General features: G+C 39.8%; 1 long non-coding RNA gene across 1 annotated transcript; it reads left to right on the forward strand.

Moving 5' to 3' along the window:
* The first annotated feature begins 32276 nt into the window (after positions 1 to 32276).
* Positions 32277 to 93216, forward strand: LOC103279393 (uncharacterized). Its single transcript, XR_010005153.1, has 3 exons — positions 32277 to 32481; positions 55709 to 55760; positions 87678 to 93216. It is a non-coding gene; the product is annotated as an uncharacterized LOC103279393 (long non-coding RNA).
* Positions 93217 to 144179: the final 50963 nt, after the last annotated feature.

Below are 144179 nucleotides of genomic sequence, written 5' to 3' on the forward strand. Positions count from 1 at the left end.
GGGTATCAAATGGTCATCAAAAATTTTTGAAACGTGTCTCCGGTTATCAAAGCAAATTATAACAGTGCAACCCAACATATGCTGGCTTAGAAATAGAACTCACCTCATCGCATTAAGAGTGGGATTTGCCATGCATCATGGCAAATCCGGCAGGGCCGGGAGTATTGCGTGGGGAACCCATCACCCTATGCCCTGCATTGCCCGGCTTTCCCCTCACCCCATCCCATGGGGGGAAACATCTGCCATCCGGCTTGCCCCCATTGTTGCCTATGCAACAAAGGAAGCTTCCCGTGTTGCCTTTGCAGTGGCTTACCACACTCCCATTTCACTCGCAGCAGGGAGCCCCAATGGAAGTAGATCGACACTGTGGGATGGGAGCCGGTGGGCTCCGTGACACAAGTCAGGTAGGTGTGTTATACAATGGATAATTTTTCCCATCCTATGAGACTGGGATAATCATAATGCATCAATATTAATCATGAAATCTATCCACCTCAGAAAGAGCTGAGTAATCAAAATGATTTGTGTCAGACTTATTACAAGTAAAGTTATATCTGTTACAGCTTACCATTAATTTTGAACTTGCAGCCTGACATGGTGAAACAAACCTAGGGGCTAATAACTGGTAATGTCAAAGGGGAGTATTTGGCTCATCTCAAACTCATTACCTGGGATATTAGACAAAAAATGGAATCAACAGGTTTGATCACTAACGGTTACTACACAAACATTCAATTATTTTTTTAATAAGGTCAAAAATGCCCAGTAACATTTCTCAGGATTTTTCTTTCCCAGACTTATTCCTGAGTAACTTGTTTTATTTTTTCTTATCCATTACTCTCTATAACACTGAAATCAAATATCAAAAAGTATAAGCTCACTAGAAAAAATACCCTGGTCTAATCATTCAGCTGAAGGGGCAGGAAAATGTTTTGAATATACATGCCTTCTTTCCACCATGGAAAAATAAAACAAAAAAGAAAGCAGAAAAAAAATCACATGAACTACATGCATGTTTGGTTAGGCACTCATGGCAGTCACTTCACAGTGAGGTGGAAAACTCACAGTGCCTATTTACCATGTAGTTATAGCTAGGGCCATGCATAGATCCGGCTGATTTGGTCTTTCTGCTCTTTTGGCCAGCCAAAAAAAATTGTCACGGGCACCATTTTTTCCAGCTGTAACAGACTACATGTCAGCTACTTTTGATTTCATCAGCTACACGTGGCACACAGAGAGGCATCCGTGCACCCTCATGGGGATTTCCCTGTGAGGCCTGCCTGTTAGCCAATATAGAACAGAAGAAAGTTATGATGTGTCTTTTAGCATACCTGGGCCTCCAATTTTCTGTTGGGAGTAGGCCTCTGAGAGAGATAGATCATGCTAAATTCTCAGTGCCGTTTCTTAAGTCTGATGCTTTAACTCAGGTCTAGTTGAAGAATATAAAAAGAAACTCTGGTTTCTTAAGTCTGATGCCTTAACCCAGGTCTAGTTGAATGATATGAGGAGAAACGGTCCCAGAAAAAGTAGTTTCTTATTACTAATGCCCTAAAAATGACAGAAAGGGGAGCCTCAGAAGTTCCACCATTGCTGTCAATGGGCCACATCCTCCCGGATCAAAAATAGATCTTTTGGCTGCTGTATCGAATAGCTGATTTTTTTTCCACCCAAAATTGGGAGGTTTCTGAAAAAAATGATGGGGGGCACCAAAATTCAAAAACTGAAAAGAGCAAGGTGTTTGGCCGAATTGCACACTACTAGTTACAGCACTAACCATTGTTCAATGTAGGAGCTGTTTTCATCTTTCCTCTGAGATTCACAAAGTTTCGAAGATCATTTTTTCTCCTCTCTTGCTTAAAAGGAAGATTCCCAGAAGTACTGTAATGTAGCAGGAAATTACATTTGGAAAAGAGGGAGAAAGACCTGATAAATTATGTTTCCCCTCTACAGGAAAAAAAGGTCCCAACATGTCAGTTCTGGCTTACTGTTATCAAAGTTTCACAGAACGGAAAATCTATCTAAAGACTAACCTTTTAAAACAACAAGTAAAATACAAACTCTCTCCCCTAAAGTGCCTGTCAGTATCATTCTACAAGAGATAAAGCTAGGAGAGAGGAAAATATGTAAGAACTGTTCCTCCTCTATGATGCATTTCTAAAATTGCATTCCCCATTGGATAAATCTCTCTCTCTTTTTAAACAAGACAAAACAGCACCGTGTTTGACAGCCATGCGCACATTTCACATACTTTGTTGCAAGGGCAATCACCTTTCAGACACTTCATAATCACTAGCATGCTTACCCCATGGGGACAATTCACTTGGCAGTAAAAGAAAAAAGAGCCTTCAATGCTACTTTTTTGCCACTGAATCTCATTCCTTGAATCCCCTTTCAACTTCTGGCATGTGAAGGAAATTCAACTTTATTAGCAAGTGACCCCCACCCCACCTACCAAATAAAGATAATAGTATGCCTTTGAACACTAACACATATGCATTTGGGCAATTGAAGCTTCATTACTTCTCCACTGCAAAGTCTAATTGGGTTCATTCTTCCAGAGTTAGATTGTGCTGCTGGACACATAAACAAGAATGAGAGGATAACAAGACTTCTCTCCTTAAATGGAAACATCTGAAGGACACTGAGGATAGCCAATCCTTTCATATCAAGAATAAAGACTTCTACAATTAGCCTGCCACCCAACTGGCAGGACAGGCAGTGCTTCTTTGACCTCATGCTATTTAATTAGCGTAACGGATATTTCAGGCAATGCAATTTTTGAAAGAGATTTGTTCAATTTTAAGTTGAAAAGCTCATGTTCCTGAGTGAGATTTTCAACTTTGTCTGATTACACACTATACTTTCTCCCAGGCCCGTGATAACATATTCTGCCATTTTCAGTTCAAGTTCAGTTTATAGTATGAAAGGCACGGCAGTGTCTTTGTACTCCTCTGGCTAAATTAGGAGGCTGGGAATTTCTGGACCCCATGATAGAAAGAAGTTATCTTGTGTTCCCTTATAATTTCAAACTGAAGGCAAAGCTTGAAAGGAATCAGATTATGGTGTTGAAACTATGGATATACTTATGTTATGTTGCCTCTGTTGATAATATCAGTGCTTCACTGTGGGAAAAAAACTGCAGAGTGTGCTTGTTCTTTTTCTACTCAAATAATTTTGAAAAATCAAGGGCATGTGGCAACTGCTGATACCATAGCTTCTTCCCTTGACAACATTGCTCCATTCTCAGGAAAATGCATTTCTGATATAATTGAAGCCTTGAAGATCACCTCAAAATTTCATTGCAGGCAAAAATGGATAGGATAAATGGATGCAAGAATGACTGGGGAAGAAGTGGCAAGCAGCCATACCTCTTCAAAGTGGTGAATTGCCACCAACTGTGATAGGGAAGGAGGCAGGCATGCAATTCATCACAAAGTTTCACCTCCAAGGTAGCAATAAGTAGTGTTAACATTTTTTTTCTTAGTACTGTAAGAAAGTCTTTGCAAACCACAGTTTTCTAAGTCTGTTCCATTTTTAGTTCTTATTCTGTGCAAAAAATGCACAACTGGTTTGTAGAGAAACATCATTTCCAATAAAGAAAATAATATTTCAACACAGATTGTGTTTCCTGCATAGGAAATGCTATTTTGGGGCAAAAAAAAAATCTTTTGTGCAAAATAGGTCTCAAAATGGGAAGGTTCATATCAGTACAATATTCTTCTTATAAGGGTTTATCAACCCTTCAAAAACATTATTCAGCCATTTTCTGAATATTTTTCACATATTCTTCCAATCACTATAAATTAAAATGTGAAGTAATTGGTAAATATGCAATGACCCTGTAGTTATCATTCTATTCTATTGTATTAATAGGTAAAGGTTTTCCCTGACATTAAGTCCAGTCGTGACTGACTCTGGGGGTTGGTGCTCATCTCCATTTCTAAGCCGAAGAGCCGGCATTGTCCATAGATACCTCCAAGGTCATGTGGCCGGCATGACTGCATGGAGCATCGTTACCTTCCCGCTGGAGCAGTACCTATTGATCTACTCACATTGGCATGTTTTCAAACTGCTAGGTTTGCAGGATCTGGAGCTCCCGCCGCTCCCGGGGTTTGAACCTGGGACCTTTCGGTCTCCAGCTCAGTGCTTTAATGCACTTCGCCACCGGGGCTCCTTATTGTATTAATACCATTTTACAAATCTTCAAAAGTATTCTATTACATGTTATCACTCAATTCCCACCCCCCCCCCCACCCCTGCCCAGATCAGTGGTCTGATCATTGTTATCTTCTGATTTTGTTTCATATGCACTGCACCACAGGATTGCAGATCCAACAGATAGATGTGAAGGTTCCAGTTCACTTTATGGGATGAATGAAGAAGGCAAAGCAAGATAGGTTCTATCATGTCAACATGATATCCAGCATGCTGATACCTTGTTATTCCCAGCATGAAAATGTTGTAGGAGGGGGTGTTTTTACCCATAGCTTTCTCATCTTGGAAAGCTTTTTGCCATACTGAAGGGGTTTTCACACACTCTTCTTTAATCACTGCCTGACTTTCCCTTAAAGACCTTGTCATGTTCATATTGTGAACCCTGCCCATGCCATTCTCATAATGCACATACCAAACATAGTCTGATATCATAGTTGCATATCTTGCCTGAAAACACCCAGCTGACAGAGCCTTCTGTGCCATCCTTACTTTTAATAATTTCACCTTGTGATCAGTATCCTGAAAGTGCTTTCATAGGAGGGACATGGTTTTGCACATGGTAAAAGATATATCAATTTTTAGCATACGATTTTGCACTTGTTTTTGTCATTCTATTATATCTTAGTGGCTTGGCATACAGTGCTTTACTGAAGATAATCATATTATTTTGTAGTTGTAATTCACTTCCATGCTGTTTAATTTGAGTTTGAGTTTCTAAAACAGCAGATAACTCTGTTGTGAATGTATTGATTGTGGGGAGATAATCTTCTAAGACATCTACCAAGTTCTTGGCATCTATAGTGAATCTTGTCACTTGGAATGCTGTGGTTTTCTGGATTTTCTAACTTTAGAGGCATCCATAGAATCATAGAATAGTAGAGTTGGAAGAGACCTCATGGACCATCCAGTCCAACCCCCTGCCAAGAAGCAGGAAATCGCACTCAAAGCACCCCCGACAGATGGCCATCCAGCCTCTGTTTAAAAGCCTCCAAAGAAGGAGCCTCCACCACAGACATCCAAAACAAATGTTGGTTCCTTATCAATTCTGTAGCTTCATATATGTATCAGGACATCTTAGACAACTCAAGAGTGAGGTCTAATTCTTTCTACAAGAACACATGGTTGGACATTGATCTCTTGTTTTGGTGGAAACAATTTTTGCTTATTGTTCAGAATGCAACATTTGAGAAAATAAATATGTACACATACATTCTGAATGGCCATTCCATTCATAATTTGACTTGAGGCCATCTACATAGTATTTAAAACATGGGATTTCCAGAGTTAAAGGGGGGGTTGCCACATGACGCTAGCAGCAAGTCCACTGATTCATTGCAATGGACGTGAAACACGGGGTAAAAAGGTCCTCTTTTATCCCAATTCCAGCCAGAAAATGTGCATATTCGCATCACTACATATCCGTGCACTTGTGAAAAAACACATGATTTCCTTCTCTTCCCCCTGTGGAGACTGTTCCAGCCCATGCCCACTTTTAAGAAGCCCAAAACAGCCTATCAACTGATTGGGCTGTGAAACGGACATACTGGTGATTTACAGGAAACACGAATGGAGAGTAATTATAACTTTCTGAAACTCTTGATTTTAAACTTTATAATATTATAGATTCATTATGTCTATTAAACTCTGTATCCTAAGTGGTGTTATATTCATATATTTAGGAAAGGATTAATGTGCCAATCTGGAAGATACAGCCCTCTGATCTTTAAATATCTGCTTTCACTTAAAGCAAACTCTTCCTGTTAGCAAAAGAAATTCAAGGTTTGCTGCAAATTAAAGTAGAAGGTAATATAAGACAAACTACTGAGGGACTTGTAGTCCTTCTATCAATCTTCGCTTGTTAATGGTGCTTTAAGAAGGTCAGATATGGTTGCCCCATAGTTCTCCAGAAGATTGAAATAGAAATAGATTATAGGAAGTAATTGTTTTCATGATAACTGCCTCTTCTTTGCAATGCACTCATGAAATGGAAAAATATTGGTAACCTGCCAATGTTGACGATATTAGATAGCTGGCTTAGCTACACTGAAAATGTGTTTAATTCATTTATATGCACCTTTTTTCCTAGGATCTCATGGTGATTTTTTTTTTTTTTGCTAAGATGTAATTTTAATTTTAGAATTCAGAGTGGGTTTAATAGAGATTTGAATGGGAGTTTCCATAACCAGTTTAGTCAGGCTAAAAAGACTTAAAGAAATATAGAAGCTGGAAAATATTTTTTCAAGAATAGTTCTCTGTAATGCTGGCTAGGGTAGTCTGGAACTAATTGTAAGGAAAGATGTCTCTATTCTGTGTATTAAATAGTGCTGGATGATCGATGAAAAAAAAATCTTTCAAAACAAAATTAGGGGGCATTGGCATTTTATTTCTAAAGCGTTTCTAAAGTATCATTAGTGAAAATTTAATTACTATAATGAGAGTAATGAAATTTAGTTACTTTTTCGTTATAGTAATTGTGCAAGTGAGGAAACTTCAGGGGTTTCTTTTCCCTCATTTTTATAGCTATTGGGGTGAAACTTGCTACAATGGTACATTTACCACTGTTACCCCATCAAGTTTCAGAATGGGTTTCTACTGATTTTGGGAAAAAATTGAATTTTTTACAAACATTTTTAAACAACTACAAGAGCTATCTCCTTGAATTCTCTATATAATGACACAAGATTACAGGGGATCATATCCCCCAACTTTCAGAAATATTCATACATCTACGGATTTCAGGGATTTTTAAAAAGTTTTGATTCTTTTTTTAAAAAAATTAAAAAGCCACAACAGCTACCTCATTGAATGGCTCTCATATTAACAAATAGAACTTCAGTTTAGAGATTTCTTCCCAGCCTAGCACAGGGATTTACTTACTGGAAGTCCTCCACTTTGCAGATGCAACAATTTATTTGAACTCTGTCTGGCCTCTGTTAAGGAGGGACAAATCTGTCCCCTATCTTGATTGCAGTTGTCTGATGCTGAGCAGAATTCTAGAAAATTTGAATTGTCTGGCATAGGGCTCCTCACCCTCCCAAACTACATTTCCCAGAATTCTGTGCTTTCTCAGACTTTTTCCCAGCAAACTCTGCTTCTCCCTGCTGCTTCCCTCTTTTAATGGCAGGAGGCCATTAATTTAAAGAGGAATAGCAGTCTTTTTGGCTTTGCCTTGTTTGCTTGCTTGAGAGGCTTCCGAAGTTTACAAAATTCAAACATAAAAGGATTGGTTAAGTTTCGATCCGTAAGTTTTTGGTGCAGGCCACACTCACATGTTGGATATCATGTCGTAAGTACAAATTTGATCTAACTTACAAGGACTAAAGATAATTTTGTGCAGCCCTAACATTTAATAATAAATTATGTGCTAACTTAGCCAAGATCCTTTGACAATTAAAATTGGGCTATTTCTAGATTATCGAAAGTGAGCAAAAGAGCTTGATTGAAGCCTAACTTCCTAATTAATGGAAATCCTTTTTTGACATCTATTAACCCTGGGGCCTTTTCACCAGGCATAGACCCATCCAATTCTGAGTAGATCTTCATAACAATGTGGTTTAGAAAAATGACCTGGGGAAGGGGGCAAGTATACACACACACACAGAGTATAGAATATATAGTATAGAATCTAAAATCTATACTTTGTAGTACACTATTTCTCCCTTTCCTCTCCTTTTTTCTTTTTCTCTAGTTTTATGCTTTTCATTAATACCAGCTGAGGTTCTTTTATCCAAAGCCTGATTCAAGGAAAATGAAAAACTTATTACACTCCTCCTCCTATTTAAATTTCTAGCAATAGTGCAGGAGTTCCTCACTCAAAGTATAAACACACATAAAATTGGTTCATTAGCATTGTTCTTTATCTTCTTGATGAACCAAAATATAATAAAATAAAATAAATGAGGCTTTGTCATTTTTATATTTGGTTGTTACAGCTGGAATTTGGGGGGGGGAAAGTGCCACATAAAATGAAACTGAAGGAGGCAAACAACGGAGAACAGCAACAACAACAACAGAAATAGAGAAACATGATGTAGATTAAAGCCTTTATCCTGCAGATTACCATGTATGTTGACTTATGAGAAGCATTCTTTCATGTATTCTAAATAGCTGTATTCAGCGGCTTGATAATGAATTGCTGAATGTCATCCTCTATTCCAAATTGCAGCTCAGCAATTACATATTTTATGGAGGAACAAGATGATGAAAAACATCTGTTGTCTCCTGAAATTAGAGAAAACAATAAAACAATAAATGATGATAACTAATTATTCTCTTTCAGCAGTTCTCTAAATCTTTGCTTAATAGCATTAAAACATGGAGAAATGGAGACTTAAGCTACATCCAAGAGTATTGAAGGAACTAGCAGAATTTATTTCAGAACCACTAACAATCATCTTTGACAGCTTTTGGAAAACGAGAGAAGTCCCAGCAGATTGGAGGAGGGCCTATAGGATTAGTCATGCCAGACTAATCTGAACTCTTTTTTCAATAGAGTTACAAACTGGGTTGATACAGTCAATGCTGTGGATGTAGCATACCTAGATTTCAGTAAGGCCTTCGACAAAGTCCCCCACGACCTTCTGGCAAACAAACTAGTCAAATGTGGGCTAGGCAAAACTACAGTTAGGTGGATCTGTAATTGGCTAAGCGAATGAACCCAAAGGGTACTCACCAATGCATCTTCTTCATCTTGGAAAGTGACAAGTGGAGTGCCGCAGGGTTCTGTCCTGGGCTCGGTTCTGTTCAACATCTTTATTAACGACTCAGACAAAGGGTTACAAGGCACGATCATCAAGTTTGCAGATGACACCAAACTGAGAGGGATAGCTAACACTCCAGAAGACAGGAGCAGAATTCAAAATGATCTTAACAGACTAGAAAGATGGGCCAAAACTAACAAAATGAAGTTCAGCAGGGACAAATGCAAGATATTCCACTTCGGCAGAAAAAATGGAACTCAAAGATACAGAATGGGGGATGCCTGGTTCGACAGCAGTACATGTGAAAAAGATCTTGGAGTCCTTGTGGACAACAAACATGAGCCAAAAATGTGAAGCGGCAGCTAAAAAAGCCACTGGGATTTTGGCCTGCAACAATAGGAGTATAGTGTCTAGATCCAGGGAAGTCATGCTACCGCTCTATTCTGCCTTGGTCAGACCACACCTGGAATACTGTGTCTAGTTCTGGGCACCACAGTTGAAGGGAAATGTTGACAAGCTGGAAAGCGTTCAGAGGAGGGCGACTAAAATGATCAAGGGTCTGGAGAACAAACCCTATGAGGAGTGGCTTAAAGAGCTGGGTATGTTTAGCCTGCAGAAGAGAAGGCTAAGAGGAGACATGATAGCCATGTATAAATATGTGAGGGGAAGTCATAGGGAGGAGGGAGCAAGCTTGTTTTCTGCTGCCCTGGAGACTGGGACGCGGAACAACGGCTTCAAACTACAAGAAAGGATATTCCACCTGAACATCAGGAAGAACTCCCTAACTGTGAGAGCTGTTCGACAGTGGAACTCTCTGTCCTGGACTGTGGTGGAGGCTCCTTCTTTGAAGGCTTTTAAGCAGAGGCTGGATGGCCATCTGTCGGGGGTGTGATTTTCTGCTTCTTGGCAGGGGGTTGGACTGGATGGCCAATGAGGTCTCTTCCAACTTTTTTATTCTATGATTTTATGTTTCTATTAGTTATGTTAGCCAAAAAAAAAAAGGAAAACACTGCATATGGCACTATTACTCAGATTTATCCTTCAGAGTGAAACAACCTACAGTAGCTGTACATCAAAGCTGGGTAACCTTTTGCATTAGTGTTCGCATTGCCTTAGGCAACCCGGCACTCCCTGCTAATGACCAAGTATTGTGGCATATGTAGTCCAAATATCTAGATGCAGAGAGGTTGCCTGTATATTATTCAATTTGGAGTCTTTCTCATCCTCCCATGAATAGCTTCCATGGTAAGTTTTACTTATCTTAGGGCCTTTCACAAATAGTCTAGGTTGGTTGACCTTATCCAATAGAAGGGGTTTGGAATCATAGAATAAAATGTACTGATAATTCACTGTGCTGTATTTCACTTTTAACTATTTACTTGTAATTGCTTGCTCACAATGCTTGGGATGCTGTTTAGACCATTGCCCAGGCTGGATGAAATATTCCCATGAGTAAGTCAACAGACTGAAATCCTCTTCACATCAATTCACCTCTTCCCATTGAAAACAAAGATTTTTCCTTGTTTTCTTTACCTAGCTACCATACTGTGTCGGAGTTACATTGTATTGGAAGAAGTGGTGTGGAGGTTCTGTTCTTTTTATGATAACATTTGGCTTACCATAAGAAGAACAAAGATGTTATACAATGTAGACAATTTAGTTTCAGTAACATGACAAGAGATATGGGAAGAATTTCATTTGATAATCAATGACTAAAGTTTTTAGGAAGAGATTTTAGACTAGATTTTGGTTTGAAGGGTGAGATTGATGAAGGAAGTAATGAGTTCAATAATGGAAAAAGCAACAAGGAGTTAACTTAGAATGTCAAAAACAAACTGCAGACTGAGGTCTGTGGTTTTATCAAGGAATTTTTGAAGATCCGAATGCAAATATGGAAGAAAATGTTGGTGTCATTTGAAATGAACTGAAGAGCAGTAAGGTCTATGGAGAATATGAGAGAACATTGAGGGTTGAGAGACCAGAGGGAGATGGACTAAAAGGAACTCTGCCCCACTTTCCTCCTCTTTGGTGATCACCAACCCACCCTCCTTTTCCAGGTTAAGTCTTCTGGATGCTTTGGGGCTGGGTAGAATGTTTTCCCTCCATATTAAGATTTCTTTTCTTTTCTTCTCTTTTTGCTTATGTTGTCAAAGAGGGTTTACCAATTAGCATAGACCAGTGCCATAAATGGGACTTTTGGCAGGTGTTGGGGGGATGGGAAGAGATCAAGAGAGAGAGAGGGAGAGAGATATGAGTTGGTGAGCATCTTCAGACCCACTTTTGATGAAGGATAGAAATTTGGAACTACACCTATGTATAAAGTGATATAGAGGCTGGGGAAAATCCCTGTCTTTGGGGCTAGTCTTTTGAATCTTTGGGACCACACAACTTGAGGGCTTACACCAGGCATGGGCAAACTTTTTTGCCTTGGAGTCACATTGCAGGCCTGGCCAGGAGGGAGGGGAGCTGGGCACACACCAGGTGGGGAGGCCCAGAATAGGGCAGGGCAAGTCAGAGATTATCCTCAGGTTGTTCTCTTGACATAAGGATGGGGCTACTCACCCCATCCTTATGATGGGAGAAAGGCAAGACATGTGGCTACTACCCCAATCCTCCTCTCCCGATTCTTGGCTGTCCTCTTGGCAGTATGCCAAGATGGGGGCAAGGCAGATGGTGGCTGAGAATGCTCTAGAGGGCTCTCAGCTGCCGCATGTCTTCCTCGAGTTGTCCTCCTGGCATAAGGATGGGGCTGCTCACATCGCCCTTATGCCGGGAGGAGGGCGAGACACGCAGTGGCTGAGAGTGCTCCAAGGGGCTCTCAGCTGCTGCGTGCCTTCTTCCCTCTTTTTTTTGGCATAAGAATGTGGTGGGATACCATATCCGCATGCCAAGAGGACAAGAAAAATAACGAGGGCCTGAGGTAAGTGCCCAGAGGGCTGCATCCAGGCCCTGGGCCTTAATTTGCCCATGTCAGGCTTACACACTCCTCTATGGGGCTGTGGTGATTTTACCCAGGGGAGGCTGGGGTTGTGGTCTTCATGAGACCTGCCATTCACACTGCTCCCATGTCAGATTGTTCTCCCTTTTATTTTGCTCATAACAAATTAAATAGATAACAATAAAGGTGCTCCATCTCATATCTTGTGTTTGGTCTCTTTATTCCTGTGACTGGACTGAATAACATTAAGAAGGTATTTTATGGTGAAACTTTTTCACCCCAGGTACTCTGGTGAAAGGCAATCTGGTGAAAGGGGCCCACTTTGTTTTATAGAAGAAATTTAATAAAATTTCATGGGTTCAAAGTAAGCTGTTAAGGGGAAAATGTTGAATCTTCTGATTTTAAAATATTATCATGGATTTTGGTAGATGATGATAAAAAATTGAATTCATTTTGCTATTTGAGGTAGATTTAGGGTAAAGGGCTTGGCTATAAAACAATAATGATTACTAAGATAGACTTTCAGGGGTTTGGAGGGCTTAGAAGGGATATGAACTGGGGCAGGTATTTATAAAACAACAATTATAGTCAATATAGAAAAAAAATAGAAAAACAATTTACAACAAGATAAAGATGAATATTATTTTAAAAGAATGAATATGATTTTCCTTTGCAATTGGTAGGAGACTCAAGTGATACTACATTGCACAAGTGATAAATGGGAAATGGAAAGGGGTTACTTTATGTGTTTAATAGAAGTATTTATATTTGAGAGATTAGCAAATGAGATGTATTTGATATAGGTGAGGAGAGGATTAACAATAATAATTGCTAAAGATTACTAATACTTAGTAATAAATATATATTAATATTTGAATAAGTTTCTGTTAGGGATTATATCTTTAATTGGACAAGATTGCATTTGAATATAATATATTATAGAAAAGAGATGGAAGATTTTTCTTTTTGAGTGAAAGAAATATTAATGGAACTTACAATTTAATATAATTATTGCAGAGATTGGAAGCCACTTTTAGTTTACTTAGATTATTTTTCTTCTTTTTCTATATGTGCATTTGTTTTTTCTTTTATGTTCTATATTTTTCTACTATATAATATAATATTACTACTCTTTTTATATTTGGAAAATAAAAATAAATATTTTAAAAGTAAACAACACCACACACAAATGACACAATAATTATTCATCAGCTTGCTAAAATTAATTTGTGTACAATAAGGAACTTTCACAAGTTGAAATAAATAAAAAAGTAAAAATCGGCAAAAGAGAATAAATAAAGATCTTGCAGTGGACTGAATGGAGGCCACCTCCTATTGACTTAAAATTGTGACCTAACAATGGCAATTAGAAATAATCCCTATATATAACCATAGGCAAGGACACTCGAAATATTTGTCTCATCTACTAACAAAGTTTGTTGGACTTTGAGAGCTCAATGACATTTGTTTCTATAGAGAAATGAACATTAGAAAACAAAGTTGGTAAATTTATTTTACATTTCACCGTTCCCAGAATTCCTGCTTTCAGGATTATTCAGGGAGGTTTCTTTCCAGGAAGGATGCTTCCTTAACCCAGTTCTTCAAACCCAGACTCCCTTGAAAGGAAGATAGGAAAGGGTCCCAAGAGGGTTGCTTCCCCAATCCCGTTGCTCAAACCCAGGCTCCCTTGAAAGGAAGAAAGAAAGGGAACCCAGAAACGTAAAGGGGAGCCTCATAAGTTCTCCATTCCTGCCAATGGACTGGATCTTCCCAGATCTTTCAGCTGAGGACTGGAAATTGCTATTTGGCAACACACGCATTTTCAGGAGGCACACAAAAATGGACCCACAGGTCTCCCAGAATTTGGCCAGCAGAAACAGATCAAGGTTCAGCCAAAATGGACAAGCCTACTCTCTAGGCTTATTTAAAACTTCATAATATTAAACAGAGCTCGAATAAATAATTGGGGGAAAAGGAGAAATCTGATAGAAGTTTTTTTTCATTCCCTCCATTATGTGCTGAACCTCATATATGCTTATAGTTATGTTAGGATATTTGCATGTGGGCATATATGGTCCACCATATAACAAAGTGATTTTTTTTAAAAAAAGTCCTTCAGCCAGATGTCCCCTCTTCTGCCCACCATCTTGTTCTGATACAGAGGAGACCTGTGAGGATGGCGGGGGACCCAATTCTGGGACTGACAGATCTGTGTAGGGACCTGCAGTCAGGTCCTGGGATTTTTAACCCCTATTTAAAACCTGTATTTTTCTGCTCCCTGGAAGCAACCGAAAGCACCAGATGACATTGGGCTCGAATATATGAGGGACCACCACTGAATAAAAATCTGCCTAAGGATTGAAGTTTGCTGAGGAGAGTAGCTCCTCTCTGTCTCATGAGTATTGGAGAAGATATTAGAGGGCCTTCTTAATCGTGACACCTCAAATATTGTATATATATTTTCCTTTTATCAAAGCATTTGAGACCTAACATATTTACTACAAAATGTCTTAGTAAATGATTTTCCTTTTTGATCTTGGCTATAAGTTGCAAGATTCAGAAAATAGAGCTGATCACAGTATATTTAAAGTCAGCCAATTCAATTATTACATAAACTATATCCTCATTCATTCATTAACAAATAAAAACATACTCTTTTCCAGGAGCTATCCTTCCTTTACTGTCATATCCATCCTGTATGAGGATAACCTTGGAAGCTTTTGGTTGTTAGTTTTCACTCCCTATGCATCTAACCATAAATAAACTATAACAGTCTGGTGAGAAAATGTGGCATACATCATCATCCAGTATACAATTAAAACAGTGCAAAATGCTTAAAAACATGGCATGGCCCATAATCTTGACATGCATGAACAAATGCAAAAAGATGGTACAACCTGTTTATACAATAGTGGGATTTAGTAAACTATTCCCAAATGAAGAAGGGATGTAAGGATAAAAATCTGTTTCTAGGAATTCATCACCCTGTCTTGATCACAGCACCTAACATTAATAATTCACTCATTGTACAATACATTGTATGACAGAGCTGCAAGGACAAGTACATGAAAACATTTGTGTGATTGCACCTTGACTTGCTTTGTGCAAACTGACACTCCTATCACAGAAAATGCTAATTGTTTTGGTGAGAACATATTCATTTTTTTCTCCCCTCCTCATCACACATACACTTGCTTGTTATATCTATTTTTAGAACACAATACACAGAATGGTGGAATCCAATACTGCCTCTTAAAGAACTCCTTTGAAAAGAGAGCAGAAACATTTTGACAATATAACGATATAGTATCAGAATGCAAACTTATTGTGATTTCTTGTTCAATGCGGGACACATTGGTAATTTCTTATTTTGTGCACCAGAGGCTTCTTGTCAAGAATCTAATTGACCTTTTGGTGAAAACACTGTTTAAATTCAAGTAGGTGACTTCAATTGTGATGCATCCCGTTGTATTGTTCATTATTTCTGTAGAAAATTTATTTCAGGGACAGAAGGTCTGTTGTATCTCTCTGAATATTGTTGTAGGAAGCAATCAATGGCCCTACAGAAAGCTTGAGAAACACACAGCTTTGACCAATTATGGTATGCTTTCGTTCTGTTGGTTTCTTTTAGCAATCCTCCTTGAATCATCACCTTGACATTCTCCTGGAAAAATAGGCTTTTAAAATAATGTTGAGATCTGTTCTATATTTTTGGCTCTTTCAGAAGTATTTTCCTAGTGCCTCTATTATTTTCTGTTAATACTTCTCCTTAACTTCCTTTGAATAATAGAACCATAGAATCATAGAGCTGGAAGAGACTGCATGGGCCATCTAGTCCAAACTCCTGCTATGCGGGAAAAGCACATTTGAAGTACCCCTGACAGATGGCTATTCATTTAAAAGTCTTAAAAGAAGGAGTCTTCCCTACACATTGCTTTTATTATCCACACACTTTTGTTTATGCTACCATTTGGTCTGATAAAAACATGGAGAACTCTTGTGAATCCTCTGGTGAGATCATATTGCTGTGTTGGACATTATTATGCCACACAAAATTGTATAGTTCACAAAGAGACAAATACAGTGAAGAGAAACCTACTTTTTCTAAATAATATAAAAACTTTGATGAAACTTGAAGTTTTCCTGGTATGTTGAATGAGATGTTTGTTGCAGGTATGTTACGCCCCTGATGCCACAGTGTGTTAAAGCACTGAGTTACTGAACTTACGGACCAAAAGGTCCCAGGTTCAAATCCGGGGAGCGGAATGAGCGCCCGCTGTTAGCCCCAGCTCCTGCCAACCTAGCAGTTTGAAAACATGCAAATGTGAGTAGATCAATAGGTTCCGCTCCGGCGGGAAGGTAACGGCGCTCCATGCAGTCATGCCAGCCACATGACCTTGGAGGTGTCTTCAGACAACGCCGGCTCTTCAGCTTAGAAATAGAGATGAGCACCAACCCCCAGAGTCGGTCATGACTGGACTTAACGTCAGGGGAAAACCTTTACCTTTACCTATGTTATGCCCATATCCAGAAAAATAGCTAAGGCAGTTTTTGTTATCAACACATTATTAAATTTAGCCAAACAAAGAAATATGCATTGATTGACACTGTGCTAAACAGTATTTCATTGAAGGAGCTCTATTGAAAATCTTCAAGCTAATTCAAGGGCAAGCTTGACGCTGGGTGCATCTACACTACTGCAGTTGAACTCCTCTTTAACTGCCATGACTCAATGCTATGAAATTCTGTGAGTTGTAGTTTTGCAAGGGTTTTAACCATCTCTGCCAAAGAGTTCCGATGCCTCATCAAACTACAATTCTCAGGTTATCTTAAACATCTCTTTTTCTAGATTGTATTTCATCAAATTCCATTAATTGTCTGATCCAAAACTAAAGGCTCTTCCAGACAGAGCTGAATTGTGAAAGGAAATGAGATTTAAAATCTTGATATCTTTCTAGATTTAGGTTACACAGAGGACCCAAATCCCAGTTTTTTTCCCCCTGGGGGTAGTTTGTGGCTACATCTAGCCATCCCCCATCCTTTTCCCCTTCATTAAACATACCAGAGGGGTCTCGTTGTATCCCCACTGGTATTGGGTCTCTCTGGAAAGGCACTAAGCAGAAATAAATGTAAAACTCCTCAAATATAGAACAAATGAAATGTTTATGAAAACCTCACTTCAATTCATATTTCATTTCCATTGTCAATAGTAATTTTGCCCACCTTCTTCTTTCGTGTTGTATACATCAATTGTCACCACTAGTTTTTATTTTTAAGGCACATCCTTTTTCTAGCTCATAAAGCTGCACAGTTAATATCAGTTTCATTTCATTTTAACTGACATGGCACAATCTTATGAAATCCTATTTTTTTTCAATCATTTTTCCCCAGTGGGGACACCTGCAAGGATTTCAGGAAAGACCCAAAAGCTTCAGAAATGGTTATGGAGTTGCATGTGACCCATGAGTCGCTCTGTCAAAGATTCTTGAATAGCATTGTATCTTCTGCTAAGCGTGTGTATGTGCTTTCAAGTTGCCTGTCAACGTCATAGGGTTTTCTTAGGCAAGGAATTGTTAGAAACAGTTTTGTTAGTTTTTTTCCCTAAAACATAGCCCGTAGCATCCCATATTGGTTGGTGGTCTGCCATCCAAGTACCAACCATAGCTGACCATGCTTAGCTTCCAAGATCAGACTGGTGTCTTAAACATCTCAAGGTGCATCTATGCTTTAGAGTTAATGTAGTTGGCCACCACTTTAACTACTATTGCTCATTGCTATGGTTGCCTGAGAGATGTAGTTTAGTGAGGCATCAGCATCATTTGGGAGAGAAGGCTAAAGACCTTTTAAAACTACAAATCCCATATTTCCATATAATTCAGACATGGCACTTTAAATGGTATCGAACGACATTAATTCTACAGTGTAGATGCTTCCTCGATTTCGATTTCATTGAACTTATAAAAATTCTACTTGCATTCCTATCTTAGGTTATATTTGGTTGCCACACTTAAATTATTTTACATACCAATGATAAATATGTATATTTAAGTTTTCCCCCCAGCTTTTCCCATATTTGTGCACATTTCCCAATGGCTTGTGTTTTAGACATTCACGTTTTCATAATACAATTTTGAATACATAAAATATACCACAAGCCTCAACAGTATGTGACTTTCTGAAGAAAAGTGGGGTTTTTTAAAGGGAGATATGGATGGATTGTTTTGGCAAGACTCCTGGAACCACTGCATTTTTTCTTCTTCACTCTGTTCAAGTTTCCACAAAGGTGTCATTCCTTGTGATTCCTCTAACAGCATGTTTAACATAACAGGAAAACAAAGCCTCCTCCCTTGGGGAACACATTGCTTGTGTCTAAAAAGGCTGTTAAATTAATTGAACAGAATGTACTGAATCCATCAAATGAGCCACATGGTTGGCTGGACTAGAGCCCTCGCATGGATTTAGCCATAAATTTCCTGAAACTTTTCACTAGTTACCTTTTGTGACACTGATCTCTGATCTACTCCCCGAAGTAAATAGCTAAATGTCTTGAATTTGCTTATTTGGATTAGGACCTTGCCACCCTTTTGACTTCCCATAGAGATATTACAGTGCCACCCAGACCCTTATGAGCTATTTATATTAGAGTGCTGACTATGATTTTGGAAAACTGAACTCAAGAGCAGAGTTGTAACCCCACCAGCTTCACCTACCACAGAGAAATTACATTAATTGAATGAATAGGGAAGTGGTCTCCATGTTTCTGAATGCATGCTGATATCAATTTTGAGGATGTTAACATCTTAAAGAAAGCCCCATTTGTAATGATGAGCACAAGGGAGATACAAACACTGAAAAATGCAAGCAATATAAGAAAGGAACAAATAGTAATGCCCAACTAGGTTTGGTATTGATATGAATTTGCTGACTAGGCTCAAAACACTGACTTAGGTGAAAAGTTATTGGTGCAGTGTGTTTATAAACTCAATTTCTCAGGGTTGGGAAGCAATGACAAAAGAGATGACCAAAACTGTTCAACTCCCTATTTGCTTCAACTCACCAGCTGTACCTATAGCCTTCACCATAGTCATACAAATTCAGTGCCCTAGAAGAATTAATACCTTGTAAGTTAAGGTGATATCCACAATCCATTTACCATAGATTATGATATTTCACATATGATAATTCATATCAGAATGTGTTCAAGATCACAAAAGTTATCAATGAGGTCACAATGAAGAACAAGATTCCACAATTGAAGGGTATGGTCTACTACCTTTCAAAATGAGTGCATGCACTCCATTGAGTTACTGTATATACTTGTTTATAAGTTGATCTCATGTATTAGTCAAAGGCAGATTTTGTAGCTAAACTTATGGATTTTGATATGATTTGTGAATAAGTCAAGGGTCATTCTGCAGAGAGGAAAATGTCTCAGTGCTGCCTCAGACATTCCTAAAGGTAAGAAGTGGCATCATAGAGGAGAAAGTAGAGGGAGTCAGTGCTTTTAAAAAGTTTTCTCAAGATGGACTAAGCTCTCATCTCATGTTACTCCATAAAAAGATAGTTCCTTTTTTAGAGTTATAGTACAGTACATAAATTGGCCTACTGGGATTATTTTTACATTAAAATTCCTAGACTTATACATTAACATATATTAGGGCTGTGCAAAATTTAGTTTTTAATACATTTTCAGAGCAAATTTCTAAATTCGTACATACAAAGAGATATTAAGAAACACAAGGGGCCCCCATGCAAAAACCTTATGATTCAAAATACTGATCTATGAGTTACAGATGGGTTTTATAACTCTCATAAATGGCTCCAGGTCTCCATTGCAGGCACTAAATCTCCTCCTAAAGCCTAGGTTTGATTCCCCAAAAGAGCCTCAAGGATGGTGCCAAGGCTTGAGTGGAGGAAGAAGCTCTGCTCTTTCCTCAAAGGAGAGAGAGAAAGTGTATAAATATCTGGCTTTATGGTTTTTAGAATTTTTTAAAATGAGTTTCCTATCATTGTGTAGATTACAACACAAATGCACAGTGATATCCTTCTACATGCAAAACTGCACTGATCCATTCATTCCAATTAATATTCTTTTATCTAAAAGTTACAGCCGCATTTGAGGGGTAAAGAGGTCAGCTGGTTCCTCAGATCCAGGCTGTCATGATAAAGAAGTGAATTTGTTTGCCATAAGGTCTATCAAATATGTGCACAGCTGCAGATGATTTTGCAATTAGCAATGTCCAAAACATCTAACTTCATCAAATGCTTTAGATGATGCTAATTTTAAATTGGACCAAAAAGCATTTTACATGCAAAAGAAGACTTTCATCTAGCAAAATGTATTAGGATAATGCTAACCTATTGAATTAGTGATTAATAGAAAAAAAAGGAGCGACAAAGGCTAAACATACACATACACAAAATAATATATGCTGGACAGGAAAATAAATAGCCCTTCTCAGATCTGAATCAGAGCATATAACATATTCCTCACCTTGCTGAATTTTGAAAAGTGCCTATTAAAAATTCAAAGATGATCAATTACTTCATACAGCATAGCAGCTGTTGAAGAGCTGAGAATAGGTCCTGGCCAGCAACTCCACATTTTGCAAAATCTTCACCCAGGGACTAGTGGGTTTGAGTTGATTTGACAATCATAGCATGGATCTTGAACAACAATTACTTTCAACTAGCTGCAATTTAAAATTATGCATATAACCAGAGCTAATTAAATCAATGCTTCCTAAAGATACTACTAGAACTAAAATAGGATATACATCACTCACGGTGCCCTGCATTAATTAATCTGGAAAAGAGAAAACTAAAATATATTTATGCCTAAAATAAAATCTAAACCATGATCCTGTGTGTAGGTTTGTCTGTGTGAGAACTAATGCTAATATCTGATATGTTGCAGTTCTTTTGACAATACGTCTGATGCCTAAATAATATTTGGAGGAAAAATAATCTTGTGCTTATTGAGTAATCACATAAAAATGGTTAACCGCTATGAGATTTTTTTTGTCTTGTGCAAGGACACCCTGAGTCTTTTGTTTCATTTTTAGATTAAATGTTGCATTCTGAACAAAAAAAAATCATACAAATATTTCATAGTGTTTGGGAATGAAGGGAGCAACTTACACACAATGACAAAAGCACAGAAACTCTTGAAATCTTCCCTAGAAAAGAGAAAACTTGGGACTTATTTCTCACTTTCATTCTGATGTGTGTAAGTGAAATATCTGAAGATTTACATTCTTAATATCTAAAGTGATGTCCTGGCTGGGAAGAATAAACTCAGGTTTTGATGCTTGGTTTGGATTTTTTTTGTTTGTTTGCTAAAAGAATAGGGAAATCCAGTCCTTTATCATGAGTATGATACAGTCTTATTTTGTTAGGAGGGCAAAATAAATTGCACAGACCTAGGAGTTACTCTTGGAGCATAAACGGCCATAAAATTGAACAAATCACATGCTTAAAATATCTAGGAGTAGCACTTCAATCTAACAGCAGCAGAAGAGCCCATGGAGATCAAGTAGCCAAGACTGCCCAGAGGAGCTCAAATGCCATTCTTAAATATCTTAAGTCAAGAGAGGGCCACTTTACACCGGCAGCGCTCAAACTGTTTGAAGCTAAACCTCCAGCCCAACTCCTGTATGGAGCTCAGCTGGGCCAGTTTTGCCCCATTAGAGCTGGTTCAGTCAAAGTTTCTGAGATCAGCCTTACAGGTACCTAAATGTGTCTCTAATGCCACTCTGCGTCTGGATACGTGCTTTATGAGGGTGGAGGCCAGGGTGTGGGTGGCCATACTTAACCTCTGCCTTAGAATATCCTGTGTTTTCCTTGGTCTTGCCCCACTAATCATGGAGGATGACTTCCAATCCACATGGAAGCAGGCGGTAGTATCCAAAATCTCCTCACTGGGATTTTCTTCAGGTCTACTACTCACTATGGATTACAATTAAGCCAGATAACTTAATAAACAATGTATGACAGACATAGAGCGCCAACTAGATTTGGCCTCCGTTTTAACCTTCCTTATTAAAGAAGACAGCAGATACCTTGCTTCCCTTATGGCACATTTAACAAATTTAGAGGTCCCCACCCTTCGAAGGGCTTTCACCCTGGATCAGTCAATCTCTCCCATCAGCTGTTCTTGAAGGCCGCTATCACAAGATCCCTTTCCTAAAGAGACTCTGTCCCTGTGACTCGGGTTATATAGAAACAATAGAATATATGCTCCTCCAGTGCTCGTTCTACAGGGCTATCCACAACAGGCTTATCTTACTCTTGATATACAAGCACCCAGGCCATTCAGGAAAATTTTGTACCTCTCTGCTACTTGTAGATACTAATTCAGCTATAACTTACAATGTTGCAAGGTTTTGTGCAGCAGCATACAAAATCCATCAGGGATGACAGGCCCCAAAAGTTAGCTATGCATTCAGTAATCATCTCCCTTGATTCTATAATTTGTTGATAGACTTGTGCATTGTATGTTTTTATCCTGTTTTCCTCTCTGCTTCTTTCCCCCTATTTTTACACCTTAAATATACTAAATGTATCATGCTTATATGAAACTGTGACCTTTATTTCCTGTGCTGGTCTATGACCGAAATAAATGATTTGAAGTTGCACAGAATTGTTTTAGGTATGGTTCCAGAAGAAGAACAAAGGTGTTGAGTGCTGGACTGGGATACAAGATACCTCATCAAATGGAGATCCTTAAGCTGGAGGATAGTGGGTGAATGAAACAGTGGGGCAAATCTGTGGGGCAGCAGGAAAAACTGTCAAGGCTTGCAAGTCACTTCTGGTGTGAGAGAATTGGTCATCTACAGAGACGTTGCCCAGGGGACGCTGAATGTGTTACTGGGTGGCTTCTCTCATGTCCCTGCAAGCTAGAGCTGATAGACGGAAGTTCACTCCGTCTTGCAGATTTGAACCAGCAACCTTCAGATCAGCAGTTCACAAGGGTTTAACCCATTGCACCACTGCAACATGGGTGACTATCCATGTTCATAAGTCTGCCTCTTAGCACACTGCCAAGACGTAACATGCATGGAACCAGGATTGAGCCCTGCCAGAAGTAGCACTGTGTTGTGCCATTTGCTACAGCAGGCTCTGTCCTGGCTGCATCTCAGCATGTGCATGCATATTTGTGAACATATATGTGTGTTTTATATATTGTGAATCTCAAAAGGTGAATCTCAAAAGAGATAGTGGAGTGGTGTGCCACACTGGTGTAATCTCAGCAAGAAGGAAATATTGCGCTAAGAATTAGATATGTCAGGGAAAGTGATGGCAGGATAGATACTTGAGATTTATCATGTGTATCAGTTCCTCCCCATTGCTCCAGATGCAAGTTGCCATATTTGATTATCTTCTGATCTATATAAAGTAAGCAACACAAGACACAAGCAACACAAGACATCTAAAATACTGGGGGCACAACTTTGAATTAAATGCAATAATGACATACTTCCATTTGAAAAGCTCCTCATCCTAAAAAATTATCTGAAGTAAATTATTGCCATTTAAAAACTAGATGCTAGACCTTTAAATGCAGGATATAAAATTATTTAATTGCATCATGGTTTAGCTTGATTGTAATTCTTACATAATTTGATATATCTCTTAACACTGTATCTAGTAAAGAGTAGGCCAAACCTAGGCATTTATCATTTTTAATTCTTATTGTCTTGTCTTTCATAGCTCACTGCATATCAAGCTTTGTTGCACTAGACCTTAACAATTTCTGACTGTTCCTCACTGAGGACAAACTGTATTTAAATAAATAAGATAAAAATAGTAATTAGTATAACCCCTAATGATAAAGTTATTAAGCATGATTTATTCTAGCTTAGAAAACTGGCAATATACTGAATCTCTTATTATATGAAAATTGGCTTTTGGCCCTCTTGGCATTACACTCGGCCTTTTCAAGTTAATACTTCAGCATTTTCAGAGCTGGAGGAAGTTTAACAGGCTTAATAGAATGCTTAAGTCAGATTTTTCAGCATAAATGGCTCTTTTTATAATAGCAAAACTTTTGTCAAATAATAATTCTCAGAATGGGCATCATTATTATCACATATATAGCAATACTGAATTGTACACATAAATAATTTTGCTTTATGTCCAGTTTGGATACTACAGATATGTGGCATGTTTTCATGATGCCTAGGCCTTCTCCTTTTGTCCTTCTTTCTTACACTGAGATAAACACAGCCACAGGCAATACTTTTTGAAAACAGATCCATTTGGAGGTCAGGATAGTAGAAAAAAGAGCTTATACTATAAGTTTTGAATATTAATTTATTATTAATTTATAAATTTATTTATCAATTTATTAACATAACATGTGGTGAGGTGATAAAAGCATCTTAATCTAACCCTATCCAGGTTCTCCAAACTTTCTCCGTTTTGTACTCTAACCTCAAAAGCCTGCTTACATATTCACCATACAACATAAGAAAAGATTCCATCGATAGAACAAACCCATGGTTTGAACAGGATTGCAAAAGACTGAGGAAGTCACTAAGAAAGAGTATGAGGAAAGCTATAAGTTATCCTAACCATGATCTGCACAATAATATGCTATTCCTGAGAAGATCATATAAAAAACTGATTTCCCAGAAGAATTCCTTATACAATACAAAATCTGAAGTGAACTGGACTCTGTCTTACATTTAAAGAACTCAGTGGTCTTCTGGCAACTAGTTTCTTCAAAATTGAGGCAAGTCAGATTCTCAATAGACTCCCCAATTCCTGCATCTCATTGGGATACCTTTTATGGTGACCTCTTTAATAAGGCAGGTAATTCAAACAATGTTAACCACATAACTACGTGTTATAATCCTGACACCCTCCCGGCCTGGCCACAAGTTGAGCCACATGAAGTAATAGCCATCATCAACACACTTCAAAATAATAAAGTGCCAGGGGAAGATTTTTTGCCGGCGGAACTATTTAAGAGCAAAAGGGATTGGTGGGCCTAACTTTTAGCAGGGCTGTTCTCTCACATTAACAATTCATGCAGTATACCTAGAGGCTGGCAGATGAGCATTATCGTCCCTATTCATAAGAATGGAGAAAAAAACCAACCCAAAGAACTATTGACCTATAAGCCTGATTGATATCAAAGCAAAAATTTACGCAAAATATATTTTGATTAAAATCAAGGAATGGTGCAATGCAAACAATATTCTCTGTGAAGAACAATCAGGCTTCTGACAGACATGTTCAACCATAGATAATTGCTTTGTTCTGCAGCATATAATTCAAAAGTATAATTCAAGGGGGATGAGTCTGTATACAGCATTTATAGACTTGTCTTCAGCGTTTGACACAATCTGCCGCAACACATCATGGGAAAAGCTGGCTGCCACAAACATTGACAGAATATTACTTACTTTAATCATTACATTGTACTAGGATACGGTACTGAAAGTCAGACTTGGACCCGGTGGAGCCCTGAGCAATGAAATCATAACGTCAACTGGCGTGAGACAAGGGTGCCTATTAGCCCCCTTTCTCTTTAATTTCTATATAAATGACATTGTGAAAACATTATCCTCTGATAGTCTACATGGCCCTAAAATTCTGACCAGAACTATCAACATCTTGCTTTACGCTGATGATATGGTGATCATGGCAATGTCTTCAGTGGGACTGAGAAGATCTCTAGCAAAATTCAATATATATTGCGAGCTAAATTCGCTCACTATAAACAAGGACAAATCCAAAATCTTGGTCTTTGGAAAAAACAGAAAATGGTCCACTTGGACCCTGACTGGTGCACACCTGAAACAAATTAATAGCTACAAATATCTAAGCATTACGTTTTCATCATCTGGTGTTTGGGCTAACTACATTACTCATAACATACAAAGAGCAACGAAAGCTGCAGGTTCCATTTATAAGCTGTAACATTATAGATACCCAGGCACAATCAGACCTGCCCTGGAAGACTTCAAGACAAAAATAATACCAACACTTATATTTGGGGCTGAAATTTGGGGGCACATAAATTTGGCCAAGATCGAAGCTTTCCAAGTTAAGTAGCTTTGCATCCTCCTGGGCCTGTCCAGAACAACACTGATGGCTGCAGTAAGGGTGGAGCTAGGAATGCTCCCAGTAAACACTCAAATTTCAATGAGACAATTGAATTACTGGTCAAAAATAAATTGGATGAATTCCATCATACTTCCTCTCCTATGTCTAGAGGAGCAAGTCCAGCGTGACCACAAGTCATCATGGGTAGTGTCTCTAAACAATGAGATGGCTAAAATTGGCCTTCCTTTACAATTTCTGAACAATCTAGGACCTAGGGCAAAACAAGTGCTCATGCAATGAACTCGTGATATCTATGCTCAATTGGACCTAGCACACATAGGTAGGTTTTCTGCCACAAAACTTCCCACAAAATGAATATTCATTTAGAACACTATCTGACTATTCCAGTTCCGGTACCCTTAAGAAGAATATAAGAAGAAGGGGCCGGGCTGTGGCGCAGCTGGCTAGTAACCAGCTGCTATAAATCACTACTGACCGAGAGGTCATGAGTTCGAAGCCCGGGTCGGGTTAAGCCTCTGACCATAAAAAAAAAATAGCCCCGGCTTGCTGTTGACCTAGCAGCCCCGAAAGACAGTTGCATCTGTCAAGTAGGGAAAATTTAGGTACGCTTTATGTGGGAGGCTAATTTAACTAATCTACAACACCATAAAACTGCTCACGAGGAAAAGAATGAGGAAGAACAACCACCAATGGATGGTGAAGCAACAGCTCCCCCTGTGGCCGGAATCGTGAAGCTGGAAAGATGTTAAAAAAAATGCCTCTGTGTCTGTCTAAAACTGAATGTTGTTTGTCTGTTGGCATTGAATGTTTGCCATATATGTGTTCATTGTAATCCGCCCTAAGTCCCCATCGGGGTGAGAAGGGTGGAATATAAATACTGTAAATAAATAATAAATAAAATATATACCAGGGTCAGGTTTGATCAACTCAGCATTATGATGCAAACTGGTCGCTACTGTAACATCCCAAGAAATGTGAGATTTTGTGTTTGGGGAGATCAAATAGTGGAAGATATTGAACATTTTTTTGATTGACTGCCTAGCATATACTGAAATTCGATACAGATATTTACATCCATTACTATCTAATTTTAGGTCCCTCAACAGAAATGATCTTCTGACATTCTTTTTGCAAGGACGAAAAAGATCCACCATAATCAGAGTAAGTCTTTTTATCCTGAAAGCTATCAAGAAAAGAGCACATTTCATGAAAGAAGAATCAGGAAAATAAGATTTTGATGGCAAACAGAAGGTCAGCTGCTGTCCTCCCATCCTTTCAGTCTTGTTTTTATTTGTGTTGTACTTTGAAGTGGTCATATGACTGGTCAGATAAATTTATTATTATTATTATTATTATTATTATTATTATTATTATTATTATTATTATTATTATTATTGACATTTACCATTAAAATGAAAGAATATCAACAACTGGAATAATTTAATTCATTGATTTTCTATAAATTGAAAGATGTTTTCTTCATTATTATTATTTTCAAATGAACCATGAGTTTTACAAAAAATGGCATAAAGGTTCTTAAAGTTAATCCCATTACTATATCGGTTCCTGGCTCCTACAACATAGAATCATAGAATCATAGAATCATAGAATAGTAGAGTTGGAAGAGACCTCAAGGGCCATCTAGTCCAACCCCCCGCTAAGAAGCAGGAAATCGCATTCAAAGCACCCCCGACAGATGGCCATCCAGCCTCTGCTTAAAAGCCTCCAAAGAAGGAGCCTCCACCACGGCCCGGGGGAGAGAGTTCCACTGCCGAACAGCCCTCACAGTGAGGAAGTTCTTCCTGATGTTCAGGTGGAATCTCCTTTCCTGTAGTTTGAAGCCATTGTTCCGTGTCCTAGTCTGCAGGGCAGCAGAAAATAAGCTTGCTCCCTCCTCCCTATGACTTCCCCTCACATATTTGTACATGGCTATCATGTCTCCTCTCAGCCTTCTCTTCTGCAGGCTAAACATGCCCAGCTCTTTAAGCCTCTCCTCATAGGGCTTGTTCTCCAGACCCTTAATCATTTTAGTTGCCCTCCTCTGGACGCTTTCCAGCTTGTCAGCATCTCCCTTCATCTGCGGTGCCCAAAACTGGACACAGTATTCCAGGTGTGGTCTGACCAAGGCAGAATAGAGGGGGAGCATGACTTCCCTGGATCTAGACGTTATTCCCCTATTGATGCAGGCCAAAATCCCATTGGCTTTTTTAGCTGCCGCATCACATTGTAGGCTCATGTTTAACTTGTTGTCCACGAGGACTCCAAGATCTTTTTCGCACACACTGCTGTCAAGCCAGGCGTCCCCCATTCTGTATCTTTGATTTCCATTTTTTCTGCCGAAGTGAAGTATCTTGCATTTGTCCCTGTTGAACTTCATTTTGTTAGTTTCGGCCCATCTCTCTAGTCTGTCAAGATCGTTTTGAATTCTGCTCCTGTCTTCTGGAGTGTTAGCTATCCCTCCGAGTTTGGTGTCATCTGCAAACTTGATGATCGTGCCTTCTAACCCTTCGTCTAAGTCGTTAATAAAGATGTTGAACAGAACCGGGCCCAGGACGGAGCCCTGCGGCACTCCACTTGTCACTTCTTTCCATGATGAAGACGACGCATTGGTGAGCACCCTTTGGGTTCGTTCGCTTAGCCAATTACAGATCCACCTAACCGTAGTTTTGTCTAGCCCACATTTTACTAGTTTGTTTGCCAGAAGGTCGTGGGGGACTTTGTCGAAGGCCTTACTGAAATCTAGATATGCTACATCCACGGCATTCCCTGTATCGACCCAACTCGTAACTCTATCGAAAAAAGAGATCAGATTAGTCTGGCATGACTTGTTTTTGGTAAATCCGTGTTGACTATTAGCAATGACCGCATTTGTTTCTAAGTGTTTGCAGACCACTTCCTTAATGATCTTTTCCAGAATCTTGCCTGGTATTGATGTGAGGCTGACCGGACGGTAATTGTTTGGGTCGTTCTTTTTTCCCTTCTTGAAGATAGGGACCACATTCGCCCTCCTCCAATCTGCTGGGACTTCTCCTGTTCTCCAAGAACTCTCGAAGATGATTGCCAGTGGTTCTGAAATAACTTCCGCTAGTTCCTTCAATACTCTTGGATGTAGCTGATCTGGCCCTGGGGACTTGAATTCGTTTAGAGTGGCCAGGTGTTCCTGGACAACTTGTTTCCCTATTTGGGGTTGGATTTCCCCCAATCCTTCGTCCATTCCATGTTGCTGAGGTTGAAGATGGCTTTCTTTTTGTGAGAAGACCGAGGCAAAGAAGGCATTAAGCAGTTCTGCCTTTTCCCTATCCCCTGTCACCATCACCCCATCTACTCCTTGCAGTGGCCCTATCGCCTCCTTTTTCTTCCTTTTTCTACCAACATAAGCAAAAAAACCTTTTTTGTTGTTTTTTATGTCCCTGGCAAGCCTGAGCTCATTTTGCGCTTTAGCCTTGCGAACCTTTTCCCTACAGGAGTTGGCTATACGTTTGAATTCTTCTTTGGTGATTTCTCCCCTTTTCCACTTCTTGTGCATGTCACTTTTGAGCTTTAGCTCAGTTAGAAGTTCTTTGGACATCCATTCTGGCTTCTTTGCACTTGTCTTATTTTTCTTCTTTGTTGGCACTGTCTGCATTTGCGCCTTGAGTATTTCACTTTTGAAAAACTCCCATCCATCCTTAACTCCCTTGTTTTTTAATATCGGCGTCCATGGAATGCCGCTCAGTAATTCCTTCATTTTTTGGAAGTCAGCTCTCTTAAAGTCCAGAATGCGTGTTTGACTTGTCTTAGTTTCAGCATTCCTTTGTATTGCAAACTGCAGGAGCACATGGTCACTTGCCCCTAAGGATCCAACCACTTCAACTGTATTGATCAGGTCTTCCACATTTGTTAAGATTAGATCAAGAGTTGCTGATCCCCTTGTTGCCTCTTCTACCTTCTGGACCATAAAATTATCTGCAAGGCAAGTGAGGAATTTGTTGGACTTTGTACTCTTGGCTGAGTTTGTTTTCCAGCAGATATCGGGATAATTGAAATCGCCCATGACTACTATATCTCTTCTTTGTGCCTGTTTGGTCAGCTGTTGACAGAAGGCTTCATCAAGTCCTTCATCCTGACTCGGAGGTCTGTAGTAGACACCCACGACAAGATCTTTTTGAGTCCCGGTTCCCTTGATTCTTATCCAGATGCTTTCAAGCTGGTTTCCCGGATTACAGTCTTGCATTTCTTCTGCAACGTAACTGTTTTTGACATTGCATTTTGTCCTTTCAAAGTCATATTGCCCAACCTGTGATTTTGCAGCTATGCTGGATAAGACATTGTAAGGAGTAGTGAGAACTTTACTGCATTTTATCAAGATTATATTCCAATCAAACATAATTTCTCCTTGTTTGGACAGTCATTTGGGACAGTGTGAAAACTGGGAAGGGGAAAAGGAAAGCTTAGTTCACATTATGACAAGAACAAGTCCTGAAAAGATATAAGAATCAGATTGCAGCTATCCTTCAATATTAGCACTATTCACAATTTTATGGCGCTTCAAATGAAAACTGTATACAATGATCATTTGTGGGTAAACATTTGTACAAAAGTGCAGTTATTACGAAAAGGTGTTTTCAAAAATAGGCACCAGTGAAAATCATTGTATTGTGGGAAATCATTTACAAAATACACATGTTGGTCAACATTGTATACAATTCAGTTGTTTTTTTCCAAGTTGCAAAATCATTTGGAAATCAAATAGAAAAAAATAGCATGGAGAAATATGAGACTGAGAAAAATCAGTAGTACAGAGAGAACACCGTGTAGTGAACTGGGTTTTGGACTATGATGCTGAAGGGTTGTTGTGTGCTCTATGGCCATGTTCCAGAAGTATTTTCTCCTGCCATACAACCCAGAAAACACACAACAAGTCCATGATCCCGGCCATGAAAGCCTTTGACAAACATGCTGAATCCCTTCTCTACTATGGTAGTCTACTGGGTTAACTTAGGCATGTCACACACTCTCAGCTTCAGAGTACAGCAAAAGCCAAGCCCCATTGAACTATTCTTGCTAAGAGTCAAAGATCAGAAATGACTTGAAAACACACAGCAACAAGCAGCTAAAAATCTTATGTAATGGCTGAGATGCTTTGCCAACACGCTTTAGCATTTTTAAATGAGAACACAGCTGAACAACCCACTGGCAGTGAGGAAGGATCTCTTGTAAAATGGAAATTGAGTCACTGTTGAACATGGGAAGATAGCACATGAGGGTATAGTATTGTTTCCAAAGCACAATGCAACAAGTTAAAAGACGACGAGGAAAAATATGGCGCATGGGTCTCCAATTCCCATCCAAATGGCCTATTCGTTTATTTACTGAATGTCCTACCACTGGGCCACTGTGCTTTTAGATCAATTCTGAACATTTCAAAGAGATAGAAAAGAGGTTGAAAATGGCAAATAAGGATGGGGACATTCACTTGCAAATATTTTCTCTTTCTGTACAGACCTTAAGTCAGGGCATGGTGTATGGCAAACTGCATATATTCTATGGAAACAGTCATAGTTGTCATGCCATTGATGGCTAAGAAATAGAAGTGTATTTGCTGTTACAACAGGTTGTTTTTCTTCTTCTGCTTAACAGCAGCAGTGGCCCATGCCTGGAGAAGAACTACCAGCATACAATACAAACATAGTGACATCATCAGTCCTTGACATTTTGAGATGTCATCAATGAGTCTCCAAACAAAGCATCAGATAGCCTTGGCCTCTCAACTTGTATTTCTGGGTAGTATCAATCCTCCATTCCACCTTTAGTTCTTCACACAATACCACTACTTCAATTTAGATGGTATTGTAATAGAGACAAAGGATGTGGAATCAAAGTGTTGGGGGCTCTGTAATGAGCAAATTTAGGCTGCAACTGCATGGCCCAATTAACACAACTGTAACTACTAACACTACTGTAACCCTAACACAACTGTAAGATTCTATGTTATAGAATCTTGGGAATTCTAGTTTAGTGAGGCACCAGCACTCAGGGAAGATGAAAGGCTTTGTAATAACTCAAATCCCAAGTTCTCAAACTTTTAAAATAAAGGGCCAGTTCATAATGCCTCAGACTGTTGCAGAGGCTATAATTTGAAAAAAAATAACTAATTCCTATGCACATTGAACATATCTTATTTGTAGTGTAAAAACCCCCCACAAATAAAACAAAACAAGAAAGGACAATACAATATTTGTTGCTACTAGAGATTTACAATAGGTTTTTTCTAAGTAACAGGGAGGATCAGAACCTTTTCTGTTACAGCTGCCACAACTTAATTGGGTGTGTTATCAACTTCTGCATAAAACAAGGCACTAAGTTTGCAAGCTTTGAGCTTTGCATTTAGCTTAGCTTGATGGCTCGTTGAGAGCTGAAGAAGCTGTTGCTGGGGGTGGTTATGCAGCGTCCTGAGCAAGAAGCTGTTTGGAATGCCAAGGAAGGCAAGATAAGAACATTCTACTAAAAACAAAGTTGTAGTTTGTTTGCATGCTGTCGTTTGAAGAAGACCAGAGATATTGTTTGTTATTGGTGAGAATAACTCTTCTGTTTTGTTTTGTGTTTTTGTGCAATGAATAGAACTAAATTTTATTTTCTACTTTAAAGCAACAGACTCGTGTATTTTTCTGAGTTTTTATCACACTAAGAGTTAAAAAAAGAGGCCCAGTGGCGAAGTGCGTTAAAGCACTGAGCTGGAGACCGAAAGGTCCCAGGTTCAAACCCCGGAAGCGACGTGAGCGGCCGCTGTTAGCTCCAGCTCTTGCCAACCTAGCAGTTCGAAAACATGCCAATGTGAGTAGATCAATAGGTACCACTCTGGTGGGAAGGTAACGGCACTCCATGCAGTCATGCCGGCAACATGACCTTGGAGGTGTCTATGGACAACGCCGGCTCTTTAGCTTAGAAATGGAGATGAGCACCAACCCCCAGAGTCAGACATGACTGGACTTAACGTCAGGGAAAACCTTTACCTTTAAGAGTTAAGAGGGGCTGAGATATTCTGCGGGCTGCTATCATTATCCTGACAATATTTACAATGAAGAACACTTTTAACCAACATAAACTTACCAGTATTTCAATGGGAAGTGTGAGCCTGCTTTTGGCTGATGAAACAGTCAAGTGAATTAGGATTGATGTTGCGTGGCTTCAAGTTGTTTCAAACTTAGAGTGACCCTAAGTCTAAAGTTTATGGCAGGGGTTGGGTAAATTACCTTAAAGGGCCACATTTAGCCTGCAGGATATAGTTTGGGGACCCCTGTTCTGTAGTGTTGAGTCATGGCAATTAAAAAGTGGAGTCAAACTGCATGAATTCTACAATGTAGCCGTACCACTTAGCCTACAACTGTAATATCTGAGTTCAGTAGTAACCCTCCCAATTGGCCGAGATAGAGATGATTTCCTTGATGTACTGTGGTTGGTTGTTCCCCATTGCAAAGCAAAGTATTTGAAGTTGGAAAAGTATTGTGATCTTGAAGGATCAATCAAAGTACCCATTGGTCTAGAGAAGACATATAATAGAGAAAGAATGGAAATTAGAGCGAGATGAATCAAAGCAAGAGATTGCCTTTTACGAACTCTCCTTGGTAGCGTGGTTATGAAGATGTCATGATGGATGTGGTTTTTACCCAAGAGTTATGCTTAAAGTCAATGGGAGGTGTTGGTGTTGGTTCTTGTTTTGTTTTTTTAAAGCATGACAACATGGTTGGGTAGAGAGCAGTTTATGTTGTTGTTATTTGTGGCTGGAGTTTCAGTGTTGTATTTTACATTTTTAAACCATCTCCCTTCATTCATGATGTTGTGCTGTTGACTTTTTTTGACTAGAAGCAAGCAAGAAGATTCCTGTGTTGCTCTGTGACATGACATACATTTAGAAATGAGGAGGTGGGAACCATCTGTCAACCTCTTATATCATGAGGGTAGAAGCAACGCTCTGCTCCCTGAGAACGACAAATGTAACATGTTGTTAACACACAATGCAATGTGTTACTTTATTCCTCCTAGAGTGAGTAACATGACAACATGAAGAGGAAGACGGTTCAAAGAGTAAAGGGGTGTTTTTTAAACAAAGCATTGTTCCAAGGTGTGTGGTACCTGCTTCCATTTCTGTTTCAAAAACTGCAGTTTCCTGACTGAATTAAATACATATAACTTTATTCTGTGGACTAAAAGCTGGGGTGTGGGGACATAAAGTGTCTTTTTATATAAAGTTCACTGGTTTTTGTCTGAACTGGAAAGAATTCTGAGAACATCTGCTATTGTTAGTCCTGTCCATCCCCACCTTTTCACAGCTCAGAATGTTTTTTTCCCCTTTCTAGCCTATTGTGTGTTTGAGTTGAACAATTCCACCATTTTTAAACCATCTCTTTCGTACATTTCACAAAAGGGAAATCATTTTCTCTTCTCATCAAACAAGCTCAGCAATTACAGTCGTTTATAGCTATCTGTATCAAACAATGAGCATATTAATTGCTGAGGGTTGGGCTACATGAGAAACCATGTCAGCAAAAAATTATGAATGTGATTACATTGTTCAAATGTAATGAACGGGAATGGTGTTTCTCTAGACAATGAGCCTTTCTTTCCATGACCAAAAGGAAAGCGTTCTGATTTTCATTATAGATAAAGAGTTGTTTGTCCTCAAGGGAGATTTTCTTTTGCTCTAGCTCACACTTTTTTCTTTTTAGATTCAAACAGCCCTGATGCTCTTCTCTTGCATTTGTATGCAGCAGTGAACTCAAACTCCAGTAGGTTTTATCCACATTTCTTGTATTAGAGCAGAGTATTTGGACAGAAATATTTTCAATCAACCTCTAAAGTAGCCAGCTATGGTTTAAATACACAGACACAGAGAAATCTTTAGTCTGCCTCCCTCTGAGAGTATTGTCAGTTAAGTGTAAGGGCTGGACTAAAAGAAATGTAATTAAGTTTGTTAACAAGCAGTTACTTTACTATCACACTTGCTCTTGTGTCAAGGTCTTTGGGACACATTTTGTACATATTTGACTTCCATACAAAATATCTATTGATTAAATAAGGAGACATGGGTTGTATTTTTAATTGCTATATTCTATCCGGGGTGCCATGCTTCGTTAAATTATATGTGATAAAGTGGACATAATTTTACTTCGATCAGAAAATCTAAGGTTCACATTTTCCCTTAGTCATGAAGCTTAGTGAGTGTCTGGGGTACATTACTTTCTCTCATGGTACATCTAAACTGTAGAGTTAATGCAGTTTAACACCACTTTAATCATGTTGACTCAATGCTATGGGATTCTGGGATTTGTGTTTTGGGGACACACAGTGCACTTGGGCAGAAAAGGCTAAAGACCTTTTAAAACTGCAACTCTTAGGATTCCATAGCCTTGATGCATGATAGTTGAAGTGATGTCAAACTGCATTAACTATGTGATGCAGATGCACCCCAGAGTAGCCTACTTCTTAAGGCACTTGTAAAGATAAAATGAAATTGCTGGAGGATTGTTTGTATCATGAACGTTCAATGAGAATTTGCAATCATCTAACTATAAGATACCTTTATGAGTCCCCTAAGGTATCTTAAAGGCAAAACAACAACAAAACAAATAACCCTAATCCAATCAACCAAAGGAAGCAAATTTTATTTTATGTCATTATCACATGCAAAACAAATAATTGTAGAAATACTTCATCCAGCTGTGTCAAATTACTATTTTGTGTTTAAGGATTTTGCTTGCAAAAATTTTGAGCACCTCCTTTTAAGAAAACAAAACAAAACCATTTATTTTCTGGGGAAACAAGCTTTCTGCATTTTTTTTCATTAGTGTTCCAAAATATCTTCAGCACAAAACAGTGTTTTCTGATACAAATAAACTTTTTACAAAAGTTCAGTAAAATGAAAGTCTCACGAGGTTTCATATTTTTGACAGAATGTTTTTTTTCCTTTTCATTGAAAACAAGAAAATGAATCCTGTTTTAAGTTCACAAGTAACATACAACTGATTAAGGGTTTGAAGGAATATGCAGAAACCAACTCTTGAGACACTAGTGACATGAGAGATGGAGACTGGGTGGAACCATTCTAGCTTTACCATAAAATTGTGAGTGTGGATCAGTTCAACTATTATGCTCTTTAAGATTGGTGCTGAGTGACATGTCTTGTTCCTTATCACCTTTTTTGAGAAGGATTTACACTGACGTGGATGAGATAATGACATTTTACTAGTTCCTGTCCTTGAAGAACCTAAAAAATGAACAAAAGTATTATCCTTTTTGCCCCTTGGCTATTTCTTGTCTTCATCTTAGGGTGAACATGCAATATGAGTTGTCATTTCCTTATATGAACTTAGGTTGCACAGGGGCCCAAATGAAACAAACACAAGCTTAACTGAACTAATGGAGTCAAATAAAATGATCATAGTTACAAATGACCTGGGATGTTTGAGATTGTCCAATAGTTGTGGCTTTGGTTTCTAATCCTTCCCCTCAATATCAGCTCCCTCCATGTATTATTTCTTTGGAGAGTAGCTACCATTTGAATATATATGTGTGTGTGTGTGTGTGTAATTAACAGATTTTTCCACTTCAGATTTTCATTTACATAATGAAACAGAGGGAAATAAGTGTCAGAAATGGCCAGTTGTCAAGCAGGTGTAGGTTAGAAAAATACTGTATTCCCATTAGTTGTGAAGAAGTGCTGATTGGACAGGGCCCTTCCAGACAGGGATAAATCCCAAAAGAGACTGAGATCAATCCCAGATTGTCTCGGGTTTAAGGCCACACAGAGTGTGTGTGTATGGGGGGCAGGGGTAGCTAGATGCCCTCCTGGGTCAATCAGGAATTTCCTCTCTCCCCTCTCTAAAGCTCCTGATGTATCAATTTGACATGACAAGAGCTTGGTCAAGATGCCTGCAGATGGCAGCATGCCTGTTGGCCAAGTTTAGGGGGAAAATGGGTGACTGGGAGGGGAAGATTCAGTGACATCACAGTTCTTCGGGCTCCTGGGGCTTAAAGACATAGGATGGCAATGGGGATTGACCCTTGGGATCATGTAAGGCAGTCCTGAGAGTCAATCCCCACAGACTCAATACCTGCAAAAATCTGGACCTTATTTAAAGGTCCGGATCTTTGTAGGTGTTTTTTTTAACCCAGAAATCTAGGTTTACCATCATGGGTTTTGGCCCTGTCTGGAAGGGCCCACAGATAGATATAACTGATTTTAATTTGATTATATATTTCTGTGTGGCAGAGGGTTCAGTTGGATAGACTGGTATCTTCCGACCTTATTATTCTATAATTTCATTTTATGTTAAACTACCACTGAAAGAATTGCCTCAGCAATTTACTGATCAGTTTTTTAAAAAGCCTCCTAACAACAATAGAAAATGTGTCCTTAGGCCTGTGCCAGCTGTCTCATTAGGTGGAGTGAGTTGATCACTTTAGTTGGCAGATGTAGTAATGGAAGCCACCTGGCTGTTCTTGCTGAACTCCACAGCTGTTCCCTTCTGTCACAAAACTTGTTTTGGGCTCCTAAACTTACTGTATGTCTCAGATGAATAAAAAGGTGTCTTTCTCTTGTCACTGTTGAAGTAAGATTGAACTACCATCTCACATGGAATAAGGAAAATATATCTTGTTCTTAGCCCCTCTTCAGTGTTGTAGATAAAACAAGTAGTACAAAAAGAGGGAAGGAGATGTGAAAGTAGATTCAAAAGGTAACCTTGAACACCATTTCTTAAAGTTGCTACTTTTTATAATGAGATGGAAACTGTTTGAATAGCTTTTGCTAGCACCATCTATATCTATATCTTATCTATATCTATCTATCATCTATATATATCCCATTTATATATCAAAAATAAATGCGACCATTTCTGTTCTTATAAGCTGCAGACCAAGAAGAAAATTTAAAATGTAATATCACAAGTTTACAAAAAAGGAATGAGGAAGTGGAGGTGTATGAGTGGTTTTCAGCAGGGGCTATACATACTTTATGTTTTCCCTCATGGAGGAATATGGAACAGAATGGACTTTATTCCTAATTTCTCCAAAAGTGAAATAATAAAGTTACACCACAGAGTTAGGAGAAGGTCACAAATATTCCATGTAAACAGAGGTGACATTGTGAATTCAGGATACACTGTTGTAACAGCCTATCCATAACCTTTTATTACATGTCTACATTGGTATAAAGTCATGGAACAATATGGGATAATATGTTTTTTCATGTCATTAGATTTGTGGATGGGTCTCTGAGTAGTAGTAACAACAGGGAGTTGGAGAGTAGGCAGGCAGAAAGGTCTACTCAAGAACAAGATCCTATAGAAGAGCAACAGCAGAAGAGGATTCGGCAAATACTTACTGAACCCACTGATGAAGAGTCTTTTGAAGAGTTTGATGGGGATGATGGGTTTGACAATGAAGCAGTTTCTATGAGAAGTGCTGGGAGTGACACTGATGAGGTTGTGGATGAGATGGATTGGACAAAAGTAGCAGAAGTGGGTGAGGAGCCTACAAGTAGTGGGACATTCAGAAGATCTGTTGCGAATGAAACTTGAAGGGAAGATGATTTATCTGCTGTTTGGAAGGATGTAAGTAGAAGCAAGAGAAGGGCCGCTTGGCAGGCAAGGCAAAGAACAGCTCGGGCAGCACAACTGGCAGCTGAACGTGGGGTGTTGTCTGATTCTAGTTTGGAGGAGAATGCAGGAGCAGGTGAGGGTGGGGTATTGGCTGATTGCAACTCAGAGGAAGGTTTGTAATAAAAGGAGGGTTGGTTGCAATAGGGACCTTGCGACTGGCAAAGTGTATGCTGGGTTGCATGTTATGCTGGTCGTGATTCCTGAACTTCGTGGATTCTTTGTGATTTGCTACTGTTCTTGGTTTGGACCTCGGATTGCTTCTGGACACTGTGTTCGTTCTTGTGCCCTGACTTTGGATTGGACGCTGCTGCTGTATCCTGTTTGCTGTGGATGACTCCTGGACTGGATTGACTTGCTGTTGTATCCTGTTTGATGTGGATGACCCCTGGACTGGCTTGATTACGACTTTACTTCATCTTGGAATGTGTTCGCTGAAATGAATGAGGAGTGTTTCTCCTCTTCTGGGTATTTTAGTTAGTGGGTTGGGATTTTTTAGGACTTTGGGACTCTGTTTTACCTCCTTTTTGACCGGTTGGTCTGTGTTTGTTTTTGAATACTATTTTGCTGCTGTTAAGCATTTTTGATTCTATTGAGCTGTATCTTCATTAAACTATTGTTACTTTGTACTTGGGACTGACTTCGTGGTATCTGTACCTTGACATTAGACATGTAGCCATGAGCTCATGCAAGATGGGGAAAAGAGAGCCTTCAGTCTTCTGCTGGAGCTTCAACTGTTATTATTGCATCAATGTAATCACGTAGGTAAATGCCAGAAGGGTGAATTCAGAAGACTGTGGTGAAATCACCACAGTCATGGTGAAAGCTACATTGGCATGTGGAACCATCTCATACTTTTGAGTTACCTTTTTTGGGGCGGGGGGGGGGGGGAAGATTCATTATCTCACAAACATATTGCATTTCCCAAACAATAGATTTTGTTTGCATAAAACAAAATGTAGAATAACTTGCTCCTGTTCTATGTCTTCCCTCACAATGTTGTATTTCATACCACCCACACCCCACGATAATTTTTCTCCCTTCCCCGCTGCCCTAATAGTCCATCTGCTATGTGTTCATCACACACTGGAGATTTTCCCCACTTTTTTGTAGTTCTGCAAACTTTGTGGTTTCTCCCAAGTCTTGGAATACATCTGTCTCATAGAAGGGTAATGACTTTAAGCCACATCTGCAAAGACACATGTTCCTTAATATAAGAAACAGAATAAATGATTTTTAGTTCTTTAAACAATTCCAATTTTGTCACAAGCCTTTTGAATTTCAAATTCCTAGAACCTTTTAAAGTAGCAGTATTTTTCCTCTCTCTCCACTGACTAAAATACTTTCATTTCATTAAAAGCTTTTGTGAAAAGGTACAATTATTTTTTTCCAAAGTAATTTTCTTAATTAAAAGCACTAAGATTTTTTTAAAACCCAGTCAAACATGTAGCTGTGGGTTCTTTAGGATCTATGGAACATGAAGTTAACATTTTGTATATAGCATTTACAAGAGAAAGGGGTTTACAATCTTTGGTTATGTGATTTAAAAGGTACTTTGAGAATATTCTTGCTTTGATCACAAAATTTGTAATCTGCTTCAAAAACTATGCTGTCTTGGGCAGCTCTGACAGTGAGGACAAGGATTTGTAAGAAGAGATGGGTTGGATATGGAAACCAATAGCCCTCCCAGCTTGCGTTAGTCAGTGCAGGGGTATTTTCTTTGACAAAATATCTGACTTCCCAGAAGGAGGACCAAACAGAAGCCAGTACATCAGGGCAGGCTGAGGAAGGTAGGTGTTCTATCCGTTTTACATGCTGCTAAATGCATGTATGCACAATTAGCAGAGAAATAGGCTCTACACAAGCAACACTTGAGAACATAAAATAAGAGGTTATCAGGTTTGCAGTTTTGTTGCTGGAGGCAACGTTTTGCTTTGTGTTTAAACTCTGGGCACTTTGGATTATTTGGCTTTGTTGACTCTGGACTGAATCTTTACTTTTGTCTTTGGCTTTTGCCATCAACCTTGCAGACGTTTTTCTTCAACCTGGCCAGCTTTGTTGTTACTCTGGAACTCTTGATATGACCACATTATTTGGACATGAGGTTTGGACTTTGTATTACCTGCTACTATGGGAGTGTGCTTTAAGAATGTGACTGCTTATTCTTATAAATCATTTAAATTGCCCAAGGAGTCAGGATAGGGCTGGATGGGAAATCAAAAGGAGAAAAAGGGAATAAAGGAGAGGTGGGGGGGGGGGGGGTGGAGGAAAGAAAGAAAGGGAAGAAAGAATGAAATCAGGAAAAGAGAGATGGGATGTGTTTGACCAGGGGCTCTCAAACTATTTCATCCGCGGAGCCCTTCTTGAAGCAAAAGTTTCTTGTGGAGTCCCAAACATGTTTTTATACTATATTATATTGTATATAATGTATATATATTTGGAATGGGCAAATTTTTTGAACAACATAAACTTAATAGTATTCCAATGGAAGACCCCAGGGCCATCTAGCCCAGCACCTTTCTGCCATGCAGGAAAAGAGGAGGGAAATCTTGGCAGGGAAGGGGAAAAGGAGGCAAGCACGGAGCCCTCAATATGCTTTATGGAGCCCCAAGGGCTCCACGGAGCACACTTTGAGAAACACTGCTTTAGGATATTCCAGAGAAGCAGGCTGGCAGAAAGGGGCACGGTTAGATTACCGATATTAGTGACCACAAGCCTTTGTCCCAAAAGTGCAGAAAGGAATTATGCCGGCCCAGAGAAACACAGGGTGTATCTACACTGTAGAAATAATGCCACTTGACACCAATTTAATTACCACATATCTATACTATGGAATCATATTAGTTTCCTTTGCCAAAGATCACTGGTTCCTAACCAAACTACAACTCCCAGAATTCCATAGCATTGAGTAATGGCCGTTAAAGTGGTATTGATTTTTATTAATTCTACTGTTTAGAGGCAGTCTTAGTGAGCCTAGTTCTAGAAAATGAAATATTAGTCATATAAAAGTAATATTGTTATCTGTAGAAGGCACTTATAGAAAAACCTACTAATTACTGGAAGGTCTGCTGATCTTATAAGCTGTTGACCGTCTCTAGCTTCATAAATTCATTCTCTGTGGCTGGTGAAACACCAAGAGCAGCAAATAGAGAGGGAGAGAGGGAGCTTGTGGACTGTTAAGAGAACTAGGAGAAACTAGGTGAAGATATTGTGTGGTTCCATATGCTATCACCCAATGTGTGTAAGCAGTGATAACTCCCCACACCCATCCCAAGATCTTGGAAACCTATAGGACCCTTTACCATTAATCTTCCCATAGGTCGGAAATAACAGCAAGGCTGTGAACAGTGAACACATAAAGCAAATGTTGCCAACGTATCTATGTATGACTCTAAGAGAGGAAAACTATGATAACCTTGTTTGCTTACCCTGAGACAGCACTATGTATTAAAAAGGAAGTTTTGGAGAACTCACTGTAAAAGTAGTTAAAATTAATTTGCTTCCATTAGTAGAGATTTAATACCACAATCATACACTAACTTATCACATTTATCCCATATATCTGTAATAAAACCTGACATTAATATACAATTTCAAGAATAGGAATGTCTTTCAATATATTTGAAGATGTTTTAGAATTAGTGAAGCACCAAATACTTTCATGAAACTATTAAATCATAATTGGCTTACTTCTGAAGTTGATTAAGATGTTGGAGGAAAAGAAAATAGGGGATATGTCTGTCTGTCTAATACGTAAAAGTTATTTTCTACTGCTTGGCTTCTGGACAGTTAAGCTTAAATAAAAAATCCTGGATCGGATATACTAAGCACCACAGTTTCAGTCAACTGTAGTGATGATATTTCAATCTTTCTTACTTTGTACATCTGTACAATGTCTTCAAGAATGAGAATTGAAGAACTCATGTGGGATTTTGAGATAGGAAGGGTTCCCATCTTATGTAGATCACCATGACTAAATAATAGGCTTGCTCAAATAATTCGTTTTTCCCGTTAACCGTTATTAATTCGTTATTTTCGTTTGTTTTGAAGCAATTTTGAAGCATTGGTTGTCCACACGTCTGATATCGCGGTTTCGAATCGCGAGAGGCCGTTTTTCGTTATGTCGTCGTTTTCTTCGTTAGGAAAAAAAAGCTTTTGCAAATCACCCAAACCATTCAGGCCCTTTCCTTTTGCCCCTCAGCAAAAGGGGCGTCACGGGCTCAGCCAATGGGAGGGGGCGAGGGGGAAGGAGGCCGAGGAGGAGGAGGAGGAAGACGGAGGGGGGAAATGGCCGCCGCCGCCTCGCCTCAGCTCAGGCCTGGTGTCTCTCTGAGGCGGGAAGGTGGCGGATGGAGCCGAGACCGAGAGAGACAGAGAGGGGCCCGGCGGTGAGGTTTTGATGTCTGTGCAAAGCTAGGCAAGTGGGGTTTATATATCTGTGGAAGGTCCAGGGTGGGAGAAAGAACTCTTGTCTGTGGGAGGCAAGTGTGAATGTTGCAATTGGTCACCTTGATTAGCATTGAATAGCCTTGCAGCTTCAAAGCCTGGCTGCTTCCTACCTGGGGGAATCCTTTGTTGGGAGGTATTAGCTGGCCCTGATTGTTTCCTGTCTGGAATTCCCATTTTCTGGGTGTTGTTCTTTTACTGTCCTGATTTTAGCTTTTCTGTAGCTAAAAATGCATATAAAATTGATTCTATAGGGAGGATAAGTGATTGGATTTCAACTCCTACAGCTTGGCTTTCTCTGCCAATAATGGTACCCATCTTGGATATTGTAAGGGATTTATTATTATTATTATTATTATTATTATTATTATTATTATTATTTTTATTATTAGACCTTGCTCCCAGGAAGGTGCCTTCGCTGTGGCTCCCAACTTATCTATCTATCTACCTTTCCACATATTCTCCACATTGTGTGTATGTGTATGTATATTATATATACATGAGCCCCGATGGCGAAGTGTGTTAAAGCACTGAGCTGCTGAACTTGCAGACCGAAAGGTCCCAGGTTCAAATCCCGGGAGCAGAGTGAGTGCCCGCTGTTAGCTCCAGCTTCTGCCAACCTAGCAGCTTGAAAACATGCCAATGTGAGTAGATCAATAGGTACCGCTCTGGCGGGAAGGTAATGGCACTCCATGTAGTCATGCCGGCCACATGACCTTGGAGGTGTCTATGGACAACACTGGCTCTTGGGCTTAGAAATGGAGATGAGCACCAACCCCCAGAGTCAGACATGACTGAACTTAACGTCAAGGGATACCTTTACCTTCACCTATACACACACACACACACATTATGCAGGGACTATATACACAGTATATATCACACACACACCAATTTAACAAAGTTTCAGCCACAAAAACAAAGTTTCTGAAGTAGAACAATGACTTTCACAGTAAAGACAACCCAATTTAACAGGAAATAAGACTTTCAAAGCAGGAACAGATTTCTGCAATTATTAAAAAATGGTTTATTATAAAAGCTATGAAAATTTGCCAAAAATCAGAGGATAAGGGAAACGTTCCAAATTTTGGTGAGCTATCAGTGTTAAATGTGTTCTACCACTGTACCAAGTTTGAAGAAGATCACTCAAAAAATGAGGGTGGGAGAGTCCTGTAAAGTCCTCTCCCTCTGTGCTGTTTTTGGGAATTGCGCATGCGCGTCCGCCATTAACGAATTAATTTAGAAAATAACGAATTTTCGTTAATTTCAAATTTTTTGGGGGGCAAAATTTGGAAATACCATCAGAAACGAAAAGCTGCCCCCCTCTAGTTTTGAAACGAGTTTAGAATCAAATTTTTCGTGGATCGATCAAGCCTACTAAATAACAGTGAAGTGTGTCCCTGGTCTAACTTGACGTAATTAAGCAGTAGTAAACCTAGTTGAGATAGAAGGGTAGAGACCTGAGAATCATGGGCAGTGTAGCAGTGTCAACATTTTGTCCCATTTCTAGAAAAGGATTCAAGGCTGAGAGGATTCTGGGTTTGGTACTGAAAGCAACATAATTGCTGCAAGTCACAAGCTTGTTTTCCATTCAATTTTTGAAACTTTCATTTGTATTCTATAACTTTTATGAAGAAAGTTTGAGATGCAGATAATTTAATTCTTATTTATATAGAGGGGGCGGGAGAGGGAGAGAGAATAAATTCATTCACACACACCCCTATATCTGCATTTATCACGAGTTGGATGGCTTGTGTTGCTTATATTCAATCAGTATGAAGAAGATAATGTTTCACCTGTCTGTCATAGCCAGTCCAATAGACAGAAATAACAAAAGGAAGAAAAAGTAATATCCAAAATCAGCATTACAAACCTGGCTGAAATTCAAAACTAGATTTTAAGACCCAGCATGCCACCTCACATAGTCTTGCTGGACCTATCTTTCTTCCACATTTGTTATTTTAAATTCTCAAGTTCATCCTGCCTACCTTATTTTTGAAGCATTTTCAGAAGTCTAGTTTTTTAAAGCTTTTTGTATTTTACCCATGGCAAGAACATAAAGCTCTTCTTTGGCTTTTGACATAGCAATTGCTCTCTTCTCCACTCTTGCTGACTCCAGTAGCACACACAAAGTACCTCCAAAACTAAAAGCTGCAATGCCCATTGAAAAGAGTACAAGGAATTCATTCAAAGCCTTTTTACACAGTCATGATGTGTGAAAAGAGCTGCAGTGTGCCCTTTTCCTGCAGCATGCATGTCCTGCCATGTCCCTTGCCAGCCACACATTTAGCCGCCTTGTTAAAGGGCCTGGTGTATTTACTAATAGCTGCATTTTCAGTATAGAATCAATATATACATCTCTGCGAATATATATTACATTAGATGTAAGATCACTTTACATTCGTGCTTGCTTAATATACATCTAGTGGGTACAATGGCAAAAGTGGAAATACTGAAACATGGTAGAAAGCTGGGTTATACAGTATTCATTCAAAGCAGGAAGGGGCTCGGGCAAATCCTACCTCTTTGATGTTTTAAAGACCTTAAAATTGAAAATTCTTTTTCCACAGGCATATAATTTAATGTACATCATCATGAAATAGGAGAGAGAAGAAAGAAATTCTATATGGGGTAGGAAAGAGTGTTAGCTAAAGCTGTGCTGATGCATAGAGTCCAACTGAATATACTCCTCACAGTGACTGGGAGGAGACCATAGTTCATTGGCAAAGTACATGTTTCCCATGAAGAAGGTCCCAAGTGCTGTGATGTTTTTCAGGGTAAGTGTTTGGGGAAAAGGTTTTGTATGAAACTGTAGAGCAGGGATCCTCAAACATTTAAAGCAGACGGCTAATGCATGGTTCCCCAGACTTTTGGGGGGCTGGACTATAGTCGAGGGATGGGTGTGTTGATTTGCGGTGTGTGCTAGGGAAGGCATTTAATTTCGTTGTGAATCATAGAATCATAGAATAGTAGAGTTGGAAGAGACTTCATGGGCCATCCAGTCCAACCCCCTGCCAAGTAGCAGGAAATCGCATTCAAAGCACCCCCGACAGATGGCCATCCAGACTCTGCTTAAAAGCCTCCAAAGAAGGAGCCTCCACCACAGTCCGGGGCAGAGAGTTCTGCTGCTGAACAGCTCTCACAGTCAGGAAGTTCTGCCTAATGTTCAGGTGGAATCTCCTTTCCTGTAGTTTGAACACATTGTTCCGCGTTCTAGTCTGCAGGGCAGCAGAAAACAAGCTTGCTCCCTCCTCCCTGTAAATGGCTATCATGTCTCCTCTCAGCCTTCTCTTCTGCAGGCTAAACATGCCCAGTTCTTTAAGCTGCTCCTCATAGGGCTTGTTCTCCAAACCTTTGATCATTTTAGTTGCCCTCCTCTGGACACTTTCCAGCTTGTCAACATCTCCCTTCAATTGAGGTGCCCAGAATTGGACACAGTATTCCAGGTGTGGTCTGACCAAGGCAGAATAGAGGGGTGGCATGACTTCTCTGGATCTAGATGCTATACCCCTATTGATGCAGGCCAGAATCCCATTGGCTTTTTTAGCAACCGCATCACATTGTAGGCTCATGTTTAACTTGTTGTCCACGAGGACTCCAAGGTCTTTTTCACTCGTACTGCTGTCGAGCCAGGTGTCCCCCATTCTGTATCTTTGCATTCCATTTTTTTCTGCCAAAGTGGACTATCTTGCATTTGTCCCTGTTGAACTTCATTTTGTTAGTTTTGGCCCATCTCTTTAGTCTGTTAAGATCGTTTTGAATTCTGCTCCTGTCTTCTGGAGTGTTAGCTAATCCCTCCCAATTTGGTGTCATCTGCAAACTTGATGATTGTGCTTTGTAACCCTTTGTCTGAGTCGTTAATAAAGATGTTGAACAGAACCGGGCCCAGGACGGAACCCTGAGGCACTCCACCTGTCACTTCTTTCCAAGATGAAAAAGACGCATTGGTGAGCACCCTTTGGGTTCGCTCACTTAGCCAATTACAGATCCACTTAACCGTAGTTTTGTCTAGCCCACATTTTACTAGTTTGCTTGCCAGAAGGTCGTGGGTGACTTTGTCGAAGGCCTTACTGAAATCCAGGTATGCTACATCCACAGCATTCCCTGTATGACCCAACTCGATACAGGGAATCGACCCACCCCAATGACTATTGTCATTGCAGTAGCACAATGACAATAAAGCTATTCTAATCTGTTCTATTCTATAGTTTGGAGGTTCTAGCAGGAAAGCGCAGCTATCGTATACCTGGGACTGAAGACTGGAGACCTCAGTAAACTACTTCTATATCTGGGATGTTGTCCTTTTCCACCAACTATGCAGCTTCAGGAGGGATGCAAATGGAGTGGTGATGGAGGAAAGGGACAGATGTCACAGCCAGAACACCCTCACATCCACTATTCTATAGTATGAAAAATGAATTCCTATGCACACTGCATTTCTCTTATTGTAGTTCAAAAATATATGAAAAAAACCAATACAATATTTAAAAAGAAGAACAATTTTAACCAACATAAACTTACCAGTACTTCAATGGGGCCTGCTTTTTGGATGATGAATCAAGTTATTTAGGATTGTTGTTATGTGCCTAAAAGTTGTTTCAAGCTTAGGACAACCCTAAGTCTAAAGTTAAAGGTAAATGACCTTGGTGGTTCGCATCCGGCCTGTGGGCCTTAGTTTGGGGACAGCTGCTTTAGAGAGACTCTTATAGTAATTGCCAACAATACTGAGTCTGATGAACCAATGACCTGACTCATATAAGGCAACACATCTCATGAACTCCTTGGCTTCATATAGATAGTAATTAATGGAAATTGAATACTTTGGGTGGTCATATGACCCTAACTAAGAACTTCCATATCTGTGTTTCTGCCAATCAGGACTGGCAATCTCAACTGCACTCTTGTCTGTCTGGAATCCATTGATATTTTAATCACTGTTCACTTGGAACAAATTGTTTATATTTCCAACCGGAGGCCAGTATTAATGAAACAACTTAAAAACTAATAGCATTGGTGGAACAATACATAAAGACAATACTATCTAGGTATCAATTTGAAACCTCCCCCACCCCCCCCACACACTTTCTTTCCTTCACACTCTGTGTCAGCACCGCCAAGTTTGATGTATTTTCACCAGCACTCACTACATGACAATTACAATACCTTAAAAGAAGATCAAATTACAGCAGTATTTCTTCACTTGGTGATGTGATGAAAATCTTGTTCCTTTCTCTCTCTTTTTCTGAGGCGGGAGCACTTGAAGCATTGTCCACTTGGATCTAAATCAGTTTCAGTTATATGATCTTTCAGCTTTTGTAAGAGAAACATGTTTTTGTTTTTAGCCAATAGAGAAGAGGACTCAATAGAATTTATTGATTATCTCCAAAAATATGTCATTTTTCAAAAGGTAAGACAAGGTCAAATTCCAGACCTGTACCTCTCATTAACATTCACATAGCAGTGTTCCCCACCTGGAATCTGGAGTGCTGCTATTCCTTCTATCGCCCAGGGATGTTCCAGTTGCATCTGTACATCTGGCTTGAATCACATACTTCTTTGTAATTTTCATACCAAGAAAATACATTGTGTTCATTTGTAAACAGTTTTTGTCCCAAGACGTATCCTTGTGATCCAAATGAAAGCAATGGTGTGGTGAAGTATAGCTTTTGGAACAATACCAGAATTTTGTTGTGGTTAACAAATTACAAAGAATTAGCACTATCAGGATGTTTGCCATCTTCCCAAGTATAAATACGATTGTTTGGAGCTCAGATTACCCAGAATCATACGCTCACATGAATATGTGTTTATTCAAGTTTCCCCAGGTTTTGATTAATTTTAGCAGTAATGACAAAAAAAGTTTGCATAGCATGTATGATGAAGACATCACTGTATGATACACTTGCAGAATGTCATCTGTACAATAACCAAGCTGATAATCTGCAAAGGGTTTGATATAGGCAAAACTAGTGAAAATACAATAGGCAAAGCATCTTTTATCCAGAATCCTGAAATCCAAAAATACTCCAGTATCATCCACATGAATGACTGAGATAGTGACACCTCTACTTTCTGATGATTTAGTGCAGAGGTTCTCAGTCACAGAGCCCTTTTTGAAGCAAAACTTTCTTATAGATGCCCAATAAATGTTTATATATTATATTATACCATGCAGGGAAAGCACAATCAAAGCACCCCAATAGATGGTCATCTAGCCTTTGTAATAATGATAGCAATAGGAGCAATCCCACAGACCATCCAGTCCAACCCCCTTCTGCCAGGCAGGAAAAGCACAATCAAAGCACCCCCAACAGATGGCCATCAAGCCTTTGTAGTAATACTAATAATAATCACACACACATCACACAGTCCTAAACCCTTGAGAAGTGTTCGACTTGTGATTTTGTGATACAAAATCCAGCATATATATCTCATTTGCTGAGTCACACTATGTCTTTGTGTCAATAATAATAATAATAATAATAATCATCATCATCCATTGGAACTTGTGCCACAAATACTATCTGCCTGTGTCAACAAACTGGTTACAAAGAATTGGTTGAAAAGTTACAAAAAATTAACATCTAAAGTTACTCTGGGACTTTTGAATTCAAAATGACAGTTTTGGAACACAATATTCCTGACCTCACAATTGTGTTAACAAATGAAGTATGGATCATCGATGTTGCAATCCCAGGTGACAGCAGGATTGAAGAGAAGCAACTGGAAAAGCTGACAAGATATGAGGATTTAAAGATTGAATTGCAAAGACTCTGGCACAAGTCAGTAAAGGGACCCCAAGGGTACACTTTGAGAATCCCTGGTTTAGTGAATACAACCTTTGTTTCATGCACATATTTATTTTAAAAGTATGAAATTACCTTCAGGTTACGTGTATTAGGCATATACATCTTGTGTTTAGATTTGGGCCCTGTCTCAGAGACATCTTATTATTTTCATTTCTACAAACACAGATATTAAAAATCTCGAAAAAAAAATCTGTAATCCAAAACATTTCTGATTTCAATAATTTTGGATTAAAGATACTCAAACTGTAAAACTGCTCCTCAAAAACACCCTCCCTCCCCTTCTCCCCCAAAAACCACAGACACACTGAAGAGGTGACAAACACAAGAATTTCCCCGAGAAACAGTACAAAATGAGAATTTCCAGAACTCCATAGGCAGCACAGACAGAAAGCCACCTTTTCCAAGCTCTGGTGATTATAATAATAATAAGGTATTATAATATGCAAACCTTGGAAGATAAATATTGAGTTCTGAAGCAATGCAATTTTCAGGACAGAGGCATCTGAAAGTTGTGATGTTTTTTAAACTTTTAAAAATGTGACATCCGCTATACATCTTTAGTCCTTGATCAGCTAGTGAGGCCAGAGCAATGTTTTATAAGAAGAGAAGGCAACACACTTTTCTAGGTGATTAAACATGAAACTTTTAGAGATCACTCACATGAATCTGGGCATACACAAACAAAGAGAATGAGAAGGAAAACCGATCCTGAGTGATTTTTTCTTCATTATTCCAGTGAGGAAGAGGTGGTTCTACCTTTTCTGACTCCCATATCTGACTATAGTATTGCCTTATATAAGCCAGTGCAATACTGTAGATCTTCAAGGAAGGGCTTTTCTCAGTCCCTTTACCTTCATAGACATGGTTGGTGAGGACTTGAGAGAGAGAGCCTTTTCTGTGGCTGCTACCAGAAGGTAGAACTTCCTTCCATTTTTTAAAAAATGAACAAAGTATAGGAGAAAACATTTACCATATGCAGTTGAAAGCCACACCCAAATACCACTTCTCAACATAGTCGTCATTCAAATCTAGGCACTTATCATAGCGATGAATGAGCTTGGCAACTCCTTTCTCACAAAACTCTGCCACTTACGTCCTCAACCAGCCGGTCACCCCTTGCCGCAGCTGTGCATCGTCACCAAAACACTGCGCTGAGGAATTTCAACTGCGTATGGTAAATGTTTTCTCCTTGGTTCATTTTTAACGTAATCTATTTTCTGGATAACCCTCGTATATGTTATATGCTTGTCTATATGTACAGTATGCATAAGGTTGTGTGTGAACTGCAGCTTACATCATGCCTGGTTAATGCCCACAAACTCCATCAGTAATTAAAGTTTGTTATATTGGGTAAGTTTGGTATAGATGTAGTACAGCTGGGGTTCAGTGTGGTCTCTTTCTGTAGGGTAAACTTGAACTCCCACTATGGTGAGTCAGTCGTCTCAAACCCCTCCAGTAACATATTCCCCTGTTTTCAGAGTGTTCTTTATTTACTATCTTGGTTTTAGGGTTTTTTTTTAATGCTAGGAGCCTGGTTTTGTTTATTTTCAATGGATTTCCCTAGGTAGGAAACAGTCAGGCAAGTGTGGTTTATATACCTGTGGAATAATGTCTAGCATGGGAGAAAGAACTCTTGTCTGTTGGAGGTGACTGAATGCTGCAATTAGTCACCTTGATTAGCATTTAATGGCTTTGTAGCTTCAAAACCTGGCTGATTCCTCCCTGGGGGAATCCTTTGTTGGGAGGTGTTAGCTGGCCCTGATTGTTTCCTTTCTGGAATTCTCCTGTTTTCAGAGTGTTGTTCCTTATTTACTGTCCTGATTTTAGAGGTTATATTGTTCTGTATTATTATACCACAGTAATTTTTACACAACTTCTACACAACTGTATAAAATCTACACTGAACTGGGTTATATGGCAGTGTGGACTCAAGATAATCCAGTTCAAAGCAAATACTGTGGATTATCTGCCTTGGCATTCTGAGTTATATAGCTGTGTGGAAAGGCTTTGAGTCTACACTACCACATAATCCAGTTCAAATCGACTAATCTGTATTTTATAGGCAGTGCGGAAGAGGCCTAAGTGACCCCTGCCTGTCCTTGGGGCACCATTGTGGCTGAGGGGGTTGCTATGACATGAAGGGGGCGGGGCCTATTCTTCTGACTGGCAGCCAGGGGGAGAATGGCTCTTCCTCATCCTCCCTCCCCCCATTTCTAATTGAAGGTCTATGTTTTCCTGTGTGTGGGAGGAGGGAGGGAAGCCCCTCCAAGAAGAACAGCCCTGGCAGCTGGCTCTCTCTCTACCTGCACTTCTCCACATGCAGGGCTCCCCCCCAATCAGCTGTAAACACAGTCTCCCCCCTCAGGGCAAGTATGGAGAATAAAGGGAGAAGAGGGGAGTGTACCATTCGGACGGAAGAGGGAGGGGGGAGCATGAAAAATAGAAATAGGCCAATCTGTTTATTTGGGGGGGGGGGGGGGTTGATGGTCACTCCTTGAAAAATGATTAGTCTTGTGGCCAAATTTGGTGTGATATGGCCCAGTGGTTTTGTTGTTCCTTCTGTCCTAATTATGGACATTACATTTTTATATACAGTATATATATAGACTAGCTGTGCCCGGCCACTCATTGCTATGGTTATGGAAATCCTTTGTTGGCCAGGTGGAATAGCAGTGAATGGCCTTGCAGCCTCAAAGCCTGGCTGTTTTCATCTTATGGGAATCCTTGCTTGGTGAGCTGGAGTGCAACGGAATAGGCTTGCTGCCTGGAAGCCTGTATACTTGCGTTCTAGGGGAATTATTTTTGGGCTGCTAGAATCAAAATGAATAGCTTCACTGCTTCAAAGCCTGACCGCTTTCTACCTAGGGGATTCTGGTGAGGACCCAAAGTTTTCCTCTTGCTGGAACAGATCTTCCACCCTTGCCTACCCCATAGCAAAGGGAACACGCTTTCCTCCACATTGTCCCCATTGTCTCTTTGCCTTGGCTAGCCTGGGAACTTGGCCTATAATGGCTGCTTTCAAGATGGCGGGTGGGGTTGCCGACATAACCTTGCATACATGCAAAGCAGTTTTCTTATTTTTGGAATTTTCTGGCCTTGTCTGTTTCCTTTCTTTCTTTTTCTTTTTGATTGTCACTTCTTGGAAAGTGATTAGTTTGGTGGCCAAATTTGGTGTGATTTGGCCCAGTGGTTTTGGTGTTAACTCAGTCCTAATTATGCACATTACATTTATATATATATATATATATATATATATATATATATATATATATAATATTAGACATTGACCTCCAATAACTTGAATATTCCCTGAGAATACAGTCACAGCCAAATGAAGGAATCCACATTTGACCAGATCAATCACTATTTATAGTCATCAATTTCTGGCAGTGATGGAAATACTCTTTGGGTTGCTGTGAGTTTTCTGGGCGTTATGGCCATGTTCCAGAACCATTCTCTCCTGATGTTTCGCCCACATCTATAGAGATGTATGGATGTAAGGATACTCCACCACAGACATCAGAAGAGCTGCAAGGCCAAAACAAATAATGAGAGTAAAGACAAAGATCCACCCAGAGGAAAAGGTTTGTTACCATACATCAAGGGAACCACTGACCGCATAGGGAAGCTGATAAAGAAACACAACCTACAAACTACCTACAGACCCACTAAGAAAATGCTACATTCAGCGAAAGACAAGAGGAATCTTATCACCCCTGCAGGAGTGTACCGTATACCATGGTGCTGTGGACAAGTCTACATAGGGACCACCAAACACAGTCTTGCCCAAATATGAATCAAGGAACATGAAAGGCATTGTAGACTAACTCATCCAGAGAAGTCAGCCATAGCAGAGCACTTGATGAACCAGTCTGGACACAGCATATTATCTGAGAACACAGAAATGCTGGACCACTCTAACAACCACCATGTCAGACTACACAGAGAAGCCATTGAAATCCACAAGTATGTGGACAATTTCAACAGAAAGGAGGAAACCATGAAAATGAACAAAATGTGGCTAACAATATTAAAAAAACCCTCTAAAATCAGGACAGTAAATAAAGAACAACACTCTGAAAACAGAAGAATTCCAGGGATGAAACAATCAGGGCCAGCTAACACCTCCCAGGCAGGAATCAGCTAGGCCTTGAAGCTGCAAGGCCATCAAATACTAATCAAGGTGATTAATAACAACATTCACACTTGCCTCCAACAGACAAGAGTTCTTTCTCCCACCCTGGACCTTCCACAGATATATTGGAAACTAGGCAAGGGAGGTTTATATAAATCACAATCTCTGAGGACAACTGCCATAGAGGAGCGAATGCTTCTGGAACATGGCCATACAGCCCGGAAAACTCACAGCAACCCAGTGATTCCAGCCATGAAAGCCTTCGACAACACATGGAATACTGTCCTGCTTACTTCAAAGAACCAGCATGAACGCAGATCAAAGATAGCTGCTCTCAAAACCAATTTTTATTGAAGAATACATGACTTGGAAAAAGTCGAGAATGACCTAATGTTTACATACAATCATTTTTATCACCTTTGTTGCAACGTCACACCACACGTAAATGTCATCATCAAAACCCCACCCCCTGTATCACATTACTACTATTCCCACACAGTCTACCAATTATAATTGTTTATACTTTCAACCCCGAGTTCCCATGCTCTTCTATCTTCTTCTGCCAGGTGCTTTCATGAGACATTCAGGATTATTTATGTTATGACTCCAAGTCCAGGGCTTGGAAATTCAGCCCTGGGACTTGGTTCCATGACAGAATACTCTTTGTTTAGACAAAAGACATCCATGAATACCTGGCAGGAATGAGTAGCTATAACTCAGAGGCACATTGTGCCAAATGTTGATGATTTGTTAATTTCTGATATACAATATTTGTGCCATTCCACATAGAAGAAGAACACACACACTAATTCAGTCTTCAGAAGTCTCTCATGGTGAATATACATGATAGCCTGCCTGCCTCAATTAGCTTTTTTCTTTGGAAAAGAAAGATTACATCAAGGCACTTGTATGCGCTTAAGTTGATATATCTTATATGTGTTCCCTTATTTCATGAATTCCTGTTCATAAATGGAAGTTAGTAAACCTGATATATGTGGTGAAGTGCATACAAAATTGTCTGGCTCTTGGTGACTATATATTCTAGGTGAGTCATCTATGGCCTAATGGTATCTGGGAAGTGGAATTGGCTGAAGGTTTTCTAATATGGTTGTTAGTGATGGAGTGGTCAGAGCCCTCTTGTCTAGAAGAGTAACTAATACAAAAAAGAGTCAGTGCTCCAAATATGACTTATGTCCTTCCTGGACAGCTGGAGAGCATCCCTAGGAGCACATTATAACAGTATGAAGAACAGAATGTCAGAGGTCAACATTGGTAATTGGCAGTAAGACAGGAAGGGAGAATGGAATAACCTAGATAAACTAAGGGGAGGGGAGGCTTTGCACTGTTGATCAAGTCAAAGAATGGTGGACTCCTGAAAAAGAGTTTCTGTCATGTCAGGTCAGATCCCACAGACAGCTGCTCAGACAAGGGAACTGGGAAGAAAATGAGATGTGCTCAGTGGCTTACAGAAGTGAAATGATACCAGGCAGAGCTGGGTGTATGCATTATTTTAGAAATAAGGCCAAAAGGAAACTACTTTGCTAGATGGAGGCCTACTGTGAGTATGGACAACCTTTATATTCCTTAAAAGTCTACAGTTAAGTAGGTCATGATGTCTAAAAGTTACCACAGAGGAAGAGAAAAGAATAAAAGAAAAATTCAAGTTGACAAAAAATCTTATAAATTGCTTTGCAGTATAAAAGGACTGTAAACACATGCTTAACAAGATAACTATCTATTATCATTCTTTTCAGATTCCCATTTCACACAAAAAAACCCAGAACTCCAGTTCAAAGACTTGTCAATGTAAGTTTAAAGGTTTGTTTACTGTCATTATTAACAGTTGTTGTAATTAACATGCCAGTTTGGCTGTGTAACTTGATTTCTTTTAAAGCGAAAAGTGATAGAACACAAACACAAAGTGCACTTGGCTTTATGAGAATAACACCAAACTCCAATGGAAGCAAACATTTTTGTTTGACAACCTGCTGGGGAAGCAAAATCAGCAAAAGATATAATTAAATTGCAAAGGAAATTGAGATATCTGTTAGTCATGTGATAAAGAAGTTCTTCTCTAGATTTCCTGGCAATGGTGCAATTATCTTTTGCTTAAGTGCAATGTGTCATTAAACTCAACAATGCCTATGGATTTTCCTCATCATTAATTCTATTATTTCCTAAAGATATTATTCTGCAACGTGGTAGTTGTAGCACCATGGAAAGCCTCATAAGTATTACTGGATGAAATCATTTGACTCAGCTTTTTGTTTTGTTATTGTTCTATTATGAGAACATACATTTCTCCCCCCATACATTTTACTGTTGCTAATGTTTGGGGGAGAATGTTTGGGGGTTATTTTCAATATTGTCGTGATTTCCCATCTGCCTGGCTGCCAGTGGCTTTGCAAATGCAGGCTAGAAAATCTCTAGAAAATCTCTAGCAATGACACTACACTAGTTGTTCTCAAACTGTGCTCAGCGGAGCACTTAGGACTCCATGAAGCACAGTCCGAGGCTCCACGCTTCCCTCCTCCTCCCTCCCAAGCACACAGCAAAGGAGGAGGCACAAGTCAGCTGGTTGCTACTGCTGAATAATAATAATAATAATAATAATAATAATAATAATAATAATAATAATAATAATAATAATACAATAACAACAACAAAGGCTGGGTGGCCATTTATTGGAGTTGCTTTGATTGTGTTTTTACTGCATGACAAAAAGGTTGGACTGAATGATCCCTGGGATCTTCCACTGAAATACTATTATATTTATTTTGGTTAAAATTGTTCTTCCTTTTAAATATTGTATTGTCTTTCTTTCTTTCTTTCTTTCTTTCTTTCTCTTCTGCACTATAAATGAGATATGCATAATGTGCATAGGAATTTGTTCTTTTTTTCAGTTAGTTCACAGAAACACTCTCAATTCATCTGCCACTTTTTTTCGTGTCAGGAGCAACTGGAGTTGCTTCTGGAGTGAGAGAATTGGCCATCTGCAAGGACGTTGCCCAGGAGACACCTGGATGTTTTGATGTTTTACCATCCTTGTGGGAGGCTTCTCTCATGTCCCCGCATGGAGCTGGAGCTGATAGAGGGAGCTCACCCACGCTCTCCCCGGGTGGGATTCGAACCTGGCAGCTTTCAGGTCAGCAACCCAACCTTCAAGTCATGAGGCTTTTATCCCCTAGGCCATCGGAGGCTCCACTAGCCTGGCCTGTCTGTCAAATTTTAAAATACGTGTCAAAAGGTTTGCCCATGCCTGAGATAGATAGGTAGATAGGTAGATAGGTAGATAGGTAGATAGATTATAGATAGATACACACACACACACACACACACACACAGAGGAAACTCTGGCAACTGACCTCATCACATTGAGAAATTTCCCCCTGATAAGACACTTCAGCTTCCTTTCAAGCATGGAGAGGCAAGGAGCCCATCACATGTTCCAAGTTTGAAAAGAGGTGGAAATGTCCTGAGAGGAGGGAACTCTGAACATGGGCCAGCAATCGTGTTCAAAGCTTTTACCTCTTATTACGCTTTACTCTCATGGTTCTAACTGAAAAACAGGTGGGGTTGGAACCATCGAAGTTTCTCATCCTGTTTCATTGCCCAAATGTCAGCAGTCATTTGTATCCTATGGGGTTTGGTGCAGAACAATATTATCCCATGGAAACAAATGATTTTAACCTGGAACACTGTCTCTTGTATAATATGTGTGTCAGCTCACCACAGCCGCTCCTGAATGAACACATGAGACTCTCTGTGTTATCACCAGAAACTTTTACTGTAGGAAACATGAACATCAAAAAAGCCAAGAATGGGAGGCTCCGGCCAACCATCCTTTATATACCCTCCCCCTCATTTGAAAAGTCTCTTCCCGCTCAGCAAAACCCCGCGCAAATTCCCCGCCAAGTCCAGCAGCCGTTTCTTCTCCGAGTCCTGAGCCGCAGGTGTCTTATCAATGTCAGTGACCCTGAAACTCAGAGCCACATCCAGGCTCTAGTAGCAGGGTCCTGACATGGCGTCCTCCTCCCCTTCGTCCTGGAAGGAAAAGATTAAACACAACTATTGTTCTCCGCTGTCCAGAGTTCCTTTATACTTTTTTAACAGGCTGCAATGGAATACCGGGTGTACCTTTCCTAGGTCCTTGGGTAGCCTCAGCTCATAGGTCACTTCGTTTATTCTTTTTGCTACCCTGAACGGCCCTATATAGCGTGGAGCCAATTTTTTAGATGGGAACCCCAATTTCAGGTTTTTTGTGCTCAGCCAAACCAGATCCCCTTCGCCCAATTTGTCCCCCTCTCGGCGCCTACGATCGGCAAAGAGCTTGTACTTCTTTTGTGTTTCCCGCAATGCCTCCACCACGGTCTGCCACCCTTGCTTAATTTTGGCCGGCCATTCCTTGTCGGTCTGGCCCTCTCCTTCCTTCCACTCGGGTAGCCTGGGGAAAGGTGCCACCTCCTGTCCGTATACTATTTCGAATGGGGCACGACCTGTGGCCGAAGGTACGGCCCCGTTAAAAGCCATCTCAGCAAACGGTAGAAGGTCCGCCCAATCATCCTGTCTATAATTGGTGTACATCCTCAAGAATTGGCACAGTGTTTGTTGGGTGCGTTCGACTCCCCCGTTGGTTGCGGGATGAAAAGCCGAGCTCAGGTTCCTTTCTGCTCCTAACAGCTGTAAGAATTTTCCCCAAAATTTTGCAGTAAATTGGACTCCCCGGTCGCTAATTATTTTGTCGGGACACCCATGTAGGCGATATACATGCTTCACATACAAATCAGCAAGTTTTTCAGCTGAGGGGAGTTTCGGCAGGGCCACAAAGTGTGCCTGTTTTGAGAATAGGTCCAATATTGTCCAAATGTATCTGTGGCCTCTGCTGGGGGGTAGTTCGCCTACAAAATCCATGGCCACGCATTCCCATGGCCTCATGGGCTCCACCACCTTCTGCAATAGCCCCTGGGGCTTCCCCGGTGGTGTTTTTCCCTCTGCACATAATTCACACTGCGTGACGTACCCCCTGGCGTCTTTCCTCATTCCGGGCCACCAGCATTGTTTTGCCAACAGTTTAATAGTCCTGGTGGGGCCTAGATGACCCGCACCCTTGTTATCGTGGCACTTCCTTAACATTTCTCGTCTTAAACATTCAGGAATATACAATTTCTTATTTACAAACACCAAATCCCCACACAATTCTCCCTTTTCCTTGTTAGTTTGTAACCATTTGTCCATTCCATACGCTCGCTTCAACTCTTCCTCCCATATTTCTCCTCCCCCCGTGGAAATGGCAGTACGTTTGTTTTCTTTGGCCGCTTGTGCTCGAGTTAGTACTGCCAGGCCCCACTGCTTATCTAGGAACAGGCTCCCTTCAGATTCCTGAATTCCTCCCCCGTGCTGAGGCATCCGAGAGAGAGCGTCAGCGAGTATGTTATGTTTCCCCTGGAAGAATCTGAGTCTGAAATCAAAACGGCTGAAATATTGGGCCCATCTAATTTGCTTCGCTGATAGTTTACGAGGGGATCTTAGATACTGTAAATTTCTATGATCAGTCCACACCTCAAACGGTGTTCCACTTCCTTCCAGAAAGTGTCTCCAGCACTCTAGTGCTTTTAGAATCGCTAAGGCTTCTCTCTCCCAAATCGGCCAGTTTTTTTCTGTATCGCTAAACTTTTTTGACAGATAGCCACATGGCTTCAGGTTCCCCCCCTCGTCTTTCTGCAGCAGAACTGCCCCATATGCCCGGTCTGACGCATCGCAATGTAGTACAAAGGCCTTAGACATATCAGGGTGCTGTAGGACAGGTTCCTCAGTAAAACGCTTTTTTAGGGCTTCGAAAGCTTCCTGGCATTCTATTGTCCATGTCAGTTTGGCCCCTGGGGCCTTCACTTTGGCTGTTTCTCCCCTGCCTTTAGTTTTTAACAAATCCGTTAATGGCAAAGTGAGGCGCGCAAAGTCCTTGATAAATGTTCTATAGAAGTTTGCGAACCCTAGGAAGGATTGCAGCTGCTTCCGTGTTTTGGGGGCTTCCCACCCCCTCACGTCTTCCACCTTCGCAGGGTCCATCGCCACTCCCTGGGAGGAAATCCTATACCCCAGAAAGTCTATCTGGTCTTTATTGAACTCGCACTTGGCAAGCTTCGCATACAGTTTCGCTTCCCTCAACTTTTGTAGGACTTCCCTGACTAGTTCTACGTGTTGTTCCTTAGTTCGAGACATTATCAATATGTCATCTAAAAAAATAAAGACTCCCTTGTACAACAATGGATGCAATACTTCGTTGATTAATTGCATGAACGCGGCCCCTCCCCCGCACAAACCGAAGGGGAGCACACGATAATTGAATAATCCGAATGCGCAGGAGAAGGCCGTCTTCCACCTGTCCTCTGGTTTGATCTGCAATTTATGGTAGGCCTCAATTAAGTCCAATTTAGTGAATATCTGTCCTTCCGATAACTGGGCGATCAAGTCCTTCACTAAGGGTAGGGGGTATTTATTTACAGTACTGATTGCATTTAGGCCCCTGTAGTCAATGCAGAGCCTCAGCGTTTGGTCCTTTTTCCGCCTGAACAACACAGGCGCCCCTAGAGGGGAATTTGAAGGCTCTATGAAACCCCTCGCTAGGTTTTTATCAATGTATTTTCTCAGTTCCTCCTTTTCCCTAGCTGACATCGGGTATATTTTTGCCTTGGGAAGCTCTGCTCCTGGGACTAGCTCTATTTTCACTTCAACTCTCCGCTTCGGTGGGAAATTGTCTGCTTCCTTCTCATCAAACACGTCCACAAAATCCCGATACTCTGGGGGTAATTTATCTGCCAGTTCTGCTATTCTGACAGAGTCTTCCTCCCCCCTTTTCCCTGGCTCCCTCTCAACTTCCTGGCTCCCTTCTTCCAAATTCATCCTGAAGATCATGCTCTTATCCTCCCAGTTGATTTGCGGGTTGGCCTGCCCCAGCCACGGCATGCCTAGTATAACATTATAGCTGGCTATTTGTGATATCACAAATGACACCTTTCCTTCCCAACTCCCTATCTTACACTTTACATCTTCGGCACTGTACTTAGCTAACGATCCCGATGCTGTGGATCCGTCCAACTGCGAAAAAGCTATTGGGGATTCTAGGTTCGTTCTTTCGCATCCCAATCCCTCGGCTAATTCAGGGGAGATGATGTTCCTGGAACATCCACAATCCACAAATGCTTTGCAGGTTGCTTGTTTGCTGCCATTTTCAAGCTGAATGGGGACCACTATCATAGCTTTGTCCTGACTTACCAACCCCCCCGAGTGGTGCCTCATCGGTGGTTCTTCCTCGGCGCGTTTTCCTGCCACGGCTCTGGGTTTGGGCTGGCCTCCGCCTTCCCCTTTTCTCTGCCAGCACTCGGCAGCCCTGTGGCCCAACCGGCCGCACACGAAGCAGCCACTCCTGCTGGCGCTCACGTTCCCTGTCGGCTCCGTTCTCCTCCCGGCTGGGGTTGATCCCTCCTTCCGGCTCCCCTCTTTCATCTGCGGCCGCTGCTGTAGCCCTCCTCGGTGCCTCCTCGCCTGGGCCAGCGATGTCTCGACGCGCCCCGCCAGCTGAATCCATCCGCGCAGTGTGTCAGGCTCATCACGATGCACCGCCCAGGAGAGGATCTCCCGCCTGAGACCCTCTTTGAAGAGTTCTATCTTTGTTACTGCAGACCATTCCGGCACCTTTTCGGCGAGGCATTGGAACTCCTCCGCATACTCAGATACCGACCTCTGCCCCTGGGAGACGGTCTTCAACTTCTCCCTCGCCCGGATCTGCTCCAGTGGATCTCGGAAACGGGTCTCCAGGGCCCCCATAAAGCGTCGGAGTGACCCCAGACATGAGTCGCGCCGCGCGTGCAGCTGAACGTACCAGCTGGCCGCTCCCCTCTTCAACACTGCACCAATGGCCCGTATCCGGCTGGATTCCGTTCTAAAAGTGTGAGCATTGTCCTCCATATAGCCCCTCACCGTGGTCAGGAAAAAATCCAGTTCAGAGGACTCTCCCCCAAACTCGATCCTTAGTTCCTCTCGTCTCGGTAGGGGTCCCTGTGGTGGCAATCCCCAATTCTCCGCCCGTCGCAAGCCCCCTTGCGGACCAGTGGGCCCCGCTGCTGCTTCTCTTGGCCCTGTGCCACGCCCGGCATTCGCCAGGGGCACCAGGGTCTCAGCTGGGAGCGTAGCTGGGATTCTCGGAGGTTTTTCCCCTTCGTCGTCACTCTCCTCCACCCGCGTCAGGCTTATTTGGGTCTTGGGCCGGGCGCCGGGCTCCTTTCGCAAATCCCTTCCCTTCGGTGCTGGGAGGTCTGCAAAGCCCTGGCTGCTTCCCACGCTCACGTCCCACATCGAGCCAGCCCGAAGTTCCCTTCCTCTCTCTGGCTCCGCCAAAAACGCCAGGCGCTCCATCGCCCTCGACATCACTGCCAGGGTGGTCTCCATCGCCGACATTCTCTCCTCCAGAAACACCATCCTTTGTGGGCCTGGGGAAGGTGAACCTTCCTCTCCTCCGGTGCTGTCTCCCCGCACCACTCCACGCCTCTGGGTTACCCCATTTGGCTGGGCATAAGCGGTGGATGACGCCAGGGCCGCCAGCTGGTGGAACTCAGCGTCCGGCTCGGGAGTGGCCCTTTCCGACCTTCCTCCTCCTGCGCCCAAGAGCTCTTCATCCTCCACTTGCATGTTACACCTCACCGCTACAGCGGGATGGTGTCCGTATTCTTGGCTTAGTGTCAGCTCACCACAGCCGCTCCTGAATGAACACACGAGACTCTCTGTGTTATCACCAGAAACTTTTACTGTAGGAAACATGAACATCAAAAAAGCCAAGAATGGGAGGCTCCGGCCAACCATCCTTTATATACCCTCCCCCTCATTTGAAAAGTCTCTTCCCGCTCAGCAAAACCCCGCGCAAATTCCCCGCCAAGTCCAGCAGCCGTTTCTTCTCCGAGTCCTGAGCCGCAGGTGTCTTATCAATGTCAGTGACCCTGAAACTCAGAGCCACATCCAGGCTCTAGTAGCAGGGTCCTGACAGTTTGGTGCAAAAAATATTATCCCATGGAAAAAAAAACAGTTTTAACCTGGAGCACTGTGGGTTTGGGGCAGAACAATTTTATCCCATGGAAAGAAATGGTTTTAAACTGATACCAGTCTCCTTTAATGTAAGGGATTTGGGGCAGGGCAACTGATCTCTTGGCTTTCAGATATTGTTGTTTCTCCTGTTTTTTTTTTTTAAAGTAATCTGACAGTGTGATGAATTTATTTATTTATTTATTTATTTGCAGTATTTATATTCCACCCTTCTCACCCCAAAGGGAACTCAGGGCGGATCACATTACACATATAAGGCAAACATTCAATGCCTTTAACATAGAACAAAGACAAGACAAACATAGGCTCTGAGCTGGCCTCGAACTCATGACCTCTTGGTCAGAGTGATTTGTTGCAGCTGGCTGCAGCTGGCTGGCTGCTCACCAGCCTGTGCCACAGCCCGGGCCTGTAAGATGAATATATTACCAGCTCTTAGGTTTCCATGTGTGAGTGTGATGGGGAGGAAGAACTCAAAATGAGACTGCTTATGATATAAGAGGGGTGATTCTCTATGCATAAAGGACAATCATCCATGCTTTCCCATCTCATTATGTTCAGGTTGTTAGAAAACAACTATTTCCTTCTGCTAATGTGATTCCCGAGTCACTGACTTGCTTGTGGGTGAAGCTAGAATCTACTGGCTCTATATAACTGCTTCCCCACGGCCCATCCATGCTACAGAAAGTGTGCAGAAAACTGGAATATAAAATTCTGGTTCTCTGTGCATTGCCTTCCCACACAGAGGGTCAAAACCACACCTTTTCATCAAGGGGGTGGCCAGACACCCACCCATGCCAAACTGGTGTCAGCCTGAGTGGACATGGCTATTGGCTCCCTATCATCCCTGGTCCCTGTTTCAGCATTAAAAAAAAAATCAAGGAAAGCCTTCTGAGGCTGGAGGCTTCTGTTTGCTTCAGGGCACAGCTGATGCAATGGATCTTTGGAGAGGGAAGCAGGGAGTCCATAGAGGTGGGATGGCTGTATGGACTGCCCCTGGCATCATACAGTGTGATCCCAAGAAGCAGTGCCCACAAATCCTGTACCTGAAAAGTTGTGTACCTTCCAGAAAGGTACGGATCCTTATAGGTATCGCTTTTACCCAGGATATATCTAGATTTCTAGGTTTATTTTGGGTTAGACCATATTGCCTTGAAGTGTTGTTTGAACGCCTCCAGATAATGCACCCCCAGTATTGAAGAAAGTGGTTTTGTCATGCAGATGATAGCATGAGAAATCCTGGGGCTGGTTTGATATTGGTGATTACACAAACCACAGATCACTGATGCACACTAAGAGCTTTCTTTTATATCCTTTACTGTTTGTTTGTTGTCTGATGGCCATAGTTTAAAGCTAGCTTCAGGCTCCATTAAATGGTCGGTGTAGATTGAGCTTCAAAAAGGGCTGTAATTGGAAACTAGGACCCTACAATTTGCAAAACTGAACTATTGTTAGCAACTGTATGTTTAACTTGGCAGAATGTAAGCCACTCTGAGTCCCCTCGGGGAGAAGGGCGGGGTATAAATGCATGTAATAAATAAATAAATAAAATTGTTTTAAAAATGTGATACACAGAAGCAATTTGCTTAAGCAACCATTTCAATATGTCTGATGTGTGTGCCAATCCTTAATTGGAAAGAACCAGATGTAGTACCTAACCATACAACTGGGATCTCACTTGAGACATTAAACAGTATTGCTACATTTAGCTATTTTTTCCACATTTATAGGCATTGCTTTATCAGTACAAATGGCAATTCTTTTCCTCCGCTTCTCTGTGGCCTTTGTGCTCAAACATGAATTTAGCTGTCACAACCCCCTGAAGTTTCCATAAACTATCTTCAATGGCTGAACTTATTCCTCACAAATCTTGAGTTTCCACAGGTCAAACAAACCCAAGCAACAGAGGTGACTGCTTTTCCAACCTTGTCTATGAAAAGTCACATATAGAAGGGGAAAGAGATTGGCAGGGGAAATTGAAAATTGCTAATGGGATGTTGGACAGTCAGATGTGGTGGCAGCACACAATATTTTCATGGTTTACTGTGAAAAGGGGGGAGTTGCTTTTAGTACAAAAGTATATACATTAAAAAGAATCATTTTGATATAAATCTGCTAAATTCTTAGGTTGAAGGACAGCAGGTTTAAAACCTACAACTTTTGGATGACAAGCTTCTGAGGATATGAATTTTCTTCTTATGAATCTAATAAAACTGTCACAGTATAGCAACTGAAGAACATCGAGGAGAGTTCAAGTCAATCCTCCAGAGGTTTCACTTCTAGGCAGAAATTCTGAATTTGAAGGCATATTGTAAAGTTCAACATGAAACCCTTTCTCACAATGTCAGCCCCATAAGTTTTATAGGATGCTCTGGAGCAAGATATTAGTGTTGTGTGCCCCACTATAGGAACATGGGGGGGGCTTCTCTCTAATGAACAATAAACTGACTTAAGATGGGCTTAAGAAGCCTGAAGGCAAGATTGAGAGACAGAGGATTTGGACATTATGCAAGTTGGTAGAAAACTCTGACCTATACAATAACCAAAAATATCACTTATGTAGACCTACAAAGTCACTAATGGGATGCTACATGATTGCCAGAATGCTATAAGACCTGTTACATATTCGACACTTTGCCAGCTGTGGTGCATAGTAGCAATCCATTACTAGATACAGATTCTAATTTCTGCAGATGTACATCCACTTTCAACAATGTATAATCTCCATTTTGGTGGTTATCGCAAAACATATAATCCCCTGCCAAAGTACACCTGTATTTATATGACTGGGAAATGAGTGGCTAATCCTTTGGATCTGAGCCATGGTCCCCTTTTCGAGTGTGTATGTTTTGGAGGGAACAAGCTAATCTTCTCCTGGAAAATAGAGACGGAAAAGTTACCCAACTCTTCTCCGTGTTTTAGAATGTCCACATTGATTCCCCATATGTATGCACTAGGCTTGGGCTGGTAGGGAGGAGAGCTTCCAAATTCAGTCCTAGTTACTACCTTAAGAAGCACAAGAATTGTGGGATTCTTGGTCTTAATCTAAATGCTATTCTTACATACAGTAGATCCACTGAATCTAAAAATTCTGGCAAATCAAGATTTATAACATTACATTTTTTTGATAGGTTTATCTGGTTAGGACTAATGATAAAGGTCAGATTATTAATGTTTATCTTATAGGCAGTTATGCAATAGCTTCATTATGTGTCAACATTTCTCAATATGTTCTTGGATTATGGGATCAGGATTCCTCACAATATTATCATAGTATTACACTGCACGTTTGGTTTTAAAAAACAAATGTCATGAGTGAAGAGTTGTAGTTTTCATTTTTCTGATACTCCCTATGATGCCTTCTCTAACACAATCCTTATGCTGAAGTCACCAAGGTGTCAGATTTCTACAGGTGAGCAGAGACTTGAGCACTCTGCATCTCAGAGTGATGATATAAATAATATATTCTTGACAAAAGTGGTTGTTTCAAATGTCTCACAGTGGAACATCACACTATTTTCAGTGCCAACTGCTGAAGGATTTTTCATCCTGACAGTGAAAGGACCAGTGCTTGTTCTATTTGTTTTTTGGGGTTTTTTTGGAGGGGTGTGGAAGGGAGCTGTCTGTGGCATTTCTTGGAAGGTTAGAGAAGAGCCATAAAATACATTTTCTTGTCAACAAAAATGCTTTTCTGCAAATGCTAGGCTTTTTCAAAAAAAAAATCTGTACTTTGCACAAAAATAATAATTTAATAATAACAATAAAAATAATAATAAAAACTTTGTTTATATACCACCCTATCTCCAAGAAGGGACTCAGGGCAGTTTACAACAGTAATACACAGCATACAATACATAATACATACAGTACATAACAATATAAAAACAGATTATTACACAAAATAAAATATTACACTACAAATAGCAATCAATAATAGTAATAATAATAATAATGATGATAATGATAATAATTTTATTTTTATATCCTGCCTCCATCTCCCCGTGGGGACTTGGGGTGGCTTACAAATGTAGAACTAAAGTACAATAACATCAGGAACCGAACAACAACACAAATGAAAATGAAAATAATTTAAATAATCACAAGAGGTTCCAGTCGGCGGGGGGGGGGGGGCATAATCCCATAGGTTTGAACAAAAATATTTTTAAGATTTTTGTGAGGAGATGATTCCAAACTCTGAAAAATGTGTAAGAATTCTCATAATCTTTCCCAGTGGGAATAATGCTTTTTTATTTACATTTATAGAACTAAAATAATCATAGTTTATCTCAGAATAATGGAAGACCTATAATATTAGAGAGAAACCAGGGTAAAGGAAATGTGAGAAAACAAACATATATATATATCTTTCCTATTCTATCTCTTTTTATCTATATCCATAAGAAAAGTGAAAACCCATATGTGTGTATGTGGCACGGGTGTCCGCTCACACAGACAGCCTCTGGCCTCCACAAACAGGCTATACTTCCCAGTGGTGAGGAGCCAGCAAGTCACTCCCTTCCACTGACATTGCGGTTACAGTGAGCTCCATGAACATGTATCCCAACCCCTTCCAATGCCCTCCTCAAACGCTACGGCCCATCACCCAAGGAATGCTTTCATTTGGGGACCATTTCATCCTAGATTTTGCATTTTCCTCCACCACAGGCAGGCATCCCAGGGTTCTCTATTGGTGTGGAATTTGCATGACCCTGCCTACTGCCCTTCCCTTTCAATTCTGTGTGCATAACAAACACAGCAGAACTGAACAGCAACTACACCTAGTGGAGGAGGTTGGGGAAATGACTCCACATGGTAGAAGTTGTAGTTCACCCTGCATCAAGTCAGAGCACTGTGACTCCTACTGGGGAATTGAGAAGAGTTGTCATTCACCTACACCCAGAACTCTATGAACCCAAGCAATGATGGGTCTGGACCAAACTTGTGATGCATACCTGATATGCCCAGATTTGAATACTGGTGGGTTTTGAGGGGAATTGGCCTGGACATTTGGGAGTAGTAGGTACTGGGATTTATAGTTCACCTGCAATTGAACCTCACCGATGATGGACCAGGACCAAATTTGGCATACAGAGTCCCCATAACCAATAGAACATATTGGACAAGTTTGGGGAAAAGGGACTTATAGTTCACCTACATCCAGAGAAACAGTGACCCCCACCGACAATGGACCAGGATCAAACTTTGCACTGAGAAGCCTCATGACCAACTGAACATACTACAGGGGTTTGTGGGAATGGGCCTTGATTTTGGGAGTTGTAGTTCACCTGTATCCAAAGACCACTGAACCCAGCCAATGGCGGATCTGGACCACACTTGGCACACAGTCTCAACATAGCCTACTGTGGATACTGACAGATCTTTCAGGACAATTGCCCTGGAAATCTGGGAGTTGTAGTAGTTCACCCCCATCCAGAGTACACTGCAGCCAGGCAATGACCAGCCAAAGACAGATCTGGACCACACTTGGTACACAGACCCAAAATGACCAACTTTGAATATGGGCAGGGTTTCGGAAGGATTGCCTTATGATTCTTGGAATTGTAGTTCACTCACTCCAAACAGAATACGTAACATTCAAAGACAAACAATGCCTTTTTCAAATAACCTGGGCACCGCTGGGTCCCCAAGCTAGTTCCAAATAAAAATGAATTTTAAAAAAGAGAAATAGTTGCAAAGTTGAGGAAGAGCAGCCTAGATGAATTAGTAGGGATTTTCCCCCCAATATCCATACCATCCTATGTATAGATATAGTGCCAACAAACTACCAACCTAGAAACAGAGAAAGATCCGGGGCGGGGGGGGGGTAAATGTTAAATTCTGAAATAAGCATAGTGTTACATTTTTATTTCAGAGATGTCAGAAACATGTTAAAATAATTCAGTATCAGCTAACAATAATGAAGGTAAGTACCAGCTGGAGAACACCATTCCACATGACAAGAGAAAACAAATCTATTTATCTCTGTTGCTGTTTTGGGGAGGTGCTGTGCAGAGTGTCTCATTTAGCTGAATTCTTTAACACTTCAAACAGTTGTATCTTACCACCACTTCTATTCAAGATAAATGCTTTGTGGCATATAGTTTTATGCCTTAAATAAAACAGTTAAGCTTGCTCATACCTTGGAACAATTGCAGAAATGCTGACAGAAGGGGAAAATAAAGCAGTTACACTCCATTTTTACATTATGTAAAATGGAGAATATGAATGTGTGAGTAGAGCTCATGATATGTAGCCAAGCAATCAGTCATTCATTTTTAGTAGCTTCTCCCTCTGGGTCATAGCATTGTTTTCTAAATGGATATCAGCCCTAGGACATGGACTAAAATCTGACGTAAGCAAGAAATCAGGAGTAATGGTGACAAAGTCAATAGTCAGGATCAAAGAGCAAATCAATACTGAGAACAAAAGAGGAGCAAGCAGATTAAAAGTAAGGAGAATATCTAGGATCTTAGAGAAAGAAAGAAAATAAGGACATTAGAGTAAGGCAGAGGACAGTCCTGAAGTCTTAGGTCAAGGAGTAAGTCCAATCCAATGAGTAAACCAGAAGTCGTGTTTGCAATTGGGACATAGGAGCAATTCAAGCTCAAATCAGATAGCAAAAGTTCCAAAGGTTAAATGGAAATATACCTACATACAGGAAAGCAGAACACTTTGTTACTCAAAGAGGACCTAGATGAAACAGGAATCCCACATTCACATCTTACTATCTAGAAAGATTCAACAAAACAGCGAGCCAGAAAAAATTAAAACTCATAAAAAGTAATTGAATTAATATAGAGAGCTATAATGCAATAAATAAAGGGGAAAATAGTACTTAACAATATGGAAAATATTGGAAAACAGTAAAAGCATAACATTAAATGTAGTATTATTAATCAAAAGGAGAATAAGTAAGGAAGTTATTTATTTATTTCTTGTATCAGAAGTGAACCGAGGGTACAAGTTGTAATGGATTTGCAAACATAGAGATTTTTTAAGAAAGAAAAAAACTTGGCATTAATACTAAATGTTTTTTGCCCAGTAGCTGACCACTTGGAGTGCCTCTGCTGTTGCTATTAGAAGGTCCTCCATTGTGCATGTAGCAGGGCTCAGAATGCATTGCGTTAGGTGGCCTGTGGTTTGCTCTTCTCCACAGTCACATGTTGCGGACTCCACTTTGTAGCCCCATTTCTTAAGATTGGCTTTGCATCTGTGGTGCCAGAGCGCAGTCTGTTCAGCGCCTTCCAAGTTGCCCAGTCTTTTGTATACCCAGGGGGGAGTCTCTCATCCAGCGTCTCATCCAGTGCCACTTTTGGACTCTCACTTGCTGAGGTGTTCCTGCAAGTATCTCTGTAGATCTTAGAAAGCTATTTCTTGATTTAAGGTGTTGCCGTGCTGGTAGATATCTGAACAGAGGATGGCCCAGAGATGTCAATGCTTTGGTCCTTTCATTGTTGGCTGCTACTTCCCGGTGATGTCAGGTGGTGCAATGCCGGCTAAGCAGTATAATTTCTCCAGTGGTGTAGGACGTAGACATCCTGAGATAATGCGGCATGTCTCATTAAGGGCCACATCCACTGTTTTAACGTGGTGAGATGTATTCCACACTAGGCGTGCGTATTCAGCTGCAGAGTAGCAAAGCGCAAGGGCAGATGTCTTCACTGTGTCAGGTTGTGATCCCCAGGTTGTGCCACTCAGCTTTTGTACGATGTTATTTCTAGAGCCCACATTTTGCTTGATAGTAAAGCAGTGCTTCTTGTAAGTCAGAGCATGGTCCAGGGTAACTCACAAGTATTTTGATGTGCTCCAATGCTCCAGTGAGATTCCTTCCCAGGTAATCCTCAGAACTCAAGATGCTTGTCTGTTCTTAAGTTGGAAAGCACACATCTGTGTTTTAGATGGATTAGGGATCAGCTGGTTTTCCCTGTAATAGGCAGTAAGAGCACCTAAAGCTTCAGAGAGCTTCTGCTCAACCATTTCAAAGCTCCCTGCTTGGGCGTTGAGTAAGGAAGTAACAATAAACATGTGTGCATGATTTAAAAATGTTCTGACCATGGTCTGGTGGCTCACCACACAGAGTGACCACACACACACACACACACACATACACACACACACACACAGTACATACTTTATTCCAGTTGGAACTCTGACAATTCTAAAATGAGTGATTTGCAATGGACCCTGTATCCCGTATGCATGGGGGTATTGGGATAACGATACAAAAGGTTTGCTAGGGTAGATCCTCTCTCACTCAGACTCACCCCCCCCCCCCCCCCGAATCAAAATCCCAGCCTCCGCCCCGAAAAAAAATCCCAGCCCCCCCCCCCCCCAATCAAAATTCTGGCTACGGGCCTGCAAAAAGCTGTTTAAAAAAAATTCCTGACCAATTTAAGGAAATTATGAGTGGTGTCACTCTGATTAAAGGCGCATTAGAACATGCACACAGATTTCCTGCCAATAAAAGCAGGAAAACCAAATTCTGGATTAAGAGGACTGCAGAGATTTCTGCTACTCTTGCTTCTGTAGAAAATCTTTCTGGAATCTTTTGAAGACTTCTGGAATCTCTTTGGAATGCACAAGCTTTCATTCTTCCCACATCTTGAATCTGTGGGAGTCTCCTTCTTGAATCTCTCCTCATCTCTTCTCTTGGGTCCTTGGGAACTTCTTGAATATCTGCAAAATATTCACCTTTACTTTGCCCATTTCTAGTTTGAAAAAAGGGAACACCTCTTGGTGGGGTGAAACATGATCTTAATGTTGTCCCATGGGGGTTCAAAAGAAAAGGCACAATTTGCTTGAAGTGATGTGTGCAGGGATTTGGGAAATATCTGTCTGCTAAGGGCAGGTATGAATGCAACCTATGTTTGTCACCATCCGATAATGTCACCCCTTTACTCCTAAGTGCTCTCTGATGGAAATTAAGGAAGTTTCCACATGGAACAAAGCCAATCAAGTATAGACAGATACGGGGATATCAGTTTAAGTCCCTAAAAATTCCAAATAGATCTCTTATTTATTAGGAGTAAACTGTTGGATTTTGGTTGTGTGTATATGAAATGTAAATCAAGTGTTTCTGCTGTTTTGAAAGTGTGTGTTTCAGCAATGAAACAGTTAACAGCAGACCAGTTTGATTGACAGCGTGCTGTGACCTATGAGACATGATTTCCAGCCTTGGAGGTTGGAATTTCCTTCGGACTAAGGAATGTGTATCTTATCTCTTGTTGTACAGTGAGAGACAAGCCGAGCCGGAGAATGCCGGCTTCGAGCAATGGATTTTGCTGCTTTGTAAATATCTTTGTAAATATTAAATAGATGTTTGAACTTCAGACTGCAGATGTCTTTGAGTCTGACACTGGATGAATTGGTGAGGGCAGAAGTTCACCAATTCATCAGGGTGCTGGTCCGAAGTTGTTGATCAATGGTGTTTGAAGAAACCCACCAACACACACCCTGACCCCTGGCTCTGCATCATGACATAAACAAAGTGTTAATGCACTGATTACACTCTTAAATGCAACAATGAGATAATTAATTTTCAAGTCATCAGGAGGGAGGGGATTTCGTAGGAACATTTATTTACAACATTTATACCCCGCCCTTCTCACCCGAGGGGACATTCCATTTTGCAATTTAAAAATGAGCCTTGTCTTCTTCCATGATGACCAGGGATCCAATGAAAGATCTCTCCTTACTGGCCTCTTGTTCAGAATATGGCAGGCAGCACTTTTCTGCCTAAAGATTAGCTTTCAGGTCATATTTATCTAACATAGCATGTAACAACACATACACATTTACAAGAACAACAGAAAGAACATAAAACATTTTTAAAAAAATGAAGCATAAATCAGTAGTAAATTTATTCCTTGATGTAAATGTTTTAGAAAGTTAGGCCTTATGAAATGTGGATTTCAATCCTTGTACATTCAACTATGTTTGTGGGACGGCATTATATTTTGACAATTTCCTCCTCTTTTATTTAGCAGCCTAAATATCAGGCAGCTCCAACACAATCCCTTCACTTCTTAACTTTCTAGTTGAGGTTGACACATACAGTAAGACCTCAACTTTTGTGAGGGTTAGAGACATAGGACCCTCATCAAAATGAAGAAAAAAAACATTTTAAAAACCCACTTGTTTTTCAACATGAAAGAACATATCTTTACAAATCTTCTGGGGCAACTCTGTATTCAACTTCCAGTAAGAATTAAATAGCATCAGCATGGTGAGCCCAGAGATTCCTAGGGAGAACATATACATTGTATTTGTGAATAATCAAATCTGAGAAAGTTAAACCTAAAAATGTGGAAAGTCAACTCTATTGTCATCCTTCCTATGACAAAGTTGTATGTTCTTTTTTCCTCATCTTCCTGAGAATGGCACAATGTACAGATTGAATTCCCAGCAGTAGAAATTGGCAAAGGCAACTGAGAAAGAAGTGCTACTTATGCAGCTAGTTCATGTAAATATAATTTGATTGCACCAGTCATGCTCATTTGGTAGGAACAAAGTGAGTTTTTTTTCAAGCTTGTTTGTGGGAATAAGCAAAAAGATCTCAGTGGCTACTCCCAAATTTTAGAATTGTCAGCTTAGGGAGAATAAAATGGCTCCCTCCTTGATTTTCTTTTGCTGGCAATAGAAACATTTTTATTCCATCAATTATTTAGAAATTGATTGGGATGTGCTTTTACTGAGTGCTGTGCTGTTTTGTTGGCTTGTATAAAGTATTTTAATGCGTTGCAATGGTTTTAACTTTACCAATTAACTTTAAAAATAGAGTTAAACACATAGGTCCATCATGGTTGCAAAGAATGAAAAAATGCCTTTCATGTAAAAATAAACAGTACTGACATCCTCCTTCCCCCACTGATCCCAAGATATTTAGCTGTCATTATCATCATAGGCTATTCCTCATGGCTGAGTATAATTGCCTTCCAAGTGTAGGGTCTTGGTGCTGGGTTCATAGATTGTAGAGACCTATTTTGGATCTGTATGTTCTTTCACAGTGAGGACATCAATTTCCAGATGGAAGGTGGTCCTGACAAGGGTTGGCTTAATGCAACTTCCTTTTGATAGGTTTCTTCCTTTCACCCTCCATTCGTGCCTCTTCAAATTCCACAGCACTGTTGGTAACAGGAGACCTTCAATTTGAACGCTCGAAGGGCAGGGATTCTCAGTTCTCGGAGTCTACAACACAGTTTTTAAAGCTGGCTTTAATCTTTAGATTTATTTTTCTGTCCACCAACATTCTGTTTTCCATTCTTGAGTTGGGAATATAGTAACCGCTTTGGGAGACAGTGATTGGGCATTTGGGCAACATGGCCAGACCAACAAAGTTGATGGCGGAGGATCATCACTTCAATGCTGGTGGTCTTTGCTACTTCCAAAATGCTGACATTTGTCTACCTGTCTTCCAAAGAGATTTTCAGGATTTGTCTTTAAAGAGGTTGATCCTCTTTAAAGATTTCAGCAGGGACCCCATGAGACCTGCTGTCTTTGTTATTTTTTAATTGGTCGATGGCTTTGCTGACTTCCTCCAAACTAGACAGTACTGCAAGCTCATCCCTGGTTTGTGGGATTTGCAAGAGAACCACTTTGGCCATGTTGGAGATGCAGTTCAGGAGCTCTTTCCAATGTAGTACAATTGATTTTTTTATCCTTCAGGAGCATGGTTCCATCTGATGAATGTAGAAGTTGTATGCCATGATTTGTTGGGCCATTGAAGAACTTTGTGGCTTTAAAGAATCACCATACATCATGGACATTACAAAATGTTGGATTTCTTGAGCCTTTTTTGTCCACCAGATGTTTTTGAGTTCTCTGGTCCTTCTAGATTTCACAGTCATGCTCCCATCACCACTCGCTGATTGCCATGGAACTTTTCTTGGTTTTGTTTTATTATTTTTTTTGGAGGATGCCTGTGCCTGAATTTGGTTTATGTGTGGAGGTAAGTGCACAACAGATCGACACACAGTCTTCACAGAATGAAGTTACCATCCAGTGGCATGAATTAACCCAAAGACCGGCTTCACATCCATTGCAGCCTTCTTCTGCCTTCATAGCCATTATAACATGGACTATTTTCTCATCCGTCTGATCCGCCATGGAGGACTTCAGATTGTGCCTGGTTTGGTTCCTCTCCTGTGGCCCTGCCACCCAGGGAAAACTTCCTAGGAGCACTTTATTTATTTATTTATTTACAGTATTTATATTCTGCCCTTCTCATCCCGAAGAGGACTCAGGGTGGATCACAATGTATACATACAAGGTAAACATTAAATGCCATATGAACATAGAGACAGAGACAGAGGCAATTTAACCTTCTTCAACTTCCAGCTTCCAGCTTCCTGAGGGTATGCTCGATTCCGGCCACAGGGGGAGAAACTGCTTCATCATCCACTGTGACACCAACTTCCTCATTCCAAACGGCAGCTGGACGATTTCTATGGTGTCGTAAATTAGTTAAATTAGCCTCCCCACACATAAGTGGTACCTACATTTCCTACTTGATAGATGCAACTATCTTTCGGGTTGCTTTGGTCAACAATGAGCATGGTTATTTTTTATTTTAATGGTTGGGTGCTCACTCCGCCATGGGCTGGCCTTGAACTCATGACCTCTTGGTCATAGTGATTTATTGCAGCTGGCTACTAACCAGCCTGCACCACAGCCCAGCCCACATAACTCTGATGGCTTCACCCAAAGGTTAATTGGAACACACAACTCCCCATGACAAAGTGACAATATATTCTCTGTTTGAAACATATTGTGGTGAGTTTGGTGATTGGAATCATATATGGCTTAGGATGGGTAGGTGAAATGTTGGACCAAAAAGGCTACATCAGAAGTGCACTATTAGTTATTTCTATATATGAAAATAATAATAAAAAACTTGGCAAATAGCGATCTCATAGCAGTTAAGTGTTCCAAGGGTAGAAATAACTAAAGCATGGAAAATATTAGAAAATCTCTTGATACAGAAGTGGTTAAATAGCTATTTCAAAACAATTAACAAGTAGGAGTATCAAGAGGGAACATTAAAAAAGATATGCTTGTAAGTATTTGGAAACCTTTTATTGCTTATATTACTCAAGACAATACTGGATTTAAACCTCCATTGGATAAAGATAATTTTGGAAGAATGAATACAGAAGGTTATGATTAATACATAAATGACAATTCATATTATTTACTGTGATTAACAGGATAATATTTGTGACTTCATGATTTCAGGAGGGAAAAATGGAAGTGAGAGATAGGAGAGAAGAAAAATAAATTATAATAAAGAAAAAGAAACTTTACACTTAGTTCATGACTGTTTCTTATATAACTTTTATTTTATATTTTTATATAAATCGTTTAATAAAGTTTAAATTCTACTTTGAGTTCCATTGTTTGGGGAAAGTGAGATATAAATGAAGAAGAGGAAGAGGAGGAGGAGGAGGAGAAAAAAGAAGAAGAAGAAGAAGAAGAAGAAGAAGAAGAATTTAGCAAACTACACCTACTTGGACTTCTGGCACCGGAGCAAGAGGAACAGGTAGGAGGAATTCCATCTGCTATTCACCAACAGACTCTTTAACAGAAATTTAATCTTTCCTCTTCTCATGAAAGTATTTTCTGAGCTGTCTTACCTCCGTTATTCAGGATGAAGAAAACACCAAGCTGCTGATAAGAATTCCTTTTGGTAGTTGACTATGGGGCAAAAGAAGTGTCTGAGAGATGTGGAGGGTAACACTCCCCCAACAGCCCCTCCAATAGCCAATCAAAAGAGAATTGCTTACTTCTATACAAACCACTTTTCTGCTCTTGCCAAAAGCAATAACATGGAATGTGAGCTTGACAAATGAGCTACATGACCAGAGAGTGCTGTAAATAACTGATATGCCAAAAAAAAAAAAACCCCTCTAGTAGAAACATTGAACCAGTCATGCAAGCTACCAAACAGGCAGATGTGCTAAGCTACTTCAAAAAACACTTCAACTTATTGCTACTACATTAGAGCATTTCTACAAGGAACTTAAGGATCTTAATCATAAAGTGGACTCTATCATCACAGCACACAGGGAAGTTAGACAATAGAAGGATCAACAGTGATCTAGCCTTGGATATTCTGTGACTACACAAGATTGCAAACTCCTCAAACTTACCCATATATACTTGAGGATTAGCCGACCCGAGGAACGCCTGGTAGCATAGTGTGTTAAAGTGCTGAGCTGCTTAACTTGCAGACTGAAAGGTCCCAGGTTCGAATCTGGGCAGCGGAGTGAGCACTCACTGTTAGTTCCAGCTTCTGCCAACCTAGTAGTTTGAAAACATGCAAAAGTGAGTAGATCAATAGGTACTGCTCTGGTGTGAAGGTAACGGCGCTCCATGCAGTCATGCCGGCCACATGACCTTGGAGGTGTCTACAGACAACGCCGGCTCTTCGGCTTAGAAATGGAGATAAGCACCAACCCTCAGAGTCGGACACAAGTGGACTTATAATCAGGGGAAACCTTTACCTTTACCTAAGCCAACCCGAATATAAGCCAAAATACCTAATTTTACCACAAAAAACTGGGAAAACTTATTGATTCAAGTATAAGACAAGGGTGGGAAATGCAGCAGCTATTGGTAAATTTCAAAAATAAAAATAGATACCAATAAAATTACATTAATTGAGGCAACAGTAGGTTAAATGTTTTTTTGAATATTTACATACAACTGCAATTTAAGATAAGATTGTCCAACTCTGATTAAATCATTATTGTAACCTTCTTCAATGTAAATGTGTTTACAAATCGTTCCAATAATAATAGAGTAAATAATAAATGTAATAATAATAATAATAATAATAATAATAACTGTAAGAGCCGAAAAGCTAATCTTCACATGATGTGGATTGACTACAAAAAGGCCTTTGACTCACTCCCACACAGCTGGATCATCAAGTGCCTGGACGCCATCGGGATTAGTAAAAATGTTGGCACCTTCATTGAAAACATGATGGAGCATTGGAAAACTGAACTGTTTGTTGGAAATGAAAGCTATGGACTTGTCAACATCAGGAGAGGAATTTTCCAGGGAGACTCATTGTCCCCTCTGCTTTTCATTATTGCCGTGATCCCTCTGTCAACAATCTTACAAAAAACAAATCTCGGCTATCAAACATCTAAGAATTCTCACAAAATTTCGCATCTGATGTACATGGATGACCTGAAGCTGTATGGAAAAACAGAAACTGAAATCCAGTCTCTGACTAACACTGTCCAAATTTTTAGCACTGATATCAACATGGAGTTTGGCTTGGACAAATGTTCGACAGTGGCATTGAAGAAGGGAAAAATCATTGAAAGTGAGGGCATAAATATGCCTAATGGCCAAACAATAAAGTGTCACCAGCCAGAGGCCTATAAATATCTGGGCATATTACAGCTGGACAACATCAAGCATGAACATGTGAAGACTGTGGTCAGTAAAGAATACACACAAAGGGTCAGAAAAATTCTCAAAAGCAAGCTCAATGGAGGCAACACCATCAAGGCCATAAACACCTGGGCCATACCTGTCATAAGATATACTGCTGGCATCATAAACTGGACACAGATGGAACTGGACAATTTGGACAGAAAAACAAGAAAACTCATGACCATTCATCATTCACTGCACCCTCGCAGTGATGTTGACTGGCTATATCTGCCTAGAAGATCGGGGGCAGAGGACTCTTACAAGTAAAACAAGCAATCAAAGAAGAAGAGCATGCCCTGGCAGAATATGTCAAGCAAAGTGAAGAACCTGCTTTGATTGAAGTCAAAAATCAGAAACTCCTCAAAGCACAGCAGACAAAAAACCAGCACAAGAAAGCCACACTACAAACTAGAGCTGACAGCTGGCACAACAAAACATTGCATGGAAAGTTCCTTGACAAAATTGAAGGAAAAGCTGATAAGGAGAAGACCTGGCTCTGGCTCACGAATGGGACTCTGAAGAAGGAGACAGAAGGCCTGATCCTTGCAGCCCAGGAGCAAGCCATGCAATTAAGGCCAAGATCGAAAAATCAGCTGATGACCGAAAATGCAGACTATGAAAGGAAACCGACGAAACCATTGATCATATCCTCAGCTGCTGTAAGAAAATTGCACAGACAGACTACAAACAGAGGCACAACTGTGTGGCCCAAATGATCCATTGGAACTTATGCCTCAAGTACCACCTGCCAGCAGCAAAGCACTGGTGGGATCACAAACCTGCAAAAGTATTGGAAAATGAACACGCAAAGATACTGTGGGACTTCCAAATCCAGACTGACAAAGTTCTGGAACACAACACACCAGACATCACAGCTGTGGAAAAGAAAAAGGTTTGGATAATTGATGTTGCCATCCCAGGTGACAGTCGCATTGAGGAAAAACAACAGGAAAAACTTGGCCGCTATCAGGACCTCAAGATTGAACTTCAAAGACTCTGGCAGAAACCAGTGCAGGTGGTCCCAGTGGTGATGGGCACACTGGGTGCCGTGCCAAAAGATCTCAGCCGGCATTTGGAAACAATAGACATTGACAAAATGACGATCTGCCAACTGCAAAAGGCCACCCTGCTGGGATCTGCACTCATCATCCGAAAATACATCACACAGTCCTAGACACTTGGGAAGTGTTCGACTTGTGGTTTTGTGAAACGAAATCCAGCATGTCTATCATGTTTGCTGTGTCATACAACGTTGTTGTGTCAATAATAATAATAATAATATTGCCGAAGGCTTTCATGGCTAGAATCACTGGGTTGTTGTGCATTTTCTGGGCTGTATGGCCATGTTCCAGAAGCATTCTCTCCTGATGTTTCACCCACATCTATGGCAGGCATCCTCAGAGATTGTGAAGTGTGTTGATTTGATGAAACTCAAGCGTAAGAGCCATGCCAAGATGTAGTGCTTTTTGGTCTACCCTCATGTCCCACTACACTCAGCCATCCTCCTATGTCCCTAGTATTAGCAGTTGAAATGCATATAACTAGTTTCATTTATTTCATATTGCTTCTTGGGTTTTTTTTTTGTCTAAGTTCAAATGTGTCTCTGTTGGTGTTTCTGGTCTATGCCATTTGCTGTTTCTCTTTGTTTGTATATGTGTGTAAAATTATGTTTTGTGTATACAGAGAGACAATCTGACATGTCTGTTCCAAAACAATTTGCATATTTCTTTGCAATGGTTGCTATTGTGTTATATGGGGTAGAGGAGTCATTTTTTACCTATAAAGATTGTTTTCTTAATGATTTTGGAATATTCTCCCTTTGTTGTACCATATCAATTGGGTTATAAACTCTTAGAAACAGCTGTCCAATGCCAACAGCCTCAGGCGAAGCCTAATATTCATGTAGCTGAGCAAGAACTATAGCCCCAGACTGGAATTTTTTCTCTTGGCAGAAACCAACCATATGTCAGTTTTATAGGATTGTCTGCATATTAATAAAAAAGGTCTCTTGGTATAAAAATATACCACCTTTTAAAATTCAAAATGCTACTAATAAAGGTCTTGTCCTACTCAGTGGGATTGTTTAAGTGGCTCTTTCTTAAGAAAAATCCAAGGTGAACTCTTTTATTAACACTAGGAAGGCCAATAAAATACACCCTCAAAAGTGAAAAAAGGTCTATCAAAAACAGTGCTGAATTTAAAAGTAAAAGAAGTAACTTCTTGGGAAATTATTTACTAAAATCTTTTGCACATCTATATCTCTGTGTCAGTTATTATTTCCCTTTTCCTGTTTAATAAATAACCAGAGAAAAAAGAAGTTGGGCGAATGTGAATGATTCATGCTATTACCATTGCTATCGCGGAGAAGAAACCTCAATAGTCAAACCACTAAGATTACAAAAATGCAGTAAACCCACACCATTATGGACTGCTATATACTATACACTTCCTCCACCACCACTATCTAAATGTTGAACTATTGATATCATAAATAGCGATCATGGTCTTTGTGAGCACATAGTTCACACTAAAGTAAAAAAAGTGGATATTGACTTTTCTACTTCTCATTGCATCTCCAAGCCATTATAAGGGTGTGGTTCCTTTTCTGGGTCTGAGGCAAAATGATAAAGGGGGGGGGGGGACACTCTTTAACTTCTTCAAAAAACAGAAGAAGGAGGAGGAGGAGGAGGAGAAGGTGACGAGAAAGGGGAGGAGGATGAAGCAGCCAGAAACAAACAGTTTGGAGATTTACAAGGAACATTCACATCAATGAGGTCCCCCGTGACAATTCACCAGCCTCCGTGGTGAATTGGCTGGGCAATGGGCCAATCCTGGCACTCTGTGCCTTGCTTAGCTGAGAGTGCCACTTTCCTATTACACATGCGTAACTTGTTGGATTATTGTTGTATGTGTATGAAATGTAAATCAAATGTTTTCTGCTGTTAGGCAAGAGTGTGTGTTTCAGTAATGAAACAGTTAACAGCAGGCTAGTTTTGACTGACAGCCTGCTACGACCTATCAGGCATGATTTCTGGCCTTGGAGGTCGGGGACTTCCTGCAGACTGAGGAATGTTCTTATCTCTGTTTGAGTGTTGAGCTGTGCCTGCCGGAGCAAGAAGCTAAAGAGAATGCCAGCTCAGAGTGATGGCTTTTGCTGTGCTTTATAAATATGTATTATAGATATTGAAATAAATGTTTGGACTTCAGACTACTGATGTGTTTGAGTCTGACATTGAACAGAGGAATTGGTGTGGCAGACGACTGCAACCAATTCATCAGGGTGCTGGAGAAGATGATTGATGGTGTTTGAAGAAATCCACCCGGCATGCACCCTGATCCCCACGATGACATAACTGTCATTGCATGCCCCCCCCCACCTCCCGCAGTAGCCCTGGTATTCCTAAAGGAACATGAGGAGGCTATCATGTCACCAGCTCAGCATCCTAGGGTGCTGCCATTCCAGTTGAGCAACTGAGTCCCACTGAAAGTGAGACTACATTGTGTAATGGGTGCTGTGGGACTCTGGGGCAGAAGCATCCTAGGACACTAAAAATTACTCATGTGATGAGGTCCCAAGTGTTCTTCTTATGCTTTCCCCCACATCAGTGATGATTAAGTCAGAGAATTAGATAGTGTGAGGAACTCATAGTATCCTACTTTCTTTTAAACCTATCTTGACTCTTTGGTGCACTAAACTGATACTCTTGAGAGATATTTTGCACCTCTTTTCTACCTACCAATCATTTTTTTGGATTGTCCTAAAATGAAGCTACATTACCACAACGAACACTTTTAATATCCTTGAATGGGCTTCTTATAATAAAACCTTTATTAGAGGAAGTCCATTCTTTTGCTCCATAGTTAAGATCTCTAATTGACACACAGACTGTCTATGAGGGTGGAGCACAAAGGGTTTTGGCCTTCTCAGAAATAATGCTTAGTTTTCAGTGTACTCAGCTGACACGTGTCCTGTCATCACAGCAAGTGCACATCAAGAAAGGCATATTGGTGAGCCATGTCTTATCATATGCTCAGATCCTAGTCAATGCATTCATTTTGCTACTGCCCAAATTATTATGTTAGAGGGAAGGTGGTACTTGTTGTAGAAGGATTTTAATGGGAAATGCTGTACTCTCTGTCATCTGATAAGCTTTAAATTCTTTAAATATGTTCTTAATTTAGTGGTTTTTTTAAAAAAAAATAAAAATAATAGTTTTGGGAGGGATTGAATGTTTTTGTTTTGTTTTACAATGATTGGATTTAGCTATCTTCTGTTTTAATGTCATTTTGAGTCCAACACTAGGAGAAGGTCAGGATAGGAAAAATTATCTCCTTCTTTGAGTTTATAGAAATATGCTAGCAATTAAAAGTGAGCCATTAAAAATATCAAATTTTTTGCCCATAACACATTCAATTTTCTTGTCAAAGTTCATGTTCCTGACATTGGAAGCAGTGAGATGTGGCACTGCCCTACAGGTTTCTGAAGTGTACACCTCCTTTCCACATCCCTCTCTTTGCCCCCTCAGGTTAAGCTTCTCAGCAAAAAATTGGTTTACAAAACCCATACAATTGTAAAGGTTAACCTTCTAACATCGCTATTTGATTCAAAGGCCAGCTAAAAGTGAATGGGCTTAAGACATATATAAAAAAGGTATTAGGGAGAGGGAAAGAGAAGTAAAACATGATACACAAAAGCTGTGCCACTATGTTCAAGATGTTTAAGATGTCTTCTAATCATAGGAAGTGCAATTAAGTCTATTATTACAGTTGCTTCACTGTTAAATCTGTCCAGCAGTAATAAAAGAAAAAAAATATTCCTTGAAAGTAAACTAAATTCTGCTTGAATTATCTGAAACTATGGCAGACAGCTGACAACCCAGTCATCGTGCATGTATCTTTAAAACTCCGAAGCAGTGAGGAAAAGTGGCAGATCTGGCTCTACCATTTAGTCTTTTCAACTGCAACTGTACTGCTATATAAGCATTTAAAGTAACTCATATCCCTGAGTAAATAAAGTACCTTTGAAGGATATAGTTGGTGAGTAGTAGAGGTGGGAGTCCTCACAGTTGTGCCTCCCAAATTCAACCTTAAACTGTTCTCCTCTGCTGGAAGAAAGAGCTCAGTGTCACAAATGGCTTTTCCTACAACACCTAGAGCCCTTCCACACAGACATATAACCCAGAATGTCAAGACAGATAATCCACAATATCTACTTTGAACTGGATTATCGGAGTCCTTACTGCCATATAATCCAGTTCAATGTAGATTTTATACAGCTGTGTGGAAAGAGTCTTAAACTCATTTACTCCTACCAGACATGTTGACAGCTGGTGCCAGGCAGGTCAAAAGTGGCACCTATAAGGTACATGAAGCTCATCATCCCCCTAATTCAGCAACCATTGTCTAAAAATATATAGTCACAATCATATAAGGCTTCAACTGGGAGTGCAGTTGTTCATTTAATACTAGTCAGGGGACTCCATCTTTTGAATGTTTGAAATAGATATGTAGCCAAAACATTTCATTTTATTTAAAAAAAATGATAACATCCAACAGACTTCCCCCACCTCTCTCTCTCTCTCTCTCTCTCTCTCTCTCTCTCTCTCTGTGATCATTTCTGCAGACAATTTCAAACTACTTGAATTTTCAACTGATAGTTCATTGGGTTTTTCATTATGAAGTACAATGGGGGGGTTAATTTCTTACATTTCTTCTTAAAAAGTAACTATTTCCATATGCAATAATTTATCCTGATACTGGCTTTCAGTATTTAGCTAATAAGAGAAGTATTGCAGTGTTAGTGTTGTTGTACAACATACGTCATAAATATTTTGGCAGTCCTTTAGTTCATAAGTGGAAATAGTTGCCCTTCCAACAGAGATCAAAAATTTTCAATTATTGTTCTGGCCAACAGGTGACAAATGTCCCTGGTCTTTATGTGACATACCTATGGGCTGCTGCTGGAATCATTTCCCAACCTGAATGTTCCACAATGTATGTTTTACCTGCAGAATCTTTAAAACCCCAGAGTCAGCCTATGTTACAATGAGGTGACAGAGTAGGACGTTTTCAAGGTGATGGATGACTGAATGGTCATCTGTTCGGGGTGCTATGACTGTGTGTTCCTGCATGGCAGGGAGTTGGATGGCCCTTATAGTCTCTTCCAACTTGATGTTTCTATTATTCTATGGCAGTTCTAGATGATGATAGCGATAATTTTATGAGGGGGTACTTTGAAGACATCAGAAAAATGCAGTTTTCAAAATCTGAGGAATTTTTGTTTATTTGATGTTTGCATGATATCCAGATGACTGTTATAAAATTTGACCAAAAAACAACCAATACAGATTTCAATACTGAACAAATTTAGAAGGATAATAATGAAGAAGAACCTGGAGAATCTTCATATCACTACACCCCTCCCAAGCACTCCAGTATTACTGATAATCCCATGAATGGACAACATCTCTCTTCAGTAGACTACTGATAGTTGATGAAGGTTGTTTTCTTGCTATTTTAATAAATTTGTAAAATTGAGTAACACTAAAATGTAAGTCAACAAGGATTTATTTGTTCAGTGGCCATATATTACCATTGAGGGAAGTTGGAAAAGTAAATGAAGTGTTAGTGCAATGGAATTATTGGATTCCATAATGAAAGGAATCCAAACAGCTTTGCATTGTTGTGTGCCTCTGATAAAAATTTACTTTTTCAAAAGAGATGTTGAGAATATAGTTCCATACTGTGAATATTGTGACAAAAATGAGAAAATGACATTTGATTGACTCCTAATTTGCTTGTGCCTCAGATGTCCACATCTGGACTTCCTGGACAGTGTGATATTCTTATTTTTGTTTATACAAAAGAAGCATGCTGATTTTATTTCTTTTTCATATGTACTACACATAACTACTAGCCATATGAAATTATCCAGTAAAATTGTTCACATCAGCTTTTTTTGTATGTGGTAGTTAATGGGCCTACATAATAAAACAGTCTGTTTTTAAGAAATCATTTATGAGTTCACATAAAGAACCTTTGACTACTTGGGACAAGTGTAGTGGTAATTGGTAAATGAAATTTTACCGCACAATTTTTCATGTTGGCTCATGTAACCCAACAGAGTACCAAAGCTGTAAATTTCTCAGTCATGTAACACTTTGTTCACTGTTAAATTCTTCAGTATGCTTTCCTCTAAAAAGAAGATGACAATGACACACATGATAAACTATTAATATTTTAGTTTATGACACCAATAAATTCATTGCAAGAATGGAATGCCTATGATATGTATGTATACTTATGCCTTCTCCCCAGCCTACAAAAAAGTTTTTTTGATTTACTAAACAACTTTTTTCCAAAGAGATTTTTAAAAGTCTATTGCATAAGTGTTTTGTATGCTCAGCATTATGTGTGGTGTTTATATGTGTGTGAATTTACAGCCACCTTTGAAATGAGCACTAATAGAATACTATTCGTGGACATTATGATGAATAATCATTAAAAAGTAGCTGCAATATATGTGAGGGTGAGTATTTGGCAAGAGAAAGAAAACTACTCTAATATAATTGAAACCGCTTGACAGATTTTATGTATCCATCAATTGGCTTTCCTTCTTCTTCTTGAGAGAATGCCAGTGTAAGATGTGTGTCAAGTTGTTTCTCCTTGTTCCATGTATCTGCATTGGAGGGTTCAGGCTGCAGTCAAAAACATCTCCAGGGACAAAATGGATGTGGCATTATACATGTACCCCCCTCCCCCAAAACACACACATATGTTTGGTGTTTCTTATTATGATGCTGGGGTGACAGCAGTGGGTGAGTTGAAAAGTGTGCCTATCCCACCAGTCCTGCTGCAAGATCAATTATATACGTCTCTTTCTCAAATATTTCTCCTTTTATGACATATATTTTAGACTGCAAGGCTGCATGTTTTATTGATGATATGTCAGCTTCCTCATGACCCCATTTGGCTGCAATGAGGAAAAACTACTATAACAACATAAATAATGCATTTTATTAATTAGTCACCAAAGGAGTGGGAGGAACATACAAATTGAGTCCGTAGCATGGAAAGAGAGATTTGCCCCTGCCTTGATGTTCTACAAGAGGAAAATACAGTTGATGCACATAGATATGATGGAGAGATTTCATTTTCTCCCCCCACATACAAATATACATAGATTGTAGTTTGGGCTGAGCCATCCTTCCCCCTTGGTGAAATTTGTTAAAGAAATAGCAAGCTTACATTAGAATCATAGAATCGTAGAGTTGGAAGAGACCTCACAGACCATCCAGTCCAACCCCCTGCAAGAAGCAGGAAAATTAGGTCACTCTTATGATTCATGCCAAATTTTGTTCACCTTTGTTATTGTTATTATTGTTCCTCACCTTTTCCTGAGTCAAAGGCTGCTTCTACATAGCCATGCAATCTGGGTCAGAATGTGGATTAAAGAGATGTGATTTGCTTTAGAGTGCTTACACAAGCACCCCACAAATTTGCTAGAGGCTGGGACAGTGACCACAAAGATTTGCTGAGTGGTGACACAGCCATGATGAGCACAGAGAAAAGGTAATGGACAATGAATCGAGCCACATCACACTAGATCTAGCTATTCAGGCTGTCCTGAATCTTCAAGATAATCTGGAGTTTCCAGGAATTTCCGGAGTATCTTATAACTGCCAAAAATCTATCAAAATTGTATTAAACAACCACCCCCCCCAAAAAAAACCCAACTCAAAACCTGAATTACTCACCAGAAATAACTGCATCATAAAGACAACCAGCATTACATTTGAGGTGAGTATGGCTTTTTTGGTTGGTTTGTTTTTGGCTAGTGTAGACAAGCCCATCAGCATAATGTTGAGAATTAAAAGCCGATTTCTGGATTTATTTCTAAGGTGAACAAGTATCTGTTCTCATATGAAACCACAAAGTCTCTTCAGTAAACTTTTTATATAACCTCAGTTGTTTTTGTGGAATGATGAAATTCACTGGCGAAAAAAAACACTGAGTTCATGCTACAAGGTTTTCTCTGTGTTTATCTTAATACCTCAGAAGTTCTAAGGGCAGAATAGTACTACTGAATCTATGTTCATCGGCTAACCTCTGACTTGGAGTAAATCTTACAATGGACATAAAAAAGTAAAAATTGCATCTTCCCTTTCTTCTTCTTCTTCTTTTTAGATCAACCCGATACAACTATCAAGCCTCCAAGCTGACAAGAATAACCTGCTATAGCTCATGTTATGATTTAATAAAACTTTTTTGCTGCCTAGCTGGGCTTGCAAAACAGAAATATCTTCCCACAATACAGGAATGATAGACTGTGGTCTGTGCTTATGCTACTGGTGAGTGGTTGTTAGAAGTGAGCATTTTTGCTGCCCTTTAAGAGAAACAAAGTCCACCCTGCCCGGAACATAATGACACTTCCCACCATGGTGCAGGATCACAAGGCAACTGCCAAGAGGGTTTGAAGTCTCCAACCACCTTTCTGATATCCTCTTTTCTTTTCATCACTCAAACTGAACAAGTTTTATTAAGGATGAAACATTGGATATCCATCAGCTATGGATATATTTCCAGAAATACTTCTGGGATGTTATCTGTCTTAGTTCTGCATCACTCTGACTTTGATCACAACGCAACTGTTTCTTGAGTGCTGAGAAATCTTTATAAAAGGAAATCTGAAGTAATGATACCACTATGTAACACAATTTTTGTTCCTTGGTTATAAATATTATTTCCCAATTGGTCCTATTATAAAAACATGGAAAAATTATTAAACTGAAAAAACCTTTTTGTGGGACATCCTGCAGCACATTTTGCTACAGTTTTTCAATAAATATATCATAGAGTCTCAACCAATTCAACATAGTTTGTGGCAGCCACAAAGTTTGTGGAGTATAACAACTATTTTCAAAGTAAAAACTACACAATTAAACAGAAAAGACCACTTTCAAACCAGGAACATTTTTTTTCCAAATTTTGTTACATACTGTATTTTTCATAGTCTAGGAGTTATTCTACATGAAACTGAAATATTTTGGCAGTAAACGGCATTTTTGTGCAAGAAAATTGCTCTCTCGCCTCATTGGTGGTCAGTGTTTTTGACTGTTGGGAGAAAAAGAAAGATTTTAGAAAAATGTCACCAAGAATTGCCTTCATCTTTCTGGGGGAACAATGGCACTAATTATCTTCTGAGGGAAAAAAAACCCTCTGATTGGATTATGGGATTAAATGTCAGAAATCAAATCAGCTGCTCCTGTACACAACCTAGACTCTCCTTTAAAAGTTTATATTCTATAATAATTTTTCAACTAATGACTGATTAGGGTTATTCTGTTTCGAATGAGGCTATATTTGTTACTCAGAGTTGCAAATTATGGAATCATATAATGATTGTCGTGGTTTACAAATATTTTTAATGACATCAGATTGTATGAAGGAGAGAATGTGGCCCAGCACATAAAATGTAGTACAGATAGTGGTTAAGAAACTTAATAATGCACTTAGATGAGATTTGACAACGGTTAAGAGCTGATAACATCTTTACCAGTGTGTCAACAGCAAAGTGATTAGAACAGAAAAATTCATCTCCTATTGGAACATTTCAAAAGAAATGAACCATTCTGAATTTTCCCTAGTATGTCTTGTCCATGAATACAGGTATGAAAACAATAGTATTTTTCCCAAAGGATTACCATCTATAAATTAGATATTCCAAAAAGCTAGGAAAAAAAACCTTTAAAATTTTATTTGATAGAACTCTTTTTTTTACTGTTTTAATTTTGGATATCACCTTGTACATTAGTGGTGGTATATAAATAACAACAATAATAGGAAAAACAGCAACAGTAAAAACAATTTCTTCATTCATAAAGGTGCAGCAACCCCAGACCACGATTTCATGAGAATGAATAAAGGAAATTTTCTAGATCTTAAAAGAGCTTATTGAAGATTTAAATTCCAAAATAAATGCAAGAAAATCCCACCCCCTAAATCTATATATTTGAGGAACTGTTGTAACCACCTAGTGTGATGAATATGTACATTTGGCCTGTTCCAACACTCTGCATAAACCCATATATTATCTAATATGCAAACAAGTAGTACTTAAAACATAAGCTACAGTATTCCACAAGAACCCAGCTTCTGTTCAGTTTCTCATCTAGCCTGGAGTATATAAGCACTGTAATTCTGTTCATACTTTGCAAGGATTATAAAATCTTCAGCCATAAGAGATGAATGACTTTTTTCTAAATTGAAAGACAACAAGAGTCACTGTCATTTAAAGTAAAGAATATTTGGGCTAATTGTACAACTAGTTCTATATAGGGTGTCTGCAATATCTACGAACATGAAGGCAGCAAACCATTGTGGATTTTACCAAGTCTAGTTACTGCTTTGAATAGATCTGTTATTACTGGATCCACACATAGTCTGTTGTAAGGTAGTTTTCCTTGTAACTGGTGTTTGTGTATTTCTACAGTGGTAGATAGTAATCCTTGATCTTTTAATGAGTTGTTCCATCTCAGTTTAGTCATTGCTCTTTGTACAAACAATGAATCACTTTATAGCTCATATGAGATTCATATAAGGAGCAGATAAAATTCTCCACCTCATCTTCCTCATCTGACCACTGAATTGCCTTCACTGAACAATTGGACACATGTCCAGAAATATCCTCTTTTCCTCCAAGTTATATCCTTACTTTCCCAGTTAATTTATTCCACAGTAGCAATCCCTCAGGTGAGATTTGCTACAAAAAGGTCATTTGTTTCTAATAGATTATGTTCTTATTAACTGGCAGACCAAACACACCAAAGTGTGAAGTTTTTCAACCCAATTTTCACTTACATTAGTGTCTTGGTGGTGTCAGTTAGCGAGTAGAAAATATTTAGAAACCATGTTTTATATTTTTCAACTGATCTCCAAGATAGCTGGCAGAAAGGTGAGACACAATCTTAGATTCCTATGTATTCTCCCATGCTTTCTCTTCTGAATTAGGATTACCTCGTTCTTCCCTTTTCTTACGAGCTTCACGTACATTTTTTGTGTCAGGAGTGATGTGAGAAACTGCAAGTTGCTTCTGGTGTGAGAGAATTGGCTGTCTGCAAGGATGTTGCCCAGGGGACGCCCAGATGTTTTGATGTTTTTACCATTCTTATGGGAGGCTTCTCTCATGTCCCGTATGGAGCTGGAGCTGATAGAGGGAGCTCATCTGCACTCTTCCTGGATTGGATTTGAAACAGCAACCTTCAGGTCAGTAATCCAACCTGAAGGTCATCAGTCCTGCTGACACAAGGGTTTAACCCACTGTGCCACCGGGAACTCTGGGCTTCACATATATAACAATGATAAAGTTGTCAGGCTTAACTGCATCCTCTCCACATTGGGGATAATTGTACCTATTGCATTTAACATGTGCAATGGTTGAGAATGTAATTCGATTAATTTTGATAACAACATACTACATTGTGTCTTTTTTAATAGAAAGGGATTGTTCTAGTCTGGCAAGCATCAGAGGATGAGGGGATGATAGGTTCTAAAATGAGGTGTCTGTGAGTGTTCAGGGGGAATTTCAGGCAGAAGAGGCTGATGTTTGGAATTATTCAGATCGTTCCCAGGCACCAGGAGAAACTGAAAGCACCAGTTCCCTTGAGAAAAAACCTTGGGAAGATGGGGATGTTTCAAGGGAGTGTAGATTAAACTTTTTCACACAGGGTGTGAAAAACAGGCAAACTAGATATTCCCAGCGGGTTTGCAATAAAACCTTGAAGTCCAGGTGTGTTAGGCATGATGTCATGGGTGTCTGGATGGGCTTAAATTAAGTGGTTTAACTTCAAGCCTCTCAGAGAAGACAATGTTGCTACTGGGGATTCAGTCTCCTGTTCATGTTACCAAGTTTCTGGTTCCTGTATTGTCACATTTCTTGTGTATTGTTCCTGTCTATGCTTATGTACCTTTGGAGGTTTTACCTTGGAGAGGTTCCTGTGTTCATGTTCATGAAAATACCTTGGATTACTTCTTTATTCTTGTTGGGTGAAAGGGTGTCTCAGTGCTAGGGTGCAACAGGAATAAAAACACTGTCTTGGAAAACCTTTTCCTTAGCTTTGGGTGATAATTGCAAACATATCTGGATAGAAATTGCCTTGTGATAATGCTTCACAATTTGGTATCCCCTGTTTTAATTTTTTCAATGTGTTACATATGCTTCTTCAAAAAATAGTCCAAATACTTCAGTTAGTCCAAAGTGGAATGTTAAATGAAAATGTCTCTCATCCAGTTAACATGCCACCTACATAGGTGGTCACATCACTTTTTGATTCAAATTGCTGTTTTGAACTCATAAAGCTTTAAGTTAGTAATGAAAATAACATTTTAAAATATTCAGAAATTGTTAAAAACATGTTTTTGAGTGTTAAGAAACCCTGATGAGAAGACTCCTGTGCTGATGAGACTCTGCATCTCAAGACTATTTGTGTGCCAAATTTGCACATCACGTTTTCCTATGGAAAAAATATTGAAATGTACATACATTAATCACTGTACAGAAATTCTGCATTTGAAGAATTTATTTTCCTTAAATATTGTACATGATTTACTTGCACAGAAAATAGGTGGTTGGGGAAGAGGGTCTCGGAGGGGGGAGGAAACAGCATTTTCGGAGCAGGAGATCATATTTCTGCATTGAAATATTACTTTCATGTAATAATCTTGGGAAGGGGTTGAAGAAAATTCTGGTTTTGTGCTAAATATATATTACAAATATTTCACAAATATAGTCTGAATTATGAACAACTTTTAAAAAACTATTTTCAAAGATTTTACAATGGTGGGATGAAAGCTGCTGAAATTATTCATTACTACACTCAAGAAGAAATTGTGAGAGGAGTTGCATTCATACACTAAGTAGCATATGTTATCATTTGAGAGTCTCAACCAGATTTTTTTTCCAAGTAAGATGAGATGCCAGGGTATAAGATAGAGGGCCTTTTCATCAGTGGTGATAGCACATTTGAAAAATAGTCTCCTGAAAGAGACTCACTTAATGCCTATGTTATCCTTTCAGACATTACATAAAAACCTTGTCATTCCCTAAGCTACTTTTAAAAAAACACTTGAATGTTAATCCTCTCTCCTATGCTATTTTTTTTCCTCTGGGTTTTATTATGGCATTGTTATGTTCTGAATTATTTTTTGCTCTCTACTATTGATTTCATCTTTTTTATCTTATGATGTTTATTGCTTTATTATGATTATAATTTTAATGTACTAACAAACTACCTAGGGAGATTGAGTTTCTTGAAAGCCTAAAGATATAACAAAAAAGGGAGGAATAAATCAATATGGCATTCTGCTACTTTGTTTCCAATATTGTTTTGTTTTAACTGGCATTATTTATTCTCATGGATTCGAGCATATTGTAGCAATTTATGATGAAAACTGAACAATAACATTTTTAATGAAGGAGAGGTTTGAGTGTTTATCTACAGATCTATTTAATAGGAGAATACCAATGTTTTTATTCAAGGACTAGTCTGAGTGAATATAAACAAAGCAGTTCAACTAAAAGAGAAAAACAAATTTTATAATATTGAAATTGACCACATATTTCAAATATCTCATGTTTAGCCCTGTGTCATTGTTTTTGTCAGATATAGAGCCAAATGTGTGTAGGTCATCATTGTTGGAAAATGTGGGGACATCTAGTGTCATAATACTGCATTACCTCTTTGATTAGGGATATTGGAAGCAGAAGGAAAAAACAATTTAAGCCTGCTATGTCCAGTCATAGCTCTTGCTGATGATAGAAATAGGTTGACAAGTTAAGAGCAGCAAAAAAAAAAAAAAAATAGAAGCTAGGCACAAAGGCATGACATATGTATGGTCTGATACAGAGTTGTTGTAGAATACCACAGCCTATTTGTTATGTAGTGTGGTCTACCCATGACTGTCTAACTATGTAGATAGTAAGCATTAAGCTAGCTAGAAGCATAATCATAGTTGGGTGGCTGAATGGCTTTGCTTTTTACCACCACAAGAGTTTTGAGCAGTGTGAAAAGTTTAAACTTTTTGATGAGCAGGATTGTGTGGTACAATATTCCAATAGTCCTAGGGATATTTATTATATTGCATTGTGATGGGGTGGATAGGGATTTTCTCATCCCACACCAGCCCCAAAGCATCTAAGCTTCAGTTGTTTAGAGCAGTTGAATAATTATCCTCCCTGCATCTATGTTTTCCTTTTCCCTAATGCTGTGAAAAACACCATTAAATGTGTTGTTCTTCCGGGATTATGCCCCCCTCCCAAAGTACACACACCTTTATTAATGGAAATAGAACAGACGATGGAACTAGGGCAGACAAAATATATGGAACAGCCTAAATTGGAGTCCATTGCATAATACTAGCATGTCAGAACTTGGCTCTAAAAATGTAAGTAGAACACAAAGGGAAGCTGTATAGTTCTATGTAGAAATATAACTGATGATGAGCAAGACATCATTGTCTTGACAAAGTCTAAGCAATGCATCAAGGAAACAAAATGTTGCAAGTGATATTAAAAACATGTCAACATGTAGGAAGTATGAACAAACCAGAAGAAATCATTAATGATAAAACTGAAAGGGAAAACAAGTTAAAATAATCCAGAAGAAAAATGCAGACCCTTCCACTGTCGCACCTCAGAATAGTTCACCTTGCTATAGACACCCAGTCAGACACAGGAGAAAGTCTTTTGTAGTTTTATTGAGCAAAAGTAGATATAAATCAAAGCAGGCAATAAAAAGGTCAATAAAAATCCATTAATCCATGAGTCATAATAATCCACAAGTCCATAAGGCAAAACAGTAAACGATAGATCCCAAAGAACAAAGGCCCAAAGGTTTCAAAGATCCAGGAACAATAATCTTTCTTAAGCATGAAGCAAGAACATCCACACAGATGAAGTGAGGATTTGCTTTGACAAAAATCTAACAGAAAACACACACTTTTAAAAGCACCCCAGAAATACATTCCTCTTTCCTGAGGAGGCCTCTCTCTTGCCCACCAGTCTCACACTCCTACGGGGCTGAACTCCTTTCCATAACAACCGGTCCACCCTACATAATTCAAGGTCCTCATTATCTCGCACCTGAACCGGGACTTGAGACATCTCTTGTTCATTAATTCCCATGGGAATGTCATTCTGGCTGTTATCTATCGCTTGTGGGGTCAACAGTTCATTCTGCTCAAACTGCATTTCTTGAGCCTCTGAATCAACCTTTATTTTTATTCCCATGCCATCATCCTGAAATTCATCCTGCATCCCATCGTCTGACTCATCTGGCTCCTGTATCTGAAACCCAGAATCCCCTTCTTCATCCTCACTCTGGCTATGCTGTGGCTGAGTCACAGCATCCACACAGTCACAAAATGCAGCTCAGAACTGGCATAAAAATGAATATGGAGGTCACACAAGACTTCTCTAAACTGTCTCCATGGCAGATACACTGGCCTAACAGTCCAGAAGTGCCAAAACCAGGTTTCTCACTCTTCCCTTACCCCTTCTTCCCAAATGACATAAATCACCCCTACCAGCTCTGCCTGCTCTGTACCTCCTGATTCTTTGTTATTCAGGAAGCAAAGGCATTTGGGAAGAGTCAGTCCCTCCCCTCCTACATTTGGACCTATTCCAGTGGTTTTTTTTTTTTAACCTGGAGTCAAGTTTTATTAAGTGGCTTGCCCCAGGTTCAATTGCATTAACTTGTGTATGTTGCATGGATGCACCAGGCTGACGTGAATTCTACACTGTCTTATATGGCAGTATAGATGGGGCCGATGTAAATGTTTGACTCCATTGCAGGAATCAGTGTGGGAGAAAGCAAGATGGATGAATATTCTTTTCTTATCAAGCTCATGCTTATCAGTCTTCTTTGATCCTTTACTTTTCTCTTCAGTTTTTTTTTGCTTTTTCCTTCTCTCTATATATACATATATTAAAAAGAGCAGCAAGACAAGATTTGCAGCATATTATGAACACTGTACAAACTCAAACAAGATGTTCTTCATATGTAGGAATACACCAGCTGGCAATTCAGCATGTGTAGCTGGCAATGTGATGTTTGTAGCACAATGAATTAATTTCTTAATTTTTGTCTTCAAAAACAGTGACATATTTTGCTTTCTTTTTAAAAAAAAATGCTGGTCTGTGCCAAAGAAAGTTATATTCTGATGGGGAAATGTTATAAAGCTGTATATATCAGCGCATACATCTTGTGTCTACATTCAATGAAGGGAAGAAGACAAGGTTAAAGGAACCAGGATTTTTTCAGCAGGCCCAAATCCCATAGACGCCAGCACCCCATTTCCCCCCTAAACTAACCAGAGAGCACTACAGGTCCCTCAGAGTAAGCCCTTGTGTCAAAATGATACATCAGAAGCTTTGGAGAGCAGAGGGGGAAATTATTGAAAGGTCTGGGTCTGTTTTTGGATGCCTCAGGCTCTCTGGAATCCATCATGGGTTTTGAACATGTGTGGGGAAGGGCCACAAGCCAACCATACCAAAGCACTTGCTTTGTCTCATGCCCCATCTGCATTGCTGCATAATGCAGTTTGAATCTGCATTATATAGGTCTACACTGACCATATAATGTAGATTCAAACTGCATTTTATGACAATGTAAATCCAGCCTTGTAGTTCTTCCTTGTGACCAAGAGCCTGAACCATCAGCTGGTAATCTTCTACTAAAAGTTACACCTGCCATAACTTGATGGTTAAATATATTGAGCTCATGTTCATATATCATTGTAATACCAGTATCTTGATTTATCAACTAATATGTGAAAGAGCTGCATTCTTGAGGTTTTTTAGCATGCAGAACAAGAAAAATAATACTAATATTTTTAAATGTGTATGGCATAAGGGGCCCCTGGTGGCACTGTGCCCCTGGTGGCACAGTGCGTTAAAGCGCTGAGCTGCTGAACTTGCAGACCAAAAGGTCCCAGGTTCAAATCCCGGGAGCAGAATGAGCGCCCGCTGTTAGCCCCAGTTCCTGCCAACCTAGCAGTTCGAAAACATGCAAATGTGAGTAGATTAATAGGTACTACTCCAGTGGGAAGGTAACGGTGCTCCATGCAGTCATGCCAGTCACATGACCTTGGAGGTATCTATGGACAATGGCAGCTCTTCGGCTTAGAAATGGAGATGAGCACCAACCCCCAGAGTCAGTCACGACTGGACTTAACGTCAGGGGAAAACCTTAACCTACCTAGTTCTTCCTTGTGACCAAGAGCCTGAACCATCAGCTGGTAATCTTCTACTAAAAGTTACACCTGCCATAACTTGGTTGTTAAATGTATTAAGCTCATGTTCATATATCATTGTAACACTGGTATCTTGGTTTATCAACTAATATGTGAAAGAGCTGCATTCTTGAGGTAATTTAACATGCAGAACAAGAAAAAAATACTAATATTTTTAAATGTCTATGGCATAAGGATTGTGAGGGGAATGAAGGAAAGCTCCATGTCATTACAAGGAGAAGCACATTGGAAGGAGACTATCTGCTTTTGGGAGTAATCATTTCTCCCAGTGGTACAATACCAGTTGGGGCTATTGTACCAAAGTGTTTCAAAATTGTTAAAATAGTAAAAAGTGGAACTTTGGTTTGTGAGGTTTCAAATTGAAACAGAATATATTTCCTATAAACCACTACAGCTTTAAACTGAATTCAAATGAAAGGTTATTCTCATTTGTCATGAATGGTCTATAAAGGAGAGGAGAAGTGTGAGATGGCAAAGTTAATCACACATATTTTGCACACTGTAGGACCTGAATGGTATGATTTGAAGTGGAGAGGGTTTGTAGGATGAAATATCTTTTTATCTTAGGGTCTGTAGTTCAAGTAAAGCTCAAGGTAACAGCCGGGCAAACTAATTTTCCTCCAGCAGATCTTTGATGACCTCTTTAAATGGGATTGGTGCTTTTTGCCCTTCTACTTAGGGACAGTGTTTTTCTTCAGATTGGTCAGTATGGAGCCCCCTCATAAGCAATCTCATGTGAAGATTAAGACTGCTTTGCCTGAGTTTTCCTGTCATATATTCCTTTGACACATTCACATTAATAAAGGACATTGACACTTCATAGCTCATCACAGTCCAAGTGTTTATCTTCCCTCTTTGTCACTAATGCCTTACTTTAACCTTGCTATCTGCAGAAAAATAAACCACTGAAAAAATCAGAAGCCTTAGTTAAGGGTGTGCTAAATACTGACAAGTTCACTTTAAACATGCAGCAAAAAGCAGTGGGTTTTTTTTTCTTTTAGAAGCAGAGTGAAAATGTAATTCTGTTGTTGTGCTTGACTAACAGAACCCCAAAAGTGAGCTTTCTAAGATGTGTGGTCTAGGATGAAAGTTCAGTTTATTCTTCATCAGAATTTATTACATTTTTCACCAACTCTAAAACTTATGACTGACCTTGGACCAGTAGCTATAGCTCAACCTAACCTATGCCATTAAGGTTGTTGCCAGAATAAAACTGCTAAGAAAGTGACCTTTAAACACCAATTACTTATTGCAGGGGTCCCCAAACTAAGGCCCGGGGGCCGGATGCGGCCCTCCAAGGTCATTTACCTGGCCCCCGCCCTCATTTATAATATAATATTAATAATAATAATATAATATATTGTCTATACATATGATATTGATAATAATATTATCATTTTATACAATATAATACTAATAATAATACCATATAATATTAATTATATGTTATATATTACATATAATATTACAGTATAGTGATATAGTTCAATATAGTAATATATAATGCTAATATTGTGCTATGCTAATAATATAATATACTGTATGTACATACCGCTGCTCTGAGTTCCCTTCGGGGTGATTAGGGTGGGATACAAATGTGGTAAATAAATGTAGTAAATGAATAAATAAATAATTTTGGATGTAAGCTCGCCCAAAGTCTGAAATGACTTGAAGACACACAACAACAATCCTAATTAACCTGACTATCTCATTGGCCAGAAGCAGGCCCACACTTCCTATTGAAATCCTGATAGGTTTATGTTGGTTAAAATTATTTTCATTTTTAAATATTGTATTGTTCTTTCATTGTTATTGTAGTTATTTTGCACTGCAAATAAGATATGTGCAGTGTGCATAGGAATTTGTTCGGGGTTTTTTCCCCAAATGATAATTCGGCCCCTCAACAGTCTGAAGGATTGTGGACCGGCCCTTTGCTTTAAAAGTTTGAGGACCCCTGACTTATTGCTTTAGTTGTGTCTTCTCCACAACTGGACTTCATGAAGGTAGCACCAATGATGCAGAAAATTTAGCGTTGCAACCGTCTGCCTTCTCTGTTTTAGGATTATTACAGCATGCAACTCATTGTGGTGAAATTACTGTGTATACTCGAGTATAAGCCTAGTTTTTCAGCCCTTTTTTAAGATTGAAAAAGCCCCCCTCATCTTATACTCGGGTGATGGTCCTGGTTGGTTTATATTTGGGTCAGCTTATACTCGAGAATATATGGTACATTTATTATTTTTCTCTATTATTGGTATTATTACATTTATTATTTTTCTCTATTATTGGTATTATTACATTTATTATTTTTTTCTATTATTGTTGCTACTATTACATTTATTTTACTCTATTTTTATTATTATTAATACATTTATTATTTCACTGATCTTATTATTATTGCATTTATTATTTTACTCTATTTATTATTACATGTATTAATTTACTCTATTATTATTATTATTATTACATTATTTTACTCTATTATTATTAAAATGATACTTAAGCACATTTACTTTGAAGAAGATGAGAAGAATGATTTGATCAGAGTTGGACAGTCTCATCTTAAATTTGTGCTTTATGTAAATATTCAAAAACATTTAATCTACTGATGCCTCAATTAATGTAATGTTATTGGTATCTATTTTTATTTCTGAAATTTACCACCCTCGGCTTATACTGGAGTCAATATTTTCCCAGTTTTTTTGTGGTAAAATTAGGTGCCTCGGCTTATATTCAGGTCGGCTTATACTCGAGTATATACGGTATGTTTTAATTCATAATATTATATTTTGAAAGTAATTACAGTATTGACTTCCACCATTTTCAAATGTTCTTTAAAAATGATTTTTTCCATCAGCAGCACAAGGTGTAGCTTGAGTTAAATTTTCAACGATGGGTGCACTGTAGAATCAATGCAGTTTGACATCAATTTAGCCATCATGGTTCAATGCTATGGAATCCTGGGAGTTTTAATTTTTCAAGGTTTTGTCAAAAGTGCTGGCACATCATCAAACTACAATTCCCAGAATTCCATAGTGCTGAGCCACAGAAGTTTAAAGAGGTGTTAAACTGTATTAATTCTTCAGTGCAGGTGCACTATACTATCTCTTCTTTATATTTTATTGAGATTATATCCACATTGTTGCAATGGTAGGCAACGTGTTATTATTCTTATTTCAAGAAGAATAATGCTAGTCCTAATTAAACTAAAATAATAAGATAATTTATTTACACCATAGTTACTATTGAAAAAGAATTAATTGCAAGTAATTTGTACCTTGCAAGCAGTTATCTGGAATTCTGAAGTGCCTCTACACTCATCATTTAATATAGCTTCAAGACTGCTTGAAACTCTGGCAGCTACAAAAGCACCTTGCCAATGTATGCTACAGTGTGGATTGAAGGGGTTAGAGTGCATTAAAGAAAGCTGCAGGAAAGTCCAAGATAAGCTCTTTATTGTGCTTCAGCAGGTCCCAATATATCTTAGATCCCAGGATGAAATCAACTCCACAGAATGTGAAGCAAATTATAGACACCCACCCTCATTGAAGTCCTTTGTAGGAATCAGAACATAGTGTAAGCAGGCTGCCAAAAATGTGCGAAGAGCGCTAACTGACTCCTGGGAGGAATAACTCATTACTTCGCTTTTTTCCTCCACCTTCCATGTTTCTGGAGAATTTATGTGCATCTCTCCCAGATATAGGAATAAAACCTGCAAAGTGGTTTGAAGCCAGATTCTGTGATTAATCACCTAAACAATGAAATTTGTTTCTCTGAAACTGTCCTAAGTGGTCAGTTTAGATAGAAACTGCCCGCACAACGGTTGCCCTGATCTGGAAAAAGCAAAGAACATGGGAAATAAAAAGTGTTAGAATACTAAGGGGATTATATGCTTCAGGACTATATTTCTGAAAGAATCAAATACGTAAATGGTCATCCCAATGAGAACTGGGATTCAAAATGGAAAAGTCTGATAATAATAAATAATAAGAAAACTTTAATTATATACTGCTTTATCTCCTCAGGGGACTCAGGGCGGTTTCCAACATGATAAAAACAATACAATACATTACACATAATAAAAACAGAACCCTACAACAATTTAAAAATAATACAAGTAATAACATAAATACACAACATACAATCCAACAATGAAAAGTAAAACTAGTATCAATACTCCATTTACAGGCCAGTTATAGTGATAGCCAGAGTCAAAGGAAAAGGAAACTATAAGAACTACAACAGACCTTTTTCATGATCGATCTATGAAAATAATATTGGAAATAGAGATGCAACTGTTCCAGGAGTATGGGGAGTGAGAGGGGAGAAGGGGGTAAAACTGATAGATAAATAGTGTATGTGTGTGTGTGTGTGTGTGTGTGTGTGTGTATGTATGTATGTATATATATATATGGAAATAGAAACATCAAGGGAATAGAATATACAAAAATGAATGAGCATTTAATGGAAAATCGTTGCCTGTTTATTTCTTCTGAATGTTCAGTGATGTGATTATGCATTGTGACATCCTACATACATATTAGGCTTGATCGATCCATGAAAAATTTGATTCTAAACTCGTTTCAAAACTAGAGGGGGCAGTTTTTCGTTTTTGTTGCTAATAACGAATTTGGCCCCCAAAATTTTTCGAAATTAACGAAAATTCGTTATTTTCGAAATTAATTCGTTAATGGCGGACGCGCATGCGCGGTCGCCCCAAAACAGCCCCGGGGGGGGACTTAGGGGGCTCTCCCGCCCTCATTTTTTGAGTGATCTTCTTCAAACTTGGTACAGTGGTAGAACACATTTAACACTGATAGCTCACCAAAATGTGGAACGTTTCCCTTATCCTCTGATTTTTGGCAAATTTTCATAGCTTTTATAATAAACCATTTTTTAATAATTGCAGAAATCTGTTCCTGCTTTGAAAGTCTTATTTCCTGTTAAATTGGGTTGTCTTTACTGTGAAAGTCATTGTTCTACTTCAGAAACTTTGTTTTTGTGGCTGAAACTTTGTTAAATTGGTGGACCAAACCATAATATGTTCCATCCATGTCGCTTGCACAAAGTTCAGGCAGTGTCATAGATTTTGCCATGTTTCTATGACAGAACCAATTAGGAAATGACATTTATCACCCAGGAACAGAAATCGTAGTACACCATCAAATCATTCCTGACAGATGGCTATCAGCCTCTGAATAAGGAAATTAGTTCCTGTTTTGAAAGTGCTATTTCCTGTTCCATTGGCTTTTCTGGGCTGAGAGTGTGTGACTTGCCCAAGTGGGTGGCAGAGTGGGGAATCATGACACAATTGGAGTCCAAAATTCAAACCTCTTCCTCCCTCCTTCTCTCTAAACTTCTCATACCTTCCAAGAATTCACATACTGTATGAAAGTTTGGTCAAGATGGTCAGAGGAGGGCAACTAAAATGATCTAGGGTCTGGAGAACAAGCCCTATGAGGAGTGGCTTGAAGAACTGGGCATGTTTAGCCTGCAGAAAAGAAGGCTGAGAGGAGACATGATGTATAATATGTGAGGGGAAGTCATAGAGAGGAGGGAGCAAGCTTGTTTTCTGCTGCCCTGCAGACTAGGACACTGAACAATGGCTTTAAACTACAGGAAAGGAGATTTCACCTGAACATTAGGAAGAACTTCCTCACTGTGAGCTGTTCACCTGTGGAACTCTCTGCCCCGGACTGTGGTGGAGGCTCCTTCTTTGGAGGCTTTTAAGCAGAGGCTGGATGGCCATCTGTTGGGGGTGCTTTGAATGCGATTTCCTGCTTCTTGGCAGAATAGGGTTGGACTGGATGGCCCAAGAGGTCTCTTCCAACTCTACTGTTCAATGACTCTCTGATTCTAAGCGAGGACAAAAGGGGGTGGAGAATGTTAAGAGGAGAGAGGGCCTGGAACACCTGGGAATTGTAGTTTTAAAGCGGGCATAATACTATTGGAGAAACGTTTGCTTCAGCCCAATGCTTTTATAAATGGTCAATATTCAGAGGCTTCCTTCTCCTGCATTTTGAAAGCTATTATGATGAAATTTGCCAGAATGGAAGCAAAAATTAAGTACTCTTTGCCTATCAAGTTTCATAATGTTTGACCCATCCACTGATTTTTGGGGATTTTTGAAGCAACATTTTTTTTAAAATGCTAGCAGATCGATGTCCCATGCCTCTCCCTCCCTCCCTCTTCCGCTCTGATTGACTGAGAGGCATGCCAACATGGCTTCTCCTCTACAGCTTCATCCGAAGACATCAGAAACAAACGAAAAAAGGTACTTTTATTATTCAAATTCGTAATATTTGTAAGGGCAGTGAGCAGATGGTTCAATATTAATTCAAAATTGCTTACGAAATGAATTTTTAACGAATTTAACGAAATAACGAAAAATTTGCTCAAGCCTAATACATATTCAATGATTTTTTTAAAAAGAAGTCACAGAATCAATATCCAAAAGGCTAGAAGTTATAGTTAACACACAGAGAAGAACAGAGCTCAAAAAACAAATCTCTTCTCTCCAACTCCTACTCTCTATAGAGGCTCAGCCTGGGGCTCCTCCCCTCTGCAGGAAACTTTTCAGAAAGTTCTGATTGGCTGCCAAGTGGGGAAAAAAGCCTTCCACTGCAAGTGTACATAATTGGTGAAGAAATTGTGCACAGAAAACAAGTTTATAGAATCATAGAATAATAGAGTCAGAAGAGACCATATGGGCCATCTAGTCCAACTCCCTGCCATGCAGGAAAAGAACAATCAAAGTACACAAAAGTCCAGCATTTCCCTCACAGAAAACAATGTTTTATTTTAAAAGACAAGAAACCTGCTTTCTATGCAGAAATGTTATTTCTGAATAGAAAAATACTATTTTCAGTGGAGAAAAACTTTTTCTTGGGCTAATTCTGAAACTATTGCCATATCCCTCAGATTCTTGAGATGATTATGCCCTATTTGACAGACAAGAATCATTAACCAAGAATGAGATTTTTCATTTTCATAGTGGGATCAAACTTGCCTAGACACAAAGGACTAAATAAAGAGAACCAAACTGTTAGAGCAAATGATGGGGAGAGCTGAAAGTGGCGGAAGTTGTGTACTGCAGTAGTTTGTGGTGAGGCTATGGTGAAAGAGGGGAAATTCTGGTTGATTAGTGTGAAGGTGTCTGCTACTGAAACCTTGGTAAATAGAGACACCACATCAAAGTTAATCAGTTTGTCATTGGTGTTGAGCCTGAGGTTGCTAATTTTTTCAATGTTGTGTGCTGAGTCCTTAATGTAGTGCGTAGTGAGCCCAATGTGGGTTTGTAGTTGTACAGCCAAAAATCTACCTTAACTCTTTCCTACTCTTTCCTATGGCACACAGTTAACAAAGGAATTGATCAGCAACTGAACAAGGTTTGGGGAGAATTAACCATGATTCACAAGAGTTGTACTTGACCTACATCCAGAAAGCACTGTTAACCCAACCAATGATGAATCTGGACCAAACTTGCAATGGATGGATAATGGGACTTGCAGTACCTTCACTGATACTGTGACCTGCACCAACAATAGACAGGGATCAAACTTGGTACAGAGAAGCCCCATGACCAACTGAACATACTGCAGGGATTAGTGGAAACGGACCTTGATTTTGGGAGTTATAGTTCACCTACCTCCAGAGAAACTGTGACTTCCACCAACAATGGACCAGGACCATACATGGCACAGAGAAAACCTGTGAACATACTGCAGGATTTTGTGGAAAGTGACCTTTATTTTGGGAGTTGTAGTCTGCCCTTATCCAGAGAGCACTGAACCCAGGTAATGTCGGATCTAGAACTTGGCACACAGATCCAACATAGCCAGCTGTGCATACAGATCTAGTTTGGTGAGGATTGACCCACTATTCCAGGAATTGTAGTTCATCCACATCGTTATGTATTTTCTAATGGGAGCATTCATAACAAACGAAATCCAAGACTGGCTTTTTTTCTAATAAATACTGTTACTAATTCACTAAATGAGAATACCTAACACCACAAAACAACTAATGCCTTTTTCAAATAACCCAGGCACCTCCAAGTACCCAAGCTAGTATAATATATGAACACTTCTTGGGACTCCACAAGAAACTTTTGCTTTAAAAAGAACTCCTTGGCTGAAAAAGGAGTTCTGGTCTATACAATTGCTGCATATGGGTTTTAATTTCAGTTTGTTAAGAGAAAAAAGTGATTGCGTTCTTAGTAGGTTCAGACTTAACTATCTCACTGTGGGGTTTTTTGGTTCTTAGTAAAAAAATTCTTTCATTTTAACAGAGTTTTGTCTCTGATCACGTGGACTGAGCCAGTGGGTTTCTACACAATTAGTGATTTGCTGTTGAGTGAAGGTAGCAGCCATGACTGCATTGTTACAACTCCTGGCTTTGACTTTTGGGCTCATTCAGTAAATAGAGAGTACAAGGCTGATGAGGTTTATGGGATTAATTGTTCCTATTTCAATTAGTTGTTGCTGGTTCAAAGCTGTGAGATGGGGTGAACTCCCATCTGTCAGCTCTAGCTTGAGGGGACATGAGAGAAGCCTTCCATCAAGGTGGTAACACATATGGGCATCCCCTGAGCAATGTCTCTGTAGATGGCCAATTCTCTCACACCAAAAGCAACTTGCAGTATGTTCTCATGTCGTTTCTGTCATGATAAAAAAGTTGTTTAAAAGTCAGAATTGTTTTTTTTTCTTTTTTTAAAGGTAAGTTCTCCCAGGAGCCTCGCACAGCTGTGGGTCAAGACCCAGCCAACCCCCAAGCTTTCTCCCCATGTAAATTGCTCCACAGCCATCCTCCCCCTGTGCCAACCCCCTTGGCCTCCGCTCCATCTGCCTGGCCAAGCATGCCCCCCCCCCCAAAAAAAAGTTTGCCCGTGCCTCATTTAGATGTGTTCTTAGATAAATGGAGGAGGCCAACCCACATACACTATGTTGAGCTTCATGGGGTAAAATGTAATATAAATGAGTGAAATCAATAGGTATCTGAAGGGAAGGTCCACTATTTCAGAACAATGAGATCTCCTCTTGGTTATCATGATTGATATCAATTGAGAGACTTACCTTATTTTGAATATGTCTTTAGTATAAAGTTGAGAACTTAACTGTACTTTGTGTCAAGCATGACCTAGCTAAAGTGAAATATGTAGTAACTCCCTTGAATTCAGTGGAAAACTCATGATAAAGTTGATGTTGTGGTCTATCAAGTCAGCTTAGACTTATGTGTATAGATGAGGGGCTTCCAAAACACCCTGATACACCAGTCATGGCAGTCAGTTCTTACAACACAAGACTTGCCGCATTTGCTTTATGTCCTGTCTGCAATTGGATATATTCTTTAGATTAAACCTTCTTCTATTAAAGTGAAAGTTTTGTAATAAAAATGACAGAACTATGATCAGTTATTTTTCTGCCAGTGCTCATAATCTCAATTTGAACATTACATTCCTTCTTCAGATAAGTGCTTGCTCTTGTATACGTGCCCTTTAGCTGATTGAGAAAAGGAGCAAATATGCCCAGACAATGCAGAATGGAGAGGATAGCAAAAGTGATATCACTTTTCTCAAAGCCAGAATTAAATGTGTAGTTTTGTTGGAGCTTTAATGGACAATTCTAAAATGCAGCCTGGAGAATTATGGCTTGCTTGCCCCCTTCTGCAAAGCTTTATTTCTAAATGACAACTCTTGTAATACTTCAGAAAACTGTCACTTTGACACAATATTTTTGAATACATTTTTACTATGATACATGAGAAAAAAAAACCCCAATAACCTTCATGATTCAACAATCAAAATACAAGTAGTATTTCCCCTGTCCCACCACCTCCCCATTCCCACCCGTGAACCACCACTCATGACTTCCAACACCACACCATATGGAACTAGTATCTAACAAAAATCTGTCCTTATCATTACACAAATAAATCCCCCGTTCGGCTATTTCAAAATCTATTTTGTCTTCTTTTTAAAAAATACCCAGTATTTCGGTGTATAAAAAAATTAAATGGAAATGTACAGCATCCTGGTTTTTGAAACTAGGAATAATCTTCCATCCACCTGTACTGTAAGTAATCATTAAATGCAGAACAGATTCTCTAGCAGCTGTAAGCAATAATAGTCTGGATTCCAGATACAGTGCAACCTTGACTTAAGAACACCCCAACTTAAGATATTTGAGTTAAGACTGTGGTGGAGGCTCCTTCTTTGGAGGCTTTTAAGCAGAGGCTGGATGGCCATCTGTCGGGGGTGCTTTGAATGAGATTTCCCTGCTTCTTGCAGGGGGTTGGACTGGATGGCCCATGAGGTCTCTTCTAACTCTACGATTCTATGATTCTATGATTCTAAGAGCCATAGTTTGACTCACTTTTTGCTTTGATGTAAGAGCAACATTTTGAGGGGGAGTGCTTGTATGAGAGTACAAAGCATTAGGGCTTCAAGGGAGCAGCCTTTGTGCCTTGCGTCTCTGTGCCCTATGCTCTTGTCCACTTTGGGAAATTGCTGTCCATTCTGCTCTTCTCCACTTTGAGGAACTTTGGGTGAGTTTATTTTGTGTGGTTTTTAATCTTAGTATGTTTGGCTTTATGAAGAGAGAGGAGAGAGAGCAAAAGAGGGAGAGAAGCTGGAGCTATTACAGTATAAAGCCAATGATGCTTCTGCCTCTTCAGTTTTTGCTTCCTTGCCACAACTTTGTGCTTTTCACTGTTTTAACTTGCTCTTTCTTTCCTTTTATTGTTTCATGTATATGTGCAGGTTTTGCCTTGTTGTTACACTGGCCAACACACATTTTGTTGCCTCAAATGTGCTTCCTTGCTATAACCTTTTGTTCCTACCATTTTAAAGTTGATCTTTCTTTTTTTATTGTTCCATGTGAATGTGTATTTACAAATTATATATTATTTATAAAGTACATTTTCTTATTTAAAACACATAACAAAAATGGGTGTGTGTTGTGGGGGCAGAAAAAATTAATAGCATTTCAATGGGAAATTTCACTTTGAGATTAGTGCATTTTGAGTTTAAAGCACGGTCACAGAATGAATTAAACCCTTAAGTCAAAGTATCACTGTATAGCTTAGTCGCTAAAAGATGCCAGATCATTTCTTCATGCTTTTTTGGTTATAAGGAAATGAGTAAGAATCGACTTCAGGTTCATAGAATCATAGAATCATAGAATAGTAGAGTTGGAAGAGACCTCATGGGCCATCCAGTCCAACCCCCTGCCAAGAAGCAGGAAATCGCATTCAAAGCACCCCCGACAGATGGCCATCCAGCCTCTGTTTAAAAGCTTCCAAAGAAGGAGCCTCCACCACAGTCTGGGGAAGAGAGTTCCACTGCCGAACAGCCCTCTCTGTGAGGAAGTTCTTCCTAATGTTCAGGTGGAATCTCCTTTCCTGTAGTTTGAAGCCATTGTTCCGTGTCCTAGTCTGCAGGGCAGCAGAAAACAAGCTTGCTCCCTCCTCCCTATGACTTCCCCTCATATATTTGTACATGACTATCATGTCTCCTCTCAGCCTTCTCTTCTGCAGGCTAAACATGCCCAGCTCTTTAAGCCTCTCCTCATAGGGCTTGTTCTCCAGACCTTTGATCATTTTAGTTGTCATAGTTATATTAGGCTATGATGCCTCAGCAAAAGAGAATAATAGTCTGACTAAGACATTCCCAAAATATATGTAGGGTGTGTGTGATGGTCCAGATAATGTTGGATTACAAATCACACCAGCTATCCTCTTTGAATACACTGACTCAACTGATGGAAGTTTCAGTCCAACAACTTCTGGAGAGCAGTATGTTCCCTAGAGCTCATGGTAAGAGCAAACTTTATCTAAGAATTGGAATAGATGGCCTATCTCAGTGAAAGGTGACTTTCTGCCCTCCAAATATTCTGATCTACAGGAACTATCAACCACAGACAATATGGGCAATTGTAACAGGTTATGGGAACTATGGGCTTTTTGGAGAGCACCAGTTTGCTTCTCTCTAATCTCCCCCATTTAAGTCACCCTTCCTACAAGATACTCAAAGCAGTGTAGAATCTACTCCTTGATTCTCTCAAATTAGATGAGGTAGATTAAGCTAAGAGAGAATTAATGATCCAGGAACCTCTTATGATTGGACAGAAGCTGGACAAATGTCTCTGCTTACTACTTCCCATTGGCTCATATTATGGGGCTATCAATAGATGGATAGGAATTGAATCCATGTTTCTATCCATTACCTCATCTGGACTCAGAGTAAAACAGACCAACAAAATCCCATGGCACCTTTTGGTATTATAGTACTTTGTGATCAATATGCTGCAACAAACCCAATATAACAATTTACAATTTCCCAATATGACAGAGTTATCCACTTAGAAATTGTTATTTTTGGGTTGAATACAAGTTCTTCCCACAATACATCATCTGAAAAGACATTCCGTTGAATACAAATAAACACACTAAAAGCATAAAGGCATATAGAAATATACAGTCATCCATAATATCCCAGACAGCCCAGCAGATAAAAATAGTTGAATCAAGATGAAGGTGGCACTTGAAACATGTTCAGTTTTCCCATAAGAAATGCTCCTTTAAAAGACAGTATGCAAGCTGATTCTGGAAACTCAAAAGTGTTCTGCAATATGAATGTTTCCAGAAAAGAAATCTGGTACTATATCCATGCGGGTGTATACATTGTAGAGTTAATGCCATTCCAAATCACTTTAACTGCTATGGTTCAATGCTGTGGAATCATGACAGCTGTAGTTTTACAAGGTCTTCAGCCATTTTTGCCAAAGAATGCTGGTGCCTCACCAAATTACAACTCTCACAATCCCATAGCATTTGTGTTATGGCAACTCATGTTTTGTATAACCAGTTGTAGCAGCTTTATGATGCACATTAAACGCAAAAATTGGATCATGAAAATCTGGTCCTTGCCCATCTTGGTTCATAAATCCTAGAAATATTGATTGGGTAAGGCCAAGAGTGGTAAATGACTCAGGCCTCTCAGGGAAAAATCCTGTTACTTTGAAGGAGGCTGCAGTATACCTTCTCCTGAAAAGGACCTCCAGATTCAAAAACATTTAAGAATTATTGTCCTGTTTATAATAATATTAGCTGAAGTACCCAGCAATAGCCAGGTTAGGTCTTTTGTAATGTCATTTATAAGAAACATTCATTGTTTGATATATTTTTTTCTGAATGCCAGCATTAGAAAATGCATAAGGATGGAGGTGAACTATAACTCCCAACATTGTGGGTGAATTCCCCCCCCCCCAAAAAAAAAATCCATGAGTGTTTAAAGTTAGTCACGATGAGTATGTGTTCCAGCTTTGGTCCAGATCCATCATCAGTTGGGTTCACAGTGCTCTCTGAGTGTAGTTGAACTGCTAGAATTCAAGATCAATTCCTGCCAAACCCCACCAGGACTTAAAGTTGGTCATGTTGGGTCTGTGTGCCAAGTCTGGGTTCACAGTGCTATCTGGATGCAGGTGAATGATAAATCCCAAAATTTTAGTTCAATTCCCTCCAAACCCTGCTAGAATACAAAGTTGGCAATAGTGACTATGTAACTCCCCAGTTTTGGGCTGCCAATAAACTTGCAACCAACATAACTTCTTCAAGGTGCTGGTGATGATATTCAAAGCTTTGATTTAATACCTTAATATTTGAGGGAATAAATCTTTATCTTTATACCTTCCTACATCCCTACTCTTTTAAGCTTGCATGGTGAGCTCTTAGTATCTGCTGGGGTTTGGCTCCATGAGCATTTGTAGATACACAAATCCATGGATGTTCAAGTCCCATTATATACAGTGGTGGAGTAAATTGGTACCCCTTATATTAAATAGCAAAATCAAGGTTTCCTTTTTGGGCTTGTTTTTTTTTTTTTTTCAAACTGAGTATGGTTGAATCCATTTATTCTGAGTCTGTGGAAACAGAAGACTAATTAGATATGTCTTCACTATTTTAAGTGCCTTTTTAAAAAAAGGTTATACTACAAGACAAAGCATTTCATATGTTATGAAAATCTCCAGTTAACATAAAGAAAAGCAAGGACACAAAATGCAATTTTGTACAAATATCAATTCCCTTTTGTCTTTTTTCATATTTTATAGAAAACAAGATAGATATGCTGGATTTCGTATCACAAAATTACAAGTCGAACACTTCCCAAGTGTCTAGGACTGTGTGATGTATTTTCGGATGATGCGCGCAGATTCCAGTAGGGTGGCCTTTTGCAGTTGGCAGATCGTGATTTTGTTAATGTCTATTGTTTCCAAATGTTGACTGAGTTCTTTTGGCATGGCACTGCACCCAATTGCCATGGCACTGCACCAGATGGCTGGGTGGCCATCTGTTGGGTGTGCTTGGATTGTGTCCTCCATGGCAGAATTGGGTTGGACTGGATTACCACAGTAATTATTTCATATTACAGTAGAATCTCACTTATCCAGCATTTGCTTATCCAGTGTTCTGGATTATTCAACACAGTCTGCCTTTTAGTAGTCAATGTTTTTGAAGACAGTTTTAAAATCATTGTGATATTTTGGTGCTAAATTTGTAAATACAGTAATTACTACATAGCATTACTGCGCATGGAACTACATTTTCTGTCCAATTTGTTGTATAACATGATGTTTGGTGTTAATTTGTATAATCATTACCTAATTTGATGTTTAATAGGCTTTTTCTGAATCCCTTCTTATTATCTAACATATTCACTTATCCAATGTTCTGCTGGCCTATTTAGGTTGGATAAGTGAGACTCTACTGTATATTTATAATCTTATGTTATCTGCTTAGAACTGGATTATATGAGGCCCCTTCTTCACAGCTGTATAAAATGCACACTGAAGTGGATTATATGGCAGTGTGGAGTCAAGATAATCCAGTGCCAAGCAGATAATATAAGATTATAAATGGGTTATATAGCTGTGTGGAAGGGCCTTGAGTCTACACTGCCATATAATCCAGTTAAAATCTGATAATCTATGGAAGAGGCCTAACTGTGCCTGTCCCCTGGGCTGAGTAGGTTGCTAGGAGACCAAGTGGGCAGGACTTAGCCTTGTAACTGGCAGCAATTGGATAAAAACAATTGTTCTTCTCCCTCTAATTAGGACTTTATTTTTCTTTTCTTTTTGTTGTATCAATCTAGAGCTATGAATGATGGGTTGTGTTGTCAAATTTCGAGGTTGGGGGGCCTGTAGTTTTGTTGTTTTGTCCGCTGCCCTGATGCCATCACTCTTTTATGAAGTGAATTAAATTAGCATAGAATGCTCAACATTGTGAAAGTGCAAAATAGCGGGGTTTGTGATACAAAAAATTAAATAAACAAAATCAAACTCATAGCAATGCTAATTCAGTCAATTTTATTTCTGGGTTATACCACATGTGGAAAAGTCATGGATGTGTGGTGCAATATTATGTTTTGCAAAACGCAATATTATACCACACATGCTCACTTAAGGTCTTCTTCAAGGTTTAAGGTTACTTCTCAAGAAATTAGATTATTTCTGTAAGGAGAGAGCTTTCACCACCATACTTAACAGTTTACTGAGCTCTGTTCGTGTTCTTTTTACACAAATACAGTAGTCTCACTTATACAACGTAAACGGGCCGGCAGAACCTTGGATAAGCGAATATGTTGGATAATAAGGAGAGATTAAGGAAAAGCCTATTAAACATCAAATTAAGTTATAATTTTACAAATTAAGCACCAAAATATCATGTTATACAACAAATTTGACAGCAAATGTAGTTCAATATGCAGTAATGCGATGTAGTAATTACTGTATTTATGAATTTAGCACCAAAATATCACGATATATTGAAAACATCGACTACAAAAATGCGTTGGATAATCCAGAACGTTGGATAAGTGAGACTCTCCTGTAATCCAAAAACATGTCTTTCTACTTCTACCCAACTTTCCTTCTCTGTTTATGGTGTGGACCTGGCTTTTAGAAATTCCTATGGTTCATCCCTTTTCTGGTGGTCCTAAACTTCTTGCTCATTCCAGGATAAATTTGTTAAAGGACATCTTGATGCAAACTCTCCTTATCAAATAGGCCAATTTGCCCATTGTACTCTGCTTCACCTCTTATTACAGCATGGAGCCCTTCACACAATGTAAAGGGACTTCCAGCTGGGCTCCATGGCAAAAAGAGAGGTGAAGCAGCATCTGCCACCTCCATGGCAACACAGGAGCCTTCTTGTGCTGCCTTCCCTTCAATGGGGGGAAGCCGGGTGGCGACGCTTCCCCACATGGGATGAGGGAGAAGGTAAGGTGGCCAATATGGGGTGAATCCATGGGCCTTTATCATAAGGTCATAAATAAACTCCCATGTATAAAGGCACACCCAAAGGTTTTCTTCCCTCCAGCTTCTGCATCTCAAATCAATCTCTCAATTTCTCAGTAACACTCTATTAAAAGCTGAATGAATAACTCATTATCTACCTCTTTATTTGCTTCTCTGGGATAGGAAATCATTGTAAAACTATAATATTTGACACATTTTGGTCAAAGTGCTACAACACATCAAACCTTATGCTTATTTTGATTGACTTTATCTTCACTTGACCACATGGAATCAAAATTTTATAGGAAATGGGGGGAAATGATACTATGCTTTACGATACTGATTTCCTTGAATAAATAATGTTTTGGTTTTTTTAAAAGCACATTTATGGTCGGTAGAATAATTCCAGCTTGATGGTAGTCTTTGGCTGTCTTGCTGTATCAGGGAGAGCTTTGCATTTAAGGAAAAAGGTGAACCTGGAAAGCATGACTCATTGAAATCAATGGCGCCTACATGGCTTATTGCACATATGGGAATATGTGTGTGTGTGTGTGTGTGTGTATACACACACACACACACACACACAGTAGATTCTTGCTTATCCAACACATGCTTATCCAATGTTCTGGATTATCCAACACATTTTTGTTGTCAATGTGTTCAATATTTTGGTGCTAAGTTCATAAATACAGTAATTACAACATAACATTACTGCGTATTGAACTACTTTTTCTGTCAAATTTGTTGTATAACATGATGTTTTGGTGGTTAATTTGTAAAATCATAACCTAATTTGATGTTAAATAGGCTTTTCCTTAATCCCTCCTAATTATCCAAAATATTTGCTTGTTCAACGTTCTGCCGGCCCATTTACGTTGGATAAGCAAGACTCTACTGTGTGTATGTGTGTGTATACACACACACACACACACACACACACACACACACACACATATATATATAATGCTAGTTGGTTGCTATGAAAAATGTTGTTGTTCTTATGTTACTAACATCACTGTTTTGCTGAACCAAAAATCTTCACTGATAAAGCAGAGAGGAAACTCATCCTTCAAAAATACTGGTGCAGACAAGATGCTCATGACTGCATAGGGACAGGTCTAATGTTAGGAAAATCAAAACAGCTGCTTAAGGAAGGAGGTGCTAGGGAAGAGTAACAATCTCTTTAGCTATTTCTTCTATGTATGTTTTCTCTTCTCCCAGCCTACCCAGCTATTATTTATCATTCAAGGGAATTATTGCATTTTTTCTTTACTGTATATATCATGATACATTGATATGGAACTATTAAAGTGCAGTGGAAAATGATAACTGTGCATCCTATTAAAGCATAAACAAAGTGGCAGACCACTTTAAAGTGAAAGGGAAGATGATATACAAGAGGTTTATTTATAAAATGAAAGTAAATGAAAGGAGGGATATGACAAAAGAAATGAATGGAAGACAGATGCTGACATATAGGTCAACATCATAATGCCAGGCAAGTCATTTTAGATGGAAACCTTCAAAGGGTCAAGACTGGCACAGGGATAACTGCTCTTTTGAAAGATACAGCAGATGTACAGAACAAAAATATCTCAAAAGTTAACCATCTTCTCATCAGTCCATTGAGAAATGCCAGGATGAATGAATAGATTACTGTAGTGAATTTTGAGGATTGTCATGAAAAAAAAAATGTTTATTGCACAGTCTGTAGGATGGATGTGCTGCATTTGACCAACATAACAAGTCATATAAACATATAGGCTTCAGAAGGACACTTCTTTGAACAAGCTTGCTCATGGCACTGTTTCCTACAACTTGAAAAAAAATTAAAAAGTCCTAATTCATCCATTTCTTTTTATAAAGCTTTACCATAAAAAGAGTCCAAAAGCTTTCCTATCCTAGCACCACAGGGGCTCCAAACAGACTGTTTCTTTATTTGAAACAATAGGTTCAGCAATGGAAGCAGTGGCAGGGAGACAGTATGAGGCTATGAATAGAATGAAGATTAGCTGGGATGAATCATTAAGAAAGGCTGGAACTCTCACATTCAAACACTGACAGTGGAAAAGAAAGGCAAAATTGAAACCTGTTTGTTTCATAATTGAACAAAAGGCATGCATAAAAACATGAAATATAAAGAAACGGCACTTAAGATAATGTACTTTGTATATTCAGTGAGTTGTGCTACTTCTGTCCTTGGATTAGAGAGAAAGAAAGAAAGATACTATGTGTTTATACATCTGTATTAAAGTCACTTGGAAATATGTGGCAACATTACAAATGTAAGTATTTTTGGAAACACTGGCCATAGATATATTGAAAAGATGTGCTGTGCTTATCCATAACCATAATCCCAAAGAGCAGACTTGGGTTATTAAGCTCTATCATATGTGTTTTCCTTTTCATAAAGGCGCCCTAGGATTATCTCTATTTTGTTCACAAATTGTAGTGTCACTGCTCCCTTTTCCTTTTCGTTAAGATTCTCAGCTGTGGTTTCCATTTCTGGACTTGTCTGACAGGACGAAATTAACCATCAAGGTAAATACATGGTTGCTGCTGAAAATGGCAGCTGTTTGTCTATTTCCTCCACTTTTACATCTACTAAGATGCCTCTTGACTTATGACACTCATTTGTTCAGAAAGTCCTTGCATATATTCAACAATAATGGCTGTCAGTTGGGGTGCTAGAGTAGAAAATATCATAATGGCTTAAGTTCCACCATATAATATTTAGCGATAAAGGTAAAAATGTAAAGGTTTCCCCTGACGTTAAGTCCAGTTGTGACTGACTCTGGGGGTTGGTGCTCATCTCCATTTCTAAGCCGAAGAGCCGGCGTTGTCCATAAACATCTCCAGGTCATATGGCCAGCATGACTGCATGGAGCGCCGTTACCTTCCCACCGGAGCGGTACTTATTGATCTACTCACATTGGCATGTTTTCAAACTGCTAGGTTGGCAGGAGCTGGGGCTAACAGCGGGCGCTCATTCTGCTCCCGCAATTTGAACCTGGGACCTTTAGGTCCACAAGTTCGGCAGCTCAGCGCTTTAACACACTGTGCCACCAGGGGCCTGCGTATTTAGTGATAGGAAGAATAAATAAACAAAGAAATTCAGGTAGTGTGAGGAAAAACTTTGGGTGCCTTCAGATGTAAGTAATGTAGTACCATCTAGTTTCCAGAAAATGGAACAGCAGTTGTTTCAAATGTCTGCAGACCAAAGTTTTGCACTTCAACTAAATGGCAGCCCCTGTGATGACTCATGGGCCTTGTAGTCCTGCTCATGGCATTGTGATGCCTGATGAAGAAGAAAACTTGGGCTTTTTACCTTCCCAGTCAGAACTGGATTCTTCCCAGACAGATTCTTCCCAGCCAGATCTGGGAACCTTGCACCTGCAAGAGGGTTATGTTCCAGAAGTATGTCAAACAAACACTGAGGCTACATCTCCTGTGTTTTCTCGCCATGAGTTTTGTAAACAACAGAGAGGTTTGGAAGCGGCCACGCGCAGGAGTGCTAGAATAATTGCTAAGAATTTAGCCAATTAAGCCTGCTTTCCATGAGAATCTTTAAGGAGTCAAACATCTGGTCTCAGAGATTAGCTTTCGTTTCTGGTTCCCAGAGAACTGCTCTCGGCGGGAAAGTTAGACTCTATATAGGTGTTTTACCCGCGGAGTAACTTTGCGGAGTCAATTCGTCAGCCTCCGGAGCGAGTTGTGTCTGGACAGCGCGCTCCGTTCCAAGCCTCGTTCCTGTTCAAGCCTTGTCCTTGTTCTCAAGCCTTCGCTCCTGTTTCCCAGCCTTGTTTACCTACGGACCTTGCCTCGCCTTCCAGGACTAAACCTTGCCTTGTTTCACGGATTTTACCAAGTAATTCCACGAACCTTGTTCTTGTTCCTCGTTACCTTGTGCCACGATTCAAGCCTTGTTTTCAAGTATCAAGTTAATTCCTAGCCTTGCTCAAGTTCATGGACTAAAGGACCTTGTCATCTCCCCTCACTTTGCCTGGCAAAGTGAGTGTTTCGGTTATTGGATTACAACTTTGGACCTTAATATTTCATATTGGACATTGTTTTCTTGGACTAATTTTGACCTTTCCTGAAAGGTCTGTTTCTGGACTATTTCATACACTTGCTTTTATTAACTTTATATATTTCCTTAATAAAGATATTAGATAGAATCTGGCCTCTGCGTATGGTTATTGGTGCTCTGTAGCCTGGGTCCTGACAGTTTGACTCCGCCCCCCTAAGCACCAATTAACCTCGGCCAGAATGTCTACCGGAGCCGGACCTGGGCCGGGCGGCCAGCCGATTACCTACACCATCGACAAGGATGAGGTGGACCGAATCCGTGATAAGCTCAATGCACAGGATGGGGAAATAAAAGGTTTGAAGGAACGCGGAATCCGTCTTCCGGCCATGGCGTTGCCAACCAAGTTTACTGGAGAAGCTTCTAAGGTTCATGTTTTCCGTCGCCAATGCCAAGCTTATCTAGAGGCCCGTGCTGCCGAGTTTCCCCAAGAAGACATCAAGGTGGCGTGGATTTACAGTCTCCTAGACGGGCCAGCGGCTAACTGGGCGACGGCTCTGTTCGACCAAGCTTCCCCACATCTAAGGTCAGCGCAACATTTCTTGGACCACCTTAAGGCGACCTGGGGAATCGAGGACAATTTGGAGGCAGCCGGCCACAAACTCCGGCGCCTCTCCCAAGGGGACAGGCCCTTGTCCCAATACATAGCCGAGTTGCGAGTGCTGGCCCACAACACCGGCTGGAATGATGTAGCCCTTAGAGGACAATTTCGGGAGGGTCTCAACATAGAGATGCTGGAAGAAATCTCCAAGGTGGATCCCCCCCACTCTCTTGAAGCACTCATTGATCAATGCTTACGAGCTGAAGTCATGCTTGCCAACAGGAAACAATGGACCCGAGGCCAGGGCGGTAGAGCTGGGACGAAACCTCCCGCTCCCACCGGCGTTCAGCCGCGTCCAGTGTGGAGACCCCCACCACCAGCCCCATACCCCAGAGGGGGCGAAGAGGTGCCGATGCAGTTGGGCAGTGCGCGTCCTAGACTAGATGCCACCGAGAAGGCCCGTCGCCAACGCCTAAATCTCTGTTGGTACTGCGGAACCGGGGGCCACTTTGCCAGAGAGTGTCCAGCCAAAGGGAAGCCCGCCGCTCGCCTGGCGGCGGCGTCCTCCACGGAGACGAAGTCGTCTGAGGTGGCTGGCACACAGCCGGCGGGGGAAGCCAACGACCGGGCGTAAAGAGGCTCGCCAACCCGGTCAAAAAACCCATTCAAGAGCCGCCAACCGGGGTCCTGTTCCTTCTAGTGGTCACCTTATGGTCAGCAAAAAAGGGACCCGTCATGATCCACGCCATGATAGACTCAGGAGCCACCAACAATTTCATTGATAGAGAGTATGCCGACTCTCTGGGATTACAATATCATGACTTCAAGAATGCCCGTGTGGTGCAAGCCATCGATGGCCGCCCTCTCAAGACGGGCCCCGTAAGCCAGTGGTCGGAACCCACCAGGATGTGGATAAGGGAACATATGGAAGAGATTTCCTTCTTTGTTACTGAGGTTCCCCATTTCCCGGTGATTTTGGGGATTCCATGGCTGACACTTCACGACCCAAGCATCTCCTGGTCCAACAGAGAACTGCAGTTTGCTTCAAAGTACTGCCAAAACCATTGCCTCGTAGCCAAGGTCTGCCATGCCACAGACACCGAGCCCATTATCACCTTGCCAAAGAAATACTCCGAGTATTGGGATGTATTCAATGAAAAAGAAGCCGAAAAATTACCCCCACATAGACCTTATGACTGTGCCATTGACTTGGTGGAGGGGGCCCCGATCCCGCGAGGGCATCTCTACTCCCTGACTGAACCAGAGCAAGAAGCTCTCAGGGAATTCATAGAAACAAACCTTCGCAAGGGATTCATCAGACCCTCTCAATCCCCAGCCGCCTCCCCAGTGATGTTTGTAAAGAAGAAGTCAGGGGACTTACGCTTGGTGGTGGACTACAGAGCATTGAATAATATCACTAAGCGGAACAGCTATCCCCTGCCCTTAATCTCGGATCTACTAGACCGACTTCGAGGAGCCAAGATCTACACCAAGCTGGACCTACGGGGGGCTTATAATCTAGTTCGCATCAGAGAAGGGGACGAGTGGAAGACCGCCTTCCAGACTAAATTCGGATTATTCGAGTCCCGAGTTATGAATTATGGTTTATGCGGAGCTCCCGCAACGTTCCAGCATTTTGTCAATGACATTTTTCAGGACTATCTAGATCGGTTCTTGATCATCTACCTGGACGATTTTTTGGTGTTTTCTAGATCACAATCAGAACATGAGAACCACGTTAAAATGGTGTTACAACGATTGCGGGATCATGGACTTTATGCCAAGCTGGAAAAATGCGCTTTTGATCTACAAGAGGTAGATTTCCTAGGGTACCGCATCTCGCCTCTAGGGCTCTCCATGGACCCGGCAAAAGTGTCAGCAGTATTGGAATGGCGGGCGCCAACCAACAAGAAAGAGGTGCAGCGATTCTTGGGGTTCGCGAACTATTACCGCAAGTTCATTCCAGATTTTGCCCGCTGGTCTGACCCAATCACCAGCTGCATCCGTGGGAAACAGCCCTTCCGCTGGACTGATCAAGCAGAGAAAGGGTTCCAGCAACTAAAGAAATTATTCACGTCCCAGCCAATCCTTCAGCATCCAGATCCTGAAACCCTTTTTGTTGTGCAAGCGGACGCCTCTGATGTGGCAATTGGGGCTGTACTCCTACAACCGGTGGGAGATCACCTTCATCCTTGTGCCTTTTATTCTCGTCAACTAACCGCACCAGAGAGAAACTATACCATTTGGGAAAAAGAACTATTAGCCATAAAGGCAGCTTTTGAAACTTGGAGGCATTGGCTAGAAGGGGCCAAATTTCCCATTGAAGTCCATACTGATCATCGGAATCTAGAACATCTAAGAACTGCCCGCAAGCTAAATCAGAGGCAGCAACGTTGGGCTTTATTCTTTGAACGTTTTAACTTCCAGATTCATTATGTGACCCCAGCCCAAACCAAGCAAGCAGACGCCCTGTCACGTAAACCGGAATACGCTGCAGGACGCAAGGAGACCTTTGAATCCCAACTACTACAACCCGAGAACTTTGCCACGCTCACAGTGGGGAACACCAAATCCACTCCCATTGAATCAACTCCCTCTACTCCAGGGCCCCTCTGTGCTCAAGAAATCAGGGCTAGTCAGCAAGCAGATGCCTGGGCGCAGGACCAACTTCGTCAAGGTCTGCATTTTCCCTTTTCGCTTAAAGATGGACTGCTTTGCTATAGAAATCATGTTTATATCCCACCCGGACCGGGCAGGGAAAAAGCACTTCGTCTGTGTCATGACTGCAAACCAGCAGGGCATTTCGGACTATTTAAAACCATGCATTTGATCCTAAGAGATTTCTGGTGGCCCAAGATCCGCAAGGATGTGGAAAAATATGTCAACACCTGCCCAGTATGCCAGCGCTCCAAGATAAGAAGGGAGAAGCCCTCAGGGCTTTTACACCCCCTTCCTACCCCATCTCGCCCATGGGAAATAATTTCTGCGGATTTTATCACTGACTTACCACCTTCCTGTGGATTCACCACGATCCTAGTGGTGGTGGACCTTTTCACCAAGTTAGCCCATTTCATTCCCTGCGAGGGCCTCCCCACGGCCCAAGAGACTGCAGATCTATTCCTCCAACATGTTTTCAAATTACATGGATTGCCCAAGAGTTTGGTCACAGACCGTGGATCTCAATTCACCTCTCGTTTCTGGAAGGCACTACAAAAACTATTGGGCATAGACTCTCGTTTATCTTCAGCTCATCATCCCCAAACGGATGGGCAAACGGAGCGCACCAATGCCACTTTGGAACAGTACCTTCGCTGTTATGTAAACTACCAACAGGACAATTGGGCTTCTCTGTTACCACTGTCGGAGTTTGCCTACAACAATGGAGTCCAGGCGTCTACAAAAGAAACGCCGTTCTTTGCAAACTACGGCTTCCATCCACGTTTCTTTCCCCCTGTCATTGAAACTTCAGAAGTTCCCGCAGCAGAAGATTGGCTGCAGGAACTCACAGCGGTGCAACAACTTTTGCTCCAGCAACTGGAACAAGCCAAGGAGGACTATAAACATCACGCGGACAAACATCGCCAGCCGGGCCCTGAAATCAAGGTAGGAGATCGGGTTTTTCTGTCCACTCGCTTTTTGCCCTCCCATCGCCCTTGCCGGAAGTTAAATGCCCGTTTCATTGGCCCCTATCCAGTGGTGGCGCAATTAAACCCCGTGACTTTCAAACTCCAACTTCCGCGTTCAATGAGCATTCACCCAGTGTTTCACCGCTCCCTGCTCCTTCCGGCGGATGGTGTGCGGCCAGATGTAGACCGGCCGGGCCCCGTCCCTATTTTGGTGGATGGGGAGGACGAGTTCGAGGTTCAGGACATTTTGGATTCTCGCTTTCACCGCCGCCGCCTGCAATATCTCATTGACTGGGTGGGTTTTGGCCCTGAGGAACGCTCTTGGGAAGACGCCTCCACAGTCCATGCCCCTGATCTAACCCGTCGCTTTCATCAGACCTATCCCGCCAAGCCACGACCTCGCGCCTCGGGGAGAGAGTCCCAGTTTGGGAGGGGGCTTGAGGAGGGGGATAGTGTGATGACTCATGGGCCTTGTAGTCCTGCTCATGGCATTGTGATGCCTGATGAAGAAGAAAACTTGGGCTTTTTACCTTCCCAGTCAGAACTGGATTCTTCCCAGACAGATTCTTCCCAGCCAGATCTGGGAACCTTGCACCTGCAAGAGGGTTATGTTCCAGAAGTATGTCAAACAAACACTGAGGCTACATCTCCTGTGTTTTCTCGCCATGAGTTTTGTAAACAACAGAGAGGTTTGGAAGCGGCCACGCGCAGGAGTGCTAGAATAATTGCTAAGAATTTAGCCAATTAAGCCTGCTTTCCATGAGAATCTTTAAGGAGTCAAACATCTGGTCTCAGAGATTAGCTTTCGTTTCTGGTTCCCAGAGAACTGCTCTCGGCGGGAAAGTTAGACTCTATATAGGTGTTTTACCCGCGGAGTAACTTTGCGGAGTCAATTCGTCAGCCTCCGGAGCGAGTTGTGTCTGGACAGCGCGCTCCGTTCCAAGCCTCGTTCCTGTTCAAGCCTTGTCCTTGTTCTCAAGCCTTCGCTCCTGTTTCCCAGCCTTGTTTACCTACGGACCTTGCCTCGCCTTCCAGGACTAAACCTTGCCTTGTTTCACGGATTTTACCAAGTAATTCCACGAACCTTGTTCTTGTTCCTCGTTACCTTGTGCCACGATTCAAGCCTTGTTTTCAAGTATCAAGTTAATTCCTAGCCTTGCTCAAGTTCATGGACTAAAGGACCTTGTCATCTCCCCTCACTTTGCCTGGCAAAGTGAGTGTTTCGGTTATTGGATTACAACTTTGGACCTTAATATTTCATATTGGACATTGTTTTCTTGGACTAATTTTGACCTTTCCTGAAAGGTCTGTTTCTGGACTATTTCATACACTTGCTTTTATTAACTTTATATATTTCCTTAATAAAGATATTAGATAGAATCTGGCCTCTGCGTATGGTTATTGGTGCTCTGTAGCCTGGGTCCTGACAGCCCCCCCTTTCCCTATCAAACAATAAACCCAGCTGTCAGTTAGTCAGTCATCCTCCCTCCACCCTCACACACAATTCTCTCAAATATTATTGCCCCCAGGCAGCAATATGGAATCAAAGTGGAATCAAATGAAAGAGGAAACTATTTCTTGTACATCTGCAGTAAGAAGGAGGGGCCAGCTGCTTAACCTCCTGCCCAGGCCCCTCCCATCTGCTGAGACTGGTGTAAAAATACCAGACTCCAATATAAACTGGTCTTTCATGGGGTTTTCAATTGCTTGCCTCCAGCCAAATCCTTTGACTGTTGGCAAGGCTTGAAAAACAGTAGAAATTAGCATAATTGGGGAAAGTGCTACAGTAGAGTTCTGGTTATCTGACATAAATAGGTAGGCCGCTTTTCCCACATCTTTTTCATAATGGTTGAGAAGGAGTTAACCTGAACATCACTGATTTCTAAACCCTTGATGATATAGAAAAGGAACCAAATGGCATCAATATATGAATTATCTATAAAAACAAATTTCAAAAGTCCTTGCCACCAGCAACTACACACTATAAAATCATTCAGAGCAAACAAAACACAAAATAATTAACGACCAGTCAGTAATTATCACAATTTTCAACTTGTATATGGATCACTTAAGTGTGTGTGTGTATACTTTTTCTTAACCATCAATTTCATCTTAAAAGCTGACATTTTCAAAGGTCATGATACTCTTTAGCACAAGTCAATTACTGAGCAAAGGGTACAACTGACAGTTTTACCACCATGGCTCATTTTCACAAAAGATTTGTTTAGACAATCAGATTTTCTTCATGACATGAGTAGCCTTGTAGTGAATTCTAGAAAGCTTACAGTTCACCATATTTTGCCATGATTATTCTGATCACATGATTGTTTTGTGCTTTTCATTGCTTTTATTCTTAAGGGGGAAAATCAATTATAAAGAAAGGGTATACTTTAAGATGGTCAAAGTGGAGTAGAGCTATACTGCAGGGTGGCAAAACAGAGAAGCTAGGTCCAAATTCAGTGACCAATCTTGATAAAATAGTGAAGAGTAGAGGCATCACACTGTCAATGAAGGTCCACATAGTGAAAGAATACCCATAGTGAAAGGTATTCCCTATAGTGACTTATGGATGTGAGAACTGGACTATTAGGAAGGCTGAACAAAGGAAGATAGACGCTTTTGAATTGTTGTGTTGGAGGAAAATTCTGAGAGTGCCTTGGACTACAAGAAGATCCAACCAGTTTATGCTCCAATAAATAATGCCTGGCTGCTCACTGGACGGAAGGATATTAGAGGCAAAGATGAGGTACTTTGGCCACATTATGAGAAGACAGAAAAGCTTGGAAAAGAGAATGATGCGAGGGAAAATGAAAGCAAAGAGGAAGAGGGGTTGCCCAAGGGCAAGATGGATGGATGGTATCCTTGAAGTGAGTGACTTGACCTTGAAGGAGCTGGCGATGGTGACGACCAACTGTGAGCTTTGGCGTGGGCAGGTCCATGACGTCACAAAGAGTCAGAAGTGATTGAACGAATAAACAACAAAAACAAGAAGAAGGTCTAAATTCTCTAGGAGGAGTGGATTAATTCATCTGATTCAAATCAGCCCCATTCACTTCCTCCTCTTTGAATGCCCCTGTTTTGAGGCTTTTTACATCATGCTATAAATGTCAACTTTTTACTGACATAAACTAGTTTCTGGAATATATAGCCCCACTGTTGCCTCTCTGTTGGCATAGGGAAACTCTTTGCCACTCTATCTTCATTCTTCCCTAATGAAGAATGCCATTCTTCCTTCATTTTGAAATCTGTGTTTAACAGGAAATTGAATTTTGAACCCATTGTTATGTGTTTTCTTTGCACATAAACATTATTTGAAATTCAATCAGTGAAATGATTTAAAACAGTTTCATTATTTATGTTCTGCAGGTCAGTAATGCAAGCAATAATCTGTATTGATAACTCATTTTCTGAAGGCATTTTGTACCATATATTAATTAGTACAGACCACTGCTTGGATGCCTGACCCACTCAGATAGTAATGAGACCAGACTGAAAGCCATGGACTGACATGGGCTTTATTTAGCCTATTTAATTCTGTATCTTGGATCATGATCTGAAAGAAGGCACACCTAGTGGGGGATTTCTTGATACATTAGGAAGCACATCTACACTGCTCACTTAATATGAAGGGCTAGCAAATAAACTATGTGGTGACAAAACAGCACAGAAATATGACCTGGATTAATACAAAGCTACTTAACAAAGCCTTGAACTGCATTAACTAAAGTTAGGAGTTACTCCAAATTATCCCCCAGAATCTGAAGAAAACTATGACTTTAGACCACGTAAACAGTTGGGCTGGTTTTGTGATGGAACTGGCCACAACTATTTACAGGAACATGAAATGAAACTTAGTGTTACCTCCCATTCTCGTTACAGTGGCCAGTGGGCATGGCATGGATCATACTAGTCTCTTGTTGCTTGGAGCTTGTTTATAAAGCCATTGTCCTCCCAACCCTGCTCTACGCCTGCGAAACGTGGATTGTCTACAGATGTCACACTCAACTCCTGGAGCGTTTCCATCAGCGTTGCCTCAGAAAAATCCTGCAAATCTCTTGGGAAGACAGGTGGACAAATGTCAGCGTGCTGAAAGAAGCAAAGACCACCAGCAGTAAGGTGATGTTCCTACGCCATCAACTCCGCTGGACTGGCCAAGTTGTCCAAATGCCTGATCACCGTCTCCCAAAGCAGTTACTCTACTTCCAACTCAAGAACGGAAAACGGAATGTTGGTAGGCAGGAAAAGAGTTTTAAAGATGGGCTTAAAGCCAACCTTAAAAACTGTGGCATAGACACTGAGAACTGGGAAACCCTGGCTCTTGAGCACTCTAACTGGAGGTCAGCTGTGAACAGCAGTGCTGTGGAGTTCGAAGAGGCACAAATGGAGGGCTTAAGGGAGAAACGTGCCAAGAGGAAGGAGCATCAAGCCAACCTGGACCGGGACCGCCTTCCACCTGGAAACCAATGTCCTCAGTGCGGGAGAACATGCTGGTCAAAAATAGGTCTCTTCAGCCACCTACGGACCCACACCCAAGACCCCACAACTGGAAGACCATCGTCCTCAGCCTATAAGGGATCACCTAAGGAAAGGCTTGGAGCAACACTACCTGGAGTAACAAGGCAATTGGAAAAGGGGGGAGGAAGAAGAAGGGGATATCTCGTCTTCTTTCTTTCCTCACTTGCTCATCATTCTTGTGCCTCAGACAATGTTATTCCAGGTAATTGCATGATCAACGTTGCACCTACTAGACGCCATGATAATGCCATTACATTGCCTTTTTTCATGGCCATGCTCTTTATTCTGTGAAGTTGTGTTGTAGAGTTGATATATTAATCTGCTGTGATTGTTATGTATTTTATATTGTTGTATTTTATATTGTGTCTTTTTACTGTGTATTTTATTGTATGTTCTTGGGCTAGGCCCCATGTGAGCCACCCCGAGTCTCCTCGGGGAGATGGAATGGGATATTATTATTATTATTATTATTATTATTATTATTATTATTATTTTATTATGACACAGCAAACAAGATAGATATGCTGGATTTCATATCACAAAATCACAAGTCAAACACTTCCCAAGTGTCTAGGACTGTGTGATGTATTTTCGGATAATGCGCGCAGATCCCAGTAGGGTGGCCTTTTGCAGTTGGCAGATCGTGATTTTGTCAATGTCTATTGTTTCCAAATGCCAGCTGAGATCTTTTGGCATGGCACCCAATGTGCCGATCACCATCAGGACCACCTGCACTGGTTTCTGCCATAGTCTTTGAAGTTCAATCTATGATGACTGAGGGCTGTGCTGATGACTGAGGGCTGTGCTGGTGGTAGTGTAACTACCGGCAGGCCCAACCAAGCCAGAGAGACCTCAGCTGAGGAGTGGAACTAAGAGCACCTAACCCATTAGCATTATGGAGAATCAAACCAAAATGAAGTCTATACTGGCTCGGTCGTCACACAGGATAAAAAGGACCGCGGTGGATGCTGCTGATTCTGGACATTCATCGACAAGTGAGCTACAGAACCAAAATACAAATGAAGAGTCACAGAAGCGGCAAAAATATACAATGCCAGAAAACCACACAATAATAATAATAATAATAATAATAATAATAATAATAATAATTATTATTATTATTATTATTATTATTATTATTATTAGTAAAAGAGAAGGGGACAATAAGTGTGGTCATTTGTGGCACCAAACTGGGTTCAGCATTGCTTGACAATCAGAACTCCCTCCCACCTCCATGGAGGCCAAAGGAGTGGCCTTCACATAAGTGGTCAGTGGAAAACTTCTCCTAGTGTTGGATTTCAGATTGCTAGATTGTTATCCAACCTGTTTTAATTGAGAATATTCACTTTAGGAACTTCCTCCCTCAAGACCCATGAATCAAAGTGTGGTAGAACATCAAGATGAATCCAATGGTAATTTATTTTTCCACCCTCTAAGTCTTCTGACCAAAAGGTCCAACTATTGAGACCTACTCCTATTGTTTTTCAGTGATGTCCTGGTCCTTCTCCCCATCTACTTGCTAAAGAACTGCCTATTTTTCAAATATCATCCTAAACTAATATTTTATGCCCAAAAGATACCGTATAGTTTAGTTGAAACAAAGTGAAAGGAAAAGTAGATAAATTTCCACCTTGCACCTAGGTCACATGCAACAGGTTGTACTGATTGTTGCTGATGAATGAGGGAGTCATGAGGAACCTTATGGCTCCTTTTGTCTCTACCTTGGGAGCTCAATACCAATGCCATGATTAAATTATGGCCGTGTGCTATAATGTAATCCTTTCTGTTGGCACCATTGCCTTCTGGTCCCAACAAAATCAGCCTCTCCCTGAAGCCATGTAATGGTAGTGTGGTTACAGGACCTTTTCAGTTTGCTCATTAGCAATAAGATGTAATTTTTAAAGACAAGCCTCATGTGGATTCTGTAGAAAAATTACATAATAGAAACCCATTCATACTTATTCATGCATATCTTACCATCACTCAGGACTGTGGAGGAAGATGATTATGGATCTTGACTGCCCTAATTTATCATGAATTCAAGATTATTATTATTATTATTATTATTATTATTATTATTATTATTATTATTATTATTTTACCCTACCTTTCTCCCTGTGGGGACACAAGAACACTAACACTCCACACGACAAAAGTTCAAAAGGTGCCATGAGTGATCATCAGACCACCATCCACATATGACCATCCACTTGACTGATGTGCTGTAGAGATGTAAAAACCTGGTAGGTTTGTTTCTACATTGTTTCCTAATTTTCCAACATTACATTTGAACTTAATTGTTTCCACTTCTATTTGCATTTGTCCTTGAAATGTCTGTACAAATATTCTTATTATTTCCATGCACATTTCTCGTAATATTTAAATCTTCCTAAAGTGCTCAATTTTTCAAGCTAATTCATTGTGGCCCAATTTTTTCTTTAAAACATATTCATACAAAATATTTGGGTAAGTATAAATCCTTTTAAAAAAACAATGAGACTAAAGATTGGGAAAAATCCATTAGATTGGCATTCTCTGATATTCTTTTTGTTTTTCAATCTCAATGTCTTTCCATACCAAACATGAAGAAAAATAAGAATTTCAGGGTTTTGTCTTGGAAACAGAAGTCATTCCCACTTGTGTTGACTTAATTCAATTCAGTATGGAGCATGTTATACCTTAATGACATATAATTTTTAAAGATGAGGAGCGTCTGAAGGAAGAAATGGCTAAATCCCAATTTATCAGTAACATGGTTGAAATACATTGATATTCCAACCCAGACTGAAGAATTGCACACATTATGCATTGAGTTTTGATAGATCCATCAGTTTGTCACACTTTTTTTGTTTTTTTTAATGCTCTCACCATCTCAAAGAAGTATGCAATTATTTATTTTATAAATTGAACTAATTTCTCACTCATCCTCAATATCTTATTTTTCCTGCCAATCTAGGATTGTACAGGGTGAGCCTAAATTGATATCAGAGTTGAGTGTTTTGGTTTTGTTGTGTTAATTGCATATTCATTAAATTCATGAAGTATGAAGTCTATCTCCAAAACAGTTGAACTTTTTAGACATGTTCTATAAGAAAGTTATATATTCATATCCTTTCTTGTGGAGTGGGAAATATGTTAGAACTGAGTGACATCAAATCTAAGTCACTCTTCATTTAAATATTTGACTTATCAGTCATAATCCATGTGTATTATGTTAACCTAGATTACAATTGCATTCTCACCAAATGCTGCGCCAGATTTTAATTACATGAAAAAAGGATCTGTTGTTATGATGTGTCGCCCTTTCAAACAGAATGGCATTTTTCTTCGAATCCTTCTTGTCCTTTTCCCTCCCTCCTTTTGAGGACATGTGGGAAGATAATAAAAAAATACAGTATTTGTTCACAACATGAAAGATTGAATGTTTATCCTAGAAAAAGTGTAGATATTAAGACTGTACAATTTTAAAAACACATAATTAGTAGTTAACAGAAATTCCTGTTTTGTTTACCTAGGTGACACACTGTGAAGACATATGATTTTTTTCTTAACATGGATAAATGTAATGTAGTAAAATCATTCAACATTCACTCATTTTCTTCCCAGTACTATCCCTGCACTTGCCTTCCTTGATATTCTTCATATATTTTGTCTGAAAGTAAATCCTCACATATGATTTCAACGTTATTGTATATGAAAGTTACTTACAATCCTGTAGAATCCCACATCTTAGAAAATGCTATTACAGTACTTATCTTTTAAAAAAGAAAATAATTCCATACCAAATTCTGCATGTTTCATCTAAGATAATGTTGCTTCTCTTGTAAAATTGTCATAAATTTCTCTTTCTTTTACACAAACACATGCAATTTTTTCCTGGAAAACTTTACACATTAATTTTGTTTAAGTTAATATATATAAAAGTAGTGTGAATATCAGTAGTGTAAAACCCACATAAAGAGAAGGCAAGTTCTGCAAGAAAATACGGAAATATGTTTTACCACCACCCTACAAAAACAACAGTCAGGTAAAGAAAGCATTATTTTCTTGAGGACAATATTTAACATGAATGTCATTTTCCATGACTACTAAAGGTTTCACTACACAATACTCAGAGTTTAATGTGAAACAACCAATGAGTATGTCAACTTTGTGAAAAATAAGAAAAACCATCACTACCTTCTGGTCAACTTATTTTATGATCAGAATTCTCTCACCACTGCTTGAACAGAATTGTTCATCATCTTAATTGGCAGTTCATTTCATTTGTATTTATGGTTGTGGAGAGGAATAGTGTGATTGACAGTAGTAATTAATTAAAGATAAATTGATTAGGGAACTGGATCTAGGTAGAAAATGAGCTGAGGAACTAATCTAGCTGAGCTGGGGGTGGGGTGCAAATTGATTCAAGAATTTATTTGGGGTGATTTGATTGTGTCCTTGCTTTCTCCTTGGCGAGGAAAGCATATCTCTTTCCCCAAGTGGTGCATCTTGAAGACAGAATTATCATAAGAAATTGAGAGAGAAAAAGATAGAAAGTGAAATCTGTTTTAGATCAAGATTCTTCTGTATTCATTTTTACTCTAAGAGAATTCCTTACATCACTTGTGTTTAAATGTCTTATGGTCAAATTAGGACTAAAGGTGGACCACACAAATTCAAATATTTGGATCCAAACATGCAAAAGTTCATACATCCTGAAAAGTTATATGAGATTAAAATTGTTTATTTAAGACCAAGTCACCATAATATTTTTGTGTTATATCTGGAACTGTATTACTGCTGGGAAAATCCAATGCTCACTCACTTTCCAAGAGTATGAGGATTGCAACTAGATGTAGAGGTAAAACAGAAATCTTAGTAGGATGGCAGTAATCTATCATCACCATCATCATCATCATCACTATCATCACTACCACCACCCTCACTCCACTACATCTAGATGGGATCTAGATGTCCAGAAACAGAAAGTAAACTTCTGAATTTCAGGTAGCAAGAAAGTTGTAGCTGAAGTGAGACAGGAGTAATAAGAATATGTAAGATAAAGGCTGGGCATCCACTATCCAGAATTCCAAAATATTAAATATTCCCTGCAAGCTGAGTTAGTGGTACCTTTACATTTGCATGATTCAACGTACACAAATTTTATGCACACAATTATTAAAAATATCATTTATAAGATTACTTTCGAGCAATCTGTATAAACTTTATATGAAACATAAATGAATTTTGTGTTTAATTTGGGTCTAATATATTAAATATGAATATGCAAATACAATTATAGCAAAATATAAAAAAAAATCTGAAACACAAGTCACCTCTGGTCCCAAGCATTTGGAATTAGGACTATTTAAACCATACTAATTTGATTCAAATGAGGTGGTCCTCACATATAGGAAAGTGTACAGCTAACAAAAAGTTCCCACTGAAAAACATGAAGCTATCATAACAAATCATAATTCTACTGTATTAACAGAGTAAGTAGGCCATGAATTTCCAGAGTGAACCAAGTGACAGAAAGTTGTGTTCTGCCAGACTGAACACTTCTTTCCTCAAAAGTGAATTCATTAAACAGTTTAATAGCCAAAACTGAGTTGCCCGGGTAAATTACCAATTAGATTGGATGGACCTGGGGCTCTTAGAAGAGTTTGATGATCTTAGCTTTGGCCTTGATTGAAGATTCAGTATGATGCCACATAACTTAGCTATTACAGACACAGTTTGATGAAAACTCTTAATGAAACTGACTGCTTCACTAGAAGAGCATATGGAGATGATAACCTGGAGATTGGAAACATGTGAAAATAACATTTTTATTCTTAAATTATTATGCTTCATCACCTTGTCAGCTTCTCTCACAATATGGTGAAAACTATGGGAAATATGCCACTACTTACAAATCTCCTGAAAATACCTTATTCAAAAGGAATGCATGAGAGTGAACACCATACTTCAGGAATTAATTCAGCTACTTGTTGAGGTACTAACAAGTTATGTGGCTATTGGTTATCATGTCTTGAATCTGATTTGAAATTGTGATTTTGATTTATAAAATATATATATGATTATCTACCAACAACATGCTAAGGGCACCTTAGAAATCTAACACAAAGCAAATTAAATGCACAATGAACATAAATTAATTTTCATATTTAAAATTATACAAATGAAAAGGAAAAAGATTGCCAAATATTGTTTAAAGATTGGGAGGGATATAATAAATCTGCTCATTTTGTTCTAGAGATAATTTGTAAACGTTTAATGCATGTCAAGGCTTATTTGTACTCTAGACAGTTCAACCCCTGTATCTGTGTGGGATACATTCAAAGATCTCCTCTGGATTCCTGAAACCATCGATAATAGAGAATCCTATATTTTCAACTATGCATTGGTCTGGAAGCATATCACAAACTCAACCTGGAGGACTGAATTATGTCCAGAAACATTTCCGAGGGGGAATTTCTTTTGAATAGTGTTCATAGAATATGTGGATCATAAAATACCTGATTGCTACCAGTAACAATACACAAAGAACTAAAATGTATGTAATTGAAAATTATGCACCCGCTTTAGTCAATGAAGAGGGCTCTGGCCATAAAATTGTGTATATTTAAAATATTTGTGCAACAATGCATTTGTTGAAGAACATTTTCACACGTTCTCACACAAACTTCCTTATGACCAAAAAAATTCCCAAACTGATATGAACAAGGGATCAGCCAAGTATGTTAGTGAAATTCAGAGAAATGCAACAAAATAAAGACACTCTAGTCTCAGATTTACAGTAGCATACACATTGTCACTGGGAATTAGCAAAACGCAATAGCAGGCTACCACATGCTATTTTCCTCAGACCCTGCCTGTTGTGCTAACTGGCTCCTCACCTGCTACCTGCCTAACCTCGCCCACGACTGCTCATCTCCTCTGCAGACAGAGGGGAAAAAATCACAGGAGGGGTGATATCTTAAGCTCTATCTTTATAGAATCATATAATCATAGAACAGTAGAGTTGCAAGAGACCTCATGGGCCATCCAGCCCAACCCCCTGCCAAGAAGCAGGAAATCGCATTCAAAGCACCCCCGACAGATGGCCATCCAGCCTCTGCTTAAAAGCCTCCAAGGAAGGAGCCTCCACCACATTCCGGGGCAGAGAGTTCCACTGCCGAACAGATCTCACAGTGAGGAAGTTCTTCCTGATGTTCAGGTGGAATCTCTTTGAAGCCATTGTTCCGTGTCCTAGTCTGCAGGGCAGCAGAAAACAAGCTTGCTCCCTCCTCCCTATGACTTCTCCTCACATATTTGTACATGGCTATCATGTCTCCTCTTAGCCTTCTCTCCTGCAGGCTAAACATGCCCAGTTCTTTAAGCCGCTCCTCATAGGGCTTGTTCTCCAGACCTTTGATCATATTAGTTGCCCTCCTCTGGACACATTCCAACTTGTCAACATCTCCCTTCAACTGCGGTGCCCAGAATTGGATGCAGTATTCCAGGTGTGGTCTGACCAAGGTAGAATAGAGGGGTAACATGACTTCCCTGGATCTAGATGCTATACCCCTATTGATGCAGGCCAAAATCCCGTTGGCTGCATCACATTGCTGGCTCATGTTTAACTTGTTGTCCACAAGGACTCCAAGATCTTTTTCACATGTACTGCTGTCTAGCCAGGCGTTCCCCATTCTGTATCTTTGCATTCCATTTTTTCTGCTGAAGTGAAGTATCTTGCATTTGTCCCTGTTGAACTTCATTTTGTTAGTTTCGGCCCATCTCTCTAGTCTGTCAAGATCGTTTTGAATTCTGCTCCTGTTTTCTGGAGTGTTGGCTATCCCTCCCAGTTTTGTGTCATCTGCAAACTTGATGATCGTGCCTGGTAACCCTTCGTCTAAGTCGTTAATAATGATGTTAAACAGAACCGGGCCCTGGACGGAACCCTGCGTCATTCCACTTGTGACTTCTTTCCAAGATTAAGACAACGCATTGGTGAGCACCCTTTGGGTTCGTTTGCTTAGCCAATTACAGATCCACCTAACTGTAGTTTTGTCTAGCCCACATTTTACTAGTTTGTGTGCCAGAAGGTCATGGGGGACTTTGTCAAAGGCCTTACTGAAATCTAGGTATGCTACATCCACGGCATTCCCTGTATCGACCCAACTGGTAACTCTATCGAAAAAAGAGATTAGATTAGTCTGGCATGACTTGTTTTTGATAAATCCGTGTTGACTATTAGCAATGACTGCAGGTTTCCCCTGCAGACTGAGGTTTAAACCCAGGTTTCCTCTGCAGACTGAGGGGAAAGCATCACAGGAGGAGTGGTATCTTAAGTAATTCTAGTGCTTTTAAACCAAGTCATAATGAAGGATATAAGAACAAGCCATGCAATTTTCAAAGATGATAGGAACAGGATGGGAATTCTCCCCATTGCTGCCAGTTAAAGAAGAAGTGAAATAGTGGGGCTGGACACTGGGCTCTGTGAGTGGTGTGTGGAGCATCTTTTACATTTGGCAGAAAGAAATGGTGCCCTGTCTTGCCTCACTCCTGCTGCCGCTTCTGAAGAAATTAGAGGGCAGGGCAAACAGGGGGGAAGAACAAATGTTTTTAAGGAGATTTTATTTATAGAAAGAAAAAAAATTCCAAAAAATCGGGAATGACCCAAACATTACAAAACTTGGTGGACTAAAAGTGGCAGATGTGCCCTCCATGTGTGGAAATTTTCACCCCTCTAGTCCTAAAACTATGGGGAAGGGAGCTTGGGGAAGCTCACTCATATTGGCCAGTGGGTTGATTTTTATTTTTATGTGGAATGAAAATGCCCATTCGGAAAGGCACCTGTTTTTGGAAGACTCATGAAAATGGGGGGCTTATGAATGAAACAAACAGAAATGGATAGTAATTCTATACAAATGCACAAGACTAGTAAGGACCATTGAAATGTTCAGAAACAACTTTACAGGCTACACAGAACCCATGGACTGCATTTTCTCCATCGCTATTATAGATGTCTGCCCAAAAAGCATTTACTGTGAGCAACAAAATGAGAAAAATACAAAATGCATATTTTTAGAAATGCTTCTCCAGAAGAAGCCAAACATTCAAGCAACAAAGAAAGAAAATCTCATCAACAAATAATGAACCCAAAGGAAAAAGAGCAGTATAAACAGACATTAGCTACGCTATCAAAATACATTCTGCTATGAATAGAACCACAAACAAAACTGGTAAAATACATATGCAATGGTAAACTGATAATTTGAAAAGCCACATTTCTGCCCATAGAAAAGATCTTTAAGTGGAGGGGGAGAGGTTGAAATACCTAGCCTCATTAAGCAGACATGCATTTTCATGCTATTGAAATCAACACAGAAGCTAAGAAACAGATCAAAAATTGCCAACATCCTTAAGATCTTTTTTTCCTATTTTCTTGAAACAGCACAGGATGTGCTTAGAGTTACTGTTTTTAAAAAGAGAAAGAGACGGGAGGAGACAGTTTCATTAGCTCAGAATATAGAACTCCTGGGTGGAATAAGGCAGTGGGATTTGTGCCACTTATTTCCCTTTTCTTAGATTGTATTCTTTTTTTAACAAATATGAATAATGTTTCATTCAATCACCACACACACACACACACACACACACACACACACACACACACACACACTGGTTGCCTTCTGCATATTTAGAAAAAAGAACAGCTACCTTGAGCAGTATCTCACAGTGTACAGTACATCTAATTGGAAAGAGCAGAACCCAGTAAAATTAGGAGGGAGAAATATTTCCTTCCTAATGGAGCTCCCCCACATCCCATCCCTCTCCCCCAGAAAAAAAATGTGTTCTAGCTGTGATGGCAGTGCTGATATTTGTAAAACAGAATGAAAGATAAGTAAATTATTTTGTGTTGACAGTACTTAACAATATGGCATTCGATCTTGGCCATTCTCCACAGCTTCAGTCTTAGGAGCTGTATCAGAAGCCAGTCATTATTAGAAGATGAAGTTCTCCATTCAACTATTTTGAGCATCATTTCCATTTGCTAAATGCCTTTTCTCTAGCTGGAAAAAAAGTAAAGTTAAAGTTTATAATAAAGATCAAGAGATAGAATGGTTGAAATGCCTTCTTGAACCAATGCTCTTGTGTCAAGCAGAATGTAGTAAGGATATAATGGTAGAAGGAAGTTGGATTAGAATTGCAAAGTAATCACATTTGCACAAAACAAGTGTGATGAAAATATTTCCATTATGTTTCAGCTCAGTTTTGATAACAATTTTCCAAAATATACAAAAAAAATCTATTCAGAATAGAAAATCTTGAGCAATCCAGTATGGGAGAAAATAAAAAGGCTAGATATGTCCATCTAGATTCATAGCTTTGAATTCCTAAGGCATATTCAGATTGTCAAAAATGTGATTTGACATTATAGTTTTCATTACTACTTACTGCTTTTATTTCAAAGATGAAACTACAGGCTTATCTAGACTGTAGAAAAGTTGAAATTTTTAGAAGTTGACTACACACACATACACTTTTTTTTTTTTTTTTTAAAAACTCATACAATGTACTTCCTATCCAGGTTTATTTCTTGTGAATTTGTGAAACTGGCCATGACTTTTTAAACCTAGTGAAATTGACATTTTTTTCTGTCTGAGAAGTTTTTTTAATTGAAAGGGATAAATTTCAAATCTATATTCATTACCATGGTTCTTTCTCTACTGTTGGGTGGCCCTACTGAGAATATGATGAATGGGAACATGACCTTTTCCATCAATATTTTACTCTGATCTCCCTTTCATTGTAATATTTCTAGTTATAAGACTGAAAATGGATTATTTCCTTTCTTTTACATTTATAGTGGCCATGGCATAGCACTGTAACATTTTTAAAAAGAAAATAAATGTGTGTAAAAAAGGTTGTTTGAAAGCTGAAGTAAGAAAAATGGAAGAGATGCTGAATTTATGGAATGGATAACCAGAAGACCATTAGCACCAAAATCAACCAGAAAATATTCAAAGGGATGAAAATAATGTGTCCATTAGGTGTTGCTTCTCAATTGACCTACATTTGAAGAAAAAATCTGCATGAATGGTGGGGTGACATTTAAAAACATCTTTCAAATGTATTTTTCCTTTCAAAATATGTATTTGGAATGTGTTGTTTATGATCACACATAAGCCTTGTCCATAGACATCTCCAGGTCATGTGACTGGCATGACTGCATGGAACGGCGTTACCTTCCCGCCGGAGCAGTACCTATTGATCTACTCACATTTGCATGTTTTCAAACTGCTAGGTTGGCAGGAGCTGGGGCTAACAGCGGGCGCTCATTCCACTCCCGGGATTTGAACCTGGGACCTTTTGGTCCGCAAGTTGAGCAGCTCAGCGGTTTAACACACTGTGCCACCAGGTGCCCCAATCTTGTTATATCTGCAGTAAATTTCACACACACAAACACACACACACACACTATATATATTCACCCTGAGCCACTTCTTTTTATATTTTCTGTCCAAAATTTCATTTCCTCATGTGGAGATAATTTTCCATCCTTCTTTTTAAATCCTCTTTCAATAAATTTTCCCCAGACTTCATTAAAATCACTTTTTTCCATATTCCTCTTTTAACTTGCATATCAACTTATCATTTATTGCCAATTTCCATAATTCCTTATACTACTCTTCAATTTGTATATTTTTTTCCTTTTCCAGTTCCTTGCTATAAGCAACCTTGCTATTGTTAATAGTTTAGATATTGCATCTTTTTCTTCTTTTTTCAAGAGTTTGTTATTATACAATGATAACAATGATAACTTTTAATAAAATTGGCTTGGATTGTTGTCACTCCCCTCCTACCTCCTTCTCTAGTCTGTATTTGTATTCAATCCCTATAATTTTCTCCACTTACGTTTACCATCTTAACTAGTGTATAGCATTCAATTTTCTCTGTCTGACACCATTCCACTCAGAGCAGCCTGTCAAATAATTAGTAAAACAGTAAATAAACTATCTGTAATGAATTTGAGAATGTGGTGAATTCAAGCCAGTCCACAATGTTATCGAAGAAGGAGGAGGAGGAAAAGGAAGAGGGGAGAGTAAAAGAAATCTATCTCAAGAAAACCAGACACCAGATATGTTTGAACTCTAAAGATTTCCTTGGAGATAGTGTCAGTGCTGATGATAAATGCTTGTACTACTTTCTATACTGTTCATGAAGGCAAGCAGCCAGATAAACTACTTGTTCCAGAATCCAAGACTTCTTGTTCTTTAGCTATTCCTTGGGGGAATTTAACTTGGGGGAAAGGTTCCTGAACACCAGCTCCAGTCTATTGACCATGTGCTTTTCTTTTGTTTTGTTTTTAAATTGAGATCTTATTGCTGTTAGATGACCATCTTCTGGTTCACTACATAAAGTAACAGTGTCCCTTTGTGGTATTACATCTATTATATGGCTTAAGTGTTCAATATTTTTCTCATTACTAGTAAGTTCCTCTTTCCAGACCTCTATCAGTTTTTGTTACAAATTATATTGTTTTTCTACTATTTTCCTATATATGTAACCCATCAAACCTTTTTCCTTCTCTGTTTTCTATTTTAAAATTTGTTCTAAATCTGCTTCTGAGCTCTTTTCCATTCTATATAATAAATAAATAAACAAAAAAAGTAAGGATTAAAAAAAACAGAATGGAAAATATTGACTAAATCAGTGGTTCTCAATCTGTGGGTCCCCATATGTTTTGGCTTCAACTCTCAGAAATCCTAACAGCTGGTAAACTGGCTGGGATTTCTGGGAGTTATAGGCCAAAACACCTGGGGACCCACAGGTTGAGAACCACTGGACTAAATGGTACCAAACTCCAAATCAACAAGCACATATAACTAAATTTACTTTAAAATTTTGCTGGCTGAAATGTGGTAGAACAGGTACCTTTATGCATATGTGCTGGGATTGTGATTAAATACATACTATAACAAAATAAAGAGTGAGATGGGAGAAATCTTAGGGCTAAAAGTAGAACTGAGTAAAACATTTTTACTCAGAGAATGGAAGTTAAAAGTAGCAATTAAGAATGGACTGATATTGTAAAATATATGATACAAGCTACCCAAGCAATGGTCACCCTGGGCTGGAAAGAACAAAGAAAAATTGGAAATAGAAATGGTTAGAATACTTTGAGGATTATATGCTTCAGCACTAGTATTCTGAAAGGAGAATCATGTGGTCTTATAAACTATAAATTTTAAAATTTACATTTTGTTTGTATTGCATTTTAATCTCTGTACAATGTATTTTAATATATGTATTTTATAGCAATGTGTTTCATCTGAGTGTTTTAACTGTGTTGTGTCCTGCCTCAGGTCTTGAAGAGAGGCAAGTAACAAATACTTGTTTAGGTATAATGTTTAGGTTATATCTATGGTTACAACTATACACAGGAAGTTTGTAGCCAAGGCTAGGAAATGCTGAATATAGCTATGATCATGACCAGGATAAGCTGAAGGCGTTTTGCTGTCTGAGGTTCAATGACAAATGACAGCCCCCTCCTTTAAATCAGAGTGTCTGTTACCAGAACCAGGAAAGGCAGAAAATCTCAAAGGCATCTCTCCCATCTCTGGCTCTAAAATAACAAAGTGAACAACAAACAGTTTGCTACCCTTTCATTACATCAAAAACATTATTTGTCTAATGGAAAACATCCCTCTTTGTGGTAGAAACGGCTATTATCATTAATAATTTCAGAGTGACATTTATTCCATATATAAAAACACTTGCACTTACAAACACTTGCATGTTTTTTTAACATGTTCTACTTAGGGTTGTTGTATGTCTTTCGGGCTGTGTGGCCATGTTCCAGAAGCATTCTCTCCTGACGTTTCGCCCACATCTATGGCAGGCATCATAATGCCTGCCATAGATGTGGGCGAAACGTCAGGAGAGAATGCTTCTGGAACATGGCCACACAGCCCGAAAGACATACAACAACCCTGTGATCCCGGCCATGAAAGCCTTCGACAACACAATGTTCTACTTACTTTCTTTGAGCTTCTTCCCCCACAAATCTCCTTATGCTTCATGTGTTTATATTTCACAATCCCCCCTCGAGTGTTAGCTGAATTCTCTTTATATTTCTTGTGCACCTAACCAAGTGTAGAAATGTGTGAACTGTGTGTGGTAAACATCCACTGCACTGTAAGTAGTGACCTATGGATAATAATGATACACAAATTCTCAAAGTCCATAAAAACAAATGAAGAAGCAAACACTCATCTACATGAAAGCAAATGCTGTCTCTCAAGAATTCATGGTAAAACTCCTACAAAGCAAATAGTATAAGGCACTAAGCTGTACAGTTGAAGCTCATTGATAATGGTGAGCTAAAATTAGCTGGAGAGGAAAGCAGAGGGGAACCATCAGACTGATTTATATGAATGTAAATCCTACTTTTCTTTTTTTAAAAAGCACATGAACATAGTTATACAGTAGAGTCTCACTTATCCAAGCTAAACGGGCTGGCAGAAACTTGGATAAGCGAATATCTTGGATAATAAGGAGGGATTAAGGAAAAGCCTATTAAACATCAAATTAGGTTATGATTTTACAAATTAAGCACCAAAACATCATGTTATACAACAAATTTGATGGAAAAAGTAGTTCAGCATGCAGTAATGCTATATAGTAATTATTGTATTTACGAATTTAGCACCAAAATATTATGATGTATTGAAAACATTGACTACAAAAATGTGTTGGATAATCCAGAACATTGGATAAGCGACTGTTGGATAAGTGAGACTCTACTGTACTGTATTTATGAATTTAGCACCAAAATATCACAATATATTGAAAACATTAACTGCAAAAATGGCTTGGATAATCCAGAGGCTTGGATAAGCGAGGCTTGGATAAGCGAGACTCTACTGTAATTTCGTCTTTATTTCTGGTATTGAAAATGTAATATCCTTCATACTGATACCGTGCACGTTAGGCATATATTTCATCAACAAGACTTTAAGTGTGAATGAGTTGTGATAAAGAGTGGGTCTATGGGATCATACAGCTGTGGTCACCCAACCACCTGACTAGCCATGGGAAATAAAAGTGAAAGTAAATGCTTTACAAAGAATAGGTTCCAGTCTCATTGGTTAAGACCAAGCAGCAAAAACCATGTCAACCTACACTTCCTTTATCTGTAGTACTGCAATTAAATACTTACCTGCATGGGAGATTACCATACTTGTTTTTTTGGTCAGGCACATTACCAAAATTATGGAAAACTGTAACCTGACACCCAGTACTTGGAAAAGAACCAGCCTATTTATTTATTTATTTATTTATTTATTTATTTACAGCATTTATATTCCACCCTTCTCACCCCGAAGGGGACGCAGGGCAGATTACAATGAACACATATATGGCAAACATTCAATGCCAACAGACAAACAACATATATAGACAGACAGAAACAGAGGCATTTAACTTTTTTTTTCCAGCTTCACGATTCCGGCCACAGGGGGAGTTGTTGCTTCACTGTCCAGTAGTGGCTGTACTTCCTCATTCCATTCCTCATGTTTTGCTGGCAGTTTTATGATGTTGTAAATTAGTTAAATTAGCCTCCCGCATAAAGCGTACCTAAATTTCCCTAATTGACAGATGCAACTGTCTTTCGGGGCTGCATAGGTCAACAGCAAGCCGGGCTATTTAATGGTCGAGGGCTTAACCCGTCCCGGGCTTCGAACTCTTGACCTCTCGGTCAGTAGTGATTTATTGCAGCTGGTTACTAGCCAGCTGCGCCATAGCCCGGCCTGGACAAGATTGGAACTACCTGGACAAGATTGGCAAAAGACACTGGAGGAGAGAATATCCTTTTTATGGCCTCCAGGTTCAGGAACAAGGAGTTTGCATGTGCCACAAGATTCCAGAACAAAGCATGTGATGGAGGCATTCTCCATGTACTGCCTCATGTTTCCTCTGAAGGTATATGCTGCTTAATAATTCATACTGGATTGTGCAAGTGTAGGCCTCCTTCCTGCCCTCAGTGCAGTGTGGGTTTTCTGGTTGCTTTGGAACCAGATAGTAATTTTCTTTTTTTATATGTTTTTGTATTGCCTAACACATGTTGTATCTGAAGCACTTTGATGACTGGCTCAGGGTGATGCCTGTAAACAGGCTATCATTTAGGAAGTATCTGGAAGTGAATTTAAAGATTTTTGTGCATGTTTTCCTAGAACAAAAACTCTGGAATGGACTCTACAGGTCTTAAGACCTGACGTGGGAAAAGAGTCTACCCTTGAGGCTGACTTGATGGTTTTGTTCCCACTTGTAAGGTGCAGGGATTAAGTAGGAGTACCCTGACTTTAACTTCCAATAAGTGGTCAGTCGAAGAACAAACCGACTATTGGATTATCTTCAGGGCTTGGATATATCCCTCAAAAGATGGCTAAGGGCCCCTTCCACACAGCCATATAACCCAGAATATTAAGGCAGGAAATCCCACAATATCTGCCTTGAACTGGAATATATGGTAGTGTGGACTCAGATAACCCAGTTCAAAGCAGATATTGTGGGATTTTCTGCCTTGAGATTCTGGGTTATATGCCTGTGTGGAAGGCCCCTAAGAAGATAGTCTAGGGTAGAGAACCTGACCTAAGCTGGATCTACATAGGTTGCTTACCCCTATAACAGCTTTCAGATCCAAGTAACATAAATAGGCCAAATAAAATGACCCTTATTTAAACTTTCTGTGTCTGGTCTTGTTATTCTACAGTTGGCCATCAAATGGATTACAAAGCTTTTTACATTAAAATGGCTGATCCCATCTTTTTTTTAGTTGGTTCATGCAATATTGAAAGATCTTCTTCATGCCAGAATTTAAACCACCTAGTGCATAGTTACAATTACGTGTACTAAATTGCTACATAAACATAGCATCAGTTTCATCCTTCTGTTAGAGATGTGTAACCGAATAAATATGGAAGGCAGTGGTCAGAGTTTGCACTTTTGCTTAACAAGATATTGGGTTAGAAGAATAGATAGGTGTGGATACCACAACCAAGAGCAATTTCATTAGGCTGCAGGAAAGAGAAATGAAGTAGGAAACAATATAATTCCAGAAGCTCTGTTGAAAGATTGTTTCTTTGCACATGTCTCCACAATTTTTATGTCATGTCTTTTTTATTGTAAAACTGCAGTCAGGGATGGTCTTTATTTTTAATTGATTGCATGTAAAATGTTACCTTAGCATTTGTGATTGAGGAGTGGGTCAAGAATGCAATAAATAAATATAACTGGGGGTAAAAACTCTCTTTATGTATCTCATAGAATCATAGAATCATAGAATCATAGAATAGTAGAGTTGGAAGAGACCTCAAGGGCCATCTAGTCCAACCCCCCGCTAAGAAGCAGGAAATCGCATTCAAAGCACCCCCGACAGATGGCCATCCAGCCTCTGCTTAAAAGCCTCCAAAGAAGGAGCCTCCACCACGGCCCGGGGGAGAGAGTTCCACTGCCGAACAGCCCTCACAGTGAGGAAGTTCTTCCTGATGTTCATGCATTGATGCATTGTTTCTTCCAGTCTTTTCACAGAACTGCATACAGTTTAATCACTATTACTTAACCCAATCCTCTGATAGACAAAGTAATTATTATCTAAGTACTAATTAAACAAAAAGTAAATTGAGGTTGGTTTCCCTGGCAGCAAATCAGCAGTTATAAAAGGTATCGCATCAAAAGAAATATTTAATATTATTGTCACTGTTTTCCAAAAGCAAAGAGACATGAATGACATTTTTTCAGTATTAGGTAAAAGAGCTGACTCCTTGCTATTAATGTGGCATAACAGAAAGGTTAGACTTTTGGTTGATTCATATAACAGATTGGACAAATAAAGTAAGAATTACAGAGCATGTCCTCATAGAGCTGCCATATCCTTCTTTGCAAAAGATAAGGCTTCTGTCTTTGAATTAAATGAAAGTAATTGCTTTAATCACGAGAAGCTGAAACAAATGGAATATGATAGCTTGTAAATTGGTTCCAGCTGGAACATAAAGAGCTTTGAGTCCTGAATTCCACTGATCGGGTTTGAAAGTGAGAGGAACCTTGCAGTAAAAATACAGCTGGCACTCCATGAGGTGTTCATTTGCTTTCTGAAACATTGGAAGTAGAGAAAACTTCATCCTGTCTTATGTTTTATATATGTAGTGGAAGCTAACAGCATTTGTTGTTGTTTATTTATTCAGTCACTTCCGACTCTTCGTGACCTCATGAACCAGCCCACGCCAGAGCTCCTTGTCGGCCGTCGCCGCCCCCAATTCCTTCAAGGTCAAGCCAGTCATTTCT

This window comes from Anolis carolinensis, chromosome 4, assembly GCF_035594765.1.
Source record: "Anolis carolinensis isolate JA03-04 chromosome 4, rAnoCar3.1.pri, whole genome shotgun sequence".
Lineage (NCBI taxonomy): Eukaryota > Metazoa > Chordata > Lepidosauria > Squamata > Dactyloidae > Anolis > Anolis carolinensis.